Below are 137,716 nucleotides of genomic sequence, written 5' to 3'. Positions count from 1 at the left end.
TGGTAAAGAATCAGTCTGCAGTGTGGGAGACCTGGATTCGATTCCTGGGTTGGGAAGATCCCCTGGAGAAAGGAAACGCTACCCATTCCAGTATTCTGGTCTAGAGAATTCCATGGACTGTATAATCCATGGGGTCACAGAGAGTCGGACATAACTGAGTGACTTTCAAGAGCATTGCCAGGGGCTGAACAACAAGGGTAATTTTCCATCTCCTCTGTGGAGACTGGAGAAGGCAATGGCAACCCACTCCAGTACTCTTGCCTGGAAAATCCCATGGATGGGGGAGCCTGGTGGGCTGCAGTCCATGAGGTCGCTGGGAGTTGGACTCAACTGAGCAATTTCATTTTCACTTTTCATTTTCATGCATTGCAGAAGGAAATGGCAACCCATTCCAGTGTTCTTGCCGGAGAATCCCGGGGATGGCGGAGCCTGGTGGGCTGCCGTCTATGGGGTCGCACAGAGTCGGACACGACTGAAGCGACTCAGCAGCAGCTGTGGAGACTGAGCCCTGTGCTGCTGCAGCTGTTGACCTTCAACACCCCCTGAGGGAGTTCAGGGCGGAGTTAGGCCTCTGTGCTCCAGGGAATCTGTGGGACAGGTCTTTAGATAGTAGGATACTTTCAGGAACAGATTTCATAAGACCAATCCTTGCATCTTTTCATATCTAGGAAAGCACTAAATCCCTTCATGATAACATCAGATCCTTGTGACTAGCAGAAAACCTTTTGTAAAATGAGTGCTTCAGTCAGGCAGTTCCATCACTTAGTCATGTCCTACTCTTTGCGACCCCATGGACTGCAGCACACCAGGCCTCCCTGTTCATCACCATCTCCTGGAGCTTACTGGTGATGCCATCCAACCATCTTGTCCTCTGTCATCCCCCTCTCCTCCCGCCTTCAATCTTTCCCAGCATCAGGGTCTTTTCAAATGAATCAGTTCTTCACATCAGGTGGCCAAAGTATTGGAGTGTCAGCTTCAACATCAGTCCTACCAATGAGCACCCAGGACTGATCTCCTTTAGGATGGACTGGTTGGATCTCCTTGCAGTCCAAGGGACTCTCAAGAGTCTTCTCCAACACCACAGTTCAAAAGCATCTTCTTCAGCGCTCAGGTGCAGAGGAGATGACTATTCAGTTATTTCTGATATGATCAAGCTCTAGGTGATTGATAACAAACCAAATCAACCATCCCCAAGCACATTTTCTGGTCTGTTATGCAGCAGCAGGATCTATTTTGGAGACCGAGAAGGAAACGGTAACCCACTCCAGTATTCTTGCCTGGAGAATCCCATGGATGGAGAAGCCTGGTAGGCTACAGTCCACGGGGTCGCATAGAGTCGGACACGACTGAGCGATGGAACGGAACGGAAAACAAATTTATTTTACTAAAGTACCTGATGTTTAACAGGATTTGAACTTATTTTCAAATGGCTCTTATTTTAAAAGCTTTGTTTTGGGGGAATGTTATATGGCCACTCTGGAAAATAGTTCAGCAGGTTCTAACAAAATTAAACAAATAATCATCAGACAAAACAATAATTTCACTCCTGAGCATTTATCATAGATGGACAGAAACTTGTGTACACACTAAAATATGTACGCTAACGTTCACTGCAGCTTTGTTCATAATAGTGCAAATCTAGAAACAATCCAAATGTCCTCAAGGGATGGATGGTTAAATGTATGGTGTACATACGTGCCATGTGATGCTAAACAACAACAGGAGGAAACTATTGATGCAATAGTTTGGGTGGATCAGAAGGGAATTATGCTGAGTGCAAAAGCCAGTCCCAAAGGTATACGCGGTATGATTCCATTTATGTTACTTTCTTGAGATGACAAAATCATAGAGATAAGAATCAGAGTATGTGTTGCCATGGGTTAGGGACAGGGCTGGGGCTGGAGAAAGTGTGTGTGATGGTAGAAGGGGAAACTTGTGAGATGGGGCTGTTGTGTAGCGTAATTGGTGCTGATTACATGAATCTCTGGGGGTTCCCTGATGGCTCAGTTGGTAAAGAATCCCCCTGCAATGCAGGAGACCCTGGTTCTATTCCTGGGTCAAGAAGATTTGCTGGAAAAGGGATAGGCTACCCACTTCAGTATTCTTGGGCCTCCCTGGTGGCTCAGCTGGTAAAGAATCCGCCTGCAATGTGGGAAACCTGGGTTCAATTCCTGGGTTGGGAAGATCCCCTGGAGAAGGTAAAGTCTACCCACTCCAATATTCTGGCCTGGAGAATTCCATGGACAGAGGAGCCTGGCAGGCCACAGTCCATGGGACCGCAAACAGTCGGACAGGACTGAGTGACTTTCACTTTCACACTAATCTCTGAGTGGTTAAATTGCATAATGTTAAATACACACACCGGAGAAGGCAATGGCAAGCCACTCCAGTACTCTTGCCTAGAAAATCCCATGGATGGAGGAGCCTGGTAGGCTGCAGTCCCTGGGGTCGCTAAGGGTCGGACACGACTGAGCGACTTCACTTTCACTTTTCACTTTCACACATTGGAGAAGGAAATGGCAACCCACTCCAGTGTTCTTGCCTGGAGAATCCCAGGGACGGGGGACCCTGGTGGGCTTCTGTCTATGGGGTCACACAGAGTCGGACACGACTGAAGTGACACAGCAGCAGCAGCAGCAAATACACACACAGGACACCCAAAACTGAGGAAATCTGAATAAAGTGGTGGATAATACCAATGTCAATTTCCTGTTTGCCACATTGTACCAGAGTTTTGTAACATATTGCCTTTGAGCGAAACTGGTGAACGGATCTATATTATTTCTTACAACTACACATGAACCTACCATTATCTGAAAAAAAAAAAAGCTTAATTGAATTAAATGCTTTGCTTATAAAATTGAAAATATTGCAGAGCAAGCACTTTTTTCAATTCAAAAGACTGTTACATAGCACAAAACGTTTCCATCAGTTCCTACTAAGGAATGGCATACATTGCAAAATAGAACTGTGGGCCGAAGGAAAGTTATAAATCACTTGTGTTACTGAGGAAGCAGTTTGGTGTCAGTAACTTCTGTAAGTCAATACGAGGGTAAGAACAGCACATCAAGTGAAAGTAACTGAGATAAATTCTCAATAAATTCTGAAAATGAGCATTCAGTCTCCTTTCATATCCCTTAAGCTCAGAACTGGGCTCAGACTGCTGCAGGTCCAGACGACAGATTTGCACATAAGCAATTTCTATGTTGAGACGTTAACGATTATTCTTGTCACACTTCAAAATCATCCAGCAAATGGCTCTCTGTCGGGAGCCAGCATGAGAGACCCCGCCCATGACAAGGTCTTGGCTTGAGGAACTGGCAAGCAAGGCCGTCCGGACCTCCGGGGATTTCTCAGGGCCGCCCCCTCATCTACTCCCGGCCTTCGTCTTTTCCTCTTCTGAAGCTTGGTAGTTCTCTGTGCTTTCTAAGAATTCTTCTGACTCCTGCTCAAATATCCCCCTTGAAGCCTTTGTGTGGCAGCAATACAGTCCCTGAGGGTGTATGGGCCCTATAAACAGGCCAGGAATGAAGAAAATATTTTTACACAGAACATCTTACCCCTTCTGGCACTGTTGGGGTTATAAATGTCAATTTAGAATTTGGAATGCTCAGGGCTGCACAAAGCGCCCCTGGCATAAAACTAAGTCTGCTAACAATAGGCCTAAACACTCCACAAGCAAAATAGATAGAGTCTTTCACGAGTTTAGAAGGGCCCCTTAGGGTGAGATCTGGAGGGAGCTCTTGAGACCCTTGGCCCTCAAGGTCATATACCAGTGCTTGCTGATATGTCTCCCTGCCCCCTGTCTATGGTGTGCCTGGGAGTACACTAGAAGTAAACAAAGAGATAAAGGTTGATGACAAAATGAATAAGCATATAGTATTAGTGTAGAAATTGTCTCTGCAGACGTATGGGGGTAGAGCCCCAAAACAGATAACCATGCTACCTAGGGAGTCACAAAGTCTGCCCAGAACTGAGGCTCCCAAGATAAGGCTTGCTAATAATTTTTACAGTTGACTAACTGATACACAAATAAAGCCATTTTCTCATGCCTTGTGGCCTTGATGTCTTAAAGAGTCCATTGTTTAAGAGTTATGCATGAAGGTACTGACTGTTCTGGAAGATGGTTTATGACTGCATTCTTGGCACAATTTTATCAAGACAATCCCTCCTCCCTTTTTAGTATTGTTGATTTTAGGGTATATAAGCACTGATGTAGAAAATAAAGCAGTCTTGATTCTGCACTCAACCAAGACTCGACTCACTTTTTTTTCCTCGCCGACGCCGCTCATCCTGAGGGTATCCCTGGACTCTGCCAAGGCTGGACCCCGGCAGCCCTCCAGTTCCTAACTATATGCATGGCACCGTGGGTGCCCAGAAACACGATGGACAGAAAAGGTCTCAAAAAGTGTAGGAGCCTGCAGAGAAAGACAGGGCAGCAGTGTCATGGAGCATAATGGATCCAAGTACAGATGCAGGCCAGGGCCATGCAGGAAGGAGGAGGCAATCTGTGTGTGTGTTTGTGTGTGTGTGTGTGTTTGTGTGTGTGTGTGTGTTTGTGTGTGTGTGTGTGTAAAAGTTATGAATGAATAAGGACTGAGGAAATCAGGAGAGGATTCCAAGAGACTTAAAGTGATCTTGAAGTGACTGCCTACATGGCTCTTGAGAATGAAATACGATATAATAAATTGAATTACAAATTTGGCCCTTCAGTTGCACTTGCCATATTTTAAGGGCTTTCAATGAACCATATGGCTAGAGGCTTACTTATTTGGCAGTATGAATATAGGACATTTCTTCCACTGAGAAGTTTCTACAGGGCTGTGCTTGGTTGGAATTCAACTATTGGTATCTGGGGAAGGGTATTCTATTTTTTATTTTTATTTTGTTCTATTTTTTATTTACTTACAAGTTTATTAAAATGTATATATGCATGTATGCATGTGTGTGACTGCTCTTAGTTGTGGCACCTGGGATCTTTATCGCTGGTGTGGTATGTGGGATCATGTAGTTGCAGCCTGTGAACCATTAGTTGCATGTGGAATTTAGTTCCCTGACCGGGGTTCGAACTTGGGGACCCCTGCATTGAGAGTGTGGAATCTTAGCCACTGGGCCACCAGGGAAGTCCCAAGGGAAGGGTATTCTATGTGGAGCAGGTAAAGAAGAGTCAGGAAGGGATATGTTCAGGGAAGCAGTGGGCGTGAAGTTAAAAGGTAGCTTGCAATCAGGTTTGTGGAGTGTCTGAAGGAATGGAAAGTTCAGGAGTGTGAAGAACAGCGCCTTTCACTTTTTGATCACCCAGTGATCATGAGGTATCAGGAGACAGAGATTTTCCTTATTCTTTTCTGCAGCCACATAGAATGCCATCCTGGCTAGAATGCCATCTCTACATGTAAGTTATTCAACCAACACCTCCTGATGGGTATCTGGACTGTTCCCAGTCTCCCAGTTTAAAGCAGTGCCTAATGTCTGAGGCATTTTATATTTTAGGAAATGTCCTCTTGACTCTCCACTGGTAGCTTCTAGGAGCCCAGCCTAGAACCATTTTTCTAGTTCTTTCTTGTTGGAACATGGCAGTCAAGGTGAAATGGGGCAGAAAGGACACAATCTTAAAAAGAATGGCAGAGCTATAGGACACGACAAAAACCAGTTAGAACTAACCAGATTCAAGATGGCAGAAGATTTGACTTTCAGTGGACCTTGAGCCTCATTATATGTTCACTGTATTGTATTAGCATATGCTAAACAGCACATCCATGGGTAGCATGAGAGTTCTGAGGCTGACCATAAGAGGTCAAAAAGAGGACAGTGGCTCAATTCCTGGACATCCCTGTGCCTTGCCCAAAATAGTTGAAATAACCTTCCCACTCATTAACCTAAGAAAATTTCCAGCCCCTATAAATTTACCACAGTCAGTTCAGTTATTCAGTCATATCCGACTCTTTATGACCCCATGGACTGCAGCATGCCAGGCCTACCTGTCCATCACCAACTCCCGGAGTTTACTCAGCTCATGTCCATTGAGTCAGTGGTGCCATCCAACCATCTCATCCTCTGTCATCCCCTTCTCCTCCTGCCCTCAATCTTTCCCAGCATCAGGGTCTTTTCAAATGAATCAGTTCTTTGCATCAGGTGGCCAGAGTATTGGAGTTTTTAACTTCAGCAACAGTCCTTCCAATGAATATTCAGGACTTATTTCCTTTAGGATGAACCGGTTGGATCTCCTTGCAGTCCAAGGGACTCTCAAGAGTCTTCTCCAACACCACAGTTCAAAAGCATCAATTCTTCAGCACTCAGCTTTCTTTATAGTCCAACTCTCACATCCGTACATGGCCACTGGAAAAACCACAGCCTTGACTCAACGGACCTTTGTTGACATAGTAATGTCTCTGCTTTTCAATATGCTGTCTAGGTTAGTCATAACTTTTCTTCCAAGGAATAAGCGTCTTTTAGTTTCATGGCTGCACTCACAAGGAGAAGAACAGGAAGCATTTTGTGCTTTGCATATATTGGCTCCTCCGTAGTTAAGATGCCTATTTACGGAAAAATTTCGACAACCCCAGATTCTTGCATCTTCCCACCCATAAGTGAAGTTGCTCAGTCGTGTCCGACTCTTTGCGACCCCATGGACTGTAGCCCACCAGGCTCCTCCATCCATGGGATTCTCCAGGCAAGAATATTAGAGTGGGTTGCCATTTCCTTCTCCACCCATAGAAAAGCTCTAAAATCATTGAGATGCCTATTCTCTGTAATCAGCAGTTAATCTTTACATTTTCGACTACATGCTTTTGCAACAAACAAAATTCATATATGTTGTGACTTCTCCTTTACTTCTTGGGAGCAGTTCTTCAGAGCTACCTGAGTGGCTGTCTTCCAGGCCACAGTCCTCAGGAAGTTCCTAGAATAAAACTTAACTCACAACTTTTACCTTGTGTGGATTTCCTCTCAGTCAAATGTTTTGGTAATCATGAAGGAACCCAGAGTAGACGTCTCTCCTTTACCTGAACCCTACGAGGATTTGGAGCCTTAGTGCTGATCTCAGGTCGCCTTGGCCTGAAGCAGCTTGAAGCAGGATTTCAGTTCCCAGCCAGAGACTGAAGTCAGGCTGGAGCAGTGAGAATGCTGAATCCTAGCCCCTAGACCACATGGGCCAGTGGTTAATGACAAGGTCCTGGCCAGTCAGCTTTATAGAAATAAATTTCCATAAAGAGATGGAAAGAGACTTCCCCGGTGGCACAGTGGATAAGACTCCATCTGCCAAATGTGGGGGACACAGGTTTGAGCCCTGGTCTGGGAAGATTCCACACGCTGGGAGCAACGACGGCCAATGTGCCGTAACTACCAGAGCCTGCATGCACGGTTACTGAGCCTATGTGCTGCCACCATGGCCCGTGTGTCTGAGGCCTGTTCTCCGCGACAGGAGAAGCCGCCACAGAGAGAAGGCCACGCACTGCAATGACGAGCAGCCCTGCTCACCCCAACCAGAGAAAGCTTGCTTGTGGCAATGAAGGCCCAGTGTAACCAAAAATAAACAAAACAAAAGGTGGGGAGGCAGGAAGGAGTGAAACGAGGAACGTGTTTATTAGGAGTACGTGTGGTCAGACACACGGGTGGACTCAGAGAGTCACACCCTTGTGGTAGTTTAAATTAGTTTTACGGGGCATTGCTTTTGGGTTCCCTCTTGGCCAATCATCTTGCTCTGCCTGGCTTTGATTCTGCGTTTGGTTTATCTCAGATCCTTCCCTGTGTGAGCACACATCCCTGTGTGAGCACACATCCCTGTGTGTGGGCACATCTCTTAGCCGAGGTGGATTTCCAGTAAAGAGGTCTTTTGGTAGGTTGACATCACATATTATGGGGTAGTGCCTCCTCCCTTTCTGACCCCTGAGGGGCCTTTCTGCACATAGGTAGTTGGGAAGGTTTTCTTGACCTCAAGTGTGAATAAATATGTGGTCTCTTTATCTCTTACCTGCGCAGAGCTCAGCTCCTCTCTGCCCTTGCCATTACTATTGCCTTAAAGTCTCCACCAGAGGCAAAGTTCAGCAATTTGTCCTGTTTCTGTTGTTATTTCTATCTGGATGTGTAAACTATAAATGGCTGGCTATAAATGTCTAGCCTGGAGCCCATCTATCTCCTGCCTCAACACCTGCAAGGGTCACTTACGTCCTCCCACCTCCTTGCTGGGTCCACACAAATTTGGGTGAGTTGCTTCTGGGTCTTGGCTCTCCCAATTACAGGTGGACAGTCTTCAGGTTTATTCAGTGATGGATTAAAAGATACCTGATTCCTCACTTGAGAGAGACCTAGGAGGGTTTATTTTGTTGAAAGATACTGGAGATACCTGAATTAAAGGACACCAGGGAAAAGTGCCCCCAGTGGAAAGACACTGGGATTTGCTTAGCTGAAAGACAGATGGGTCTGGACTGGGTGATTAGGTAGGAAGCCAGCCAAACGTCTTTCTTGAACAAGGGGCATCAGAAAGCCAACCTCCAACTAATACCATAGCCAGGTATATAATTTATACTTGTGAATATTTAATAGGGTACTTCCCTTGTGGCTCAGCTGGTAAAGAATCCACCTGCAATGTGGGAGACCTGGGTTTGATCCCTAGATTGGAAAGATTCTCTGGAGAAGGGAAAGGCTACCCACTCCAGTATTTTGGCCTGGAGACTATATATATATAGTCCATGGGATCCCAAAAAGTTGGACACAACTGGGTGACTTTCACACACACAGTAGGGAACAAGGGAAACTGTACCCTAAAAATGGCCGAGATGGGGCTCTTTTTGACATTTCAAAACTGGTTTTATAGTATCTCATTCAGGAAAGCTGGTTGATAAAACAATTTTGCAAAACTCTGACCTTAAAGGAACAAAACTCCTTCTAGGAGGAATTTGCAGTTCTCCCTCTGGGCCTTTAAAATTATTTTTTAATTAATCGATTACTTACTTTTGGCGGTGCTGGGTTTTCGTTGCTATTGCTGTGCAGTCTTTTCTCTCGCTGTCGAACTTGGGCTTCTCCTGTTGCAGAGCCCAGGCTCGAAGGCTCTCAGGCTTCAGTAGCTGTGGCAGGCGGGCTCAGTAGTTGCGGCTCCCGGGCTCTAGAGCGCAGACTCAATCATTGTAGGGTACAGGCTCAGTTGCTCCAAGGCGTGTGGGATCTTCCCAGACCAGGGATCAAACCCACGTCTCCTGCATTGGCGGGTGGACTCTTTACCACTAAGCCACCAGGGAAACCCTACAATATTTTTTCAATTAAAATTTAAAAAAAATTCTAGCTCATTTACAATGTTGTGGTATTTTCAGGGATACTGGAAAGTGATTCAGTTACAAATGCATATATTCTTTTTCAGCTTCTTCTGCATTTTGGAGTCTTACGAGGTATCAAGTACGTCTTCTGTGCTATTCAGTAGGTGCTTGTTTATTTTGTACATAGAAATGGACATCTGTTAATCCCCAAGTCCTAATTTATCCCTCCCCCTCCTCTGTGCCTCTGATGTAATTGTTCCACCTGATCTTCTTAGGAGTTTTGTGTTTTGAGAGTATAGTCTTTGTTTTGAGAGTATAGTCTTTGCCATCTGGAAGGTACACACACAGAGTACATTTGGCAGCCCATTGAGTAGACCAGGATTCTGAGCAGTTTTTTTGTCTGGCTCTGCACTCCAGTACTCTTGCCTGGAAAATCCCATGGACGGAGGAGCCTGGTGGGCTGCCGTCCATTGGGTCGCTAAGAGTCGGACATGACTGAGCGACTTCACTTTCACTTTTCACTTTCACACATTGGAGAAGGAAATGGCAACCCACTCCAGTGTTCTTGCCTGGAGAATCCCGGGGACGGGGGAGCCTGGTGGGCTGCCATCTATGGGGTCGCAGAGAGTCGGACATGACTGAAGCGACTTAGCAGTAGCAGCTGCTGCAGCTTTCAGAAAAGTCTGTTATAAGGGGCCTTTGTCATCTCAAACTTCGCTATACCCACCTGTACAATGAAAGCCTTTACTATTTTGGGGAGTAAACATTTTGAATCTGTTATAGAACATAGGTTCGTGTGCCTGACACATAGTGAGGCTAAACAAACAAAAATGTCAGAGTTTGGAGCAGAGAAAGGTTTATTGTCGGGTCAAGCAAGGAAAGTGGATGGCTCAGGTTCAAACCCCCTGAACTCCCCAGTGATTTTTTGGGGAAAATTTTTGTAGGCAAAATTTGGGGTGAGAGCTGCAGGGTGTGTCATTTTCTTGATTGGCTGGTGGTGAGGTGAGTGATGACACCAGGAGATCCTTCCCTATTGCGTGCGACTTTGCCTGTGGCTCAACCTTGGTTGGGATTTTTCCCTTTTGGACTAACCCTGGCCATTTATTTAGCCTCCCTGACCTTCCCTGGGTTCCAAAGGGCAGATTGACAATTGCTCATCTGGGAAGGGAGGAGATGCAGAGGGAAAGGAGGAACCATCAAGACAGCAGGGCAGCCGTGGGGCAGGGTCCTGGTTTTCTCTCCAAGTAAAAAGTAGTAAAGTCGCTCAGTCGTGTCCGACTCTTTGCGACCCCTTGGACCACCAGGCTCCTCTGTCCATGGGATTTTCCAGGCAAGAATACTGGAGTGGGTTGCCATTGCCTTCTCCAGGAGATCTTCCCAACCCAGGATCTTCCGCATTATAGGCTGAGCCACCAGGGAAGTCTCTCCAAAGACTATGCAAAACAATACCTTTGAGTTTTTCTGCAGGAACTAAGGCCCCACCCAGATGGAGGGTGGTAACTTCTGGTTGAGAGCAAGATTCCTGGAGGACCGCCCTGGTACCTCATGACTTGATGGGTCCAAGGGCGTTATACTGAATGAAATGGCCAATCCCCAAAGGTGGCATGCTGAATGATTCCGATTATATGACATTGTCAGGATAACAAGCAACAAGCAACATGTTAGTGATTGTGAGGGGATAGGGATGAGGGTGGGCATGGGAGGGTTTGAGTATAAATAGTGTTGCAGGAAGGGGGACCCTTTCCAGGGCTCTTGTCTAACACTCAGAAATGAATTCTCTGAGGAGACGCACAAGCTGGCAGAGCAAGAGCCTTTATTGGGGAGGGGCGGCTGGGCAGAGAGCAGGAGGGCAAGGGAACCCTGGAGGACTGCTCTGCCACATGGCTCACAGTCTCGGTTTTATGGAGATGGAATGAGTTTCCAGGGTGTCTCTGGCCAGTCATTCTGACTCAGGGTCCCTCCTCCTGGTGCACACGTTGCTCAGCCAAGATGGACGCCAGAGAGAAGGGTTCTGGGAGGTGGTAGGACACGTGGTGTCTCCTTTTGACCTTTCCCGAATTCTTCTGGTTGGTGGTGGCTTATTAGTTCTGTGTTCCTTACCAGACCTCCTGTTGTAAACTAACTCACACAAATGGTTACCATGGTGCCTGGCCAGGGAGGGCGGTTTCAGTGAGTGTGTTCCCCCTGACAATAGGAAGCACAGGGGAGTTCCTTTGTGGTCAGGAACAGTTCTGTGTTTGGATAGTGGTGGTGATTACATGAATCCACATGCAATAAAACTGCATAAACTGCAAAAATATACATACTGAAGGAAAAGCTGGTGAAATCTGAACAAAATCTGTTGATTTCACCAACAGGATCTATTTCCTGGTTTGGGTATTGTACTGTTCTTGGTGAGTTTAAGGTTCTTGCCTTGCTTTGGAAAGAATTCGGAGACGAAGCAGGGAGGTTAAGAACGTAAAGTGAGAGTTTATGAAAGCAAGAATAGTCTATCAGAGGGAGCACAGGCAGAGAGGTGAGAAGCTGCTGCCCTGGGTTTCTTTGGAAAACTGGTGAAGAGGAGCATAGGAATGAAGAGGTGGACTATTCACTGGGGAACGAGGTGAATATTCCCTGATTTTCATCCTGGCTCCATCTTCCCAAGGGGAGTGATGTGGAAAGCTCAGCCTCTCTGTACACTGGTGCCAAGTCAAATCTTAGAGGCAGAGTTTTGGGTGAAGTAGGAAAGGATAGCTCTATTACGTTGCCAGGCAAAGGCAGACACCGTAGACTCCTGCCTCAAAAAATGATGTGTCCCAACCCAGGGAAGTTTGGTGTCAGGTTTTATCACAATGGTTCAAGGGTGCAGGATTGCACTCCCTAAATCTCAAGTGGTTGGTCTCCTAATATTTTTTTGAGGTGGTGGTGGGGGTGGGTTGCTGCGCTAAACACCATACACGGAGAAATGAGCCTGGTAGGCTACAATCCTTGAGGTTACAAGAGTCAGACACAACTTAGTGAGTAAACAGCAACAAGCAGCAGCATACAGAACTTCCCAAAGACCAAACCCATGCCCCCTGTACTGGAAGGGCAGAGTCCTACCTAACCACTGGCTCACCAGGGAAGTCCCCATCTCTTAATCTTGATGAACTTGTGTGTGTTAGTCCCTCAGTCATGTCCGACTCTTTGGACAGGTTCCTCTGTCCATGGGACTCTCCAGGCCAGGATACCAGAGTGGGTTGCCATTCCCTTCTCCAGGGGATCTTCCCGACCCAGGGATCAAACCCAGGTCTCCCGCATTGCAGGTAGATTCTTGACCATCTGAACCACCAGGGAAGCCTTGCTGAGCTTCTCCAGGACCTTTAGTTTTGTTTCTGGTGGTTTCTTGGCTGCCCCTCCCATAATCAGCAACTGTTGGAATCTGCCCTTTGGAATTCAGGGTAGGTCATGGGGGCTGGAGTCTTGCCTACCAGAAACAGGGGGAAAAAAAGCCTCCATGCCTGAGAGCCCCACAGGGCCGCGCTTGGTTTCAGGAGGACGGGTTTTTGCCCTTATTTAGCTTAGATCAGAAGTGTCATGGAATCAGTGCAAGATGGATACTTCTTGCAAGGCTAATTTTATTGTAATGAGAGCATAAAGAGCAAGGGGTTACCTTGGGCTGCGGGAGATTCCGCCTTTCCCCACCTTTCTTTGTCTGCTTCTGGGAACCTTATCACCCAAATGTGTGATTTCCTGTCAGTCTGGAGGCTCCTGCTTTTCTTTGTGTGCCCAAGTCCTCCTGCTGTTTACAGAGATTCTTGATTTCCTGCCACCTGGGCCCTGTTTGCATTTCTCTGCTCCATAGATCTTTTTTTTTTTTTTTCTAGCTCCGTATTTTTGTAAGAGATTGCAACTGGGGGGAATTAGGTGAGGGGACACAGGACTGCTCCGGACTATTTTTGCAACTTCCTGTGAGTCTGTAATTATTTCAAAATAAAGCATTTTGAAAGTTTTAAAAAGATTGTGTGCAGTTGAATATGTGTCTTCTCTTTCATAGCTTTTAGGTTTCCACTTCTTGGTTAAGAACATCTTCCCATATAAAGTGATATATGTTAATTATTTCTCCTAATGAAACTGGGGAAAAAATCTCCTTTATAAGAAAAAGAAAAAAAAAGTATCTTCTCCACTTCTGAGTTGTACATGTAGTTTCCTATACTGTCGTTTAAGATTAAAAACATTTTTTTTTTTGGTCTTAAATCCAACTGGGGGTTATTTTCATATACAAGGCATGATGCGATCCAGCTTTATTTTCTTTGTTGTGCCATGCCACCTATTAAAGAAATCAACCTTTTACCGCTGAAACTAAAACACCACCTAAACTGTAAACAAAATTCCCATGAATAATAGGAAAGTTTTTCTGGATTCCCCATCCTGTTCTTCCGACCTATCCTCTTACTGACAACTTAGTAAATTGCATTGGTGTGGTGCTCAATAAATTTTGAACATTCATGTTTTGGAGTTCCTCACATTGCCAAAGTTCATTCTCCAGTATCCCTTGCTGCTTGACACACGCAGATGGGAACTTGCCTCTGCCCAACTCTCTGAGAGGAGGGAGGGAAGAGAAGGCCTCGGCAGAACCCAGTTGTGGACACACATGGTGTAGCCTCCAGCAGGGTAGAGGCAGCCCCTGCAGAGTCAGGAGTCAGTCCTGACCATCCTCAGAGGAGCTGGTGGGTGGGCTGTTTATGTTCACGTAGCCCTTGAAAGAGGCCAGGTGTTATTCCTGGTGGTAAGGGAATCTACATCTCTGGTGCTTCCAGAGTCTTTTTTAGCATAAACTAGCCAGAGGAGACTCTGGGTTTTACAGCTAAGAATCCTAATAGATGCAAGGCATTTTATTCTCCTAACTGGTGGTATTCATGAGCAGGGTCCCCCGGCCCTCTCCTGTAGCCGCCCACTACTTTTTTTCACTTCATGGTTTTCACATTGTTTTTATAGTCTTTGAGGTACTTAAAAATCTGTTGCAGTTGCATTCTAACTGGAGTTGAATTTAACTTAAATATTTGGGAAATATTGATATTTTTGTTTTCCAGATAAAGGAGGACAGCTGTTCATTTATTAGATTGCTATTCTGACCTTTGAAAAGACTACAGTTTTCATTTGGCCTTGTATCTTTTTTGAAACATTTAATTCTTGATATGGCTAATAGTCGGATACGACTGAGCAACTTCACTTTCACTTCTCACTTTGACACATTGGAGAAGGAAATGGCAACCCACTCGTGTTCTTGCCTGGAGAATCCCAGGGACGGGGGAGCCTGGTGGGCTTCCGTCTATGGGGTCACACAGAGTTGGCCACGACTGAAGTGACTTAGCAGCAGCATGGTAGTTATGGAAACTCCCTGGCAGTCCAGTGGTTAGGACTTGGTACTTTCATTGCCAGGGCCTGAGTATGTTCAGAGAACTAATATCCTGCAAGCGCAGGGTGAAACCAAAAAATAAATGAAAGGGCTGTCTAGTGGTTAAGACTCCTGCCTTCAGATGGAGGGGGTGCAGCAGGTTCGACCCCTGGTCAGGAAGCTAAGTTCCCATGTGCCTTACGGCCAAGAACAAAACAGAAGCAACATCTCTAACAAATTCAATAAAAACTTAAAAAAAAAATGTGGACAAAAGATTGTCCATATTTAAATATTTGGTAGCTTTAGTGGTGATGTAATTTTTTTTTCCATTTCCTTTTGTAGGTACTTACTCTAGGATGGGACACGACTGAGCGACTTCATTTCACTTCACTCTAGGATAGAATATTCTGTTTTTGTGTATCAGCCACTTTAATGTATCCTCTCTCTGGTGCTCATAAGCTTTTTATTACAACCTCTTGGGTTTTCTAGGTATGCAATCAGGAAAAAATGATTTCTTTCTTCTTTGATGTTGTACCAATTAAAAATTTTTCTTAACTGCTAACACGTAAGACAATGTTGACTAGCAAGTAAGTAACCCTGCCTTGGTTTGACTTTAATGGATCTGACATAAGTATTTCTCCTACTTTAAGTTTTTAAAGTCTAATTTTGGAATAGCTGTTGGATTTTATACTTCAGCTTAGTGTCATGATCATGTACTTTTTCTGCTTTGTGATTAAATGGTTAGATTTCCTGCTATTGCATCTAATTCCTTTGAAAAATTTCTGGATTTTGACTAATAACACAGATGCCTCCGTTTCTGGCATTGGATGCCTTTCCTAGTCTCAGTGCTAAGGCAGGATTTCTGCCATTGTTCATTATCGTGGTCACTTCAGTTTTGATGAGAAGTGGGAATAGCTCCAGCTAATCCCAGCAATATATTTTAAAATTATGGAAGACAGTTTAGAAATGATTCATAATTCTAGTGTCTTAAGGAGCTCAGAGCTCTGGTTGATCTGCCATAAAGCCCTGTGGTGTCTGTCAGGAAGTCTGTAACCCCCGGCACACTTCACAAGATGCCCTTGCCCTAAGCAGGAGGCACACTGCTCTTCTGATCCTGGGGAGCACCTGCTAGCAAAGAGCCTCGCTATCCTTCCTTGTGGAAAGGCTGCCACGTCAAGTGTTCATCGCACAACTCCGAGGGCACTCTGCGCTTGGTGATTCACTGTGCACCTGTGCATATTCATCCCAACAATTTCCCACCAGATGTCGGTGGGATGGCTTTAGGAAGCAGCACCAGCGAGGTTGTCAAGACAGCCTTCCGAGACCTGGTGACGTGTGTTACCTGGGACCCCAGTCAGTTCTGGCCCCGTAAAGGACCTGCACCAGCCCTGGGTATCCGAGAGCAGCTATGTTCTTCCATGCCTCCGCAGACCCCTCCAACACCCCCCAACCCCCGCGGCTTGATCCTGTTACCAAAGATCGAGCTCACCCCCAACACCCCCTACTGGTAACGTTCTATTTCTTAAGCAGAATGGTGGTTTCAGAGGTGTTCATTTTATTATGCTTTATAATTTATGTACATGTTACATATATTCATTTTGAAGGCTTTGATACAATAAATAAAAAAGGAAAGCACACAGACAAATAAGAATGCCATTATCATGGGGATGACCTTGAATCTGCTTAAATTTTTCTTCAGATTAGCCTGTTCATGAACCTTGATATTGTTTATTATTATTAGGTAGGTAGCGAACATTTTACAAGCACCTCATATACCTGTCTTGATGCTAGGATTAGAAATCTTTTATTAAAGTATTTTGAATAGTAACAATGCCTTTTAATTTTTAAAAGATTATACACCAGGGTAACTTCCCTGCAAATTGTTATAATCTATATTTGCAGTGAACATGTGACAGCAGGCTAGTAAGTTTCTTTAAGCCTCTAGGTCTCTAGAATTTAAAGCATTGAGTGGCAGAAATTTCTTTCAGAATCTATTACATATAAGTTAGCATCCAAGAGATTTTAAATTTCTGCTCAATGGTAAAAGCTAACCTGACCTTGAAAGTGATGCTTGGCTGCATAATATACACGATATATGTCAACCCTGTGCCAGAAGACGGTGAGCTGTTCCTGATAGCCTGCTCTCTGCTTCCTCAGTCATGAAACCCGAATGTTAATTTGGCCCGTGACAGCCCAGGATAGAGACTTAGTATTTCCCATACCCCTTTGAAGCTAGTAGGATCAAGTGATTGCGCGGATAAGCCTGTGTGGTGTGAATAACTTGCTAACAAGAGCTCTTCAAGGAAGGGGGCAGAAATGCTGAGGGGGGTTTCTAACTGGTGCAGCTGTCTGCAGTCGTGACACGGATGCTGCACGCTGAGAACGCAAAAGAGCAACACAGGAGGATGGACCATGGGCGCCTGGTCCCGCCGAGGGTCAGGGCAGCTCTGGACTGCTTTCTCAGACAGACATGAAAGAGAAATAAAGTTCTAAAATAATGATGCCAAATTTGAGTCTACTTTCCTTAAAAGGGTTGACACGAGTGACATACTGCCCCTGGTGAGCTACATGTACTGCTAAGACAATGGAAGCTGTTTCCCACAGACAACACCGTGTCACGAACAGGGAGAGTGCAAGAGAGGCTTCACTCGAAACACTTCTGCCTTTTCCAGCGGCTACAACCTCCAAGTGCACCTACGGTTTCAGAGCATCAAGGACATTTGAAACATACAGAAACTAGTTTAGAAACATTAACAACATCAAGAAGTCACTGCCTTTTAGACTAGCTTAGGATGCGAAGTCCCCTCCCGTAAGAGAACTGTAACGAGCAATTTAAACAAAACAAAAATGGCTTGTTTTATTTACAATACTCAATGCATTTTACAAATAACATATTTGCATTCCCTAAGTCTGTTGGAAGGTAATTCCAGTTTGTGCAATGAGTTTATAGGAAAGTCTTAAGACATCTATTAGACATCTTAAGCCTAAATTCTAAAATTTGAAAGACATTTCACACTATATTAAGAGGATTGTTTTTAAGAAACTAAACTCTGTAGTTAAATATTGCCCTTCAATATCTTTAACCCAAGTACAAACTGGATTAGTCTATGAAACAATACCAATAGATTCAGATGACTTATTCCCACTCCCCATCCAATAAAATGCATGCACAAAGGAAACACGGTCAATTACATTAATGACATTTCAATACTTGTTTTTTGGACTCTCTCAACTGTCGTTTTGCTCAATGCAGGTGGTACAGAGAGGTAGGATTCCAGTCTGGGGAAGTCCTAACCCATTACTCCCTGCTCCAGGACAGGAAGGATTTTCACTAAGTATGGGGAAACAGGTCAGGATGAGGGCGAGTTTTATTTAAATAGTTTCTCTAGGAGGCTTTGTTTATTAATCAGAACAAGGATCCCCTTCAGGCCTGATAAAAGTTTTAAAGGGGTCACTTATCTCCCTACCAGTGGCTGGGGGAGCATCTAATCCAAGCCTCCAAAGGACAATTCTCCTCTATTCCCCTCCTCCTTGGATTTTAATGTCTTTTGAGTTGATGCTGGAAAACAATTCCTCTGGTTCAGATGCCAGAAACTGCTTTCATGTCATAATAAACATTTATGGAACGAGTGGAGAATGATGAACAATGAATGTGCTTTAACTGTGCAACAGTCTGCACTTCATGCATGTGTAAGAGAATGAACTGAGAATAATTTTAACACTCATAGCTGCCATCTCTTGAAATATAAAAGCCATGACCTAGTTCTCGAGCCAGAGAGAAGGGATGGGTATTTCCATCTCGGATCCACCCCAATTTAGAAGGGCACTTCTCTGTCTCTGCACCCATCTCCCTTCAAAAGGTGTTTGTAACACCCGGTGTTGGTGGTTCAATGAGCGATACTAAGCTGGAGAAATAAAAAGTCCGACATTCGACACAGCCAACACAATTCTAAGATAAAGAAATGGTGAGGTAGAGTTGAGAGAGTTCAATTAAATTTTTTGAGCATAGATCTTTTGGCACATTCTAAAATTACAAAGACTTCCTATTGAATTCTCCTTTGCCGATACCTTTACAAAGTGCTGCAATGCAGGAATCCTTGGATCTCTTTAGGAAGCAGCTATATAAAGCTAATACAGTCATTTCAAGAAATTCACTCCTGGCACTTTAGCTTATTTACCCCGATACTGAAGCAAATAAAAACAATGCTATCCATTTGCTGAATTTATTTAAACAAATCAATTTAGAAATATCATAGAATTAAACAAAACTTCTGACATGTAAACATACTGCCGTGTTCCTGAAACAGATGTTAACACCTGATGAAAGTTAATAATCGCTTGTTAGGAAAGCTGTCCATTAATAAGGCCAGTCTTCAGCAAAACTAAAACCATTTTGTTTCTTTAGCTTTCCGGTGTGACAATGCAATGCTATCAAACCACAATCAAATAGAAGAGACAAAACTGGATGGATAGATCAGTACCATTGGTTACAGCTGTTAAACAGTTTCATTCTTGGCGCCACAGAAAAACAATTAAGCCAATCACATCAAATAAGTCATGGCTTTTTTTCTTTATCACAATTCACTAAGTGATGTTAATTATGGTCCTTGTCAAACACGTTTGGTAAAGGCTATTTACAGTGTACATGGCTGAGCATGCACTATTTATAGTTACAAAGATACCTGCCAGTTTATTACAATAGAATTACACAGTGCCTGAAAACGGTGAAACGTCTCACACATCATTTAAATCAATACAGTTTCAAGCAGGAAACGTTCCTTATTTGATCACGATTGCAATAATTACATGAAAATTCTTATAAAAACACGAATCCCCTTCAAGAAATTGATGCATATTCTACGCACTACAGGTTAAGGCAGTAAAAAAATGTATTCCTGATAACTGGAGGTCTTGACAATGTCAATTAAAGCTGTCTGACTCTAGTTTTTTATTCTCCATCATGTACTCAAAGTTCTGTCTGTATAACTACTTTGTGAAAGATTTCACTTGTAAAGTCAAAAAAGTATTAGTAACGAAGAAGAATTGATGTTGGAAAAAAGTAACTCCTAGGGAAAGGAAAAAAATGTAAGTTGGATTTTGCCTGAAAGTTCAAATCATACACAAGAGCATTATTCGTGAGTCTGAATCTTAAAAGTATAAAACAAATACATAGTTTACCTTTCTTAACTTAAAATATACTGTACTTTGAACAATTCAAGTAAAGTAAGACTATCAAAAATAACTTCATAAGCCATACAAGTGTCAACTGCGTTTTGAATGTTTTAAGAACATTTTAAAAATTGTAAACTAAACCATGACAGTTTAGTTAAATAATAAATGACTTTTTATTTGCACTTGTGATTTCTTTAATACAAATTGCTACCAACAAATATGTAAAGATATGGCAGATTATGCATTTGATCAAAGCACTTTGATTTAAGCATAAAACAGATTCAAATGGTTTAAGTTCCGTGCATAAGATCCAAGAAGCTGCCTACTAGTTTGTAGGCAGCCTTCTCTCTAATCAGAATCCTTTATTCCTTAGCTGCAGATGAGATAGGGCACAATCTGTTGTAAACAGGGCACTGCTGTAAAACCAGGATGATAATCTTAAGATCGTTCTTGTCAGATTGACCTTCCCCAAGTGTCTTCCAGCACTGTAGTATGTTCTGCTGACCTCTTAATTTCATAAATTAACTTTCCTTTGATTCCATTTTTACGGTGGTTGTGTTCACAGTTTTGTTTTAAAAACTGGTTTAAATTTATATAAAACTCTGTACATGTTCACAAATTATTGCATAAACAGCATAATCTTCAAGACAGTGTTTGCAAACACATGTCCAATCCAGGAAGAAAAAAAATTCACGTTTCCCGTCTGGCTTTTTTCTTCTTTTTTATTTGTTTGGGAGATTCCCAACTAGTTTCAGACTTGGCTAAAAGGGGGAAAAAAAAAAAAAAGGGAGAAAGAAAGAGACGTCAGGAAGATAGTAAATACTGTTCTGCTTCAAAAATATAAAAGCAGTGTCAATAAAAACATGCTTTGAAATCCACTGATAATGACTCAGGTTATGTTCCCATTTTCAAGCTCTAGTTACAGGTTTTTAGATTATTCTCCGGCTGCCCTCCTCTTTTCCTCAATTCCAATGTATTATGTGGTTTAACCATACGGATGATAGTTCATCATTCTGACCTATAAAACCATCACTTACAAGACTCAGTCTAAGGAATGAGAGTGAAAGTGGGCAAGACGGACAAAAGGCAGCTGAAGGGAGGAAGGGGGAGAGGGGCACGGCTTTAAGAACTGGGGCACAGAGAGAGGGAGGGCCCGGAGGCAGGGGCAGACACCGAGGGCTCCCTGTGTGCGTCCTTAGCCACCTACTCAGGCCTCAAGTGATGTCCGCTCCCTGGTCCTCACAACTGAGCTCTGCAAGGCTCCAAGGAATCTAGGCTTTGCAAAGGAGGAAAGGGCTGCTCCAGTAATCCTTTTATGGGGCTGCAGGACTGAGTGACTGGACTGAACTGAGTAATCCCTTGGACTTCTAAGACAGTGACACCTATAAACAGTACAGAGAACACCAAAAGAACCGAAATGAGGATGACTTACTCTGTGAAGGAGGCACGCTATTTTGCTTAGTATTTGACTTGGATTTATCTGTTTCTTGTGGCATCAGTGGCACTTGGGAAGAACTTTTGTCAGAATCAGTTTTTGATAAAATAGCAGATGGCTCGGTAGAAACAGCAGGTGGAAGAGTCTTGATAGGCTATTTTGAAATAAAATTATCTTAGGTTTTCATAAAAAAAAAACAAATGTCACAGTAATAAACAAGAGGCTGCTCAGCTGAAATACAAAGATGATGAATAAATCATTTACCAGCAGAAGCACGACAACTCATGCCTGCCCTCTAGTGACATATAACCAAATAAATCTTTAACTACAATATCTACAAATACAGGTTGAGATAAAAATGATTAAATGTGTAAAGTTACAAGATGTCCACTGAATCTCAAAGAGGAGTGAATAATTCAGTTTTCATTAACTTTTACATCTGTCTTTTTCATTATAAAAAACAGGATTTTTTCATGTGTTGGTATTCAATGGGTCCATTCATTTCCCACAAACTCTCACCTCCTTAAAACCTCTTCTTGTAAAGTCAAAAATAGCAACTTTCTGAACTACCAGTAGTGACATCTCCTTTTCTCCTTCTCATGAGGTAGGGATATCTCAAGTAGCAGCAGCAGCAACAGCTTCAGTTTTCTCTCCAAGGAAAAAAGATGGCCCCAGATTAAGCAGACTATAGCTACTAGTCCTAATCTATTAAGTGAAAGTCACTCAGTCGTGTCCGACTCTTTGCGACCCCATGGACTATACAGTCCATGGAATTCTCCAGGCCAGAATACTGGAGTGGGTAGCCTTTCCCTTCTCCAGGGGATCTTCCCAACCCAGGGATAGAACCCAGGTCTTCTGCATTGCAGGCAGTCTTTACCAGTTAAGCCACAAGGGAAGCCCAGCAACTAGTAAAACTCAGGTTCAAATCTTCAGAGTTTCATTGAGTCTGGTAGTGAAATTATAAATGCTTAGGGCCAAACTTGAGTCTTGCTTCTCCTCTCCAACCTGGGAGCAGAGCGGTCAACTAACTGATTAGCTGGAATGAGGCCGAACTCTTAAGTTCCGGACAGGTAAAGGACAGGACCTCTGGTATGTGGAGTGAGGCTGGAAAGATGAGTCAGAGATCATCTCGCCCTTAAGCTCTACCTGTGATGATGATTCTGAACACAGAAACAAGGGTGAGTCACACTTCTCTTGCCCCTTGTTCCTCCAGGCTCCATGAATTCAAAACCACAAAGCAGGAAAGGAAACAGAGGAAGACATGCGTGCCTAGGTGACTCCTAGGCCTCCTTTCTATTTCAGGTATCTGAAGCTGCGCTTACACCGCTGGGTATCAGTTTTATTCACGCTCCCTGTATTTATTCCAAAGTTTTGGTACTCATTTCAAATCTCTTCCTACCCTCCATCCTCTCACTTCTCTATATTAAATCACAGAAGGACTCAAATACCCTTTACAAGGTGACTTCTGAAAATGACTTATCAAAATGTCACATGACCCTCTGCGGTCTTAAAATTAAAGCCATTTCATTAAATATGTAAATGCCATAAAGGCAGGGATTTTTTTTTCTGCTTTGTTCTCTGCTGTATCTCCAGAACTTTAAATAGTGTGGGAGATTCTCAATACACATTCTGAATGAGAACCATGCACAATTTCATAGTTATTAATATTTCATATATTTCTAAATGATACAACTTACCAAATTAGAAATCAGACTTAAAAGCACTATGGGCTTTGTGTCACTGGTCTAGGCCTTTTATAAAATGGTCCCTTCTGACATATTGAAATTTTCCACAGATGGCACACATTTTAAGATACTGTCACTACATTTAAAAAACTGCTACATTTTAGAGATTGGACCACCGTCATAATATATTATGTGCATGCTTTTGGGAAAGTGCAACTACTCACATTTTCTGTAAGCCATCTATCTATCCCTTGTATGCCTAGATATTTAACAAGAAAAAGAAACCGTCTAGTGGCTTTCTCTAGTTTTGCTTCTGACAGCTGTGGGACCTGGGACAACTTGTTCAACTTCTCTGCTGCTGCTAAGTCGCTTCAGTCGTGTCCGACTCTGTGCGACCCCATAGACGGCAGCCCACCAGGCTCCGCCATCCCTGGGATTCTCCAGGCAAGAACACTGGAGTGGGTCGCCATTTCCTTCTCCAATGTGTGAAAGTGAAAAGTGAAAGTGAAGTCACTCAGTCTTGTCCAACTAGTAGCGACCCCATGGACTGTAGCCCACCAGGCTCCTCCATCCATGGGATTTTCTAGGCAAGAGTACTGGAGTGGCTTGCCATTGCCTTCTCCGATTCAACTTCTCTAACCTCATTCATATAATGGGTTGTTGTACCTTTTCTTTTGGGGTTGCTATGAGGGCAATTTGGTGTATTAAAAATGTTTAACACAGTGTTTCAATAAAATATTAGTATTAACACAATTTTCCAGTCATCAAAATTTTATTTCTTGGATATCAAAGTTACCTGGCTATTTTTGATTAGTGCATCAGCTGGATCACTAGTGCTTATGGTCTTTAGAGAAAAAGCTTTTTCCTGTTTTGGACGGACTTTAGAGGTATTCACTGGAAGCTCTTCTCTAATCTCTTTTTCTAATTCTTCTGTGTCCTACAGAGAAAAGTAGTGCATCAGATGATATAAATCATTTCTACGAATTAAAATATACTTGGTTTATAGTACCAATGTCCAGAAAATATTTCCCAAGAAGATAATTTTATTTAGAAACTGCCCAAATAGCTTAAAAGAGCATAAAAAAATAATTATTATTCAAAGATTTAAAAAATCTCTGGTATGTTCATCATTCTTGTTTTCTTCATAGATTTAAATCTTCTGTAAAAAACATCACAGTTACAACCTCAAAATGGGAATCGTTTAATTTACTAAACCAAACAAAAAACTAGTACTTTTTCCTTTTAGAAAAATTACATGATGAATTAGTCGATACTTTGAGACTTTAGAAACAGCATTTCACTTAATGACTTCTTCAAGGCATGAAGAAGATATGACAGAGATATGACTACAGATTGACTTACTCTCTTAGTCACTGTATATAAGTGAATTCTGTTCTGTTCAGTCGCTCAGTCGTGTCTGACTCTTTGCGACCCCGTGGACTGTAGCCTACCAGGCTTTTCCATCCATGGGATTCTCCAGGCAAGAATAATGGAGTGGGTTACCATCTCCTTCTCCAAGTTAAATACACTTAAATATATTTAAGTGATTATATACTTATTCACTGTATTAAAAAAAACACGGCTTCCCTGATGTTACAGTGGATAAGAATCCATCCGCCAATAAAGGGGACACAGGTTCAATCCCTGGTCCGGGAAGTTTCCACATGCCAGGGAGCAACTAAGCCCATGTGCCACAACTACTGAGCCTGTGCACCCAGAGCGTGTGCTCTGCAAGAAGCCACCACAGTGAGAGGCTGGGTCCATGACGAAGAGCAGTCCCAACTGCCCCATTAGCCTGTGCCCAGTGCAACCAAGGTCTGGTGCAATAATAACAGAAAAAAAGACCACCACCAAAAGAACTTTCACAATTTAATTAAGTAGGAAAATTATTATGCAGCCTGTTCTCTAAATATTTTGGCTATCTCCTACATTTAAAGGAATGAAAACATATATTGTACTATATTTTATTTATAGTGTTGTGTTTGTTTCAGGTGTATAGAAAAGTGATACAGTCATATATATATATATGAATTAACAAAAGCAGTTCCCGTCTTTTGATGGGGAGTTCGTGGTTTATAATATAAATGGCATTATTTTGAGAGAGGGATAACTTAGGTAAGGCATTGGGTTCTTTTTTCTTTTTGCAGCTTGAGGCAGTTGTAAAATAACTTAATGTAGCTTTTTGCAACTGTATATTCAATAGTATTTTTTTCATTTGGTGATATTTTAACTGTTAACGTTTATGGCATTGTGCTTTGTACCACTTATTAAATTAGAAAAAAAAAAAAAAAGGAATGAAAAAAATTAGCCACAAAGTTACAGGTGAGAAACAAGATCTTCATAAGCTGCAATGTAATAGTGATAATGCTTTCAAAAACAAAGCCATGCATATTTCTAGTAATCTAGTATACCTGAAATTAGCCTTTGTTTTCATCTATATTAAAATCTAGAAATACTTTTCCAGATAGGCAAAGACCAAAGCAAAAGTTTGTTAAAAGCCAAAAGTATCAGGAAAGGATACCAAGTGCAACAGCCAGCAAACTCAGATCAAGTGCAAGATATCCCTTGTTATGCACATGGTTTTCATAATTGTATTAAAATTCTAATCTGCTAAATTCCACTGGTCAAAGACTTTGTTAAGTGTGAAATACCATAACCTCTGTTTCATTTCACCGTAATATAAACCCAAACGCACTGATTTAGAATTTTAGTCAATTGCTTTTGGCTTACATCTTTGATATGATTTTCTTTACAGCAATAATCTACTACAGTATGATATATAAAATCTTTAAAACATTCTATGACTTTTCAAACACTAAGTAAATCTGATGTCTCACATTCTGTCTTTATATCTCTACATTTTCTTAGCATCTGCAAATGATCCTTTCATAAATCAGCAGTAGGTGCTTAAGGAAGGATGTCTGTTGTTTTGATACTTTACCTGTGCAGGAGAGTTATCTTCACCTTGCTTCTTCTTTTTCTTTTTTTTCTTTTTAGATTTTCCGGTTGAAAGAGCTCCCTCTCCCTTTTCTTTATCATCATCTGAAACCTGATGTTAAAAGCAAAAGTACTGAAATGAGTCAATGAAGTTTTCTTTATTCAGAATTTAGGAAAGAATTTATTAGGTTTAGTCTTTTTCTCCCCAATTCTACATATTAGTAATAATAAAACTGATCTTAAATCACACAAAAAACAACAAAACTCTTCTTCACTCTTCTATTTGTTTATGATAAACCCCTTTTTCTTACATCTTTCATTACTCACTACATGATCAATCAGAGCTGTGCAAACCTTGGTTTTTAAAAGTTCATTTCATAGGTCATTCATTTTACTTAAACACAGAGCTATCTGCATTAAAATTGAATTTGATCCTGTTAAGACAACAACAAGAGAAAGTATCTGTAAATCATATATCCAACAAAGGACTTGTATCCAGATTATATAAAGAACACTCAAAATTCAGTGGAAAATCACAGTTGGAAAACGTGCAAAAGATATAAACAGGTATTTCACAAAGAGACTAGAAATGTTCTGCGTCTTTTTAAAATTTTTATTGCTATTTATTTTGGGGGCTATGCTGGGTCTTCATTGCTGTGTGGGCTTTTCTAGTTGTGGCGGGTGGGGCAACTCTCAAGCTGCAGTATGTGGGCTTCAGGAGTTGTAGTTCTCGGGCTCTCTTGTTCCACAGCATGTGGGATCCTCCCAGACCAGGGATGCAACCCCTGTCTCCCGCATTGGCAAGTGGATTCCTCACCACTGAGCAACCAGGGAAGCCCCAGAAATGTTCTGAATCTTGACTGCATCAGTGTCAAGGTCCTGGTTGTGATATTGTCCTAGAGTTCTGCAAGATGATATCATTGGGGGCCCCTGAGTAAAGGGTACAGGTGTTTTTTCTCTGTATTATTTCTTGTAAGTACATGTGACTCTAAAATTACCTCAAAAGGCTTAATTAAAAAAAAAAACAAAAACAATGTAAGAAGGAATGTCAATACTGTGCATGACAAAAATAGCAAATTAGAATCTTGGTTAAGAGATGTTCAGTCCAAGTCGGTTGCTAACTGTGGAGAAACTTCCACAGAAGTTTTTACCACAAGCTCATAATGATGAAAATATCATATGAAAAGATGCATCCTCTGAAGGATATTCAGGTTACAAGGACTCTGGTCAGTCTGCTTTTCAGCCAATTTATACTCCATCCATAAGAGAAAAGTGGTTCCTCATGGTAGAACACTATTTTTGTTCGTGGGAAAAAGTCTGAAATTAACATCTTTTAATTAATGAAAAAATTGACATTCTTGGCTTCCCTGGTGGTTCACTGGTTAAGAATCCACCTTATAATGCAGGGGACATGGGTTTGATCCTTGGTCTGGGAAGATCTCACGTGGCGCTGAACAACTAAGCCCGTGTGCCACAACTTTTCTTAGGCAAATCTACAAAGCACCCCGTGTCTAACACATCCCAAACTGAACCAACCACCTTTCCCCTCAGTTAACTAGCTTCTGTTTTCTCTGTTGGGAACACCACTTTCACCATCCCACTTACCTAAGCGTTCTGGAAGTAATTTTTTTTTTTGGAAGTCATTTTTAATGATTCTTTCTCCAATCAATTCTAACCATATGTTCTGTTGATTTTGCTTCAATTTAGTTTTCAAACCTCTCCCCTACTCTGTATACCGCTCTTACCACTACTGTATAGGTCTACTAAAACAATGTTTAAACTGGTATTCCTGCCTTTATTCTCATAAGCCTCCATTCCTTTATCCACAGGGGTTACCAAAGTAGCCAAAAAACCCCCAAACCCCACAAAACCAAAAAAATCCCACGAAACCAAAACAAACCACTTTAAGATTCCCCCATTATTTACACGACAAAACCCAAGGTTTTTTGCATGATACTCAAGGCTTGTAGAATCTTCCCTCTGCTCTTCTCTCCAGTCTCGTTTCCAACCCCTCTTTTCTATACCTTATGCTCTTACCTCTGGGATGCCTCTGCTAAAACTCCAGAGTGCTTTCGTAATACCTGATACATTACAGCATTACCTTTATCTTCCAGAGTGCTGGTCTCCTTCCTCTCCTCCCTACCTGTAATGTAGGCTCCTTGAAGGCAGTAATTACATTCTGTTTCTCTACTAGCACAATATCTGACCCATGGCAGATGCAATTAATCTTCGTTGAATAATAATGGCCCTATTATCTTCTCTTTGACTTTTTTTTAAATAGAAAAACTAACCAGCAGAAAAGTTCAATCAGGAGCTTAGTGTCTCTTGTAAATACCACTTCCATTCTTTTTCAAAGCTATCAACTTAGTTCATTATCTCCTGCCCTGATTCATGTAATCAAAATAGTACAAAATAGGCTCCAAAATCAGTCTTCTCAATTTTCTGCAATCTCCAGCCTAGTTTTTCTAACCAGAGCAATGAGCAGGTTATCCCTGGTTTAAAGGCTGTCCGAGGTTCTCGTTAGTTACAGAATTCCACAAAACCATGGCCATGTGCATCACTCGTCTACTTACTGACTGCCAAACGGCTTCACAGTCCCCTTCCTTAAGGAGTGAAGCCCAGAAGGGGAAGACTGACGTATGAACCACGATCCCACCACCAGTCGATTCCACACGTGTGTTTTTTCTCCCCAGCAAACATGTTCCTTTCCTTGGTCCCTTTTTCATAATGTTGTCAGTCTTATCTTGCTAGGATGCTGCTGCTAAGTCGCTTCAGTCGTGTCTGACTAGTAGCGACCCCATGGACTGCAGCCCACCAGGCTCCTCTGTCCATGCGATTTTCTAGGCAAGAGTACTGGAGTGGCTTGCCATTGCCTTCTCTGATCTTGCTATGAAGCTTTCCTTAATTTTTTACTGAGAACCAATCTGCTTTTATCTAAACACACCATGAGTTGGTAGGCTGATATAATAATTGTGGTAAGAAGACAGGAATTGTACGTTTGTTTTCTTATCAGCATAAAATAGTGCCTTCCACATAGAATCCTCAATAATCTGGGGAAAGAAGAAACGGTCAGAGAGAAGGCATGCGACCCTAAGATGCTTGAAGCTAGTACGATTAGAATGCCTCTCTGAAGCGACTCTACCCCTGGATACATTTATAATACAGAATGTAACCCTTAATAATTCCAATACAGTTGGATGCACAGAGAAATAAACATACCCACCGATCCTTTTACTCACTTTTTGATCATCAGGAATTGGTTCCTGGGACTTCAAAAGTGAGGCTCTTTCTTCATCTACCCAGTTCCCCCACTCTTCTGCTGGCGCATTCCAATCAGAACTGGGATCAGCAGAAGACAGACCATCTAAAATTTAACAATGTGAATCAGGTATCTGTCATTTCTGCCAAAAACCAAATGCAAAACCCCAAATTCTTTATTTGAACTAAGCTGTAATTTTAAACTATTCTTCTTCCTCCCAATCACATTTTAAGAGCTAGGAAAAAACCCAATAACACAATGGTAAAACCCTTTCCCCAACTTCTGCTGGGCACATTATAGGACTAGATGGACTTATTTTTTTGGTTTTTGGGTTTTTTATGACTATGAGTTTCTTATGACTAAGAAACTCCAGAAAACTTATTAATTGACCATTTATTCCATTCTTCCTACTTCCTTTATTATCAAAGGAATTTCGTCTCCTGAATTTGCTTTCTTTTCATTGTGTATGTCATGGGGTCGCAAAGAGTTGGACACGACTGAGCAACTGAACTGAACTATAAGAAGGACTTAGTCATTTTTTTTTGTTTTCTGATTCTTCCCTCCAGGGTACAAAATGAGTCTTTAATAGAAGTGCCAAAATCACACTCTTCCCCTCCTTATGAACTATTTCAAGATTAGATTCTTCTTCAAGTTCACCAAATCATGCAGAATATTTAACCTCTTCCTTTTCTCCTCGTTTTAAAAATACTTAACCTGTATTATTCAATGCTACTTACATCTTTCCAAGTATGTGAGTCATTTTTAGGGCTTTTATCACCCTATTCCCAAGAACATTTTTTTTTTTTTTAAGAAAAATATTTTAACCTAGACTTTCATCCACATCCATGTATACACCCATTACTACTTACTGTCAAGATAACAGAAGTTAGGTTTTATTTCTAAATGGTTAGCAAGTCATCCTAACATTGTTCTTTACTGGGGGAAAAAAACCCCAAAACCAAAAAAACAAACCCTGACTTTTGCCCAATTAATGCCAAGTGCTACTTTTCCCAAATATTAAATTTTTATATACTTCAGTCTGTTTCTGGCATTTCTATTCCATTCATCTATTCCTGGGATAGTGGCATATAAAATGTAACTCTGTACGCATTTTAACATCTAGAAAAACAAATCTGCCTGCTTTTCTCTTATTTTCTTCACTATTCTTATTTTTCCACATGAATTCTATTATTTTTGTTTAGAGGGGAGGTACTATGATACATCTTCATGAAGACTTTTAAAAGTCTATGTTTCAGAAAAATAAGTAATGATCTCGTAAAATGCTCATAGGAAAAAAAAGGAAGACAAAACTGTCTGTGCATTATGATCCCAAATTTATATGAGGAAGAGATTAAGGAATACATTAATAATAGATATATCTTAACAGTGGAGTTACAGGAATTTCATCTTATTAAGTACTAGAACTTGAGCTAGACAGGTAACAGAGATACAAAAATGAGTATGACAAAAGGCCTTCCCACATGGAGCTCACAGTCAGTCTACTCAGGGATGAAGTACAACAGACAGTTAAGCAGAGTGACAGATTCTGTCATGAGAAGCGCAAAAAGGGAGAAGAGGGACTAAACCAGGAGAGGATGCGGAGAGACTGAAAACGTAAGAATTTATGGTCCAGTACAGGAAAAGCATGGACAAGTGACTACAAGTGTGAAATGTATTACAAAAAAGGAAGTTCCTCTCTATATTTCTATATTTCCTACTACAAGCAGGTATCCAGAGCCAGTATCACATAGTAACAGCATAGAGGTTGAGACTCTAATGTGTCTTAGAGTCAAACAGACCTATATTTGAATACTGCTCTGCTACTTAATAACTATGTAATTTGGGTCAAATTTCTTAATCTTAACAGGCTAGGTACCAACTTCATAGGATTGTTGAAAGGATTATATAAGATACATGTAAAGCAGTTCAGGACAATGCAGTAAGTGCTTAATAAATGGTAATCTACTGCTTTTATACATTATTGATGACATTAACAATAGAAAGCCAGTTTAAAAGTTATCAGGCATATACAATTAATTTATTTCTCACAAGCCTGTAAATTTCCCAATAAGATACACTTGGTTATGTCTTACTGTAGAAATCATTTTTATAAGTAAAAATGGATCTAGTAGATGTCTGGAACCAACTGCTCACCTTACACCAAGCATTCATTAACAATATCTTTAAGAGATTTGAATGCCAAAGTTGTCAATGATTTTGCTTAACCCTCACAAATGAGAAACCTAGATTTGGAAAACTGGTGTTCATAAACCAAGTCTCTTAGGCCTCTTATCAGGAAAAAACCCTTTGTCAAGAAAAAATAAGTTTAAGCAAATGGGAATTCCTGGTTGGCTCAGTGATAAAGAATCCGCCTGCCAACGTAGGAGACAGGTTCAATCTTTTGGGTCGGGAAGATCCCCTGGAGAAGGAAATGGCAATCCACTCCAGTATTCTTGGCTTGGGAAATCCCATGGACAGAGGGACCTGGCGGGTCCATGGGGTTGCAAGAGTCAGACACAACTTAGCGACTAAACAAGAACAACATAAACTCTTAATAAATATGGTAGTGGTGCAGGGGTGATGAGGGATAAAAATCTAATAAAGTACTTGGTAAAATTATTATTTTTAAAAGGTTTCGACAACCATAAAGCTTGAGGAATAACTGTAGCCCAAGCTTCAACTTCTATCAGAACATTAACAGAAACATAAATCTCTACTGGCTTTATTAAAGCTTTATGGTGATTTTTCCATGTTTACTGATTTCAGGTTGGTATACTTATCTATTTTTTGCAGCTAGGTTCATTGTGTGGCATGTGGGATCTTAGTTCCCCAACCAACTACTGAACCTGTGCCCCCTGCAGTGGAAACTACTGTACCACCTTTTAAAATTAACTGGAGATCAAACAGAACTGCTTCCTACCCCTGCCCCATTTGTAGGATTTTAGTTCCCCGACCAGGGATTGAACCCGGGCTCTCGGCAGTAAAAGCACAGAATTCTAACTACGGAATTCCCCAAATAAACTACTTTAAAACAACAGGTCAATCACCTAAGCCTAAAAATTGTCACCAGGCGACTTCTCAATGCATAATTCTTAACAGTTCACGGGCCTAATGTAATAAACTTCTTAGACAGTTTCCTTGAAATTGTGTAGTATAGTTTCATTCATAGCATAGTTCTCTCCAATTATAATTTCTAATTTCTTAAAATTCTTCCATTAGTTTGCTAAAGTGTTTCCAAAGAACTGTATTAGCTGTCTTTTCAAAATGGTAAGGAATATCTCTCCATTTAACCTGCTTATGAAACAATGTTTTAGGTTTCAGCATCTCACAGCTGTTTTCCTTTCTGTTTTGGTAATAAAATGGCTGTCAGTTGTTTCTGGTCAAAACTTAACTCAGCATTAACTTTAATAAAACAAAACAATTATGTCAGAAAGACATTTCTCCAGTGTTTAAACAGACAATACAAATTAACCTCACTGAGTTGACTATGCTCCTAAAAGACAATCAATAGTACCAAAACACTTACTGAATATTTATCATCTATCAGGCAGTGTTCTAAGGGCTTTATATGTATTATGTCATTTAATCCTCTCAACAAGTCTGTGAGGGAAGAGATATTATTTACAGATGATGAAACTGAAGCACAGAAAAACAAAGTAGCTAAGATTCAAACTCAAGTAGTCTGTCCTCAAAGCTCAGGCTCTTAACCTCTTCACCATGGGGCTGTTAATTCTTTCACTCTGACGTGTCAATAAAAACAAAATTCTATTCAAAATCTGATTTTTTATAGGGGTTATGATATTGTTCCTTTATGGTCAAAATAATCGACAGATTAACAGTTGCCTTTAAAAAACGTTACCTTTTGTACTTTAGCATCTTAAATTTATTTTTAAAATTATTTTGGCTGTAAGGCAGGAACTTAGTTCCCTGACCAGGGAACGAACCTGTGCCCCATGCAGTGGGAATGTGGAGTCTTAACCACTGGACCATCATGGAAGTCCCAGCATCTTAACTTTATATTCAAGTGCTTCGGTAAATTCAGTGCCTTTCTGCCAGATAATGATATCTATGCCTCAAACCAGAGGGTCAATATATTACTCAAATCACACTGTTAAATAATATATATACTTTGTGGGATTAGTAATCTCAAATACTTCATGAATTCTATAAATTTAGAAGGAATGACTAAATTCACTGAGTACCAAAATTAGTGACATTAAAGAAGGTTAACACAAAAAATAAAATTCACAGAGAAAATGTGGTTAAAGGGTAACTGAGGACTTAAAAGACTGTCAACATAGCATAACGAACAAAGAAAGTGTTCTTAACACTTCTTCAAGTCTATTTTGCACATAGCTGTTCATTCTTCCCAAAGTACAGGTAAGGCTTTTTTTTCCTCTAAAAATTGCTTTCACATCCTTATAATACTTTGTATCTATCTGATACTTTATAATTTTCCAAGAACTTTCACGTTCATTCAGTATCTCATTAAAACCTCATAACACTCTATGGAAATAGATATGAGAAACTATTTGCTCTATTTTACAGGTCAGTTAATCTAGATTCCAAGTGACAAAATTCAAGACATATGAGTTACTACTTTTTAAAGTCAGGATTAGAACTAGGATCTACCTTCTAAACTAGTATTCTGACCCCTTACCTCCCTAATATTTAGTCAGCAGACGGTAAAGAATCTGCCTACATCCCTGGGTGGGGAAGATTCCCTGGAGGAGGAAATAGGAGCCCACTCCAGTATTCTTGCCTGGAGAATTCTATGGGCAGAAGAGCTGGCAGGCGACAGTCTATGGGGGTCACAGAGAGTCGGGTTAGACATGACTGAGCGACTAACACTCAAGGCTTTTCATAGTGTGGTCCTTTGTAATTTACCTTTCCAACCTCATCTCCCTCAACCTCTAAGAATTATGCTTCAACTAACCTAACAGGGACCAGTCTAAGACTAATTTTCAGACTATGTTTCAAACTTACCTTCACTATCATCACCAAACCTGTACATGTGGTTAAGAGCATGAACTCTGGAGCCAGACTACCAGTTTGATACCCGCTCCTCCAACTTAACTGTGTGGCCGGGGAAAATTAGGTAACTTTCTTTGTCTCAGTTTCTTCATCTGCAAAGTGTGGGGAAAAAGTAATACCTCCAACAGAACGGTACTAAACAAACGAATAATATACATAAGACTTAGCCCACTCAGACCAGCATCTGGCACAGTCAGGCGTCTGCCGTTATCATCAACATTATTACTGAACACCTGTATAAAGCACTGCACTAAGGACTGAGAGAAAGAAAAGTCAGAGAGAGTCCTGTCTTCAGAGGGTTTGAAATTCTAAGATTTGAGGTTGTCGGGGGAAAAATATTTTTTTAAAATGAAGATGGTATGAGCTTTCTGAACATAAAAATCATATTCTTTTCCCCTTCCTCTTTTTTGTGACTCTTGCCTTTAACTTTCTTATGCGTCTACTGGAAATTAGACTAAGAAAATTGTTTTCTACCAACATAAAAACCTGTATACCTCACAAATTCAAAGCTATTCTTATATATTCTATTCACTCTAGAATATTAAAACGAGGGAAATAAAGAGCATTTATTTAAAATAAACAATTTTAAAAACTATAAAAACTATAGTGAAACTATAAGAAAACTTCATGTTTAAATATTGCCTCAATCATGAAAACTGAATTTAGTTTTCTTTTTTTAATTCTACAGGTATTTAATAATTGGTTTATAAGTAGTATACATTTGGTATTAAGTTACATTGCTATGCCCTAAAAGGTGAAAAATTAGAATTAAAATTAAAACATGAATTCAGGGTGCTAAAAGAAAATTCTGAAAACAAAAAAAGCAAACTGATAAAAGGACATACTTAACCCAGACCATTCATCATCGATATAGGGTTGATTACGGCTAACATCCCACTGATAATCAGAAGTGGTAGACTGAGAAACTGGCTCAGCAGTAGACCCTTAAATGAAAACGAATGCAATAAAATTAAAAATGGAAATTTCTAATGATGTTTCATAACAATAGTTCTATACTTTGCACACGAAGATTTAATTATTTTTCATTTCTCCTAAAAGGAAAAATTCAGACATTAGAAAAAGAGTTAAGGTAAAGAAAAGTAGAATTGAGGGTAATTTTAGATTAAGTATGATAATCACTAGATTGAATTCACTGATCAGAAATCTATTTTTTCCCTAGTACCAATCCATTAGATTTTATCTTTTATAATATATACTTCAAATTGGCTATCTCCAAATTTCAAGTCAATAGTTTTATTTTTCTTAATGAAAAGCAATAAAGCATTAAAAAAAAATCCTAGATGTTTCAGAATATCCCTATACCCTTAGAACCCTGAAGGAGAGAACTAGAAAATGTCTGAGTTTGCTAGAACTTTCTAAGAAAAAAGACAAAAGAAATAGATGATATTTAGAGAAGTGAGGCAGAAAGAAGCCAAAGAGAATTTAGAGAGTTGTGCCGGCGGTTTAGAGACCAAGTTAAGTTCAAGTGCAGTTAAAGAGAAGAGAGAATTATCTCCTACATTTTTTGTCTTTATTTCTCTGGGAGGTGGGGAATAGGTGTGGTGAGTGGGGGTCACACAGCCCATAAGCAGCGTTGAAAGCTGTGGTCAGACTACTGTCCAGGACTTACACAAAATTCTGCACACCGTTTTCAGGGCATACACATTCAAAGATGTTTGGCTCTACTGCCATAAGCTCATTTTAGCCTGGAAATGTAAAGCAGTGGTTCTCCATCAGGGATTTATATACCCTGGACCTTCTGCATCAGAATCTGCATGCGTTTTGGAGTCCTTCTTAGGTGACTCTGATACTCACTTTGGATTCAGAGTCACTGATATAAAGAAAGGGTTAAGAAGAATATGTTTGTATAAGAGACTTAGCCATAATCACTTCCTCTCATAAAAGTCCTCACAGATTTTCAGTTGGTTGTAGATTAGCTTAATAGTTTACCAGTAACATGCTTGACATAAACTCAAAATGGTTACATATTTTAAAAATAAACAAGTAGAGCAACCCTATAAAATTCATATACAATTAGCACATTAGTTGCTTAGAAAGACTATAGTAACACTGTTGCTATTTCTTTAGCAGCTTTCTCTGAATATATGGAGAGAATAGCATCTGTGTTGTACAAAGTCACCAAATGAACAAAGAAATTAACTTGTACCTCTGGAACTACAATGTAGCCTCTAAGACCAGGGGTTGGCAAATCACAACTCATAAACCAAATCTAGCCACCCGCCTTTTGGTACGGGCCCAGGAGCCAAGAACAGTCTTTATATTTTTAAATGGTTGAAAGAAAGTCAAGAGAACAAAACTTCACCCAGACACACTCATCTGGTTTATGCACTGCCTCTGGCTGCTGCTTCCCTGCTACAAAGGCAGAACAGCCCACATAGCCTAAAATATTTATTATTGGGCCCTTTATAGAAAAAGTTTGTTGACCTCTCTTCCAGACTAGTGACTCCAGATGCTGTGGAACTACATGATCAGCACACTGGGTCCATGAATTATTATTGATAAATGGCATATCTATGTAAATAATGCTGGATTGATGGTAGTTTGGTTAGTAATAATGGAATAAACTAGTAACAGAAGTGTCACGACTTTGAAGGAAGGCCTTCTAATAGTATTTGCATTCATCTGCATGTGTGCCAATATGCTTTCAGTGATGTTAGGCCACAGAATCTTCCTACCTATACAACAAATGGAACTAAGCCACCAGCAGGTAAGAGTTTAGGTCTTTTGCTCTCCCTTTCAAGGCCTTTGCTACTTATTGTTTATCTGTAATTTATGTGGCTAGCAGTACTTGACTTTGATTATTTTTTCAAAGAACAAGTGTTAAAATTAAACAGAAAAATTTTTGTTAACTAAATGAAAGACTGTTTTCACATACCAGAAACAGCAGAGTTAAGTGTGAGAGATGCAAAAGAAGCAGAATTCTGTTCAGAGGTATTCATTCCCCTATCCACACTAGACCAAGCAGCTGTTAAAATAAAGAACGTCACTTGGAACCTTCAATTTGCAATGAAACTTGAAAGACACGTACAGATTTAAAACTATGATAATAATACTTAAAGATACCCTGAGAAATCAGAACCACCCAGTACAGCAATAGCGACTGTTTATTGAATGTCTGTTATGTACTGGGCTCTTGAACCAAATACCTCTAATCCTTAGGGCAATGCTGCTAGGCAAAGTTTCAGAGCAGTTAAATGACTTGCAGACAGAAAACACCTGAGCCAGCCTGGAACCAGAGCCAACTTTCCAAGTCCATGTTTTCTCTACTATGGTAACACACCTGATCAAGTGCCACAATGAAGCTTGGATTAGGCACTGAAACTTGGTACTTGACATTCATTATAGCCAATCCTTTAAACTACTTAAATATGAGGTTCACAAAGGTTCAATAATTAGCTTAATCTTCATAAAAGCTAGTATGTGGAAAAACAGGGATTCGTACCAAATAGGTCTGTCTGAACTAGGAACATGCTCATTCCACTATACCATATCTTCTCAACATTTTTAAAGCAATTTCTTACTTACACATGAGTATTTTAAGGAACATATACATCTGTGACGGCAGTCAAATCTGCCTCTTCTCAGAAACTAACTGCAATCCTCATTTAATACAGTTCCTTTCAGTTTCAATAAAGGAAGTCTAATCTGATGCTTAATTTTATCCACAGCAACATTAAGCAAGTACTATCATCTAATTTATGTCCTAATTATGATAATACTACATAGCTTTTACAAGTAAATTACAAATATCTCAAAAGATCATAGTTCTTCTTAAGATTACTTGATTAAACATGACCATTTCTTTTATTAAGTGTGAAAGGATGCTTTATACCATAGAAAGTTATTCTTTTATCACTGCTGAAATGAGGCTAGGAATTTAGGGACTTTTACAAAACAAATTTTGATATTTTTACACAATTGCAGGGGAAGAGAGAACAAACTTAAAAACAATATTAGGAAATGATCTGAGGTCTGTTTCTTGGGGATGTTGCTCAACATGAGTTTTTCTATGCTTGGAAGTGATAGGAAAAGCAAATAACATAGGAAGAAATAGTTTTTTCTACTTAAACACTAAAAATTCTGTAATTATCAATCCCCCAAACTAAAATAAACCTGCAACGAGCATAACAGAAAAGATATGTTTAATGCACAAGGAATTACAAATTAAAGCACAAAAAACAAGAGGCCATTACACAAATGGGCAAAGAACATGAATAAACAATTTATGAAAGAAATAGAAATGATCAAGAAAGTTGTGAAAAATATTCAACCCCATTAGTGGTTTAAAAAAGTTAATCAAAATAATTTATGTATCTTTTTCTTATTAAATTAGAAAAGATTAAAAAAAAAAAGAATACTCAACCTTGGTAATATACATATGATAAAATGACACTAAACTGATGCTGACAGTATAAATTAGAACTTTCCTAGAAAATACTTTGACAACATGTTGTAGAGCATTGCAAACATTCATATTTCCTTTAGTCCAATAATATCACTTTCAAGAATCTATCCTAAAGAAGTAACTCCCAACAAATATATTCAGTACAACATCATTTATATTTCTTTTAAAAAAAGAGAAGTTATTTCTCTGATAATGTGGGAACAGTGATAGTCTATGCTATGCTTACACAATGTATTATAGGATCATTAAATGAAATACAGAAAGTAAAGAAAATGTCTGAGGTACAATATTGAGGGAGGAGGAAAACAAAAATGCACATGTGATTTGGATTATGGGGGGAAAAAAAAGAAAATACTGAAACTGTACACAGGAAAAAAAAAAAAAGACCATAAGGAAAGGCTGTCACTGGGTGATATGATTAAGAGTAGGTTTTTCCTTCTCTGTTTTGCAGTTTTCCATATTAAATATGCATCCCTTTTCTATCACACACACAACCTGAAATTAAGTTGCTTTTAACTTGAAGGCTCTCAACAGAATTAAGGCTCTCACTAAGTCTTTATCTTTAGAATCCATGGGTAAAATTAATTACCAACAGTCATTCTGTAGACTGTAAAACAGTATATAAAATTGATGCTAGAAACTGGACCTCCATTTATTACTTTTATTTAAACTCAACAGTAGTACTGTTGAAATTAATCAAGAAGTCTGCTCACACATTACACTTATTATAAAACTAAAAATACACAATTATACTAGCTAGCTACACTGATAATCAAATGTGACAAAAGCACATGAAAGCATTAACAGTAAATAATAAATGCTATTATTCACTTATTTAGTTCCCTGTTTGCTCCATGTGAAGGATCTGAGATGAGTTAATCATTTTCTTTCTGTATAGCTTGACTAATTTTTCTACCAATGGATCTGTTTTTCATTCTTGGAAAATTTTAAATGTACTAGATAAACATTTTAAACTAGCTTTAAATTTTCTAACAGCTCTTACCAATGCCAGAAAATATTGATCGGTCATTCCAACTCCTTCCCCAGTCTTTTCCATTTGCATTAGCATCTCCAGTGTCTTGACCCCAAGCAGATGGCTCGGTTTTCCTCTTGCCTGCAGAAGCAGGTGAAACAGAGTTCCACTTCTCCTCACCTGCACTGATCTGTGAGGAGAGTTTCATAGACTTTTCATTCCAGCCTCCTCCATTTACAGTGAGGTTTTCATTCAATCCTGGAGAAACTTAAAGAAGAGGAAACAAAGATTAAAAATGAATACATGACTCCTTGTTAAAACTGGGATATTTTCAAATTTCCATTACTGCTTGGCTTACATTTGTCACTCAATTTCCCCCTACTGTCCTCTAAACAGATCAAGCTTTAAAGATAAAATGAAGGATCTGAAAAGTGACATGACCACTATTGATGACTTTCAAAAAATACAAGTAGGTTTGAGCTTATATATAAATATTCACACAGTAGTAATGTTTTCAAAAGCAGACTGACCTACTCAAAAGTACAACAAAGCAAACATGAAAACAAATATTCTGGTATGCTCAGAATACTCACCCACTAAAACACAAAGGCTTCTCCTTAGTTACAAGCTCTTTCCTTAAATGTTTATCCATATATATTATGTCTAAGGCAGTGATTCTAAAACCTGGCTACACATTAAAATCAAATGAAAAATGTCTTAGATGTAGACACTGGAGTTTGAATTTCAGTAAGCTCTGGAAGTTGGTGATGGACAGGGAAGCCTGGCATGCTGCAGTCCATGGGGTCACAAAGAGTCAGATACTACTGAGCGACTGAACTGAAGACATTAGAACCTCAGCCCAAATCAACCAAAATCGAAATTACTAGGGGTAGAGCCCCGACATCAGTATGTTTGTGTGTACACATTTACATGCAGGAAATGGCAACCCACTCCAGTTCTCTTGTCTTGAAAATTCTATGGATGGAGGAGCCTGGTGGGCTACAGTTCATGGGGTCACAAAGAGTCAAACATGACTGAGCAACTTCACTAACTTCACTATCCATATGTATGTGTAATGCATGTGTCTGTGTATAAACACACACACATATACATAGGTGTGTTTATATAAGTACATGTTTCTTTTTATATACATGTGTTGTTTTCTAAGGTTCCTAGATGGCTGTAATGTGTAGCCAGGATTGAGAACGAAGGAAGCTGAAAGTGTTAAGAACAAGTCTGAAATAAGAAGTTGCTTCTTCATTTCTGAATTTTTGTTTTACTACAAACACTTCAGTATTTAGGTAGATACCACTCTCTACATAATTCAATCTTTATCATAAATCAGTAAATAAAATATATTTTCTATTTGTGAAGTACTGTACTTCACTGTCCTACAGTGAAGTGTAGTACTATACTACAGTTCATTTATTATGAAAGATTTTATATTGTTCAGGAATATTTAATAAACAGGAATAAAGTCTTTTATCCCTAAAACCCAAGTCCACGGGAAAAAAGAAATCTTTTTCTCTACTGGCTTAAACAATGCAAGCAAGAATCAAAATTGCGTATAAACTATTATTAAAAGAATGTTTTTTCATACAAGGGAGAGGGGGATGAACAATGAGAATATACCAAAGACTGTTAGAAGTGGGAGTGACTTTTCTGTTTATCTATTTTCCAAAATCTCTGAACTATGATTATGTTACTTTAGTAATTAAAATCATTTCTAAGACTATTTTTTTCCTTTTGGTGTCATTCATGTGAGGAAAGATATATATATATATATGTTTCTACTAATACTTTGATGGGCTTTCAATTTAAGTTACATGTAATTTCTCTCACCCTGAAGTGTAGAATCTCCTTTTCCAGACTTAAAGTTGCTAACTTGAACATTTAGATGAGAATCACCTGGTTGAAATAAAAATAAAATTTATTTAATACTAAATAGGCTATTATGCACATTAAAATTAGGAGTAACATACAAATTAATTTTTTACTAATTATTTATAATAAATTGTTCCTTGAAGTACTAAAGTCTTATACTGGAAAAGAGGTTTACTCACAATATATCTCACATGTTCTTAGGAATTGAGTTCTCTAGTTACCATATTCTTAGTCAACTAAAATGCGAATAAAGGACCTGGCAAATTGCCCAAGTAGATATTGAGTCTCCTGTTCTACAATGGTTATCACGATTCTTTAAAGGAGGAATTGGAGAACTGGGCTCTGTAATTGGATTCAACTTTGCCACCTCTCAACAATACCAGCTAGCTGCCTTTCAACAATCCTGGAAGCAAACACGTCAACTTAACAATTTTGCCAATATCTGGACCAGGATTTAGGAAATATGGCAAGAGGTGAGACCACATGTTATAACGAAGACACTACTGATATTTCTCTGACACTAGAAAGCATAATGATCACAATGTATCAAAAAATCAGCATGACACAGGACTGTGCTAGCAAGGAAGGCATGCACGAAACAGTGAAAAAGGGTCACCAACACAAACACTGTAGCAGGGCTCTCAGGTGACAGCGAAAACGGATAAGCAGAAATCAATGCTGCACCACAGCAATAAATTCCACCAAACCATGAAGTAAAAAGTAAAAGCTATCATGGCTAAGACATAGGTGTGAAGACAAGTGGGAAGTGCTGGCAATTAATGAAAAGGTAAAGGCAGAAAAGTCAGTGCTTTGAACAAAGCAAGATGAACAGCATCACTCTGTAGACTGATGTCTCCAGGGTAAAAATGATAACAATGTAAGAATTACTGAGAGGCCATCAGTATTGGATAGTTTGAACATCTGAAAACTTGGGAAGAGCATTAGCTCAATAATGTTTGCAGTTCAGGTCTAGCTTTATCAAACATCTACAGCATTCTCAAAGAGTTGAGGTGATAAGAAATTCAGATAGAACCCACGCTATCCAGAACATGCTTGTTTCATCTTGGAATGAAAGCACCCAACATGCAGAATGTTGACAAGTCATTTCATTTAATGAATGTCCACTGTAAGAAATGGGTCAAAGAGACATGGTCAAAGCAATACACTTGAGAAAAGAGCAGCAATCATTTTCTCATGTGACTCAAGGCAGAAAGGCAACTTTAGGTCATTCATTAGGCAGTATGGAACAAGTAACACTGCTGGTATCAGGTAAACCAATACGTGGTCCACAATGCTCTCACGAAGAAGGGTATATCAGCACAATGAGGTAAGCAGTTCAAAATAGCCAGATTTTGATATAATGATATTTTGTACATCTTATTAAAAGGAATTGGATTTGATGTATCACTCTTATGTTCCACTAATATACCTTTATTCTTCTTGGAACCAACAGGAAATGACGCAGTTGTAACTTGCTCGGTGGTAACTGTGATGGTATTTTCTATCCCAGGGATAGTTGAATCCAATGAACCAGAATCAGACTGCACCTTATCACGTTTACGCTGCTGTCGCTTCTCTCTGTGACTAATTTTAGTTTCCCAGGCTCCTGACATAGCCCCAGAAAAAAAAATGTTATTCAGTAGGGGGAAGACAAAAAGGTAACTTTTTGGGGAAAATAGGGTGGGGCACCTGAAATATCATGATAAATTGAGATATTGAAATAAAAACCAAGAGTGCTGATTACATTCATTTATCCTATGAATTTATTCTAATTGTGCTGTTTCAGGCAGCTAATTGCCATTATTTATTCTGATAATTTTGATCAGATCTGTCATCTATGGTTTAGAAAAAAATTGATATAAGTTATCTTGTATCATTTTTTATCTTGCTGGGTAGAACTAGTAGGGGAGTGTTATATATACTATGGGTTTATTAGGTGAGGACAATAAATGTCTTACTTAAAAATTTTGCACAGTCTTCTAGGGATGGTATATTTAAGAACAATGGGAAAAACCCAAGCCACACTTCTAGGAAACAAAGACAAAATGAATGGTTTTTAAATTGCTCCAGCTCAAGATATTGAGCTAGACCTTAAATTTCAAGGCAGTTCCCTTTAAGGACATAACTATTAGATCCTTAAATAAATTTAGGAGAAAAAGTGTCTCCTAATAATGTCACTGATGTGTACATTAAAATCTAGAGTTACTGAACAAAAGAGCTAGATAAAAGATTAAGCAAAACAAACACGGCTTTTATAAAATGCACCTTGGTTAAAAAAAAAAAATTAAAAACTTTTCTACAGTCCTTTCACTTGCTCAAGTACCTTCATCAACTTCCTTTCCATCATGGCGTGAACTGTTTTGCACTGCTTTAGCATCTGACTTCGATTTCTTCTTATTTTTCTTTGACTGAAAATAAAATAGAATGTTACTTAATATTTCATTATGTTTTTGAAAAGGTAGAAGTCAATAAAATACATAATGAAATGTATGATGCTGACAACCAAAAAAACTTAATGTTTGATTAAAAAACTTAACATATTAAATGGCAATAATAGTATGAGATTATCATTTATTCAGTTGTTACTATATGCTAAGTACTTTACACTTAATTCTTTATTCCTTAAAAAAAACAATCACTGGCGACAATACTATTCCCATTTTAGAGATGAGAAAACAAAGATTTAGAGATGTTCAATATTAAACAGGCTGTTCTGGGTCATATGAAGTTAATGGATTAGGAAATAGGTCTATCTGGCTCCAAAGTCTGTGCTCTTAGACATCATGTTATCCTACCCTAAATCATAAATAAGGTACTGTACCATGGTGTTTTTTCAGCACAATAAAATAAAAGGCTACTGTGAGTGGTCAGAAAGAAAATGATGTACTGATTACTGGTTTTTTGATTTCAAAAAACAGATTGCTGACATATTCTACGTATAACAGATTAATGAGTCAATTGCACAAAGCAGCTCATATTTGGTCAGTTTCAAAGCAGTGTGAAAATATCTAAGATTTGAATATGGTACATGTATAGTAATTCATTCAAGAAAAAACACCTACCTGCATACAAGATACGGACATTTTTAGAATGGCCTTTCAATTCCCTTCTGCTAATATTTTCTCCTTTCAAAAGCTTGCTAAAAATTTCACAAAGCCATGGTAAGTGTTTCCAGAAGAGAACTACCATTCATAAAATACAGATTTTATTTATACTTGTTAATTTATACTTGTTTATTTACTGAGATTGGCTATGTATGTACTATTGTACACTATGAAGTTTACAATGAAAAAGAATAGGGTAAGCAGTAAATGACAGTTTGAGTAGGCAATAAATGACAGCTAATTGCTTCTCTTATTAAGAAACTATTGACAAATAATTTCAAGTGACATCAGAATATATAAAAAACAATTACAATTTTTTCTTATATTCTCCACAGTTGATTTGCATGTTTCTTTACATGCTTCCATTATCATGAACATGTTTTAATGTACTGCTTTATTACATCTACCAAACCAGGCTCATATCCACTTAAAGAAAAAAAATTTGAGATACCATCTTTTCAAGTGCATAACTCAGTGGTTTCTGGTATCTTCGAATTTGCACAACTATCACTGCTATCTAACTCCAGAACATTGTCACTGTCCCCAAAAAGAAACCTGGCATCCATTAACACTCACTCCCCACCATCTTTTCCCCTCTGGTCCACTGACCTACCACTGATCTACTTTCTGTCTCTCTCATTCACTCTTAAGCAAAGATAAAACACAGGAAGTATCTATCAATGACAATCTAGAGCAAAGGTCAGCAACGGTTTTCTTTTTGCTCTGGCTGCATGGCTTGTGGGATCTTAGTTCTCCAGCCAGGAATTGAACCCTTGCCCTCAGCAGTAAAAGTGCAGTCTTATTCACTGGACTGACAGGGAATTTCCAGCAAACATTTTCTATAAAGGATCACACTGTAAATATTTTAGGCCTTGCAGGCCGTATGGTTATATATGTAGCAACCAAATAACCCTGCTGCTGTAGCATGAAAGGCAGTCACATACTACACAGAATAAAATGGGTGTGGCTGTGTTCTAGTAAGTTCTATTTATAAAAATAGGCATATCTGGCTGAATTTGTTGGCGGGGGTGGGGGTGGGGTGGCCCAGAGTTTGCTACCTCTTGGTCTAGCGGAGTACTGTCCAACAGAACCATACAAACCACAAACATGATTTAAAATTTTTAGCATATATTAAAAAGTTAAAATATGTAACACTAATTTTTATATTTCATCCAACACACTATCCAAAACAATATCATTTCAAAATGTAATCAATATTAAAAACTGTTAAGATGGGCTTCCCTGGTGGTTTAGCAGAATAGAATCCACCTGCCAATGTAAGAGATGCAGGTTAGATCCCTGGGTTGGGAAGATCCCCTGGAGAAGGAATGGCAACCCATGCCAGCATTCTTGCCTGGGGAATCTCATGGACAGAGGAGCCTGGCAGGCTAAAGTTCATGTCATCACAAAACAGTCAGACATGACTTAGCAACTGACAACAAATTAGTAAGATAGTATAAATAGCCATATGTGGCAAATGGCTACCATATTGGACAGTGTATACCTACAAAAACTAAGGTAAGTACCCCAACCTGTGGATAAAGAAACTGAGGCCATAGAGAGATTATATAAATTGCATAAGATATAGGGTTATTGAGTTCTGAAACTGAGACTAAAATCCAGTTCTGACTCCAGAGCCTGCCCTCACAAATCTTTCCTTTCTACCTCTCTACATTTAATGCCAAATAAAAATTCAATCAAATATTAGCTATGTGATTTGAGGCTGAATCACTCTAAACCCCTTTCCTCAATGGTCATATGGGACAAAATCTACTAACTTCACATAAGGTTCTTTTAAAGATTAAATAGGATGTGAAAGCAGACTGCTAACTACAAAGCACTATACATAAACTTTAACCTTCCTAACCCAGGGATCGAACCCAGGTCTCCCGCATTGCAGGTGGATTCTTTACCAGCTGAGCCACCAGGGAAGCCCTCAAAAAGGGAAGTTATTCAAAAAGGACAGAAATTGTATTCACATTGAAATATACTATGATTCATCATTAAAACAAGGTCTGCAGAAAAGCAAGGAAAATTATCTTGACTTGGGCTTCCATCTTGTTCGATTTCACTATTACTTTTAAAACTAACCTCACTTTAAAAGTAACCTCTCACTCAGATGAGACTTAATAACATATAAAATGCTTTAGAGTCATAGGTTCACAAATTGACTCAGCCATCCTAGTAAGGTGAATCTTTTACTTCTGATCAGCTCCACTACAGCTAACAGGTGAAGGAAAACTGAGAATATTAAGTTCTGCCTGTTACCCATAGTTCCCCCTCCCCCAACATTGTTGTAAGCTTCACCGTTGAGCTGGGTGAATTATTAAAGTAGCTTCTCTTGAATGGTATTCACACAAATCAAGATTTATTAAATACCTACCATGTGTCAGACATTGTTTCAAGAGCTCAATACATACAGCTAAATAAAACTTTCTACTAGTGGAAACTGTACTATAATAAACTAATATGAAAAACAGACATGTAAATGAGACATTAGGAGAAACTCATTTTTTTTTTTAGGAGAAACCCTTATCTTCAAGGGCTTCCTTGCCACTGCTCACTTCCCAACATTATTTATACCAGTCCAATTAATTTATATTCAGATTACCAAATCTGTACCATTTTCTACCATCTATAAAGTCTACCCTCCTTATATGACATATACAGCCTTCCACAAATTAATCTCGACTTTGTACTCTCTTATTCACATACATGTCATCATTCGGTTCCAACAGATCTGTCATCTCTAATACTCCTCTCTTTGCCCAAACTCTACTGACCATGAATTTTCTCTTTAGGGTGATTTTCTTTGTACTCTTTACCATGGATCCTCCTCCCCCACTGATGGCCAAATCCTAAAATGATGTTCACTATTTTTTCTTAACTCAGCTCAAGTTTTACCTCATCTGCTTTATCCCTGCCACTTTCCTGTCCCCTAATTAATTAATAACTTTTAATATTCTGAATAAAGGTGTGAATGACTAGCCATATATAAAACATGTAGCAAAGCTTAATTAAAAAAAAAAGTATAAATAGAAAGCCTAATATTTTCTTCCTTCATCCCAGTGGATACTTTTGGAGAGCTCAGTCTTTAAAAGCACATGCTAAAGTAGTTCTAAGATGATGCATAATTTGCTCTCAAATTCACAGAACTTAAATATGAGCTAGGAATCACACAGAAACACTTCCATAACTAAGCTCATCTTTCAGTCTTAACACAGACATTGCTAATATTAGACAATACCCAAATAAATGCTATTATTTATCAGAGGGGCAAAAGGTATATACCCTGACAGCAAAAGCAAATTTACTTAAATGGCTAACTGCTCTCTTAACAGATATTGCTGTTTTAAAGAACCGCAAAGTATAAAGAAAGGCAGAACAGTGCCCAGTTAATGCTAAAAAGATTAACTTAGGGAGTATAATCTAATATTTGTATTGCACCAAAACTATCATAAGAATACTAAACAAATTTTAAGTGAAATGATATTTTATTTTGCAATTAGCTATTTACACACAAGGTAAGTACCCAGGTTCTGAATGTAACCCTTATTCAATTTATCCTCTAAATTTGGGGAAATTGACTTAATATTTACAGCTCTATAATGATCTAAAGTCTCAGCTGGCAACGTTAGGAGTGATAAAGTAAATACAGCACAAAAAAGGGGAATTCGGAGTATTTTCTAAAGGCTAGAAATGGATACTAGTTTTGGTCTCCCAATTAACGGCTGGTACATGAGGTTTTTCATTAACTCATGGCAAAAACTGTTTCTTGAGATTTTTGTTCTGCTTCATTGTATCAAAATTTCTTTTTTGCAATAGTGACAGTGGTTTTAAAACTGTACTTGTACAATGTGGAACCTAGAAAAATGGCAGAGATGAACTTATTGGGAGAACAGAAATAGTCACAGACGTAGAGAACAAACATGGTTACCAAGGTGGGGGGAGTGGGACAAACTGGGAAACGGACTGACACACATGCACTACGATTAACTAATGAGAACCTACTGTTCAGCACAGGGAACCCTGCTCAACTATTTGTGGTGACCTAAACGGGAAGGAAATCAAAAAAGAGTGGATGCATGTATACATATAACTGATTCACTCTGCTATACAGCAGAAACTAACACAACATTGCAAAGCAAATATACGCCAATAAAAATTAATTTTTATTGGCGTATAGTTGCCGTCTATGGGGTCGCACAGAGTCGGACACGACTGAAGTGACTTAGCAGCAGCAGCAGCAGGGAACTAAGATCCTGCATGCCACGAGGCGAGGCCAAAAAAAAAAAAAAAAAGACATGTACTTGACAAAGTTAAAAGTTTTAATGCGAAATTTATTTTGAAAGTTTCAGCGACTGCCACTTCAAAAGTCTGAAAACCACTGCTTCAGGATCAATTTCATCTACTTTCTACCTAAACAAATATGGCAAGTCCCTAATTTTATACTGCTCAACGTTTTGTCACTATTTTCCTCACTTGTCTCAAACATACAGGCGAGCTGCACCTGGTTAAACAGCAAAGGATGAAATGAAAGGCCCAAAGGCAGATGAATTCCATTTCTCTACTCTATCTAAACTAGCATTTCTTAATCTAACTTAGTAACTTGATGACACAAAATCAAGATGAGATTATGAAAAATGTCAAATCTTTTTAAAAGTAGAGAGGCTGGCAACTGATTTCCCCCATTTTGGGGAGTAGGTGTTATTTAAACTAGATTCAGGATCACCCCATTCACTACTATCCTGATACTTTTAATGTAAGAGTAGAGCTGCAGGTGTCGGGAAGTGCACACAACTTGCACTTTAACTCTTCTCATCCTGGTTATTTTCTTTCACAGCATTTATACTTGCTTCTAGTTGTTTTCCCCATTAAACTTCATGAGGACAGTGACTCTTTTATCAACCCTTTTATCCCATTATATTGCTAGAGCCTACAATGCTGTATTTTGCACACAGAAGTGTTCCATTAATGTTCGGTTTATTAATGAAAGGGCCTAAAACTAGACTGAATTACATATAGCCCTATTTACCCAACCTTCACTACCCCCTCAAATAAAATCTGCGCTATTTGTATACTTGATTCACCAACCAAGCCATTAAAATTTGGCGTTAGCTCATAAGTTATGGTACACTGAATAAGCAGCATGGTTATCAAATTATAACCTTAAAAATTTATAAGAAACCTTTCTTAAGAACTTCTTTTATGGAGCCCTTAACTCTTTCCCAGATTTGGTTTTCACATTTCCAATTTTTTGTTGTTGTTCAGTCTTTCAGTTGTCCAACTCTTTGTGACGCCATGGACTGCAGTACACCAGGCTTCCCTGTCCTTCACTATATCTCGGAGTTTGCTTAAACTCATGTCCATTGAGTAAGTGATGCCGTCCACCCATCTAGTCCTCTGTCACCCCTTTCTCCTTCTGACACTTCCATGTTCTCCAGCATCAGAGTCTTTTCCAATGACTTGACTCTTTGCATCAGGTGGCCAAAGTTTTAGAGCTTCAGCTTCATCATCAGTCCTTCCATGAATATTCAGGACTGATCTCCTTCAGGATTGACTGGTTTGATCTTCCTGCAGTCCAAGGGACTTTCAGGAGTCTTCTCCAGCACCACAGTCTGAAAGCATCAATTCTTCAGCAACCAGCCTTTTTATTGTGCAGCTCTCACATCTGTACACGAATACTGGAAAAACCAAAGCTTTGATTATACAGACCTTTGTTGGCAAAGTAATGCCTCTGGCTTTTTAATATGTTGTCTCGGTTTGTCACTGCTTTTCTTCCAAGGAGCAAGCGATTCAGTCACTGTCCGCAGTGATCTTGGAGCCCAAGAAAATAAAGTCTGTCACTGTTTCCCCATCTATTTGCCATGAAGTGATGGTACCAGATGCCATGATCTTAGTTTTCTGAATGTCGAGTTTTAAGCCAGCTTTTTCACTCTCCGGTTTCACCTTTATTAAGAGGCTCTTTAGTTCCTCTTCACTTTCTGCCATAATGGTGGTGTCATCTGCATATCTGACGTTACTGATATTTCTCCTGGCAATCTTGATTCCAGCTTGTGATTCATCCTGCACAATAGCCTAAACTAATTCCACTTGGGCGATCCATTCTTGCTTCAATCTAAGCACTTTAAAAAACAAGTTCACTGTTTCACTTTTGAACCCCTTACCACTTCCTGCCAGACAGATCCACAGCATCATGGAAAAACAACGTGCTAATGCAGCAGTCCTGGTTCTAGTCTCAGTTCCACAATCTGTTAGGCATTCAGACTGAAAAGTCTAAAGGCAGAAATGAGGGTTCTCTTGGTTAACCCTAAAGAAGGCCTTGAAAATTAATTCCTTGGGTGGAACCCAAATCACAAAGCTATAGACTGTGGTACAAGGGAGCCTGGAAGGTCAAAGAGTCCAAGACCTAGAGAATCAGATGATATTAAAGCACTCCAGATAAAGAGACATTTTAATTAACCCAAAAGACTATATTAAGAGTTTAAAAAAGGGGTTCGGGGAAAAAAAAAAGAGACCAGACAGGCTTTGCAAACTATAAGACCTCTTTTGCACTCACTCAACTTTGCTGCTGTATTGCAAAAGCAGCTACAGACAATATATAAATGACTAGGTCTGTCTGTGTGCCAATAAAACTTTCAACAATAGGCAGAGAGCCTGATATGACCAGTTGGTCTTAGTTTGACAATCCCTGGTTTGAAACTACAGTTTCTAAGATGCATTATGGAAGATAAAACAAACGTATGTAAGTTCCCTGGGCATGTAGGTTTTTCTCTATTTTGCTAAGAGCTGCTACAGTTTATGCCTGTATAAAATCTATGCTGCCTCAGAATAATTTTGTCTTTGGTCTTCTAAACACTAATTACTCCTCACACGTCTTGGTCATAGGATAATCTTTTATAGTCTTAAAATGTGTTGAGAATATTGAAGAGCCTTTCTTTGTGTGGGTTGTATCCATTGATACCTACCATTATAAATTTAAACTAAGAATTTGTTTAGATATGAATTACCCTATTTCAAAGTATAATAAACTATATATTGTATAATTGTACCTATATAAACAACTTATTTTCCAAAACAAACATTTTAGTGAAAAGAATGTCATGTTTTACATTGTGCAAATATCTTTTGCATCTGGCTCCATTAAAAAAAAACAAACCCTGGATTTGCATATATGTTTTTGTGTTAATTTACTTTCATACGTTGTTTGATTGAAGCATATAAAAAATATGGCTATGTACATGCAGATATGTAACTGGAAGGAGTAGTTTTTCAGTAGTTTTCCAGAGAATAGTGCTATTGTAAAGCAATTAAGTATAACTGCTTTACAATGTTGTGTAATTGTGATATTCTTGATAGTACACCAAAGATTAGTAGTTGCAATGGGAGGACAGGGAAAACAGGGAGCGCACGTTTTCTTCTTGGGAAGAAGAAAATGTTTAAAGATTAGATTGTGGTCACAGCTGTACAACTCTAAATACACTAAAACTGTACACACGAAAGAGGTAAGTCGTATCAGAATAAAGCTGTTTAACAAAAAAGAATGAAAACCAATGTGTCTGGAGCTTAGAGAAGATAAGTAGGAAAAGACTTGAGCTACAGTGCCTTTGATTATGTTCAAGATTGTAGAACAAGAACAATGAGAAGTCATGAAGGAGTTTAAATAGAAGGAAAAAATATTACATCAAAACTTGTCAAATGTAACTTCTTAAAAACCGTTGCAATGTTGAAGTTGAAACTTCGTCAATAAGCTTTCTATACTACATTAAAATCCACTGATCTTGCACTTAAATGAATCTTTTATACTTGTCTAATTTTAGAACATAGTTATACTAAGCAGAGCATATACATCTCTCAAAAGGTTAAAAAGCATTCCATTATACACAATATTTAAAAAAAAATTGTTAACATCACCACTGATCTCATCATAAATTCATTAAGTACTGGGATGTTGTCAAGCTCATGGCGGTAGACATTTTCCAAATTTCTAATTTCACTTGGAAACAAAGCACTGTTCAACAACAGTATCAGTTGTTTTCCTTGAAGTATCCTGACTATTTTTGAGAAAAGTCTACAAATACCCAAGTCTAAATAACCATGGCCTGTCTACTACTTGTTCTCTCAGGTAAAAATGGAGCAACAAGAAGTAAGTGGCTAGTCCAGCCTGCAACTCAGTTGCACTGGTGTTTTTCCTCAAGACAACCACTGTTTTTCAGTACACGGCATACTTTACGCATACTTCCCATTTCATTGTTCAGTTCAGTTCAGTCGCTCAGTCGTGAGCCACGTATTCAGAGGTCAAGATTTAATAAAATTAATTATCAATTTTACAGATTCATCAAGGATACTTTTTAAGTGGAACAAGCTTTTTTTTTTAAACTGTAAGTAGACTACTGTAAAGAATTCAACTACTGTTAGTCTGGTGTCACTGACTTTATTTGTACTACAGAGTCAACAGTTTTGCTCACTGTTGCTTTCGGACCATTAATGTAAGTATTAGAGTAAAAAAGACAATGTCTCAATTATTAGGAAAACAGTTTGTCTTCTGGGACCCAAAAAAGATCCTTGGAACCTCTGTCCAGGGGTCCATGGACCACACTTTGAGAACTGCTATCTCAGAGAAATTGAGAGACCATTCCTTACATTCCTATGTGATCCTAGGAAATTCATTAAACTCTTTTCAGTTAGCTGTATTTTTAAAAAATGTATAATACCCTCCTCCCCAGAGTTGTACATCAGGATTAAGAGACATGGAAATACTTTGTACATTGTGTACATCACAAAATGTAAGAAGCTGTTAATACTTTTAATGAATATTTCAGTAGGACAATCACTGACTTTGTTCTCAACAACCTGATGGTGACTAAATATTATACATTTCTGCGTTTGTTTTTTTTCTTACTAACCATCTTTATACTTCTATCTTAATTCAGGCCTTTACAATCATGGATGCAATGCTGATTCGTTCATTATAAATATTGCTGAACATATCTAAGTTTTCATCACACCCCACCCCACCCTGACCTGTCAAACCTGACTGGCCTTTCCCTTGAGTATGTCTAAACATATTCTTTTGTTTCAAATGAACAATGACTTGTGTCTCTCCTTTGCCAAAACTGGCCCCCCACTTCTACTTACTGAAATACCATCCCCATCCTCAACAGCCCAATTAAGTCAATCTTTTCTGGCTACCCAAATAGGATAATCTTTCTTCTCTGGATACCTGGCACTCAAGGCCTTACCTGATACCTTCCCTTATGTCTGCCTTTCCTTAACAAGGCTGTGATCTCTCTGAAGGTAAGTACATCTTCTATTTTTCTTTACTCCCTTTTAGCATCTAGTAGCACAATACATTCAGCCTGGCTAACGGACCAATGTATATTCTATTAGACACCAGCATCAATGAAGCACTGACCTTCAAGCACTTTTGGGTCAAGCACTGACCCAAATGAAAACCCGGTGGCTTAACTTGGTTTATACACTCAAGATCTATAGTTCGTCTTATCTGCTTTTTAGACAAAGTTTTATCTATAAGGCTTACTCAAGTGATGGACTTCCCTGGTGGCTCAGTGGTAAAGAATACACGTGCCAATGCAGGAAGATGCAGGTTTGAACCCTGGGTCAGGAAGATCCCCTGGAGAAGAAAATGTCAACCTACTCCAGTATTCTTGGCTGGGAAGTCCCATGGACAGAGAGCCTGGCAGGTGACAGTTCACGGGTTCAAGAGTTGGACATGCCTCAGTGACTAAGCAACAACAGCAAACAAGTGACAAGACAAGGTATTCAGTATCACTGCAGAGTCCAACTGCTTTATGGGCAAACTGTATTTCTCAAACTGCCTAAGGTGTGGGTCTGAGACAAAAACAAATATATAATAATATATATTAAGGTACATAACAGATCTAAAATATTTATAAAAAAAGACAATAAGAAGTCTGAAAAAAATACCACATATTTAAAACACATAAAAGCACGCAGCACAAAAAATTAAATGAAAAGAGAGCTGGACTGAACCAAGTTAAAAAGGATAAATTTAAGATGCAAGATGGAAAAAAGAAACACCAGCCATGGGTTTTAGCATTTATTATTAAGCAAAAAGTCAAATCAAATAGGCAACTAACCAAAGGCAGAAGCCTCGCACTGAGAAGGCAACAGTGGACAAAAGGAGGTGGTCTGTCAAGTGATCACAAAGTGCATGGGCTTTGGCATCAGAATGAGCTGGGTTCAATTCCTAGTTCAGAAACTATTAATATACATGAAATTAAGAGAAGTCACAAAACCCCTCTATACTTCAGAGCCCTTATCTGCAAATGGGGCTAATATTATTTGCCTGGAAGAGTTTTTGAAAGGATTAGAAATAACACAAAGCAGTAAAAAGCAGAAACTTTGGAGTCAAGATGGGTCTCGGTTAGAAGTGACTGTACTTGTAATAGCTTAGGTAACTTAAGCCTCAGGTTTCTTATTTTTAAGATAGGTATAATATTACCTCCTTAGTGTTCTTATCACTAAGGACTATAATTATCCTTATAATTAAAGTAACATGTATAAATATTCTAGAAATTCTTAAAAGTACACTCAGTGAGTGTTCAATAAATTGTTCCTACTATATGAGTAAATACATTTACCTCATCTTGCACAGTGCCTGCCACATTATAGATACTTAACGAATGTCAACTATTACAATTATTTTCTAACATAAGAGATTTCAGAATGATTTTAATCATCCTGTGGTTTTACATCCTGATACATACAACCTACATATGATTAATCAGAGACAAATGGTAGCTGATAAATTATTCCAACTACAGGTTTTTTGGGATAATTCATGGAGTAGAAGCAGGAGTTAAGTATAAAATGATCACTAGTAGAGAGAAAGCCCAGGAATAAGGAAACATTAGATGCAAGAAGTATAAACCTATATTAAACATATAAACTATTCACAGTGTAAATTCACAATTCCTAAACTGTATGCTTATTTGTTAATACAAGTAATTTTCTATTTATTTTACTGCCAGAGGACAAGTCAGGCATATATTTGATTCTTTCCCACAACCATCCTTCATTTTAAGCTATCCTGCTGCTGCTGCTGCTGCTGCTGAGTCACTTCAGTCGTGTCCGACTCCGTGTGACCCCTTAGACGGAAGCCCACCAGGCTCCCCCGTCCCTGGGATTCTCCAGGCAAGAACACTGGAGTGGGTTGCCATTTCCTTCTCCAATGTGTGAAAGTGAAAAGTGAAAGTGAAGTCGCTCAGTCGTGTCCGACCCATAGCGATGCCATGGACTGCAGCCTACCAGGCTCCTCCATCCATGGGATTTTCTAGGCAAGAGTACTGGAGTGGCTTGCCATTGCTATCCTACCTGCAGTTATCTTGGCCCTAGACCAATTTCACTGGATTACAGGGACAGAATTGCTCTCACCAGTTCTTCAGTGTTACTTTGAAATTACAAGCACTAAGAAACTGTATCAACCACTTCATACCACGATTCTACGGGGCAGGAGCTGCAGTACCTTGGTTTCTGGAAACTACTTACCTACCTGTGGCTGTTCTTTGATTTGCTTTCCCCTAAAAAGGAGTTATGTACGCACAGGGTTAAAAAAAGAAAGAAAAAAAGAAAAGCGTGTGCATGTGTGTGCAATTTTTTTTTTTTTTAATTTTCAAGAAGTTTGGTAATAATAAGGGAGTGCCTAGAGGAGACAGCTGGAGAATGCAATGGCAACCCACTCCAGTATTCTTGCCTGGAAAATCCCCTGGACAGAGGAGCCTGGTGGGCTGCAGTCCGTGGGGTTGCTAAGAGTCGGACAAGACTGAGCTACTTCACTTTCACTTTTCACTTTCATGCACTGGAGAGGGAGGTGGCAACCCACTCCCGTGTTCTTGCCTGGAGAATCCCAGGGATGGGGGAGCCTGGTGGGCTGCCATCTATGGGGTCGCACAGAGTCAGACACAACTGAAGCGACTTAGCAGCAGCAGAGGAGACAACAGCTTCTATTATGGTAGCCCTCATATTATAAGAAATTTGCAAAAGTTGGCACACAAGTTCATCTCTTTTGTTGCTGTGCCACTGGTCATGTATGCAGTTTTTAATATACCAAAAGGAATTAAATAAGAAGTCTCTTGCCCACAGCAGGAGGTACCACTGTTAAGTTTCTTGCACATTTTGCCTACTTACAAGCTAAATTAAGTCAAATAAAAATGGATCAGTTCTAACACTGGCAACTAGAAAATGAATAAAATCCCAGGAATGTATCATTTATGGGGTATACACCGTCTTATTTGAAAATGTAACAGTGCACACCCAAACCTTTTAATAATGACCTGAGTATACAACATTTTCCTTTCTTAAACAAAGTCAAATTGTCTAGTAAACTGATGATTATGCTGCTATCACAAAAGAAATCTACTTTAACACTACAATAGGACAATTTTGTCAAGCTTTTTAATGTCAGATGTGCACTTTTAGCAAAGGTAACATCATCTTGTTTTCCCGTAAGAAATATGTAACATATCTGGAACCTTATTCATATAAAATATGTTCAAGTCATGAATAAATTGTCTTTGGCAGAATGAATACATAATAATGCCACAGCAATGTTTAGAAACACATAGTGATACATCCTTCCTTAAAAAACACACAACTTACTTAAACCTTCACTATCTATCCATCCACTACGATAAACTCACATTTTTACTTTTCCTTAAATGGGGGGTGTGTGTGTGTATGTGACATTTTGTATGTCACTCTCTTTATTAACAGCCTTGCATATAATTTCATAGGCTCCCAAACTTACCTTTTCATTTTTCTTGTCTGTCTCTATTGGCTGCTTTGCTGTTACACTTCGAGGAGTTCGGACAACTTCTTCCTCAGCCACTTCAATGGTCCGTCCATTTGGCTGCACAGCAACAAAAATGGATTCTGTTATCAAACTGCCTGGCAGATCAAACCAGAGATCTATACTCAGGAAACAGAATCAATGATCAAATTATACCCCCAACCCAAATTAAAAAGACTTTTGTACAGCTGTGTCATCCAAGACTTGTCAGACTACCATTTCTAGGAACTGGTAGTGTAAAAAAGAATGAACTTATAAGCAAAACTTGTACCACAAACTTATATTGTGATTTCACCTAGGCATCAGGACCTCCAACAAAAAATAATGGAATGGAAACAAGAACTAAATTGTACTTGCACTCTGACCACCAACTGGCTGTGTACGTGGAGTATTTAATTATCTTTGAGTATTATTTCTACATCTGTAAAAAGTCCACGAACGTCTTTGGTAAAGGGCCAAACAGAAAACATTTTAGGCTTTATGAGCCGTGTAGTCTCTGTTACAACACAAAACTCTGCTAGCACAAAAACAGCCAGAGATGATACAGAAACGAATGAGTGTGCCTGTGTTCCAAAGAATTTTACAAACATAGGTGGAGGGCCATATTTGGTCCATGGACCATAGTTCATTGGTCCTTGTATTAGATAATCTCTAATGTCCCCTGTAATCCTACAATCTAATGGCTGTACTATTCCAGGATTTAGAAGCTTTACTAACCCAATGCCACCGTTTAAAAAGGCTATCTCAGCTTTCCCAACATCTCTAAAACAAAATGATAGCACTCAGAGATTTTCATGAGTAGAATGAAGTCTGTGAACACCAATTCTAGCTTTTAATCAGAATCACTGTTTTTTTTTAATTAAGCATTTCTGAGCCCCATTGCCAGAAATGTACTTAGATTCAGGACCCTGAAGAAAAGGACCAGGAATCTGTATTCTAATCTCTTCTTTCTGGATCTTATTACTTCTTTTCACTTGCCCATTCTTCTCATATTCAACACAATAAGTTAATAATCAATATACTAGTTTCAATTGCTTTATTCCCAGTTCTTGCGGAACAAACTTTCATCAATTACTTATTATAGCACAGCTATAGTCAAGAAAACAATATGAGCGTGCAAAGGTTTTCTAATGTGACATTACCTACATTTGTGCTAAATTATCAGGGATATGCAGTTGGAAAAAAGAGACAAGATTTATAGCAGAAAAATCAAAACAAAAACTGTCTTTTACTTGATTAAATTCCTAGTTAATCCAAACTTAATCTGCTGAATTTTGAGCAACTTGTTAAAGTCAGACGGCTAATGCTGAAACCAGGTGTCCTTACTCTTGGTCTGTGCTGTTCTGCTACTTTCATGCTATCCCTTCTCGTTTCTCTGCTTATGTATATTGGGGGGCAGGGATGAGGTGGGGTGGAGGAGACAGTGCACAGAGAATGGTCAGAAACCCTAGAAAGGGATTTGGACTTACAGCCATATCCACATCAGGAATACAAAACTTCTACTTAATTCTATCGATACTTTCCAGTGTCACCACCTTACCTGTCAATTCTCACATGCCATTTATTTTGGACCATCCTCATGTTTTCTGGGGTCATCCTCACCTTTCTATGTAAGCTTTACTCCACCTGAACAGTCTCACAGCTTCCAAGTCCACACAGTTCCCCATCTCTCTACTTGGCAGCTCACAAGCCTCATAATCCGTGAAGCTTCATTTAACTAATCCTTTCAGGAAACTATCATAGTCACTTACAAATACTTCCATTTTACTCATGTAAATGACTAAACTGAGTCATTTTATACACTGGGCCTCCTTGGTAACTCAGTGGTCAAGAACCCACCTGCCAGTGCAGGAGACAGGTTCAACCCCTGGGTTGGGAAGATCCCCTGAAGAAGGAAATAGCAACCCACTCCAGTATTCTTGCCTGGGAAATCCCATGGACGGAGGAGCCTGGCAGGAAACAAGTCCATGGGGTCGCAAAAAGAGCTGGACACGACTTAGGGACTAAGCAATAACAAAAATTTATATACTAACTGTAAAAAGGTGAAATTAAATGGTTAAAAACTATGTTAAGAAACCACCAAAAAGTTGAAAGAAATTTCTTTGAGACAACTGTAAACACGTTGACTGCTGCTGCTAATAAGTCGCTTCAGTTGTGTCCGACTCTGTGCGACCCCATAGATGGCAGCCCACCAGGCTCCCCCGTCCCTGGGATTCTCCAGGTAAGAACACTGGAGTGGGCTGCCATTTCCTTCTCCAATGCATGAAAGGAAAAGTGAAAGTGAAGTCGCTCAGTCGTGTCGGACTCTCAGCGACCCCATGGACTGCAGCCTACCAGGCTCCTCCGCCTATGGGATTCTCCAGGCAAAAGTACTGGAGTGGGGTGCCATTGCCTTCTCCGAACATGTTGACAGAGCCTCCCAAATCAGAGACGAAGCCATCTTTCCTTCTGAACAGTCAGAAGTCCTCAATCAGTGATCAGGAACACTCAGTTTCCGTTTCATAGGCTTTCAGTGATCAGCAAGCCAAAGGTGGTCCCATGCTCCAACCCCTGCTGATTTTCCTTCCTTCTCTGCAACATCGACTTGTGTAGTGGCTAGAACTGCAGCTGATCCCTCTGCTCTATGCAGATTTCCCAATTTTCCACTATATCTTGGACTTTATATAGGTCTCATAATTATTGGGTCTCCGTAAGTCATCAACAACTTCCTGCAAATGCCTGATATCATGAAATACTGATAAAAAACCTCCTCTCCTAAAGAAAAAGTCAACAGCAGGAAGAAAGGATACACTATCGTGGTTGTGCCCCTCCTACCCACCACCAATAGCACTAATCTGGTCTCCTATTCTGCTACCACTGGTCAAGAAGGCCTTGTCCTGGAAAAGCATTGTTGTTCAGCTGCCCAGTCGTGTTTGACTCTGCGACCCCATGGACTGCAGCACGCCAGGCCTCTCTGTCCCTCACCATCTCCCAGAGTTTGCCAAGTTCATGTCCAATGTATCAGTGATGCCATCCAGCCATCTCATCCTCTGACGCCCTCTTCTCCTTCTGTCCTCAATCACTGCCAGCATCAGGGACTTTGCCAATGAATTAGCTATTCACATCAGATGACCAAAACACTGGAATTTCAAATTCAGCATGAGTCCTTCCAATGAGTATTCAGGGTTGATTTCCCATAAGATTGACTGGTTTGATGTTCCTGCTGTCCAAGAGACTCTCAGGAGTCTCTGCCAGCACCACAGGACATCAATTCTCTGGTGCTCTGCCTTCTTTATGGTCCAGCTCTCACAACTGTATGTGACTGCTGGGAAGACTATAGCCTTGACTATATTGACCTTTGTCAGCAGAGTAACGTCTCTGCTTTTCAACACACTGTCTAGGTTTGCCATAGCTTTCCTGCCAAGAAGCAAACATCTTCTGATTTCATGGCTGCAGTCACCATCCACAGTGATTATTTAGAGCCCAAGAAGAGGAAATCTGTTACTACTTCCGCCTTTTCCCCTTCTATTTGCCATGAAGTAATGGGGTCAGATGCCACGATCTTAGTTTTTTTTTAATAATTAGTTTTAAGCTGGCTCTTTCACTCACCTCTTTCACCCTCATCACGAGGCTCTTTAGTTCCTCTTTGCTTTCTGCCGTTAGAGTGATATCATCTGCGTATCTGAGGTTGTTGACGTTTCTCCCGCCTGTCTTGAGTCCAGCTTGTAGCTCATCCAGCCCGGCATTTCTCATGACACACTCGGCGTATAGGTTAAACAGACAGGGTGACAGCAGACAGCCCGGTGGCACTCCTTTCTCAATCTTGAACCAATCAGTTGTTCCATACAGGGTTCTAACCGTTGCTTCTTGACCCGCACACAGGTTTCTCAGGAGACGGGTAAGATGGTCTGGTATTTCCATCTCTTTAAGAGCTTTTCACAGTTTATTATGATCCATGCAGTCAAAGGCTTTGGCGTAGTCTATGTTTTTCTGGAATTCCCTTGTTTTTCTCTATAATTTAGTGAATGTTGGCAATTGGATCTCTGGTTTGTCTTCCTTTTCTAAACCGAGCTTGGACATCTGGAAGTTCCTGGATGGCAAAATGCTGAGCCTAGTATGTAAGATTTTAAGCATGACCTTACCAGTATGGGAGATGAGTATAACTGTCTGCTGGCTAGCACATTCTTTAGAGCTGCTCTTCTTTGGAACTGGGATGAGGATTGACCTTTTCTGGTCCTGCGGCTACTGCTGGGTCTTCCAGATTTGTTGACAAATTGAAGGCAACACCTTGATGGCATCATCCTTTAGAGTTCTACTGCAATTCTGTCACATCCACTAGCTTTATTAACAGCAGTGCTTAATGCCCACTTGACTTAGCTGTCCAGAATGTCTGGCTCTGGGTGGCTGACCACACCATCATAGTAATCCAGAAAAGCACTGCTGCTGCTGCTGCTAAGTCGCTTTAGTCGTGTCCGACTCTGTGCGACCCCATAGACGGCAGCCCACCAGGCTCCCCCGTCCCTGGGATTCTCCAGGCAAGAACACTGGAGTGGGTCGCCATTTCCTTCTCCCAGAAAAGCATTAACCACATTTAAATTAGTAAATCCCTAAATGGAAGCATGAAGGCTTCCCTAGTGGCTCAGTGATAAAGAATCCACCTGCCAATGCAGAAGACAGGTTTGATCCTGGGTCAGGAAGATTCCCTGGAGAAGGAAATGGCAATCCACTCCAGTCTTCTTGCCTGGGAAATTCCATGGACAGAGGAGCCTGGTGGGCTACAGTCCATGGGGTCACAAAAGAGACGGACACAACTTAGCAACTAAACAACAACAACAAATAAAAATGTATTATGTAGATCTGCTCACATGAAAAGAACTAATCACAAACTAACACTTCAAATCCAATATTACTTCCACGCTCAGTTTTACATGAAAGTATTTTCTCTGGTCATGGAGCCTTAATGTATGCAGTGTCACTTCTACAGATTAGAATTACACGAGCTTTTCTCTGTGCCCCAGTTTAAAATTCTCTGGAAAATTTTGAGGTGTTTCCCTCTAGGGTCAATCAAAGTTAATTTTATATATAGCAGGCAAACTATACTTTAAATTAGACCACTCCAAAATATCCTTCAAATTTGGTAAAAATCAACGAGTAACAGAAAAATAAAATTTCTTATGTAGATAAACTTGTAGACAATGTCATGTCAACCTTAATACACTTCCTCAGCTCCCAGCCCAGATCTTTCTTAAAAATACAATCGCAAAAGAATGTGTGTGTGTGTCTTGGTAGGGTGATAATGCAGAATGAAAACACCCAGCTGACAATCAGGAAAATAAAAGGGAGGAGGGGGCCACACAGCAGGGGAGAAGGATCTTATTTAATAACTATGATTTCAAGGAGATAAAATTCTTCATGTTCGTTTCCAATTTATTAATTTCATACAATTCTTTACACACTGAGTACTTTTTAGTACGAGGCACTGGGCTAGGGGCCTCAGGGACACGGACAAACGAAAAGAAATCTGCCCTCTGGGAGTCTTAAAGTTCAGAATAAAAAGGTATGCTTAATATTAGACTTCTACTCCATTTGAGTGACCTTTACATATGTTAAACCAATTCTAAATTTCAAAAGAACCTATGGCTGGGACTTCCCTGGTGGTCCAATGGTTAAGAATCAGTCTTGTAACGCAGGGGACTTGGTTTCAACCCCTGGTCAGGAAGCTAAGCTCCAATGTGCAGCTAAACAACTGATTCCTTGTGCTGTAAAACTAGAGAGCCTGCGTGCCACAACTACTAAGCCCCCGGGCCACAACCAGACAGTCCATGTTCAGCAACAAAGGATCCCGCGTGACCCAGAGCTGACGCAGCTAAATAAATACATGAATATTGTTTAAAAAGAATCTAAAGCTACAGTAAGCATATATAAGGTTTAACATTAGACACTCCTATTTTCACTTAATTATGTAAACTTTTACTTTTAGTCACAAAATGTAAAACCCATGACTTCAAATTACTTGGAAACTTCTTAGGTTTCAAAACTAAAAGGGTAGTCGACTAACTACCAAAAAAAGTGAAATATGAAAAGACTATGGGGTTTGGAGTGGACAACCTGGGATTAAGGTCCAACTTCTATATTTAATCACTGTGATTTTAAACATTTTCCTTGACTTAATCCTGAACTTCATCATCTGTAAATATGAAGAAAATATGTAACTTGTCTTTATACGTTTCTTGCTAAAGTAAATGAGAGAACATGTGAAAGCATACTTTACATGTTTAAGAAACAGTTCCTTTCCTTAAATATCCTTTCCTCTCCCAAGCTATGAAGGCCCATATCCTCATCCTATGTTGCAGCATTCAAGTTATTTTTCATATTAGCAAGCTCAAAATGAATGCTAAGTCCTGGTGGTCAAGAGCCTTACAAAACTGTACATGTATCCAATGGGCCCAAAGCTGCAGACACAAACTCTTTTGGGAAGTTAACAGAATACAAATGATGAGTAAACATAGCCTCTCACAGGCTAGAAATAGTCCAGGCTTGCTCGAGAGACATGTCGTACTATCTTTTTTCTTAAAAAGCTGCTTATAGTCTGTATTCTAAAAAAGATTACACAATATTCACTCGTGTTCATTCACTCAATATCCATTAAATGAACCCAGTAGAGTAATAAGCAGGGCTCTTAAAGCCTTGAAACAAGACAAATGAGGCACAATCCCTGTCCTCATAAAGCTTAGACCCCAGCAAAGGAAGACAGTATAGCTCAGAAAAAAACACCAGACAAAAGGTATACTCTGCCCTGGCTCACCTCCCATCCCTGGCCTCTAAAAGGAGAACAGTGTGTGTCATGAAGGCAAGCTGAAATCACGGTTGAATCCCCAATGTCTATCACCCTGGACAAGTTACTACTTCGCTGTAGTCTCAATTTGCTTAGCAAGAAATTATACTTTGCAAACTGGGAAGCACAAGTCTACATAGTATGTCCATGATTAAAAAAAAAAAAAGCAAGACATCATGGAAATTCAACAGATAACATCTTTAGCTGACAGGCCTAGAAACTTCCAAGTATTTGCCATGTCCTGTCACTTCATGGCAAACAGATGGGGAAACAATGGAAACAGCGACAGGCTATTTTTTGGGGCTCCAAAATCACTGCAGATGGTGACTGCAGCCATGAAATTTAAAGACGTTTGCTCCTTGGAAGAAAAGCTATGACAAACCTAGACACCATATTAAAAAGCAGAGACATTACTTTGCCGACAAAGGTCTGTATAGTCAAAGCCATGGTTTTTCCAGCAGTCATGTATGGATGTGAGAGTTGGACCATAAAGAAGGCCGAGGGTAGAAGAATTGATACTTGTGAACTGTGGTGTTGGAGAAGACTCTCGAGGGTCCCCTGGACTGCAAGGAGATCAAACCAATCAATCCTAAAGGAAATAAATCCTGAATATTCATTGGAAGGACTGATGCTGAAGCTTCAATTCTTTGGCCACCTGATGTGAAGAGCTGACACCTTGGAAAAGACCCAGATGCTAGGAAAGACTGAAGGTGGGAGGAGAAGGGGACGACAGAGGATGAGATGGTTGGATGGCATCACCGACTCAATGGACATGAGTTTGAGCAAATTCCGGGAGATGGTGACGGACAGGGAAGCCTGGCCTGCTGCAGTCCACGGGGTCACAAAGAGTTGGACATAACTGAGAGACTGAACATTTGCCATGTGCCAATCACATGCATTACCTCATTTAGTGGACAAGACTTAGTCTTGGTAAGTTTCTTAGTTTTAGTTAGGAAGAGTGTTGATACATATTCAGGTAGTACAACTTCTTGTCATTTATTTAAAAACACAAACTGTGTGCTTCTGTCAAATGCTGTGCACTATCAACTACATAAGCTAAACATTACAGTACACAACCTCACTCAGTAATTTATCAACTTGCTTTTAAATTCAACCTCAATTTTAAACTCTTAAAAGCTAGGAGAATAATCGTATAAATATAGCCTAAAAATCAAATTTGCAAAAATCTTGCTATATATCCTGAGGTATTTCCTTTAGGATAAAGATCCTTGTACAGGCTTCCCAGGTGTTGCGGAAGTAAAGAATGTGCCTACCAATGCAGGAAATGTGGTTCTGTCCCTGGGTCAGGAAGGTCCCCTGGAAGAGAATGGCAACCCATTCCAGTATTCTTGCTTGGAGAAGCCCATGGACAGAGGAGCCTGGTGGGCTACAGTCCATGGGGTCACAAAGAGTTGAATATAGGAGCACACAAAGATCCTTGTACCTTCTGAATAGCTAGCCAAAACTAAACCCTCTTCAGGGATTTTAAAACATCTCTTTGTTGACTCTAAAACATCAAGGATGCTCAGGGCTACTTTTATAGATGATACTCAATACCAATCACATGGCCAAGTTATGCTACAGATAATTTTTGAAACACTAAATACAACATTGGTTTTTAAGGTTTTATATCAGATGGATAACGAGATAAGGATTACAGGTGATACAGTGGACACATATCCATGTAGTTCTTTCTCAGATGGATCTGAGAAAGTAGTTTCTGAGATGATCTGAGGGTAGTTTCTTTACAAACTACTAGCATAGTTGGAGAGAAAATAGAGCAAAAAACTAGTCATGAAATCTCTGGCAAGCCAGGGGTTAGGGCTCCGTGCTTTCACTGCTAAGGGCCTAGGTTCAATCCCTGGTTGGGGAACTAAGATCCCCCAAGTTGCATGGTGTGGCCAAAAAAAAAAACACAAACCAAACAAATACAAATTAACTACCAACCCCCCTCCACCCAAACAACAAAAAAACTGGTCAAGCAACACCAATTCCTCACATAGATCTCTTGATTTTGGTCGAGTAATACTAATTTTAAAATGCTTTCAAGACTTGCACAACCTTGAAAAGTAGCACATTACCCAATAATGCTGAAGTGCAACAAAAACAAGCGCTCAGAGAGGTTACTGCTGCTCTTGGTATCTGAGATGAACACAACTGTTAAAGGTCTTTTCTGTCAGAACTATTAAAGGTCTTCTCTGCAGCGCCTCTGGCAGAGAAAATGACAGGATGAAAAAGTCCTGTCATATGACCAAACAAATGAAGCCAAAACTCTGGAGCTGCTGTAAAGGTCATTACAATTTTCAGCAGAAACTTCTGATTTTTAAAAGTAAAATTTAAAAGCAATAAAGTTGTAACTCACTGAGAAAATTAGATTTGTTCCCTGAATGCAGTGTAATATCCTGGAACATCCTATCAAAACCAGAGAGGTATAATGGAAATAACAGTGAGTTCTTCAGCTAGAAATCAGGATATTGTTTTGCCTTTGAAATGCCTTTGCTCTGTGACCTTGAATAAGTCAATCTCTCTCAATCTCAAGATTCTTTTTTTGTAAAATCAGGGATATTTGTTTTACTATGACTCAAGATTTTTAAATTAAATGAGTATTCAAGGCTTAAAACATTAGCAACTTACAGGGAAAAAGAAAATCCTATAGATGACATGTAACTTTAGTAATACCTGAGATAATATGGCAAAACCACTATCTATGAATAAAAGACATAATCCTATTGAGTATCTTAAAAGACAAACTTATTTAGCTCAATAACAGATTAGACTATCCAGTTAAACAGTAAGATACCATTTTAGATCATTCAGCATTTAATTTAACAAATAGTCACCAAAGGCTCTAATATGCCAGTCACTGTTTGCCATCTGATAGCACGGCTTATAATCTAGAGGAGAGAAAATAACCCTGAGCAAAAGTAAATGGATAAGTTAATAAACAATTTACAAACTATAATAAAGGAAACACATACAAAAGACTGAGACAGAAAATAGAAGGGGATGCCTATTTCAAATAGGGTGATTAGGAAAGTATTTTCTAGGAGGGTGAGTTTCAAAGTTAGATCTAAAGGCTGATTAGAACAGTGGGTCAAGTTTGCAGCATTGGGTTGTGAAAGAGTGTGAAGTGCAAAGGATTACTGTAAGTGAAGGTAGCAAATGAGAGTAAGCTAATTCAAGTTTGCTTAGAAAGAAAAGCAGCTGCTGAGCCGTACAGGAAAAAAGTTTAGATTTTAAATGCAAAAACCACTAAAATGTTGGTTTTAGACAAGATGGCGATTTGCTTTTAAAGGGACTCGTTACTGGGGTGTTGAGAAATGACTGGAGGCAGTCGACAGAAGCCACTGCTGTACATGTGAGTTAAGGTGGAACAGAATGAGAGTAGCTGGACTAGATACACATTTCGGAGATAAAAATGATAGTACTTGCTGAAGGATCAGATGGGAGGTGAAGAGATGAAGATATAAGGAAAAGGGAAGAATCAAGAATCATTCTTAGATTTTTGGCCTGAAAAACTGAAGGAAAGGCAGAGTTTACAGAAATGGGGACAGCTGGGAGAAGGCAGGGAATTATGAGTGCTGTTCTGGAGATGTTAAAGTTTTTGAGATAAACATCAGGTTTCCTATTGAAGAAATCAAATATACATCTAGACATGAGATTCTGGAGGTAGGAGAAACAGTCCAGTCATTATTGTTGTTTTAGTCAGTCAGTCATGTCCAACTCTTTTGTGTCCCCATGGTTTGCAGCCCACCAGGCTCCTCTGTCCATGGGGTTTTCCAGGCAAGAACACTGGAGCAGGTTGCCATTTCCTTCTCCAGGGCAGCTTCCCGACCCAGTAACTGAACCTTCATCTCCTGCATGGGTAGCTGGATTCTTTACCAGTGAGTCACACCAGGGAAACCCATTAGTTCAGTTATAGATACAAACAGTTGATTGCCATTATTTGGAGATTCCATATCCACAAATTCGCCTACTAGCTAAAAGTTATTTCTAACCCCCAGATCAATACTTGTCATTCTTGGACATGCATGGAGTTATGAAAAAAATCTGAGTCATTCTACAAGCACATTCCCAAGCAATGCTATGTTTTAGCTCTCATAAAAAATATAAACATATAAAAGAGAGACTAACTCTAACTGGGGAGCTAGAGAAAAGCTTTACAGTAGAGGTAGCAACATAGCTGGGCCATTTAAGGATAGGTAGAAATTGGCAGAGGCACAGAAAACGGGCCTTTTAGAAGAAATCATATGAATAGAAGAAGGCAATATGAATAGAGAGACACTGACATCTAGCTAGTGGTAATGTCTTATGGGTAAGGTGCTGATGTGCTCAGCTGCGGTTGACTCTTTACGACCCCATGGACTGTAGCCTACCAGGTTCCTCTGTCCATGGAATTTTCCAGGCAAGAATACTGGAGTGGGTTGCCATTTCCTTCTCCACATATGGGTAGTAGTAAGAGATAATATCTAAGATGGAATTAGATCATGAAAAGGCTTGAGAGCCATGCCACTGAATTTTATTCAACAGGTGTTGAATTACTGAAAGGATGTGAACTCGAAAGTCACAAGATTAGAGTTGGGCTTCTTAGGTGGTGCTAGAGGTGAAGAATTCACCTGCCAGTGCAAGAGACATAAGTGATGCAGGTTCGATCCCTGGGTCAGAAAGAATCCCTGGAGAATTCCATGGACTGAGGAGTCTGGTGGGCTACAGTCCACAGGATCGCCAAGAGTCAGACATGACTGAGTGACTAACACTTTAAAAGATTTAACTGGCATGAGTGGGTTGAAAAGATCGGCAACAAAGGGACTGGAGGCAGGAAAACCAATTAGGATGCTGTTAGGATAGCCTAAGCAAAAGGTAATAAAGTCTGAAAGTAGGGCAGTGGCAGTGAAACTGGAAAAGAAGTAACTACTACAAAAAAGACACAGCTTACTATTAGAATGATTTACTGGCTGTAGAAAGATGGACCTTACAAAATCTAAAACAAACACATGATGAGGCAAACACAGCCATTTTTCACTGTAAAAATAAAAAGATGGCTCACATGGATGTTTTCTAGGCATAAAAAATAGAAGCAAGCTGCATAAATACTTCAGCAGGACATTTTACTATATTATACATTCAATAACTACTTACAAGTGCTAACCACTATGCAAGGTTATACAGTAGCAAACAAGACAAAACAGCTTATAGATATTAACAACTATACTATGGAAAATCTTTATGAAAATTGAATTTTCTTTGATGATGATCTTGGTTACCTGCTTCCAGTTGAAACACAAAGCAATAACTGCTAAAGACAGTTGAGATGTTTAGTTGCTAAGTCATGTCTGATTCTTTGGGACCCCATGGACTGTAGCCCACCATGCTTCTCTGTCTATGGTATTTCCCAGGCAAGAATACTGGAGTGGGTTGCCATTTACATCCATCTAAATCACTGTACAGGTTAAGTCAAGAAAAAAATATTTACTGAGTGTCTACTTAATACTCACAATGAACGAGGTGTCAAGAAAAACACATGTAAGAAAACAGTGATAAGCCCAGTGAAAAGTGTCACCCCCTTCACTTTTAACAGGGGAATGAACACAAAAACCTAGGGCAAGGTTCAGTTCAGTCGCTCAGTCGTGTCCGACTCTCCGCGACCCCATGAGGGGATAAAAAGCAAACCAATACAAGAATTTTAAAAAAAAGGTTATGAAGAGATTTTAAAAAGCTAAATGACATCTACTCTATACATAAAAACAGGCAACTGGAAACAAACTGAAAATTTGAGTTGCGAAATCTGGAATGATTTAAGAGAAAAAAAGGACAAAAATAAAAAATTCAGAATGTCCCTTTCAAAATAACTGTAGTTGACATCCCTGAATCCACTTGAATCAAAATTAAGTATACCCAAAATGTTTATCAGACTGATGTAGTAATAAAAGATGGATGATAAGATTAACATGACTGCACCTAGAAATCTCTCTTACACTTTGAATCTTAAGGCACTACTGCAGTCAATGATTTTCAAATAGGCAAGTTCAGTTCAGTTGCTCAAATAGGCAAGGGAGCTTGTTAAAAAAGCAGAGTCCCTGGAACCAGCTCCACAGACTCTGAATTTACATCTGTAGCTGGACTCACAAATCTACACGATTTAACAAGTATTCAAAGTAACTACTGCAAGTAGTCAGGGTGAACAGTCTGAGGAATGCAGTGTTTCACCTCAAGTAAGATCTTCAATTTATAAACAAGATAAGCTAATGGAAGCAAGGTTAAATGCCTCACTCAAGTTTAGAGTTCCAATTCCTGCCAGGACAACAGAGTTAAGTCTTCCACCCTCAAGCTTTGCTATTTCTTCAGCCTTTCCCAATATCCAGTTCCTCCCCACTTTCAAAGTCAAATTCCATGAAAGGTTTTTCCTGGCTACCTGGGCCCTCACTAAGGTTGCACTGTTAAGTTTCTAATATCTTCTTCCCACAACTGAAATAAGAAGTTCCTTAGGGAAAACTGAGCTTTTGCATCCCTTTCACTGTAAGACACAAGAGTATGGTGTTCCTTTTTTACTGCCTTCAGTTTGCAAGCAGTATCCTGCTTTTCCCCAAATAGAAACTCAGCAAAGTGCTGAAGCATAATACTAACCAACTAACTAAATGGAAGCTTGGATTTCTTAACCCTATAAAGCAGCGTTTTTCCGTGGGTCACCCTTCAAATCAAATGTGAAACTAATTTAGTCAGTCACAAATATCATTCAAGAAAAACAGAATAGTGTGTGTGGGGGTACTGTAAAATGTTTTCTCTAAGTTGTGGTCAAAACTTTTGAAAGCCACAGTCTTGTAAATGTTGATAAACTTCTTCAACAACACATCTTTACTGCTAGGTAGGCAAACACATTTGCTTACGCAATTAACACTCAACTACCCTGTCAGCCTTCCCATTCTCTATTCTCCAAAGCGAATACTGGATTTATTTATTCATTCCCCCCAGCACAAATACTAAGTTTGACGAGTATTCTTCACAGCACAAGTTCCATAGGAGCCTGTCTGTGTTCCTTCTTCAGATGGGACATCTAAGTACTGTGATGCACTTCGAATAGGCTCTTATTAGCACCTGTCTGTTGACCCAAGTCTGAAATTCGAGAAGTGCAAACAGGGCTTTGAAATTTTCACAACCTGTTTCATCCACACTGGTCCTAGGCTTAAGAATGAATGTGATTTTTTTCAAGATCACCTTCTTTCCTATCTTGGAGCCAGGTTTCCACCATAGCATTACTTCCTGGTAAACCTTGATACTCTCTACAAATTTAATTACTTGGCTTCCAAATCACTTCTATTTTCTCTTCTCCTAAACTAAGGCAGTAATCATACCAACAAAGTTGTATCTGTTTCTAGTTCTTGTAACATATCTTGCATCCTCTTAACCAGCAGGTCTAATCTAGACCTAATAATGCAGTAATTGTGACTTGTCACAGCTCTAATACACTGTCATCCTTTGTACTGTTACCAACCATACTCTCATGACTTTAGCTTGAATTCAAATGACTTCCTCCATAACTTTGCTAAATTCCTCCAAATCCCTCCCACTTTCTAAACCTCATTTACACTGTTCACACCTCTACAGCACCTGTCAGTCCACAAGATATTAGAATTATTTTTGAATCTGTCTCCTATATTAGTTTCCACGACTTTCACCTACATACCGCTCACTGTCCAGCAAAAATCAGAGGGCATTTCACATAGACCCTCATTGTGCTGAAAAGGTGAGGCGCTAAAACCAGTGGCTACAAAAATAGGTTAGGAGTTGTTTCCAATTTTGTACACACTCCGTACTCTGGTCATCTATACGCTATTTTTAAAGAAGTAAAATAAAACCATGAAAGTTCTAATGGGAGACCCATGGGGGACATGGCAATCAAGGCTGCAGAAATAAAAGGCGAAGGCACGACAAGACGGTCATGATGCTCTCTGCCTTTCCAGACGTGGTCCGGTAAATGGGCGCCTGATCCCTCTTCTCAGCCCGGCACCATTCTGCTCTGTCATCCTTTTTAACCTATTTCAAAACCTCCCACACCGCTCCGCTGAACTTGCCTTGGCGCCCTCTCAAGAGGGCCGTGTACCCCAAAGTACGTTAGATGAGACTCCCTCTTGCCGGGCTCCTGTTCCGGCCTCCAGGGGCCACATGCCCCAGAAGCAGAGTGGGCAACCATTTCCCTTCTAGAGCCCTAACTAAAATGGAAGCGCGTCCAAACCTGGGTACCTTTAATCCTCGAGTAAGCCTCGGAGTTTTTAGGTCACCGTTATCTCCTCCACTGCCTCCCACCTCGGCGGGACCTGAAGCACGCAGGCTCTTGGCTTCCAGGCGCAGTCTTGCCACAACTTCCCAACGCCACGCTAAGGTCCCGTCGGCCTCCGCACACACAGGCAGCCTAACCCAAGTAGGCCTCGGCGCGGGGGGTGCGGCGGCTTGGCATGTCACTCGGGCGGTCAAGGGTCCCCAAACTTGTCTCGACCTCCGGGCGGCTTTTATTTAAACGCACCTCCAAAACAGTCTAACTTCCTTCCTCCAAACCGATCTGCCCCACCGGGTCCTATACTTTCTGAGTTTCCACCATTCCCCAAGAAACGTGTCCACCGACCGCCGCCTCCGCCTGGGAGGCTGCATCCCGGCTCTCGACTCTGCTCCCTCGGTCCCCTTCGCCGGATTCCCGGCGGGGGCGGCTGGGGTTTGGCCTCCCGATCGCTCGACGGGGGTCGGGGGCTCCCCACCCCCCGCCCACCCCGCCGCTCCTCCCCTACTCACTTTGGGCTTCTCCGGCAGTTTCTTCCGGTTCTTCTTCTTCTGCTCCTCGCTCCTGAGATTCTTCAGCACGCCTTGGTCGTCAGCGGCCGGGGCCGGCGCGGCCGCCGCCGCCTCCTCCCGCTTGCGGGGCGGGCTCCGCCGCTTCTTGCGGGCGCCGGCGCAAGCCGCGGCCCAGCCGTAGCCGAGCAGGAAGAGCAGCAGCAGCCCGAGCGCGCCCGTGCCCACCAGGATCACCCAGCCCGGGTACCGCTTCGGCTCCAGCCCCAGGTCGAGGCCCAGCTCGGTGCGCAGGAAGCCCAGGCCGACCGAGAGCATTTCCTGCAGCCGGGCCGAGCCGTCCTCGGCCTGCTGGGCCAGCTCGTCCAGCCAGCTCCGTGGAGCCATCTTCCCCTCCCCGTCAGGGGGAGCGGGGGGACTCACAGGATGACGCCGGGCCGCTGAGACGCCGTGGAACAGTCGAGGGAAGCGAGGACGCGCCGGGGCCGGAGCGCCTCAGGCCGAGCGCATTGCGGCCGCCCCTCGCGCCCGAGCCGGGGATCGGCCGCTGCCGCTGCCAGGAGGACGGGGCGGGGGGTGCGCCCCCGGTTCCCCCCTCGTCAGAGCCTCGCTCCGCCGCCGCCAGAAGGAGGGGGACAGCGGGAGGGAGTGTCTCCAGTGGCGGCCGCTAAGCGGCGTCTCCGCGCCAGTGCCGGGCCCCCGCTGTCCTCCCGCGGCGGAACAATGGCGGCTGCGGCCGCGATCCACGCAGCGGGAGGCGACCGGGGCGGGGCGGGGCCGCGGGTCACGTGGGCCCCCGGTGGGCGGGGCGTTGTGTCACGTGGGCGCGGGTGGGGCGGGAGCCGTAGGAGCGAGCGCGCGGCTGAGGCGGTCTGCTGGGCCGTTTCTCGGCGTCTGCCGGAGGCGCGCCGAGCACTGGGGACCGGTGACTCTGGGCGGGAGCTTGGGAGGGGTTCACTGGGGGAAGCCTCTGCGGGGTGGCTGGTGGCCAGGAGCTAGGAGACGTGGCGCTTTGGATGGGTTCAGGGGAGGGGCTCTTGAGGAAGCCTGGGGGCTACGGCGGGCCGGGGCGGGGCGTGCAGGAGGCTGAAGACCTAGGATGTGAGGGTTGGACTGTGAAGAAAGCTGAGCGCCGAAGAACTGATGCTTTTGAACTGTGGTGCTGGAGAAGACTCTTGAGAGCCCTTGGACTGCAGGGAGATCCAACCAGTCCATTCTAGAGGAGATCAATCCTGGGTGTTCATGGAAGGACTGATGCTAAAGCTGAGACTCTAATACTTTGGCCACCTCTTGCGAAGAGTTGACTCACTGGAAAAGACTCTGATGCTGGGAGGGATTGGGGGCTGGAGGAGAAGGGGACGACAGAGGATGAGATGGCTGGATGGCATCACCGACTCTGTGGACATGAGTTTGAGTGAACTCCGGGAGTTGGTGACGGACAGGGAGGCCTGGCGTGCTGTGGTTCATGGGGTCGCGGAGAGTCGGACACGACTGAGCGACTGAACTGAACTGAGGAACCGGGTCACGGGGTTTAGGTCCGAGTCGCCCTAGTAGTCCGCTTTTCTGCGTTCTTTTTCTGGGAGCAGTGTTGGGGTGGAAGCGGCTTCTACTCATTGGATCTCGGGTCCAGCCAGACGGTTCCAGAGTTGGGCTCAGTTGCGTCCGAGGCTGGGCACTCTTCTTTCGGGGCCTAGGTTTCGTTTACAAATTAGGTTTGTCTCAGCTTACCCACGTTGCGTGTCTACAGTTTGCCTACCTGACCAAGGGCGCTTTCGCGTGGTTTTCGCTCCTTAGCTCTTGGCTTTCGTTCCTGTCATTCGCCAGAACTCACAAAAGTTGGAAGGCACGTGGACAGTATTATTTTCCTGTACTGTTTAATAAGTAATGTGAGGCATATAGGATTATGTTTTACATGTAGATGAAGCAGTTCCCTCGTTGCGTTCTATTTTAAGCTTTTGTGCAAGATCATAGAGAATTTCCAAAAATTCTTTTTTGTATTCTGCGTTGACCATATCTGGGTAATATTAGGAAGAAGTGAATTTTCAGATCTTAAAAATGCAAAGATGATATTCACGGCTGCCTTAGGGTTTTGAAGTTATATTTCCTTCTGAGAAAACTTGATGTGTTATCGTTAAATGATAATTACCATTTTTAGCAAGTGTCTTAAGTGAACTAAATACAGGCTTTCTCAAAGAATAGAAAGGGGAGTAATATTAATAAGTACCAAATGCCAAAAATGTATTTAGGAGTATTTTGACCTACTTTGCAACTGTGTTGTAATGCATATTGTGATTAATGAGTGAAAGGGAGTTTGGTAAATAATAAACTGTTACTCTAGCCAAGCTTTATATCGACTTATAATTAAAGACTGTAATTAAAGACTGTAAATTACAAGGCCAAAAACTTGGAAGATGTCATTGGAACTACTTTATCTCTAAAAGGTTCCAAATTCCATTTATATTTACGAAAGTAGGTTTACAATTTTACATTTATGTTTTGGTTCCAGAGACATGAGGGATATCTTTCCTAAGAAGCCCATTCTAGGTGAACACATGAGGGCTTATGAATTAAGCTATTACACAATAATAGTAGCTGGATATCCCTGTTCTTTGGCAGTCTGGCAAATACTGTTTATGTAAAATCCTATCACCTTTTTGTTTCATGTGACTCTCCTTTGACCTTAAAAAGAAAATGTTTACTATATTTGGTAATACAGATCATTTTTCACGTATAGCTTTGTATCATCTTTTAAAGTATTTTAATTTAAGAACAAAAGTGGATTCATACACTAATTACAGTTTTGCATTTAATGACAAATGCAAAGTGACATTTTAGTGATATATTTAATGACATCAGTATTCGTGTCACTTGATAGAACCCAGCTGATAAAACTCACCAGGAACATACCAGTAGCCCCACAGTGTTAGGTTTATTAACTTGCTGCAGAATGAAATTCAGGTAAAATTTAAATGAAGCAGTGGTTTGAAAGAGTCAAAGCAAAGCAAGTGGTGTCTAAAAGATAATATCAAGCCTGGCCTGGAATATCCTAATTCCTTGAAAATGGTAAGGTTGAAATGTTAGATGTTGTTGCTGAAACCTCTTTTCTTGAAGCACCTGGGTTGGAAGTGAAGACTGCTAATTGGAAGTGAAAATGACGCATACAATGGAATACCACTCAGAAATAAATACATGAAGCTCCTAGGTGAATCTCAACATAAATATGCCGAGTGAAAGAAGCCAGTCAAAAAAGAGTACGTAATGTATGATTTCATTTATATAAAACTAGAAAATGATCTATAGTGACAGCAAATCAGTGTGATTTGGGGAGGCGAGTGAGAGCAAGGAGTGGTGGGAGGGAGTGATTACAAAGTGGCACCAGGAAACTTTTGGGAGTGATGGATATGTTATCTTTATTATTCTAATTTTATGGGCCTGTGGGTTTTATGGGTTTTTATATGTCAGAACTCAGCAAATGTGTACTTTAGATATTGTATTTTATGTCAAATATACCTCAATAAAACAGTTTACAGTTTTTTGAAAAGTGACCCACGTGGAAGGAACAGCTGCATACAGGAGTGGCATGCTCCATGTTCACTGATAGTATTTTTAACAAAGTTTTTACCAATCTATAATTTTAAGGTTTCTCAGCGGTATATACTTGATGTTAATTTTTTAAAACAGGTTTGCACAATAAATACTCACTTATTCTATGATCTGGCTCTACTATATAGTTTATTTAACATAGTTTATTGTTGGATAAGTTATTTACAAGTTTTTTTGTTGCTGTTCTTGTTTTTTGCCATTAAATGCAATTCTGTCATGGATATGCTTGTAACTCAATAGCTTTGTGAATACCCATAAAAACTTCGTGAGGCTAGAATCCTGGCACTGTCATTGCCTGAGCCATAGCCCACAGCATGTAACACTTTTAGTTTGAAAGTTTTTTTATTTTTGTTTTTACATCAAGGCAATTTATTAACAAAACAACAATTTCAGGAGTCCTGTTCACAGATGGTGACCATGGAGACCCCTTTTCCTGCGGGTGCTGTTGGAGGGGATGGGGGTAACATTCTCAATCCACCCAATCTTTATCCCTGAGTGGGCAAGGGCTCTGAGCGCTGACTGGGCTCCTGGTCCAGGAATCTTGGTCCTATTTCCTCCTGTGGCCCAGAGTTTGATGTGGAGGGCAGTGATGCCAAGCTCCTTGCATCTGTGGGCTACATCCTAGGCAGCCAACATGGCAGCATATGGAGAGGACTCATCTCTGTCAGCCTTCACTTTCATCCAGCCAGTTACATGGCAGATGGTTTCCTTGCCTGAAAGATTGGTGACATGGACAAAAATGTTGATGAAGGATGCAAAGGTGTGACACACACCAAATACATTTTCTTCTTTAGCCATCCGAGGGCCAAGGCTGATGACCTGTTCTTCCTTCTTTTCTTTCCCCCTGCAAGTTGCCATTTCTGCACATCTTCTCCAGACTCTTATCACTGGAAAGAGCTTAGTGTGGAAGTTTTAAGAGACCTGAAGAAGTTCTACCTAAAGCCTCTCATGTCATAGAAAAGAGAAGGATGCTTCAGAGGGCGAAGGGTTGTACCACAGAGTCAGCGTGGCTGAGTTCGTAGTAGAACCCTGTCTTAACTGTTCTTGATCCCTTGGTTTCTCCTCTTTTTTCCAAATACTCTGTGATTAATTCTTGGGATTAGTTTGTGTTTGTTTGCTCAGACTGTCAAAACTAAATTCCATAAACTAGGTAGCTTAGACAACTAAGATTTCTCACAGTTCTGGAGACTGGAAGTCCAAGATCAGGGGACTGGTTTTCTTTCTGGCTTCCAGATGGCCACTTCCTTGCTGTGTCCTCACATGGTGGAGAGAGAGCCAGTGAACTCTGATGTCTTTTCTTATAAAGATACTAATACTGTCAGATTAGGGGCCCCACCCTTATGACTTCATTTAACCTTAATTGCTTCCCTAAAGACCTTATTTCCAAGTAACTATGTTGGGGTTAGGGCTCCAACATGTGAATTTGGAGTGGGGACAAGCTTTCACATTTCAGTAAAACTTCCCAGGTCCCACATTTGGTAAAGAATCCACTTGCCAATGCAGGAGATGCCAGAGACTCAGGTTTGATCCCTGGGTCCAGAAGATCCCCTGGAGGAGCAAATGGCAACCCACTCCAGTATTCTAGGCTGGAAAATTCCATAGACAGAGAAACCTGGCGGGCTACAGCCCATGAGGTCACAAGGAGTTGGACACATACATTATGTGTAGGTTACAAATGAATATATAGTATTTTTATCTCAAATTAGGTTATGGGTACAAGAGTGCTCCTTATCTCTACTTTTTGTATACCTGAGATACTTTGTAATCAAATTTAACTGACAAAAATGACAAAAGCTATAGTTTGCATAGACGCTAGGCAAAATAATGGAGGCTCCTGTGGCTATACCGTTGTGGGGTTACTGTAATCTTACGGTAGGGAATGGTATACTGGACCATGTCTATGGGTATCCCTTTAGGCCTTTTAACCCCTTTTGCTCTGATTTCATGCTCAGCATGCCACAACCATTTTGTAATGAGGCATCTTTACTGTAAGATGAGCTGACTTAAGTGATCCTCTTTGAAGTTATGTTTACTAGTGTAAATTATACATTCTCAGTGGAGCAATATTGTTTCCACAGGGGATTTCTCAGTGTTGGCTCTGGGGGCTAAAAATATGCTTTTTAGTGTACAAAGTACAGATCTAATACAACGCATGCACAGATACACAATATATATGTGACATTAAAACTTCATAAGAAAGTATCTATAAAGGCCCTTAGAGGAGTGATAATGAAAAAATGATTGAAAAATACTGGTACAAAGGAAGACATTGGCACTTTGTTTCATCAGATGTCTGTGGTTTTAGTTAGTCAGTTTCCCTGGATCATTAATTCAATCTTTTTTTTTTTTAAATACTTATTTGGCTGTGCCGGGTCTTCATTGCTGCTCAGGCTTTTCCCTAGTTTTGGGGAGGAAGGGCTACTCTCCAGTTGCAGTGTGCAGGCTTCTCTTTGGGGTGGCTTCTCTTGTTGCAGGGCACAGCCTCTAGGCTTGCAGGCTTCAGTAGTTGCCGCTCCCAGGCTCTAGAGCACAGCCTCAATAGTTGTGGCCCGCGGGCTCAGTCACTCCGTGGCGTGAGGGATCTTCCCATACTAGGGATTGAACCCCATGTCCCTCCCTTGGCAGGGGGACTCTTCACCAGTGAGCCCCCAGGGAAGCCCCTATTCAATCGTTTCTTCACTGGATGTTTACTGAATCCCAGCTCTTTGGTTTAAATGCATACTGCTGCTGCTGCTGCTAAGTCACTTCAGTCGTGTCCAACTCTGTGTGACCCCATAGACGGAAGCCCACCAGGCTCCCCCCTCCCTGGGATTCTCCAGGCAAGAACACTGGAGTGGGTCGCCATTTCCTTCTCCAATGTGTGAAAGTGAAAAGTGAAAGTGAAGTCGCTCAGTCATGTCCGACCCTTATCGACCCCACGGACTGCAGCCTACCAGGCTCCATCCATGGGATTTTCTAGGCAAGAGTACTGGAGTGGCTTGCCATTGCCTTCTCCGTAAATGCATGCTATCTGTCCTCAAAAATCTCAGAGCCTAGTGAGGAAGATGGACCCTTTCTTAAATGGCTTTAATGCAGGAGAGTATCACTACTGTAAACTGATTTGAGCATGAAGATTGTACTGGATGCTGTGATATACTTCCCAGATCCTGCTTTGGTAATGAAAGAATTTTCCCCCAACTCTGGGAATGTCGCCAGTGAATTTGATGTTCTTCATTGAGAATTCGAAGATGAAGAAAGATTAAGAAAGTAAAGTGAAAGTTTATTTAAGCAAGGTTTCTTGCCAGCTGGCCCCTGCCCTCATTTCTCTGCTCATACCTAGCCACCTGCCTACTCTAACAGGAGTATTACCAGGGGCCATCTCTTAGGTGTCAGATTTTGGGGAAATGACTGAGGAAAACTTCCTCAGCAAAGGTCATGTCCCCATTCGGGGACAACTTACATCCAGTGACTCATCAACCTGGGGCTGCACAGTCCTGGCCTTGTCCCACCCTGGGTCGGTTTTGAAAGACCATCCCAGCCCCACGGCACTCCTTGAGCCTGGCTGAGGATCGTTGGTACTGTATCTGCCCAGTTCTCAGTGTACGCAGTCCCGTTTCCTTCTCCTTCCCCTGGTATCGGTTCCAAGAGCGCTTCCTTATATGCTCATCTAAGAGTCTACTTCACAGAGAACTCAGTCTGTAACAGTCTGATGAGAGGATTTACAAAGTGATATCACCAACAAGGGAAAGGTTATTTCTGTATTTGAAGCAGTGGAACACTTTCAAATGCTATATATTTAGGTTCAGTCTAGGAGGATGAGTGGGATGTTGCTACGAAGAGAAGGAAGAGAGTGGAGAGGAGTTTCCAAGCATGAGGACCAAGCAAAAGGGAAGGCTTTGGGACATGAAGAGCATGGGATGCTTGGATTATGGTGAGCATTATTCTGTAACTAGTGATAGAGTCCTTAAGATTTTGTGGAGGGATTTGAAGAAGAAGGAATTCTTAACAATGACTCTTAGGTTTCTCACTTCCAATTGGGTAGATTGGAATTCACTGGAATGGGAAATATTGGGAAAGAGCTAAGTTTGGCAACTCGAGATTAGTAGCTTTGTCTTATACACATTGATTTTGAGAGTACAAATTGTCCAGATAAGTTATCAAATAGGTAGGTACACATGGATGTGGACTCTAGGGGAGAGATGAGAGCTGGGGATACCCCTTAGTTTCCTTGCTCTGTTCACACTCATTTCTTAACCACTGATGCTTTCTACTCTTACAAACCCTTTGCACTGTGCGTGAAATTCATTGGTTGCTTTTTCTAGTTAATTTCCACTTACTTATTCTTCCTGTCTCAAGTGAACATCATTTTCTCCTAGACGCTGTGCCCAGCACTTGACCAGGTCACTCCTCATGCTGTGTATATTTATGGCACCATGAAATTTCACAGTACTTGTTGAAATTGTTTCACACTTATTCATGTGACATTTGCAGAAGACTCAAAAAGTTTTTGAGAACATAATATACTACAAACACTGCCATTTTGGACTGAAAGTGATAGAGTAGTGAAGAACATATGGAACTTCCAGAACTTTACTGGGAAGAGGCAGGCTGAGAAAATTACTCAGTTGCAAACTGCACTACTTGAGACTCAGAGCATAAAATCAAGAGTCCAGAGGGTAGAGTTAAGACTCACGGATAATTATTCTAGACTTTGAAAACTAATCCAGGAACTTCTAACTTTTCTGAGCTGTATGTCAGTATTGCTATGGACAACTGATGCCTTTCTACCTCTAATTTCCCCCGTTTGAATGGGAATGTCTGTAGCTATTTTCCTTTGCTGTAGCACCATTGTATGGTAGATGTCTAAAGAGAAGAAAACTTGTGTTTAGTTTCACAGTTCCCTCAAATCGAAAGAGATTGTGCTGCAGGAGATATCATGAACAAAACTACACCTAAGGAGCTTCATCTGTACCTGGACCTGATTTAGATGATGAAATCCTGGATCTGAGCAGATGCTCTAATGGGATGAATATATTAAGGCCTTAAAAGAGGATGAATGTGTTTTGCATGTAGAAGTGATGTGAGTCACTGGGTACCAGAGGGTGGACTGTGGTTGGCATATTCCAAGATGTCCCCAATGATCTCTGCCTTCTGGTATTTATGACTTTGTGTAATCTCATCCCCTTAAGTAATTTCCTTCTGAAAACCAATAAGCTACCTTAACATTGAGAGAATGTCATTTCTGTGATTCAGTTACAAAAGATTCTGACTCTGGCAAGCTGACCTCCTCCCTTCATGCCTCTGATGAAGCAGGTTGCCGTGTTGAAGAGGCACAAGTGGCAAGAAACTGAGGGCAGTTGCAAACTGGCCCGCAGTCCAGCAACAAAAAGGAACTGAGTCCTGCCAGCAACTGTGTAAGTGAGCTTGTAAGCGAGTCTTTCCTCAAGTGATCCTTCAGATGAGACTCCCGCCCTGGCTTATGTCTTGGTTGCAGCCTTGAAGAGATGTTAGAGTATCTGGAAACTGTGAGCTAGTGCATGCGTTTTACGTTGCTAAATTTGTGGTAATTTGTTACACAGCAGGAGAACTAATATATCTACGATAGTGTCAAAGTTGGAAAAGATGGGCAAAAGCCAGTGTTTGCAGGGCTGTGGGGGAACAGACATTCTTGTCCAGTGTTGATGAGAGTAAATAGGCACACAGCTTTCTGAAGGCAGTTTGGCAACATAGACATTTTAACAATCCAAAGCTCGAAAGGCAGATGATTTTTTGATTCAGCAGAATCCATTGCTAAGAAATTGTCCACAAGAAATAATCAGACAAATACACAAAAGTGGAATCACATAATCATTACACTGTAGTTTACAATCTCAAAAAATTGGAAGCAACCAAAGGAAGCGATTGTTTGAATGAGTTGTGACATATATAAGGATAGGAATATTATACAGCCATTAAAGAATATGACATATATCTATGTATATCAATTATTCAAGTGAAAGCATCAGGTTACAGAATAACATGGGTATCAGATCATTACAATTCGATTGAGAGGCATCTGGAAAGACAATCCCTCAAATCTGTACAGCAGTGTACAGCAGTAGTTTTTGGAGGTTTTTAAAAAATTTTTTTCTTTATACTCTTCTAAATTGTTTGAATATTTTCTGTGAATATATGTGCTTGGTCTCTCAGTTGTGTCTGACTCTTTGTGACTTCATGGACTGTCACCTGCCAGGCCCCTCTGTCCATGGGGATTCTCCAGGCAAGAATACTGGAGTGGGTTGCCATGCCCTCCTCTAGGGGATATTCCCAACCCAGGGATCAAACCCAGATTTCCCGCACTGTAGGCGGATTCTTTATCATCTAAACCACCAGGGAAGCCCATGTGAATATATCCTATCCTTTTCATCAGAATAAGTTAAAGGTTTGATTTTGTTTGCTTTTTTGAAACTTTACCTTCAGGGTTAGTGTGTAGCACGTCATATAAACAGCCTCAAGAATCAAAACAGAATGGTACATTTGTGCCTCTGTACCCAGAGAAGTCACTGAGTTTGGGGCACATTTTAATCTGAACAGTGACTAATGATGCACGTGAGATGTAAACTGTGACGCATACAAGATTATTAATTGTCTCTGTACCAGGTAAACCCGAAGCATGTGTGTGTGCTCAGTCGTGTCCGACTCTTTGTGACCCCATAGACTATAGCCTGTCAGGCTCCTCTGTCCATGGAATTTTCCAGACAGGAATACTGGGGTGGGTTGCCATGTCTTCCTCCAAGGGATCTTCCTGACCCAGGGATCAAACCTGCGTCTCCTGCTTTGGCAGGTGGATTCTTTACCTGTGCGCCGCCTGGGAAGCCCAAATCTGAAGCAGTGTGGGAACTATTTTGTATGATACACATTTGGGCTTCACCCATGGCAAGGTTACAGCAGGAATCTGCCCAGAGAGTCCAACTTCTGTCTTCTGAAATATTCTTTCCTTCCTTCTTCCTAAAAGGTTTTATTCATTTTTCGAAAATTGGAAAAAACTTATTATTGACCAATAGAAGAATTTCTCACAAGAGGATAATCATTTTCATGTATATATATATAAAATTTAGTATAAATTTAAAATGCCTCCCTGGGAAATACTTCCTAAGAGTTATAATGTTTACTTAAGTGTTCTGTTTCATTTAGGCCTATTTTGCTGAATAATGCCACCACTAAACTTTAAGATATGCTGATTCATGTCATAACCAGTGGCTTCTAAGTTTTCTGTTAAGTTTTCAGATATATTTTTGAACTTGTGAAAACTTTATTACGAAAAGGAAAAACTTCTTAAGAATGTGGTAAGTCCCTTCTGCTGGATGAGAGAAAAAAAAATACCTCAAACCTCATTTGAGACCTAATGTTTGTAAAAATGAGTAGCTATTTTGGTGGCTGAGCAGAAAGGAAAGACACAGGTGTCCGTTTTGGCAAAGACCAAAATTTTTGTGTAAATTAGTAACCTAAGATACTCAAAAACTGACCAAAGAATTGATACTGTAATCGGAAAGGTAAACTTGGCAATTAGTAAGCTATATCTAATATAAATACTAAGTTTGACGAATCACTTGGACTCAATGAGTTTCTGTCTGTTGTTTTGTTTTTGATCAGGGTATGGTGCAAGTTTTGTCTGTGCTGTGACTCTTATTCCTGATGAGGTATTTTGTGAGTGCATGTGGAGAATTTTACTTCCCTGAAGCTGAAGCCTGGCAGTTAGGGAATAGGACCTGCTAGGTGAGAACGAGAGTAGCGACTTAGTCAGCGGGGGCTGTCTTGTAACAGAGGACCAGAAACTGGACGGCCTAAACAACAGAAATGTATGTTCTCATAGATCTGGTGACTGAAAGCCTGAGATTAATGTGCCCTCAAGGCTGTTTCTGTTGAGGCCTCTCTCCTTGGCTGCAGACAGCTGCCTTCTTGCTGCGCCTTCACATGGCTTTTGTCTGCGTGTGTGTGGGGAGAGAGAAATCTCTGGTGTCTCTTCCTCTTCTTTATTTTGTTTGTTTGTTTTTTGGCTGTACTGCACAGCTTGCAGGATCTTAGTTCCCCAACCAGAGATCAAACCCGGGGCTCCCAGCAGTGAGAACATTGAGGCTAAACACTGTTCCCCCAGGGAATTCCTTCTTCTTCCTCTAAGGACCTTAGTCCTGTCTGATCAGGACTCCACCCTCATAACCTCACTTAACCCAGTTACCTTCTTAAAGGCAGTGCCTCCAAATGCAGTCACACTGGGGGTTAGGGTTCCACTGTAGGAATTTTAGAGGGGCACAATTCAGTCCATAACACAGGATAAGATCTGGGATTGTTCTGTGGAGTCTTTAAAGGCAAAAGTACCATAAAATTGATTTGCTGGTATCTCTTACTAGAACATAAGCACCATGGGGGCTGACTTGTGTACTGTGGCACCCCTAGCACTTACTGCACTAGGCGCTATTAATATAAACGTTTGTTTAACTAATGAATTAACAACTGTGGTGACTGAAGAGTAAGATGGGGTGGAGGCTGTTGGCAGTGATCTGGGATGTGAGGTGCCGGGTGCCTAAATCCAGTGGTGGTGGGAATGAGACGAAGTGTGACGTGATGGAACGTGAGAAAAAGGGGAGAGAAGAATCATGGGTGACTGGCTTTCTGTTTCTGAGTGACATGGTGATCATATTCCTTTAGTGGCAAAAGAGAAGTTCAGTCGCTCAGTCGTGTCCGACTCTCCGTGACCCCATGAATCACAGCACGCCAGGCCTCCCTGTCCATCACCAACTCCCGGAGTTCACTCAAACTCATGTCCATTGAGTTGGTGATGCCATAGCCTTGACTAGACGGACCTTTGTTGGCAAAGTAATGTCTCTGCTTTTTAATATACTATCTAGGTTGGTCATAACTTTCCTTCCAAGGAGTAAGCGTCTTTTAATTTCATGGCTGCAATCAGCATCCGCAGTGATTTTGGAGCCCAAAAAAATAAAGTCTGACACTGTTTCCACTGTTTTCCCATCTATATCCCATGAAGGGATGGGACCAGATGCCATGATCTTTGTTTTCTGAATGTTGAGCTTCAAGCCAACCTTTTCACTCTCCTCTTTCACTTTCATCAAGAGGCTTTTGAGTTCCTCTTCACTTTCTGCCATAAGGGTGGTGTCATCTGCATATCTGAGGTTATTGATATTTCTCCCGGCAATCTTGATTCCAGCTTGTGCTTCTTCCAGCCCAGCGTTCCTCATGATGTACTCTGCATATAAGTTAAATAAGCAGGGTGACAATATACAACCTTGACGTAGTCCTTTTCCTATTTGGAACCAGTCTGTTGTTCTATGTACAGTTCTGACTGTTGCTTCCTGACCTGCATACAGGTTTCTCAAGAGGCAGGTCAGGTGGTCTGGTATTCCCATCTCTTTCAGAATTTTCCACAGTTTATTGAAATCCACACAGTCAAAGGCTTTGGCATAGTCAATGAAGCAGAAATAGATGTTTTTCTGGAACTCTCTTGCTTTCTCCATGATCCAGCAGATGTTGGCAATTTGATCTCTGGTGCCTCTGCCTTTTCTAAAACCTGCTTGAACATCTGGGAGTTCACGGTTCACATATTGCTGAAGCCTGGCTTGGAGAATTTTGAGCATGACTTTACTAGCGTGTGAGATGAGTGCAATTGTACGGTAGTTTGAGCATTCTTTGGCATTGCCTTTCTTTGGGATTGGAATGAAGACTGACCTTTTCCACTTCTGTGGCCACTGCTGAGTTTTCCAAATTTGCTGGCATATTGAGTGCAGCACTTTCACAGCATCATCTTTCAAGATTTGAAATAGCTCAACTGGAATTCCATCACCTCCACTAGCTTTGTTCATAGTGATGCTTTCTAAGGCCCATTGACTTCACATTCTAAGATGTCTGGCTCTAGGTCAGTGATCACGTTATCGTGATTATCTTGGTCGTGAAGATCTTTTTGTTTCTTGAGAACCCTGTGAACAGTATCAAAAGAGAAGTTAAGAGAGGTTAATTTATTGCCATGAATCCTCATTTTTGGATGAGATCCTGCTTAAGACTTATTTATATTTTGTGAAACTGCAAATCCTTGTAGCTTCTTCCAGATGCTCTGTATGACTTCTCTGAAGGCTATGTGATTTCCTTTCCATCAACATTTAACTTACCTGACTTACCTCTTCCACTCAATTTTGGTAGCCCAAAGAGAATTAGAAAGACTAGAGACACACATTTCTTCTCCTCTTCTAATGATACTACTTCTACCTTTACTGTGTTTTATTTGTGGTAGCATAATAAAAACAAATTGTGGTCTAATTGGCATCACAGTGAAACAAAACTTTTAGCACTAATGCTCTTTATTTTAAAATTATTTCTCTCTTTTTTTTCTGATTGCTTCCTTGTCTTTATAACTCTTAAAATTTTCTTTCTTACTTAGTTCTCTAGTTAAGTTATCTATGACATAAATTTGCATCTCATAGCAATATACTTTCTGAAATTGATATAAAAATCTGTTTATATCAGAAACTTTTTGAACATGTCCATTATCTCTTCTGAACAAACTTACCTTAGCTAACTTTAAAACAAACTTAAAATATTGTTAAATATAGATTTAGAGTAATTTGTTTATATCTGCTAAGAGGATTTAGCAACAGGAAATCATTTATCTTGAATGACTGGAACATTTTCTTCTAGTTTGTGCCCTAATTGCTCCAAAAAGAACCAAGTTCAATATTCAGGTGCACTTTCTCTTAACAGACAATGTTAATAGTAGACAGCGCTGTGTGAAACCTTGAGAATAGGGTTTGTTTTACCCAAACTTGAATTTTTGTAATTAGCTGATAAAATGATCATTCTGAGCTATCGCATGATTTTAACACCCACTCATTTTAGTAAAGTTGCCATCTCTCTTTGTACAGAAATGTGTGTATTTCTTTGAGTATTTTATTGTTCCTTGATAGAAATGCTCTGCAACAGCTAGAGAAAATGAACTAGCAATTAGTAAGTAAAAGCATAAATTCTAAATGTTAAACAAGTGAAATTGTAAAGTGTTTCAGTTAGGGTACAGAATAAGCTGCTGTAACAAAGACAGGTGTTTAAATAATATAGGATCATATAGAATTTAATAGTCTAATTAATTTCTCATATAATATTGTTATGTAGGCTCCTTCTATCCTGCAGTTCAACCTGTGGCCCTAAAATTTTAGCCTCATCTGCTTGGTCCTAGATGGCATGTCGCCATGTCTAACTTCTAGGCACTAAGAAGGGAGAGGAGGAGTAGGATAAAGACACACATCTTCTGAGTCTTCCCTGGTGGTCCATTGGCTAAGACTCCATAGTTCCAGTGCAGCTGGGGTTCAACCTCTGGCCAGGGAACTGGATCCCACATGCCGCAAGTGACCTGTATTGGCTGTCTCCTGAAGCGCCAGAGTCACGATGGCTTGAGATGTTTGATACCAGACTAGGACTCAGTAGGTGTATGCTTGGGCTTCTGTGAGGAGTCCTGCAAGTCTTACAGGACACAGTTCTTTTAGTAGTCTAGGACAGCTCTTAGGGACCTCTGACAGCTGTGAGATGCCATAACTTCCTTCTGGCTTTTGTGGCATGATTTTTTTTTTCCCCCACTGAAGGCATTCCTTTAGGTTAAGCCATAGCAGTGAAGATATTGTCTGTGAATATGTTTTCTGGGAGGGGAAGGGAGTAGGATATTGTACCACTGGTCTAATCCTTTAGCTCATAACCAAAATGTGTATTTTGGCAACAATACAGTCTGAATGACCATTGGCTGTTTTGAGGGTGATAAGCTAAATTATGCAGAGTATATCATGCAAATACTGGGTTGGATGAATCACAAGCTGAAATAAAGATTGCTGGGAGGAATACCAACAACCTCAGATGTGCGGATGATACCACTCTAATGGTAGAGAGCGAAGAGGAACTAAAGAGCCTCTTGATGAGGGTGAAAAAGGAAAGTGAAAAAAACAGGCTTAAAACTCAGCATTCTAAAAACTAAGGTCATGGCATCTGATGGTCCTATCACTTCATGGCAAATGGAAGGGGAAAAAGTGGAAGCAGTGACAGATTTTATTTTCTTGGGCTTCAAAATCACTGCAGGTGGTGACTTGTTCAGTTGCTCAGTTGTGTCCTACTCTCTGACACCCCATGAACTGCAGGAGGCCAGGCCTCCCTGTCCATCACCAACTCCTGGAATTAGCTCAAACTCATGTCCATTGAGTCGGTGATGCCATCCTACCATCTCACCCTCTGTCATCCCCTTCTCCTCCCACCTTCAATCTTTCCCAGCATTACGGTCTTTTCAAATGAGTCAGTTCTTCGAATCAGGTGGCCAAAGTATTGGAGCTTCAGCATCAGTCCTTCCAGTGAATATTCAGCTCTGGTTTCCTTTAGGATTGACTGGTTTCATCTTGCAGTCCAAGGGACTCTCAAGAGTCTTTTGTAGCACCACAGTTTGAAAACATCACTTCTTTGGCACTCAGCTTTTTTTATTGTTCAGTTCTCACATCCATACATGACTACTGGAAAAACCATAGCTGTGACTCTATGGACCTTTGAAGGCAAAGTAATGTCTCTACTTTTTAATACCCTGTCTAGGTTTGTCATCGCTTTTCTTCCAAGGAGCAAGCATCTTTTAATTTCATGGCTACAGTCACCATTCATGCTGATTTTGAAGTCCAAAAAAATAAAGTCTGTCACTGTTTCCATTGTTTCTTCATCTATTTGCCATGGGACTGGATGCCATGATATTCGTTTTTTTTGAATGTTGAGTTTTAAGCCAGCCTTTTCACTCTCCTCTTTCACCTTCATCAAGAGACCCTTTAGTTACTCTTTGCTTTCTGCCATAAGGGTGGTGTCATATGCATATCTGAAGTTATTGATATTCCTCCCTATCTTGATTCCAGCTTGTGCTTCATCTAGCCCAGCATTTCGCATAGAAGTTAAACAAGCAGGGTGACAATATACAGCCTTGACCGACTCCTTTCCCAGTTTTGAACCAGTCCATTGTTCCACGTCCAGTTCAGACCTGCACACAGGTTTCACAGGAGGCAGGTAAGGTGGTCTGGTATTCCCATCTATTTAAGAATTTTCCATAGTTTGTTGTGATCTACAGAGTCAAAGGCTTTAGCATATTCAATGAAGCAGAAGTAGATGTTTTTCTGGAGTTCTTTTGCTTTTTCTGTGATCCAACAAATGTGGCAATTTGATCTCTGGTTCCTCTGCCTTTTCTAAACCAGCTTGTACATCTGTAAGTTCTTGGTTCACATACTGTTGAAGCCTAGCTTGAAGGATTTTGAGCATTACTTTACTAGCATGTGAAATGAGTGCAGTTCATTGACTGCAGCCATCAAATTAAAAGACGCTGTCCTTGGAAGGAAAACAATGACAAACCTAGACGGCATATTAAAAAGCAGAGACATCACTTCATTGACAAAGGTTCATATAGTCCAAGCTGTGATTTTTTTCCAATAGTCATGTATGAATGTGAGAATTGGACCATAAAGAAGGTTGAGCACCAGAGTTGATGCTTTTAAATTGTGGTGCTGGAGAAGACTTGAGAGTCTTTTGGGCTTCGAGGAGATCAAACCAGTCAGTCCTACAGGAAATAAACCCTGAATATTTATTGAAAGGACTGATGCTGAAGCTGAAGCTCCAGTATTTTGACTGCCTGATGTGAAGAGCCGACTCCTTGGAAAAGACCCTGATGCTGGGAAAGACAGAAGGCAAAAGGAGAAGGGGGTGGCAGAGGATGAGATGGTTGGATAGTATCACTGACTCAGTGGACATAAATTTGAGCAAACTCCAGGAGATAGTGGAAGACAGAGGAGCCTGGCGTGCTGCAGTCCATGGGGTCGCATAGAGTTGGACACGACTTAGTAACCGAACAATAACAACAAAGCTAAGGAGGGCGGGTCTGGGATCTGCGTTGTATAAAGGCGACTACTGGTGACTGTGCATCAGAAAAGTAGGAATGGCACACAAGTCTCATCCAGTGAAACACTCTCCCGGGCTTATCTCGCTCTGACCTCTCCTAGGCTTAGAATGTCTGGGCTGGAAACACCATGCATTATGATGCTAAGTGGTTTACTATATTAAATATTTTTCCTCCAAGGATTCATTTAGGTAGTTTCTTTTAGCTAGTTATGTCACTGCATTTTTGACACCATAAACTTTAAAAAGGTATATTTCAATAATTATGAATTTGGGTAAAACTTTTATAGTGGGTATGGCCAAGATCAACCTTTGGATGAGCTTAGTGTGTCTATGACAGACCTATATCTTGTGAATTGTATAGAACTTTAATGATATGTCTCTTTACCCAAACTAAATAGTGAAAAATGACATTTATTTATGTGCAAATATTTTTATAAGCCTTCATGGATTAAAGGTAGTTCCTTTAATAGTGTAAGATAAGGTGTCAATCAATAGAAAGTTCACTGGACCTAAATCCAGAATTCCTTGGTTGTTGTCACGGGTCTTGCCAAAATGATTTTGTTGTGTTTTTAGTGGGCAAGGTACCTAGTTAATAGTTTACAATGAGAAATGCACCTTCAGAACATTCATATCTCTTGACCAAGAAATGAATCAGGGTATTTGGGAATAGGTATAATATTATTTCTGATGTAATTTCTCATGATCTTAATTCATTTTTTTATAACAGAGGTTTAGATAAGATAAGCTTTAAGGGTCCTTTCAATTTTAAAAATTTCTGTTGTATAGGCTGCATCATATATCTACATCTCCTTTCTTCTCCGGAAAGGAGAAGCTTCACAGAGAACTTACAAAGTAGATGGTTCAGTGCCAGGTACTGTGATAAGCACTTAATGTGAATTATTTAATTCCTGCAGTTGATGAAGTAGGTATTCTTATTATCTTCCTCTTTTTATCACCAGATTAAGATGATAAACAGGCTTTACATAACTTTCTCACTATCCCACAGCCAGTGAGTGGCTGAGTCGAGATTTTGAACACAGGCCGGTGGGGCTCCAGGGCTTGGAAACTGATGTCTGCGCCTCTTTGTTATCATACAGTTGTAGCCTTAGAATGTTTAGATCACATAAATAGTCTGACCAAGAGCAATAAGTAGAGTGACCGAAAGTTTTTATTTTTTAACAATTAAGTATCAGCAATATTTCTCTAGATATTTTCTGTTCATACATTATCATAAGCTTATAAGATCTGAAAATAGGGTAAACTGACATCTGAATAAAATGGCAAGATAAATCCATATTAAACAATCTTCCTTCAAATCTAATGAACAGAAATAGTGGGGGGAAAAAGGCAATAATTTATGAGTGAATGGCATCCAAATGAAGGAGAACAATTTTACACAATAAGCTTCAAAAAAAGATGGCTAAGGAGAATGTGAGAGGTTTTGGGGTAGGTCTTTTTTTCACACCCACAGGAACAGTATTGAGAAGCCTGATAATTTTTATTAATGCCTTCTGACTGGACAAAAGCAGTCTTAGAGAGTTTGTAGGAGCCCCAAGAAAAGGAAAGGAAAATGCCTCAAGTGTAGCCAATCCTAATTACTCCTTAGAAAGGCCTCCAGGTCATCTGAATTTTCAGGTTTCTGTGGGGAGCTGGATGAATGAGAGAAATATACCCACAGCTGCGTGGGGTGGACACTGGTGCAAGATATTTAACTTCACTTCACAGGAGAAGTCTTCTCCTGACCTGGATGCTCACTCATCTCCCACTGTGCCCTCAGGCTAAAGACACTTGGATTGAAAGCAACCCCACACATTCAGTTAGCTCCAAACGGGGCAGACTGATTGGTCCTAAATAAGGTGGAAGCATTAGAACAGACTAGATAGGACTTTAGGATATAGTTGTCCAGTGAAAAATGAAAAGGAATGCAATGACCAGTAAGCAAACTCATTAGGCAAAAAGAAGAAAGAAAAGATGAAGAGAAGAAAAAGAACAGAACCTGGTATAAAAAGACAGACGTTTTAAGGGGGAGAATGGGTTTTTTAAATAAAAATATACCCTCTCTAAACAAACAAAAAGATTTACTAGGAGTGCTTTAAGGTATAGAGGAACTTTATAACACTATTATTTTAATGGCATGCTGTGATTCATGGGGTTGCAGAGTCGGACACGACTGACCGACTGAACTGAACTGAACTGAACTGAAGGCCCTCAAATGAGGTAATAAAAGAACTGAATAAGATGAACACAAATTTCTGCACTAAGGAAACAGACCCCACAGAGTACCAAATCCAGTTCACAAATGATTTAGGAAGAGCAAGGAACAGGATGGACGGTGAGTGAAAGTAAAATTAGTGACGTGGAGGAAATGTTTGCAATAATCTGTGAACGCAGAGAAAAAAGGATAAAGATGAAAATATGTAAAAGACAAGCAATATGGAGGTCAGAGACCATCCAACACAGACACCAGATGGAATAGTAAAAGGAGCTACATGCTTAAGAAATAAACTTTCTCTGAAATTAACAAACTGAATTCTTAGATATGAGGGCACATTGTATGTTAGAAAAAATTGATACAGCATCATGAACATCGAGACATATGTTAAGCTATTTATTGACTTTCAAGGATGAAAGTGAAAGTCACTTAGTCATGTCCAACTCTTTGGGACCTCATGGAATGTCCATGGAATTCTCCAGGCCAGAACACTGTAGTGGGTAGCCTATCCCTTCTCCAGGGGATCTTCCTAACCCAGGGATCGAACCCAGGTCTCCCGCATTGCAGGCGGATTCTTTACCAGCTGAGCCACAAGGGAAGCCCAAGAACACTGGAATGGGTAGCCTATCCCTTCTCCAGGGGATCTTCCCGACCCAGGAATTGAACCCAGGTCGGCTGCATTGCAGGTGGATTCTTTACAAACTGAGTTATCAGGGAAGCCCGACATTCAGGGATAAGAAGAGCAATTTTTAGCTGTTTAGGAAGAAAAAAGTTACCTATAATGAAAATTAGGCTTGCATTAGACTTCTCAGCAATATCCAAGGACATGTTGCAATGCCACAATATTTATAAACTTCTGAGGAAAAGAGAGTGTGACCTAGCTGAACAACTGGGTATAAAGTTAGCAAGTAGGTTTTCTCAAGCATGAAAATTACGGGGAAAATAGTGTTTAGAATCTAGTGTGTAAGAAATAGAAAACCTGGGAGTCCTCAAACGAAGAGACAAAGGAAAAGCTACTTGATGTTGAAATTCAGCCCAAGAAGTGAATGAAGCTCAAGAATTAAAATTGGTTAAAAAATAAATAAATAAAACCCAGAAATGGGCACTGGATCTATTTTTAAAAAGAACAAAGATGGAATGGCTAGAAGGACCACTATTATAGAACACAATGTGATGGTTAATAGCCCGGCAAAATAAAATGGATTATAAGCACTGAAAATTGGAATGAGGGGAAGTGCAGGCAATAGAAATAGCAGGAGTGTATCACCTCATCTCTCACATCAGGGAGTCATGCTATCTAAAATTTAACCTCTTATTTGAAAGGGTGTTTCCAAACCTTTGATGACTTTTTATAATCTCTTTACTTAACTTGAGAGCCAGGGAGACAGACTTGCATAGGTGTGCCAGAATTGCTTACAGCTGTATTTTGGTTTTGTCAAGGACGGTTCAGTGTTTTTAAATATTTTAAAGTCTGAATATCTTTCGGTGGGGCCAAACTTGCCAGTCAACTCTTATTTTCCACATTTAGGAGCTGCCTAGCCCTGCTGTTGAAGGACTCTTTAGGAGCTATTAATAAAGTTTCCTGTGGTGAAGAATCACTTATCTGAAGTTCAACAATTCCTAGAGTAAGATGAAATCATAATTGACCAATAGATACATACCTATTTGGTGAAACGTCTTTTTCTCTGCATATGAAATGGTACTTTCCCCAGTTTATAATGACAGAGATCTGTCTCCGGTCAAATGGAAGTGCCACTAGCCCACCTTTTTCTTAACTGGACTGCCACCCAGCCTTTGGCTCCAGTGCAGTCGTGAGTGATATACAGGGAGCGACTTTCATGAAAGGTCCCTTTTTCTGTGAAGGAACGCTCCAGGGAGACTTCTCCTTATGCTGTGTCTCACTCTATTTAAAGCCTTGTGGGCTTAGCTGTTGTCACCTCCTAGCTATTTCTTTGGCTCGGTTTTAACTTTCAGCCCTTTAAATAGAGCACAGTTTGAGACCGAAACAGAGCCAGAAGGAACAGCTGATTGGCTGTGAAGGCCCCCTTGGGAGTTTCTGGTGCTGGCCTTAGAGGCTGAGCTGGTCATTCTAAGAAAAACTGTGTGGGCAGTCCCAGGGTCTACTCTGACGGCCTCAGGAGGGGCATCTGATGGACCTTGGAAGGACTGGTACTCAAGCAGGAGACCAGAGATTAGGCACTGAAAAACAATTGCAGAATTCTTAAGTTAGAATTTCCACATGCATATTCTGCAGTAGTTTTGTTAGGGGAAACATTGACTGAAACCGCCCTCCCTGGCCAGGCACCATGGTAACCATTTGTGTGAGTTATTTTACAACAGGAGATCTGGTAAGGAACACAGAACTAATAAGTCACCACCAACCAGAAGAGTTTGGGAAAGGTCAAAAGGAGACACCACGTGTCCTACCACCTCCCAGAATCCTTCTTGCTGGCGTCCATCTTGGCTGAGCAACGTGTGTGCCCCCAGGAGGGACCCTGAGTCAGAATGACTGGCCAGAGACACCCTGGAAACTCATTCCATCTCCATAAAACCGAGACTGCGAGCCACGTGGCAGAGCAGTCCTCCGGGGTTCCCTTACCCTCCTGCTCTCTGCCCAGCCGCCCCTCCCCAATAAAGGCTCTTGCTCTGCCAGCTTGTGCGTCTCCTCAGAGAATTCATTTCTGAGTGTTAGACAAGAGCCCTGGAAAGGGTCCCCCTTCCTGCAACAGTTCTTCAAGCAATCTGTTGAAGACGAAAGATACTACCTTCAAAAAAGCAAAACTAGCTAGTTTAAAAAAAATTAATTTTTATTTGTGGCTTCTCTGGATCTTTGTTGTTGCGTGCAGGCTTTCTCTAGTTGCAGCAAGTGTGGGCTACTCTCTAGTTGTGGTGTATGGGCTTCTCATTGTGGTGGCTTCTCTTGTTGCACAGTGTGGACTCTAGGTTCATAGGCTTCAGTAATTGTGACTTATGGGCTCTAGAGCTTGGACTCAGTAGTTGCGGCACACAGGCTTAGTTGCCCCTTGGCGTGTGGAATCTTCCCGGACCAGAGATCAAACCTGTGTCCTCTGCATTGGCAGGTGGATTCTCAACCACTGGACCCCAAGGAAGTCCTAAACTAGCTTTTTGTTTAAATTAATTCCTGCAGTAATCAAGAGAGAGAGTCCTGCCTTTCATATTTAGGTTTTGAAGTTCTAAATGTTTCCATATTTAGAACATATTTCATGGGAAAGAACTGCTGGACTGAACAATTGTGGCAGTGAGAATTGGCTTGGGAGGGGTTAGGTATGAGCCCCACCCCATTCTCGATGCCATCATCATACAGTGGTAAGGTGAAAAGATGATCCAAAGTTTCATACCATGTGAAAGACTCCATTCTACATCGAAGGAAGAACCAAAGTTTGGGTCTGGATTAGATGCGGGAACAGAGAAGGAGTCAAGCTTGATCACTTGAATGGTGGTAACATTCACTCTGGGCAAGTTGAGGGGTTTAAACACAGTGTTCTCTCACTTGCACACTTATTGCTTTTTCAGGTAATACTGTTAGAGTCAGAGTGTGTCCTCTAATAAGATGAACTCCCTCTCGCTCAGCAGTGCTTGAAATGGCAAGGCTTTTAGGATGAAAATACTATCTCTGAAAGCATCGTGATGGATTGTCCAGTGCAGATGGGCTTCTTGTGCTAAACAGTTTTCTTATGGAAAAAAGTTCATGAATTTATGTAAAGCTGATCACAAGTAGCCTATAGGTTAACTTCAAAGTTCAGCACTGAGAAAGGTGTTGTTGATAGATTGCTTACAGTGGTTTAGGCATATATATGGAATAATATATTTTAAACTGGATACTGAGAAGAAATCTCAACGGAAAATCTCCCCACAATCTGTGTGCTACTCTGTGACATCCTTTCAGTTTATACCTGAGGCTGCTATCATGCAGGAAAGTACTATCCACATTTGCTTGTATTTAAATAATGTAAATTGGGAAAATGTGATTTTCTTAAGCCATTTGTTGTTAATAAGTCTTGTGAATTTTTGTAAAAGAAAAATTGCTTTCTCTTGCTTTTTAAGTCAATGTTCCATTAATTTATAAATTCAACAGATTAATTCTCCTAAATAAAACTAGTTTATTGCGTTTCCTGAGACATTTCAAAGTACTATTACAAGTTTAATTCCGTAGCATCAAATCTAAGATGCCATCAATTGTGAGATGTGCCATTATTTCACGTGGTTTCATGAAAGGAAATATACTGCCAATACTATCTTATCACATTGCTTATAAGTCATACTCAGGTTGCAGATTTGTTAAAATGAGAAAGAAAGAAGTGTGGTCTTGGTACCGATTATTGCATATCTGAATATCTCAAACAGTACAAATGCAGGGCAATTTACCTGTTAGGTTTCAAACAAAAATCTTTCTAAGCATTTAAGCAACTCTTGTAAATCTATATACATTAAAATAATATGCATGCTATGGCTTGAATGTTTGTTATCTCTCTCCCCCCCAACCAAATAATTCATATGTTGAAATCCTAACCCCCAAGGTGAAGGTATTAGGAGGTGGGCTTTTAGGGGGTGATTAGGTTATGAAGGCAGAACCCTCATGTATGAGATTAGTGCCCTTGTAAACAGGGCCCAAGAGACCCCTTACCCCTTCCATCTATAGGGACTCAGCAAAAGGTTGGCTATTTACAAACCAGGAAGTGGTCTCTCACCGGACCACCTAATTTGCTGGCACCTTGATCTTGAACTTCCTGACCTACAGATCTTTGAGAAATAAGTGTCTGTTGTTTATAAGCTACCCAGTCCATGCTATTTTTGTTATAGTAGCTTGAACAGATTAAGTACAGACTTCTAAATGTAGTGTATCTCAAGTGTTTAAATATTGTTTATAAATGTAAACAAATCGTTACACTTTCTAAAATAAGTAATAAAAGACAGATGGAAAATTTCAGTAGCTCATACCACTAATATGTCAGTTTCTGTAATATGTCAGATTCTCTTAAACATTTCAAAGACCTTAAATGCAAATACACCAAGATTTTCTTGATGGCTATAAAACTTATTCCTAAACTTAACACAAAAGAATTAACAATGGGTTTGTTTACTTCACATTTTTTTTTCAATTCATTCATTTCAAGGCATTCAAATTCAATGCCTTCTTAGTATTTTCAAATCACCCACTGAGCATATTTTGTTTACATTTATAAATGTAAAGTTGTTTACATTTATAAACTGTGGGCTGCAGTTACTGGCTCTCAAACACCCCCACTGTATTATAAATTATATCAGTGGTTCTCAAATTTTTTTGGTTTTTTGTTTGGTTCTCAAATTTTTGGTGTCAGGACCTTTTAATACTCTTAAAATTTACTGAGAACCCCAGAGGGATTTTGCTTATGTGGTTATTGTTATCAATATTCACTATAACATAAATTAAATGTGAGAAATTTTAAAAAGTTATAGATTCACTTAAAAACAACAATAAACCCATTACATATTAACAGAAATAACACAATTTTTATGGGAAAAACTATTTTTTCCAAAGCATAAAACAAATTTTAAAAAACATGAATTTTTGGCTGTGCTGGGTCTTTGTTGGTGCACACAGGCTTTCTCTAGCTGTGGCGAGCAGGGACTACACTCTAGTTGTGGTGCATGGGCTTCTCATTGTGGTGGCTTCTCTTGTTGCAGATCATGGGCTCTAGGGTGTACGGGCTTCATTACCTGTGGCATGGGCTTCGTGGCCCTGCAGCCTGTGGCATCTTCTCAGACCAGGGATCCAACCTGTGTTCCCTTCATTGGCAGGCGAATTTTTAACTGCGGGACCACCAGAGAAGTCCAAAAAATTCTTTAACAAATTTGAGGGACTTCTTTGGCGGTCCAGTGGTTAAGACTCCGCACTTGGAATTCAAGGGACATGTGTTCAGTCCCTGTTTGGGGAACTAAGATCGCACATGCTACATGGGAGTATGCCAAAGAAATACAGTGAGAAGAGTGAGAAGAAGAAATATAGTGAGAAGGCATTGTTTTACGTTTTTGTAAATCTTTTAAGTGTCTGCCTTGATTAAGGAAAATTGGATTCTCATATCTGTTCTGCAGTGATGTCACAGGTTATGCAGCTTCTGGAATACTTCACTGTATACTAATAAGGACTTCCCTGTAGCTCAAACAGTAAAGAATCTGCCTGTGATGCAGGAGACCAGGGTTCGATCCCTGGGTTGGGAAGATCCTCTGGAGAAGGGAATGGCAACTCATTCCAGTTCTTGCCTGGAGAATCCCATGGACAGAGAAGCCTGACGGGCTACAGACTGTGGGGTCGCAAAGAGTCAGACAAGACTGAGGGACTAACACAAGAGCCTACAAACCAATAAATACTAATAAGAGAATGAGAGGAAAGGCAAGAACTTATTAGTTTTGTTATGAAGATAGTTTTGACATTAAATCCTCCTGAAAGTGCCTCACACAGCCCTGGACCACACTTTGAGAACCACTGAGTTAGGTATAATAATGACTTAAATAATCAGGCCCCGACCTGGGTGCTCCATAACCAGGGTAATTCTACCCAAGCCACAGGTTCACATGCTGAGATTCCTCTCGCAGCAGATTTGTCTGCTGTGTCAGTGGGGGCCGGTCTATGCCTTTCATCGTGTGTCCCTTGGGCATCTTTTAGCTTCTAGCCTTTTTGAATTTGTTTCAGCTTTTCATCAGCTGGTTTAGGAAAATGGAAATCTTTTTACTGCTTGATTGGAACTCACTGACCCCTGCACTTTCTCATCTTGACTCTAATACTCCCCTTTTCTGTCTAGTTGGACTGTTGACCATAATTCTGTAATCAGTTTATTGCTAGGGCCTAAAATCCTATTCTCTCTCATATAATAGCCAAGAATCCAGACACCACTATGCTGTGTCTACTACATTGTGAAGCTGGATGACCATATACTAGAGAAGCTATAGACGTAACTCCTTCATTAGGCAAGAAGTTGGACTAGACTAATGATCTCAAAGATTCTATATGCTGCTGTTCTTTCTCCTTTCAACCCTGAAAAACTGAAGATTGCTCTGGGGATCACTGGAGATCAAGCTGTCTGTTCTCTTTACTGATATCCATTCTCTTCCTTTCCCTTTGTAACAGAAACCCAGCTGTGTTAGATCCTTACTGTGTCCAGTTCCATTCCGTTCCGTTCCGTCGCTCAGTCGTGGTCCGACTCTTTGCGACCCGTGGACTCGGCTTCTCCGTCCATGGGATTCTCCAGGCAAAGACAAAATTCCCTGGATCCTTTGCAACCAGGGGTGGCCTCGTGATCTAATTCTGGCCAATGAAATGTAAACAGAAGGTCACAGGTGAGGGTTCTGGGAAAGTATTTTCCTTATGAAAAAAAGAACACACTTGGAAAATTTGTGTCTTCTTACTTCTTCCTTTCTGGGAGGTAGATGTACTACCTGGAGATGGGGTAGCCCTCATATGACCATGAAGAAGAAAGCCACATGCTGAAAACTGAGCTGAAAGCTAAAGCAGGCTGAGGTCTTGATGATCTCCTTGAATAAATGCACGAGGCCCTGCCTACATCCGTTTGGACTTCTCATTTCATGAGAGAAAGAGCCTTTCTTTAAGACACTGTAATTGAGTTTCAGTTACATGCAGCCTAAATGTACTCTTATATGTCTAATCCATTTGCTACTTGTTAGCTGTGGCAGCTGATGCATTCTCATAGGACTTTAGCCTGTCATCTCACCACTTGAGTGTCCTGGAAGAGGTTAATACCGTGGTGCAGGACAAAGAGTGACTTCAGCATCTGCCAGAAGAATCCTGGCTCTGTACCACTGGCTGTGTGACCTCGGGCAAGTTACTTAATCCCTTTGAGCCCAAGTCTTCTCATCCATTGAAATGAGACTAAGATTTAATATTGCCTGGGTTTTGTGAGGATTAAATGAGGGAACAAACAAAATCCCTAGCACAGTGCCTTGTGAGCCAAAGTAGGTACTTGAAAAACGCAGGCTCCATCTATTTCTTCCTGTTACGGAAGTAAATCAGTTCCATTCTTGATATTTCAGACCTATCTCCTACCAGTTTGAAAAGAAAAATCTTGGTATACTAAAATAGAGCTGGATTTAGTATACTAATGCTTAGGCAAATATGTGTACAGTAGGTCAGATAGGGTGGGGTTGCCTGTGACAACTGGCAGGCTGTGCAGATGACAAAGGTGTTGTCCTGATGATCCGTGGAAACACTGAATGGTGACCCTTCAAGGGTCGGAGATTAATAAAAATAACGATAGTAGCTGATATCTCTTAAGCACCTACAAAGTGCTAGTCACTGTGGTAAGTGTTTTACCACATGTTTTATCTCATTTTTAACACTCGGGAACTATAAAGCAGCTGTTTTTACCTCTAGTTTATGGATAAAGAAATGGAAGCTTAGAGAGGTTAAATAAGGCATCCAAAGTTACCCAGTGGTAGCATTGGGTCTAGACTCCAGCTCTGTCCAACTCCAAGGTCATACTGGTAAGTACAACTGATTGAGGAGATATAAATCAGTGGGGAGCTGAAGTTGGTTGTGAGATCATATTACTGTATGTACAGTTCAGTTCAGTCACTCACTCGTGTCTGACTCTTTGCGACCCCACGGACTGCAGTGCGCCAGGCCCTCTGTCCATCACCAACTCCCGATGCTTGTTCAAACTCATGTCCATTGAGTCGGTAATGCCATCCAACCATCTCATCCTCTGTCGTCCCCTTCTCCTCCTGCCTTCAATCTTTCCCAGCATCAGGGTCTTTTCAAATGAGTCAGTTCTTCACATCAGGTGGCCAAAGTATTGGAGTTTCAGCTTCAGCATCAGTCCTTCCAATGAATATTCAGGACCGATTTCCTTTAGGATGAACTGACTGGCTCTTCTTGCAGTCCAAGGGACTCTCAAGAGTCTTCTCCAACACCACAGTTCAAAAGTATCAATTCTTTGGCACTCAGCTTACTTTATAGTTCAACACACATCCATATGTAACTATATGTACATCTCTTCTAAAATCTGTGTTCAGTGAAGTCACACTTCACTGAAGTAGCTAGAAATCAGTCATTGTGATTTATACATTTATCACATGTATTTATACCAGTTTACACCAGAAATTGGTAAATGCTACAAATCAGGTTTCTCTTTGACTTCCCAGCCCTGAGAGCTGATTGTTATACACTTTCCAGCACATGGCTGAATAGGATACAGCTGCTGTTGTTTTTTTTTAAAAACTATGATTGGGAAACAGCGAGTCAAGTGAAGGGCAGGTGTTAAAGCATGGAGGAAGTGAGGGCAGAGAGGCCTCTTGAACATTTGTCCTGAGTTGTTTACCAGTGAGATAGTTTCCTGGGAACAGAAGAATAGGAGAATGAATGATCCTTGGGAATACAGAGAGAAGGGAGTGAAGCTGGAGTGAGGGTCTGAAGATCTCAAACAAAAAGCATGCGATGTACTTTTCCCCACTTATTCCTTGATTCTCTTTTTAGTCCCTTTTCTGTGCTGATCCTTTTTTTCCTTTCAGTAGTCACCTATTTATTAATTTAGGCTCTCCTGGGTTTTTGTTGCTGTGTGCGGGCTTTCTCTAGTTGGGGTGAGCAAGGGCTGCTCTTCGTTGTGATGTGTGGGCTTCTCACTGCAGTGGCCTCTCTTGTTGTAGAGCACAGGCTCTAGGCAAGTGGACTCAGCAGTTGTGGCTCACTGGCTTAGCTTCTGCACAGCATGTGGAATCTTCCTGGACCAGAGATCGAACCTGTATCCCCGAACAGGTGGATTCTTAATCACTAGACCACCAGGGGAGCCCTGTGCTGATACTTATGTGCCACATATGAAAACATAAATAAAATAGAACCCATTTTCCTGTGAAGCAAAAATATACACAGATAATTGCAATGTAATGTGAGAAAAAATAATAAGCTCTTCACCTCAATTCTCAGTGGGATGGGAATTTGTAAAAATTTCTGCAAGTTTTTTTTTACTGTTTCATGGATCTTCTGAAATTCCTTTATTATGATGGATTATGTTAAAAACAATAAAGGCCCAAGTCATACAGATATTGTGTTCTCAAGTCATGGTGTAAAGGTGCACAGCTCTAGAGACCAAGGTACCCCATTAACATCTGCTTGTCCAGGTAAGTTGGTGAAGATTTCCAACTTCAGCGCTTTGTCCATGACTTTCTTCTCCATTTCAGAAGACTTCATGTTCTCTTCAGGTTGTGAATCAGGAAAGGATCTCGTATATTATTCTTACTGTTTGTTGACAGACTGCTTGCCTATCCCTACTATGTACCATTTCCATCACTGTGTTTTTTAAAGACACTTTAGTCATTTAACTTCAACTTTTGAATAAAAGGATTTTTCTGCTGCTAAAGGGACTTCAGCACACTGTAATAACCCATAATGGAAAAGAATATGAAAAATAATGTATATTTCAAGAATTTTGTGAGAAGTTGTTAAACACAGTTAATTATTAAAAACTTATGTATAACTAAATTGTATTAAAACAAAGATAATAAATATTCAAAGTTCCTTACTTCCTACTTATACTGCTGCTACTGCTGCTGCTAAGTCACTTCAGTCGTGTCCAACTCTGTGTGACCCCATAGATGGAAGCCCACCAGGCTCCCCTGTCCCTGGGATTCTCCAGGCAAGAACACTGGAGTGGGTTGCCATGTCCTTCTCCAATGCAGGAAAGTGAAAAGTGAAAGTGAAGTCGCTCAGTCATGTCTGACTCTTAGCCACCTCATGGACTGCAGCCTACCAGGCTCCTCCATCCATGGGATTTTACAGGCAAGAATACTGGAGTGGGGTGCCATCGCCTTCTCCGACTTATTATACTACAGTATACCATTATTTATACTCTAGAGCGTATTTATGTCTGTTATGTCCCTATGGTGAAGAATTAGATAACAGTGCGCTACTAGTGTGTCTCTTTTCAACTCAACTCTGTTCTCCATGTACCTGGATGTCACATTGGTAGCTTGAAATTGGGGATGGCTCTTTCTTGGAAATTTAGACCACAAAATCTGCAAATGCTACAAATCAGAGCTTGATTTATTGTTTTGTTGATTTTTTTAAAGCATAATTTCTATCAGGATATGGCCAAGGAAGGATAGTTTATCGTAGTAATGAATGAACCTCAAAATCTCACTGGCTTTGCACAATGAATTTATCAAAGGAAGTTTGATGAAATTTGTGACTTTCCAGGGTCCCTTGTCCTCTGTCTTGATCTGCAACTTCAGGCTGCTCATGTCTTGTGAAACTTCATCTCAACATATGACCTCCATGACCTTCATGGCTGGGGAGGAAAGAGCTGGAAGGTGACACTGTCTTGTATACTTCCTCCTGTCTCATATACTTCCTTCCTTCCTCATATATTTCTCCTCCCAGGCCACTGTTCAGAACCAATCTCATGACTCTGTCTAATTACAGGCTTGCAAGGTAGCTTGGAAAATTTGGGAGGCAAAAAGGATATCTTGGTGAGTTTTCTGGTAAAATGAATGTTCACATTTAGGTTCCACTTTTACACTCTCTTAAAGTACCCTTTACTTTCCTTTCTGGAAATCATCAGAATTGTAATTACATTAGCTCCTAATGTCTATTAATGTCTAATTGTCTATTGAGTAGTTTCTCTCTCCTAGAGCTTCAGGTAGACAGGGACCACCTTATTCATAGTTTATATTCCCTGGATCTAGCACAGTGCTTGGCATATAATATGGTGGCTTGTCAAGTTTATTGCTTGAGTTTATTATCAAGTTTATTGTCAAGTTTATTTTTTAAGTGAATGAATAACCTCATTGTTATATGAAATGTACATAATCTACATTTCCTATGGTATGAAAGAGAGTTATGTGAGTGATAAATAAGTGCTTTTAAAAATTGAAAATAAGACAGCACCTATATTGTCAGTAATCCCATAGAGTGATGGTGAATCCAAGCCAGGCTTCAGCAATACGTGAACTGTGAACTTCCAGATGTTTGATCTGGTTTTAGAAAAGGCAGAGGCACCAGAGATCAAATTGCCAACATCCTCTGGATCATGGAGAAAGCAAGAGAGTTCCAGAAAAACATCTATTTCTGCTTCATTGACTATGCCAAAGCCTTTGACTGTGTGGATCACAATAAACTGTGGAACATTCTTAAAGAGATGGGAATCCCAGACCACCTGACCTGCCTCTTGAGAAACCTGTATGCAGGTCAGGAAGCAACAGTTAGAACTGGACATGGAACAACAGACTGGTTCCAAATAGGAAAAGGAGTATGTCAAGGTGACAATATACATTGTTACCCTGCTTATTTAACTTATATGCAGAGTACATCATGAGGAACGCTGGGCTGGAAGAAGCACAAGCTGGAATCAAGATTGCTGGGAGAAATATCAATAACCTCAGATATGCAGATGACACCAGCCTTATGGCAGAAAGTGAAGGAGAACTAAAGAGCCTCTTGATGAAAATGAAAGAGGAGAGTGAAAAAGTTGGCTTGAAGCTCAACATTCAGAAGATAAAGATCATGGCATTCGGTCCCATCACTTCATGGCAGATAGATGGGGAAACAGTGGAAACAGTGTCAGATTATTTTTCTGGGCTCCAAAATCGCTGCAGATGGTGATTGCAGCCATGAGATTAAAAGATGCTTACTCCTTGGAAGGAAAGTTATGACCAACCTAGACAGCATATTAAAAAACAGACATTACTTTGCCAACAAAGGTCCGTCTAGTCAAGGCGATGGTTTTTCCAGTGGTCATGTATGGATGTGAGAGTTGGACTATAAAAAAAGCTGAGCACCGAAGAACTTATGTTTTTAAACGGTAGTGCTGGAGAAGACTCTTGAGAGTCCCTTGTACTGCAAGGAGATCCAACCAGTCCATCCTAAAGGAGATCAGTCCTGGGTGTTTATTGGAAGGACTGATGTTGAAGCTGAAACTCCAATACTTTGGCCACCTGATGCGAAGAACTGACTCATTTGAAAAGACTCTGATGCAGGGAAAGATTGAGGGTGAGAGGAGAAGGAGATGACACAGGATGAGACGGTTAGATGGCACTCCCGACTCGATGGACATGGGTTTGGGTGGACTCTGGGAGTTGGTGACGGACAGGGAGGCCTGGCATGCTGCGGTTCATGGAGTCGCAAAGATTTGGACGTGACTGAGTGAACTGAACTGAACTGATGGTGAGCTTGATTTGCTGCTATAGTTCGTTTCTTTTAACAATAACAATTCAATGTCTATTATTCCTCCAGTTGCATATAAAATAATGACATTCGCTCTTTGGTGGAAAACATCGATAAAGCAGAAAATATATTATGATAATTTTAGTTGTCCTAATTTACCTACATTTATGCTACTGTATATTTTCTTGTTTTTATTGTTCTTTCTTTTTTAACCCTTTTGGGCACTATTAGATAATCTATGTAGGCTTTTTATTTTATTATTTAAAAAATTATTATTATTATTATTTCTGGCCATGCTACATGGCTTGTGGGATCTTAGTTCCCTAACCAGGGATTGAATGCACACCCTAGGCAGTGAAGGTGTGGAGTCCTAACCACTGGACCACCAGGGATTTCATTAAGGTTTTTACAAAGACTATTTGAATTAGACACTGATTGATTCTGAATTTACTCTTAATTTTTTACCTTTTATTACTCTGTGACAGACTTGAAATTCAGTAAAACTGTGATAAAGCAACGCTGGTTGTATATCTTTTGCAATGGGGAAAGGACAATTGGAAATCTATACCGCACACGCTCTCTCCATGAATCTAATAGGATTTACAAATCACCTTTTTATGATCAAGTATTTTATCTCTGGTGTCTGAGAAATCCTTGTGAAAATCGTATCTTTGTTTCTTAGAATAAAGAATTAGGCTGATTTCTTGCAGTGTAAAAAGTTATTTCCTCCCAGAACAGAATGTTGAGGACAGATAACAGTTTTCAACCTCAAAGCTATATAGGGGCATAATGTCTGGGTGGTTAGATATGAACAGAATCATAAAGATAGCTTTCTTGAGTTACATTCAGGGAAGAAGGTAATATTGGCCCTAAATTAGACCAGGGATAAACTCCAGACTAATTTTTTAAAACTTAATAAATCATTCTAAGTTTGATTCCTTCTGTTTCTGAAAAGCCTCCCTTAATATCGCAACAAGACTAATTATTTTGAAGTGGTGGATGATTTAAAGTTGATGTCACTCCTCTTTAACCTTACTAGTAGCTCCACAGGTAATGTAAAAGTGGACAAACAATCCAGGGCTCTTGTCAGCCTGACCAGTGTGTGGCCGACACTTTTCTTTCTTCCAGATGGTCTCGCAAGCGGGCCAGCTGGGCCTCTGCCAGCATCTTCTGATTGCTTTTGGAAGTGAACCAAACTTCATACATCAGGGGATCTAAGAAGCAGACTGTTCTCCATTGTTTAAATTTTTCTATTCAAATTCATATTCCCTTAAGGACCATATGTCCTTTTGCCTGTCTACGAGTATTATGCCTGCTTTTTCATTCCCTGAAAGGCTCAGTAATACTTTTGGGAGGGATAATGTCTTGGCTTAAATAGGCTTTTTATTGTGATAGCAGTAGTGATACATTCTCTTTGGCATGGGTTGGACACGCTATTGTTTACCCGATTATTTTTGTTATGTATTTTGTAGATTTAAAATTTTTTTAAAATACCTGAAACCCAGATGCCTACTTTCCCCAAGGACTACTTCTGTTCTCATTTCATGCAGAACTAGACACACGACTTAGCAGCATTATACAGTCTTTAGAAAATCCACTATAGGAGGGTGGTTAATAGGGTGAACTGAATCTTTGTTCTGGCTGAGGGACCTTCAAAATGTTAATGACCCTCTCTAAGCCTCAGTTTCCTTATCGCTATAATAAAGATGATGGTAATAGTACCTAACTCACAAAGTTGATGTCAACATCAAGTGAAAAAATTCATGTTGTATTAAATTGATTGTAGCTGTTTATTAGTGGGTAGTATAAAGTTTACAAATGTCTCATTAAATAAAATTTGAAATGTATAAAAGTAGAGAGAAAAGTATGATGTACTCCCATGTACTCATTTCCGAGTTTCAATGATGATTATTTTGTGGCCAATATGATTTCTTCTTATTTCCCATTCCTTTCCTCAGCATTCATTTGAAGCAGATTTTAGATTCCATGTATTTTTTACTCCTAAATATTTTAATATATGTTTCTCAAGGATAAAGAGAAGCCTCATGTTTTTAAATGTTATCAGTAATCTCATAAAGTGATGATGGGCTTGATTTGCAGCTACAGTTTTTTCTTTCAGAATTTAACATTTATTATTCTGATAGCATATAAAATGTTGACACATTCTGTTCAGTGGAAAAGTTGATAAAGTAGAAAATCTATTTTCTGTGTAAAATAAAGTAATAATAATATTATTAATATTGATTAAATTAATATAGCTATAAAGTTTTAATCAGTTCAGTCACTCAGTCATGTCTGACTCCTTCTGACCCCATGGACTGCATTACACCAGGCCTCCCTGTCCATCACCAACTCCCGGGGCTCACTCAAACTCACGTCCATCGAGTCAGTGATGCCACCCAACCGACTCATCCTCTGTCGCCCCCTTCTCCTCCCACCTTCAATCTTTCCCAGCATCAGGGTTTTTTCCAATGCATCAGTTATTCACATCAGGTAGCCAAAGTATTGGAGCTTCAGTTTCAGCATCAATCCTTTCAGTAAATATTCAGGACTGATTTCCTTTAGGTTTGACTCCATTAAATTAATAAGATTAATAAGAATTTTAATGTCGTCAACTATCAGTCCGCTGTTCAAATTTCTAATCTGAAGTCATAATTAAAAAAAAATCAGTTGACTTGTTTGGATCTAAATAAGGTCTACACATTGTTATTGTTGATATGTCGTAAGTCTTTTTAACCCACAGATTTCCTTATCCTCTCTTTGCTTTTCTCCTTGCAGTTTAATTGTTGAAGAAACTGGTCATCTGAACTTTGCTAATTGCTCACCCATAGTGTGTAGCCTGTTCCTTTTTCTCCTATGGTTCTTGTTAACTGGTTGTTAGACCTTTTTTTTTTCTTTTTTTTTGAATTGAAATATAGTTGATATACCTTATTATGTTACTTTCAGGTGTAGTGATTTGACACTGGCATGCATTATGAAATGATCACCACAATATGTCTGGTAGCAATCTGTCCCCATACAAACAATGCTACTAAAATATTGTTGGCCATATTCCTTATGCTATATATTATATCCCCACAGCTTATTTATTTTATAACTGAGAACTTGTGCCTTGTAATCCCCTTTACCTATTGCTCCCCACTCGCACCTCCTCCCCTGTGGAAACCACCTGTTTGTTTTCTGTATTTATTTTCTCTGTTTTTAATTAAAATTTATTGTATTTTTTGTATAATAATAGCTTTTTAATTAAAAAAAATTTAACTGAAGGGCTTCCCAGGTAGCTTAGTGGTAAAGAATCCACCAGCCAATGCAGGAGATGCAGGTTCAATTACTGGGTTGGGAATATCCCCTGGAGAAGGCAATGGCAACCCACTCTAGTATTCTTGCCTGGGACATCCCATGGCCAGAGGAGACTGGTGGGCTACAGTCCATGGGGTGGCAAGAGTTAGACACAACTTAGAAACTAAACAATAAAAACACAAAGTCGATTTACAGTTTGTGTTAGTTTCTACATGGCAATTATATCTTGAATATATATTCATATTCTTTTTCATTATGGTTTTTGCAGGTTATTGGATATAGTTCCCTGTGCTATACATTGGGATCTTGTTTATCTAGTTTTTATATAGTAATCTGTATCTGCTAATCTGAAACTCCTAATTTATCTCTCCTCCTCTTTCCATTTTGGTAACCATAAATCTGTTTAAGTCTGTGAGTCTGTTTCCGCTTTGTAAACAAGGTCATTTGTTTTATATTTTAGATTTCATATGTAAGTGATATATATTTGTCTTCCTCTTCTTGACTTACTTTGCTCATATGATAATCTCTAGGTTCATCCATGCTGCTGCAAATCTTTGCTTTTTAGATTTCACATATAAGTGAGATCATATGGTATCTGTCATTCTCTGTCTGATTTATTTCCCTTTTAGCATAATACCCTCTAATCTTTTCATGTTGTCACAAATGGCAAGATTTCATTTTTAAATGACTGAATAATAATATTGCATATTATTATTATATACAAATATAGAAAGTAATAATCTTTATTTAAAATAACTTTATGTAAAGTAATAATAATATTCTTTATCTGGTTATCTATTAACAAATACTTAGGTTGCTTCCATATCGAGGCTATTATAAACAATGTTACAATAAACGTTGGCGTGCACAAATATTTTTGAATATGTTTTGGTTTGCTTTGAGTAAATATCCAGAATTTAATTTGCTGGATCATGTGGCAGTTTTATTTTTAATTTTTGAGGAAACTCCATACTGGTTTACATAGTGACTGCGCTAATTTACTGTCCCATTAACAGAGTTGGACACAACTGAAGCGACTTAGCAGCAGCAGCAGTAACAGTGTGTAAAGACACCCTTTTCTCCTATCTTTGACAGCACTTGTTATTAGTTGTCTTTTTGATAATAGCCATTCTGATAGGTGGCACTAGTGGTAAAGAACCCATCTGCCAACGCAGGAGATGTAAGAGACATGGGTTTAATCCCTGGGTGGGGAAGATCCCCTTGAAGAGGGCATGGCAACCCACTCCTGTAATTTGCCTGGAGAATCCTTTGGACAGAGGAACCTGGTGGGTTACAGTTCATAGTGTTGCACAGAGTCGGACACAGCTGAAGTGGCTTAGCACATACACATTCTGACAGGTGTGAGGTGATATTTCACTGTGGTTTTTCATTTTTGGATTTCTCTCATGATGAGTGATGTTAAACATCTTTTTGTGTGCCTGTTGGCAATCTGCATGTCCTCTTTGGAAAAATGTCTAGTCAAGTATTCTACCCATTTTTAAATCAGGCTGTTTGTTTATTTGATGTTGAGTTGTATGAGTTCGTTGTATATTTTGGATAATAACCCCTTATTGGATATGTAATATGCAATATCTTCTCCAGCTGTGTTTTTGTTTTGTTGATAGTTTTCTTCACAGTGAGAAAGTTTGATGTAGTGTGGTTTGATTATTTTTTGTTGTTTCCTCTGCCCGAGAAGATATATTGAAAAAAGCATTGCTAAGACATTAAAAGGTGAACTACCTATGTTTCCTTCTAGGAGTTTTATAGTTTTTGCATCTGTTCAGATGATCATATGAATTTTATTCTTCATTTTGTTAATGTGGTGTATACTGTTGATTGGTTTATGTGTATTCAATCAACCTTGCATTTCTGGGAAAAATCCCACTTGATCGTGGTGTATGATCCTTTTAAAGTATTGCTGAATTTGATTTGCTAATATTTCAGTTCAGTTCAGTTCAGTCGCTCAGTCGTGTCCGACTCTCCGTGACCCCATGAATCACAGCACGCCAGGCCTCCCTGTCCATCACCAACTCCCAGAGTTCACTCAAACTCATGTCCACAGAGTCAGTGATGCCATCCAGCCATCTCATTCTCGGTCGTCCCCTTCTCCTCCCGCTCCCAACCTTTCCCAGCATCAGAGTCTTTTCCAGTGAGTCAACTCGTCGCATGAGGTGGACAAAGTATTGCAGTTTCAGCTTTAGCATCAGTCCCTCCAATGAACACCCAGGATCGATCTCCTTTAGAATGGACTGGTTGGATCTCCTTGCAGTATAAGGGACTCTCAAGAGTCTTCTCCAGCACCACAGTTCAAAAGCATCAATTCTTCGGTGATCAGCTTTCTTCACAGTCCAACTCTCATATCCATACATGACCATGGGAAAAACCATTGCCTTGACTAGACGGACCTTGGTTGGCAAAGTAATGTCTCTGCTTTTTAATATACTATCAAGGTTGGTAATAACTTTCCTTCCAAGGAGCAAGCGTCTTTTAATTTCATGGCTGCAATCAGTATCCGCAGTGATTTTGGAGCCCAAAAAAAATAAAGTCTGACACTGTTTCCACTGTTTTTCCATCTATTTCCCATGAAGTGATGGGACCAGATGCCATGATCTTTGTTTTCTGAATGTTGAGCTTCAAGCCAACCTTTTCACTCTCCTCTTTCTTAGGATTTTTGCATCTATGTTTATCTACAGTATTGACCTATAATTTCTATGGTATCTTGTGTATGGTATCTTTGTCTGGTTTTGGTACCAGAGTAATGCTGGCCTTGGCTAATGAGTTCAGAAGGGTTCCTTCTTTAATTGTTTTGGAGTATTTTCAGAAGGGTAAATGTTAACTCTTCTTAAATGTTTTGTATAATTCAGCTGTGAAACTATCTGGTCCTGGACTTTTTGTTAGATTTTTAAAAAGTTACTGATTCAGTTTAATTATTGGTAATTGGCCTATTCATATTTTCTATTTATTCCTGATTCATTCTTGGAAGATTGTATATTTCTAGGAACTCACCCATTTCTTTTGGGCTGTCCATTTTTATTGGTATATAATTGTTCATAGTAATCTCTTATGATTCTTTGTGTTTCTGTGGTGTCAGCTGTAACTTGTTTCATTTCTTTTTTTTAAAGTATTTATTTCAATTAAAATAAATAAATTTTTAAAAAAGTATTTATTTTTGGCTGTTCTGGGTCTTTGCTGCTGTGCAGGCTTGTCTCTCACTGCATTGAGTGGGGCTAGTCTCCAGTTGAGGTGTGTGGGCTTCTCACTGCGGTGGCTTCTCTTTTTGTGGAGCACAGTCTCTAGGGCACACAGGCTTCAGTGGTTGTGGCACATGGGCTCAACAGTTGCAGCTCCTGGGCTCTAGAGCACAGGCTCTATAGTGGTGCAACTAAGCACATTGCTTAGCTGCTTCATGGCATGTGGGATCTTAGCTGCTTCATGGTATGTGGGATCTTAGCTGCTTCATGGCATGTGGGATCTTAGCTGTTTCATGGCATGTGGAGTCTTCCCAGATCAGGAATTGAACTCACGTCTCCTGAATTGGCAGGCAGATTCTTTAACACTAAGCCACCATGAAAGCCCTCTCTTTTATTTCTGATCTTATTTATATGGGCCCTCTATCTTTTCTTCTTGATGAGAATGGCTAAAGATTTATCAATTTTATCTTTTCAAACAACCAGCTCTTAGTTTTATTCATCTTTTCTGTGTTTATTTGAGTACTTATTTAATCAATTTCTACTCTTATTTTTATGATTTAACTGGGTTTTCTTTGTTCTTTTTCTAGCTCCTTTAGGTGTAAGGGTAAACTATTTATTTGAGATTTTTCTGGTTTCCTGAGGTAGACTTGTATTGCTGTAAACTTCCTTGTTAGAAGAGCTTTTGCTGCATCTCATAGATTATTGATCATTGTGTTTCCATGTTCTTTTGTCTCCAGGTACTTTTTGATTTCCTCAGTGACCCATGGGTTGTTTATAACATATTATTTAGACTCATGTATTTGTTTTTATGCAGTTTTTTTTTCTTATAGTTGACCTCTAGTTTCATACCAGAAGTTGGAAAAGATGCTTGATATGATTTTAGTCTTATTAAATTTATTGAGACTTTTTTGTGGCCTAGCATGTAATCTATCCTGGAGAATGTTTCACGTATACTTGAAGAGTGCAGTCTGCTGTTTTGGCATGGGATGTTCTTTTTATATCTATTAAGTCCATCTGATCTAATGTGTTGTACTTTTCTGTCTGGATGTGTTTATAAGTTTTTGGTCGGTGATTACCATGAGGTAAACACATCACTATTTTAAGTTGATAATTAAGTTTGACTACATTCTAACAACTATACCTTTTCACTCCCACCAACACGTTTACTCTTTGTGACATATTTTATATCCTTTTATGTGTCCCTTAACTACTTACTGTGGATGAGTTTACTACTTTGTCTTTAAGCTTCCTTCTAGCTTTTAGGTGGTTGATCCTCTACCTTTACTGTATGTTTGTCTTTACCAGTAACTTTTAGAAAATTATTTATTTATGTATTTATTTAATTGGCTGTGCTGGGTCTCAGTTGCAGCATGCAGACTCTTAGTTAAGACATGTGGGGTCTAGTTCCCTGACCAGGAATTGAACCTGAGCCCCCTGCATTGGGAGTGTGGAGTTTTAACCACTGGACCACCAGGGAAGTCCCACCAGATATGTCCCACTAGTGACTTTTTATGATTTTCATATTTCTAGTTCTGGGCTTTTCTGTGTAGAGAAGTCTCTTTAACATTTCTTATAAACCTGACTTAGTGGTGATGAACTCTTAGCTTTTGTTCTTCTGTAAAACTCTGTATCTCTTCTTCAAATCTGAATGGTAAGTTTTCCAGATAGAGTATTCTTGGTTGTAGGTTTTATTCCTTCCATCCTTTTGTCCTGCAAATTTCCTACTGAAAAGTCAGCTAAGAATATTATGGGCATTCCCTCGTACAGAACTATTTGCTTTTCTGTTGCTACTTTTAAAATTCTCTTTTTATCTTTAAGTTTTGACATTTTAATTACAGTGTGTCTTGATGTGGATCTTGTTGGGTGCATCTTGTTTGTGACCATCTGTGCTTCCTGAATTTAAATGTCTATTTTCTTTCCCAGGTCAGGGAATTTTCAGCTATTATTTCTTCAAATATGTTCTCTTGTCTTTTTCTGTTTCCTTCTGTGCCTACTATAATATGAAAGTTAGTATGTTTGATATTGTCTCAAGCTATCTTTGTTTTTAAAAAAATTTTTTTTCTTTCTTTCTTTTTGTTCAGCTTGGGTGATTTCCACTCCTCTATCTTCCAGATTGCTGCTCTTTTCCTCTATATTATATAATCTACTATTGATTCCTTGTAAGGTATTTTTAATTTCAGTTATTCTATTCTTCAGCTCTGTTTGTTTCTTCTTTTAATTTTCTCTTTGTTGAAAGTCTTATTGTGTTCATCCATTCTTCTCCTAAGTTCAACGAGCGTCTTTACGATCATTACCTTGAAATCTTCATTGGGTAAGTTACTTATCTCCATTACACTTAGTTCTTCTGAGGTTTTGTCTTGTTTCTATGTTTGGAGCTTCCATGGTAGTTCAGCTGAAATGTGGGAGATCTTGGTTTGATCCCTGGGTTGGGAAGATCCCCTGGAGAAGGGAAGGGCTACCCACTCCAGTATTCTGGCCTGGAGAATTCCATGGGCTATAGTCCATGGGGTCACAAAGAGTCGGACACGACTGAGAGACTCTCACTTTCACTTTTTCTTTGTTTGGAACATATTCCTCTGCCTCATTTCCCCCAACTTCCCCGTGTTTATTTCTACATGTTACATTTGGTTACATTTCCCAATCTTGGAGAAGTGGCCTTATGTAGAAGTCTTGTGGGCCCAGAAGCACGTTTCTCTCTAATCATCAGAGCTATATGCTCTGCGGGTGCCCTCTATGTGAGTTGTATGCATCTTTCTACTGTGGTGGGACCAACTACCATGGGTGCACTGGTAAGGCTGGCCCCCAATTAGCTGCAACATTGTACCTTGTCTAGTAGCTGTGGGCCCACTGGAGGGTAGGGTGGTATTTCTGCATGGTTGGTAGTATAGTGCTAGTTCCAGTTGAGGGGTACACAGGACAGCTCCTAGCTTGTTGGGCCAGTCTCGTGTCCCTGCATGGCTTTCTGCAGGGTTCGGAGGGCTTTGGCTGGTGCCAGTCTGCTAGAGGGAGGGGCTGGTTCATTGCATTGCTGCCTGTGAAGCCTGGGAGGCTCAGTGGTAATCAGATTTTTGAAGCTTTGTTAGATTCTGATTGGAGTTTTCTGCAGGACCCCTTCATAGATCACATGGTCCCTCTATCTGGAGGTACCTGACATCTAGTTTAAATATATTCTATCCACCAATGTTATCTCTTTGGGATGACATTGATGGTTAATGCCTAGATCCGTTAATTCACTTGGAGTTTCAGACTGGTGGTATTCTAATTCTGTCATTCATTCTTCCTTTCTTAGTTGGAATACTATTTGGCTACAAAGTAGTACAGTTTACATAGGAAAGTCAAGATAAACATTTGATTCTCTTTATCAGTGTTCAGAATAATAAGGCAGTTCACTAGTACACTTCAGCAGTGACCAGTACATTTTATTTTGCATTACTATCTTTACAAACTCATGAAATCAACATACTTGATATATTTAAATTCTTTGCCATTATTATTCATATTGATGCTCAGTGGTTCCATCTTTGGTCAAACTGATGCCTGAGCCCCATTGACATGACTCTGTAGTCATTGACAACTTCTCCATTGTCTGACGAGATGTTCCAAGCTCACCTTTTATTTCTCTGTCCCTAGAATTAGTCCTTTTTGCATGCTTGCATGCGTGCTAAGTGGCTTCAGTCGTATCCGACTCTTTGAGACCTCATGGACTGTAGCCTGCCAGGCTCCTCTGTTTGTGGGATTCTCCAGGCAAGAATACTGGAGTGGGTTGCCATTCCTTCTCCAGGGGATGTTCCTGGCACAAGGATTGAACCTGCGTCTCCTGTGACTTCTGCATTGCAGGTGGATTCTTTGCCAGTAAGCCACCTGGGAAGCCCCAGTCCTTTCTAGCGAGCCCTCATTTCTTTTAGTGGAAATAGTATTTCAAGTTCACAATTGGGGCACTAGGGTGCTTATTTCTACTTTATCTGGTCCTTGTTTCTAGAACTTTCATCAGACAGCTAGGAAGTATAGTTTTTGTTTTAAAGAAAAAAGGAATTGTTTGTTCATATTGATATTTTATATTCAAATTCATGACTATAGAATTTTTACTTAATCTCTTCTAATTCATGTATCTTCTTTTTTCTGTCTATGCCAAGAATCCCAGTTCTCAATAATGCTGGATATGAGCATCACATATTGATCGAGAATTTGAGCATCACATAATTACTCATTTGCTCATTCAAAATTTATAGACACAACAGCTCAGACACTGACATTTCACACTTTGAAACTTTAGCAATTTTATTAGTTTTTGTTTTTAACAGTCCCTTCTATCCATAGGGTGTATCCCACAGTCAAGTTACATGTTTTTAAGTCATTTAGAATAGTTCTGCTCTGGTGGTTATGCCATCATCTGGATACACAATTATGTTCATTTGTTTCCTTTCATTTTTTGTTAAGTACTGCTTTTTCTTAATTTAAGTATAAATTATTTAGATATCTACATGATCTCAAAGTTAAATCTACTAAACAAGGCACATCTAAAGAAGTCTAGTTTTTTTTTTTAATTTATTTTTTTATTTTATTGGAGGCAAATTACCTTACATTAATATATTGGTTGGTTTTGCCATATATTGACACGAATCCGCCCCGGGTGTACATGTGTTCCCTTTCTTGAACCCCCCTCCCACCTCCCAGAAGTCTAGTTTGTACTTTTTTCTTTTCTACCTCATTTCCTACTTCTCTCACAGTAGGTATTATTATTTTTATTTTATGATTATCTTTTAAATGATCATTTATATTTAAAAATATGAGCACATTTATTTTTTATACTGTGTTTTCCTATAGGTCTAGCACATTGTTCTTCACTTAACAATATATCCCAGAGCTTATGATAGCCGTCTATAAATAGGGCTGCTGCTGCTGCTGCTAAGTCACTTCAGTCGTGTCCGACTCTGTGTGACCCCATAGACGGCAGCCCACCAGGCTTCCCCGTCCCTGGGATTCTCCAGGCAAGAACACTGGAGCAGGTTGCCATTTCCTTCTCCAATACGTGAAAGTGAAAAGTGAAAGTGAAGTCGCTCAGTCATGTCCGACTAGTAGCGACTCCACGGACTGTAGCCCACCAGGCTCCTCTGTCCATGGGATTTTCTAGGCAAGAGTACTGGAGTGGCTTGCCATTGCCTTCTCCGAATAGGGCTGCTAGATAAAGAACATGCAAATTTGAAGGCAGAAGAAGAAGAGGGTTTGTTTCATTATGCCCCTCAGTATCCTCTTCTCCTTGGTACTCTCTCTACCCCAGTAGGAGCACTCTGCAGGATCCAGGCTCCCCGTTCTTCTTACTATGCAAAGCTCACCTCCTCCTCCCTCTAACGCTCCTGACCCCTCCCCCCAGCCAGCAAAGACTCAGCTATCAGGACCCTGTCATTAGAACCACTGGGAAAATTAATCAACAAGTAAGAAAACAAACAAATATATGTTTCAACTGGACATATTGTATATTTCAAACACATTTTTGATCTTTAAGATGTGTAACTGCAAACCTCAAATTGCAGTGCCCACATAAATAACCAATGGTGATAAACAGCTATACAATTTAAATCTTCCGTGTTTGTTGAAGCCATTGAAATCTGTGGCTTTGGCTTATAGATAAAAAATTATTTTTTAAGAGTCTAATTGATTGGAAAGTAGGAATATTGTCCTTTAAACCAACTCCATAGAAAGAAATCAAGTTAAGAGTGATCACTTGCATCAGCTAAAAAATCTAAGATCATGGTATCCAGTCCCATCACTTCATGGAAAATAGACGGGGAAACAGTGACGGACTTTATTTTTAGGGCTCCAAAATCACTGCAGATGGTGACTGCAGCCATGAAATTAAAAGATGCTTGCTCCTTGGAAGAAAAGCAATGACAAACCTAGACAGCATATTAAAAAGCAGAGACATTACTTTGCCAACAAGGTCCGTCTAGTCAAAGGTAGTCACGTATGAAGGTAAGAGTTGGACCTTAAAGAAGGCTGAGCACCGAAGAACTGATGCTTTTGAACTGTGGTGTTGGAGAAGATTCTTGAGAGTCCCTTGGACTGCAAAGAGATCCAACCAGTCCATCCTAAAGAAAATCAGTCCTGAACATTCATTTGAAGGACTGATGCTGAAGCTGAAACTGCAATACTTTGGCCACCTGATGCGAAAAACTGACTCACTGGAAAAGACACTGATGCTGGGAAAGATCGAAGGTGGGAGGAGAAGGGGATGACAGAGGATAACATGGTTGGGTGGCATCACCAACTCGATGGACATGAATCTGAGTGAGCTCCAGGAGTTGGTGATGGACAGGGAAGCTGCCTGGCATGCTGCAGTCCATGGGGTTGCAAAGAGTCGAACATGACTGAGCGACTGAACTGAACTTACATCAGCAGTTTTCAGCTCTCTTGTCCTGAAAATCTTCATCCTGCTAAGCTGGTCTGGTTGCCATCCTAACCAGGAATTACTTGCCCATCTCGATTTCAGTGCCATGGACACTTGCTTTCCACACTTGGAATGTCTTCTGTTTCCATCCACTGCTTTCCTCAGCAGTTGGCTTAAAACTCACATTCTCCAGGAAGCTTATCTGACCTCCTCCACTCTGTTAGGTTCCTTTCTGCTCCCCACATAACCTCCAGTGTAGAGTCGTTGGATTTAGGAAATAATAAAACAGGATGTCCAGTTAACTTGAATTTCAGATAAATAATGAATACTTTTTCCCTTTCCTTTTAACATAGGACATGTTTACACTAAGAATTCTTTGTTTTTTATAAAATTAAAATTTTAACTGGGGGTCTTGCACTTTATATGGCACCTCAAATTTAAGTCTTAAAAAACAAGTAAGCTCCAAATACTGTTACACTTGATTGTTCTGTTGCTCTCAGAATTTCCCATGAGTTACCGTGTGTGTGTGTTTTGCCAAGTAGATGGCAAACTCCTTGCAAGTGGAAACCGTCTCTGCTGTTTGTAGTCTACCCCTCCCTGACTTTGCTCCACACGCTATGCTAGTCATAAGTTCCAAGTTAATGCTTGATAAATGAATAAATCCTCAAAGTGATCTTTGTTTTGATTAAAAGAAAATTTTGAGTTAAACACAAAATACCATAAAAAAATTATTTTAAAATCTAAATTGCTAAGGTTGATTTAGAATAAAATTATTGTTAACGATTTACATTCTAGGATTTTTATCAATGAAATTATATGAACAACTCTTATAAAACATAAAAGTTGTGTCAAGTTGTGAGTTCTTTGTGTGAGTAGAAGTTATTTTCATTTACTTTATTTTATCCTTACAAAATTGTACCATTATCTTACCTGCAATATACACTTATATGAATTAAATTTGGTGGCTTCACTTAAAAAAATTGTACTAACAGTTACTTCCATGATTTTAATCACTAAGGCAATGCAAAAGATTGCCTTATGCCAGAACCAGTATCTATGTCATATTCTCAACATCAGCAGAGGGAGCCAACTTCAGTTTGCTGAGAATTCACTGACTTCTACTTCCAAAGATACAAATGTAGAGGCTACTATTTGAAGGCCATTCATTTGTTCTTGGGAGATGGCAATGGCAACCCACTCCAGTACTCTTGCCTGGGAAATCCCATGGACGGAGGAGCCTGGTGGGCTGCTGTCTATGGGGTCGCAAAGAGTCAGACACGACTGACTCGATTTAGCAGCAGCAGCAGCAGCAGCATTTGTTCTTAGTATTGATAATGAAGGCAGAGGTAGAAAAGCTAATTGAGAAAACTCCATAATCAGTGGCAAGTTTATGCTGGCAATTGAGCAGGGTGCAGTTAAAGCTAAAGCCATGAATTACAGTAATGAAAACCAGTTTAATTTGCTGTTAATTCTCTAAACAAAACATTCCCTGTGCATGTCAGGATTTTGACACGTTACTCTTCGTTTCTGGAGGAACTGGCAAGGTTGTAAAGAGAAAACCCAAGGGGAGGGAGCTGAAGAGTGTTTCTTCACTGGGACAAAGAATACAGAGGAGCAGACAAAGAAAAAGGAAGAAGGTTTTAAGGGAAGGGTGGCCGGTGGAAGAGCAGAGGACCTCTTCTTTTTATCTTGTTCAGTCTCTCAGTTGTGTCTGACTCTTTGCAACCCCATAAACTGCAGCATGCCAGGCTTCCCCGTCCTTTACTATCTCCCTGAATTTGCACAAACTCATGCCTGTTGAGTCAGTGATGCCATCCAACCATCTCATCCTCTGTCGCCCCTTTCTGTCATTCAAAGGAACTAAATGGGAAATGGTATTTAAACAAACAAACAAACAAACAAACAAACAAAAAAAGCCCCAGAGAAAGTGTGACTGGAGGGAACCTAAGAGCAGAATGCAGTTTTCTCTAACAAGAAATGGTCTGGGGCCAGTGGGAGGAAGAGGAAGTAGGAACAGAACGGAAGGAACTGGCGGGCTGTGGCGGGGGTGGGGAAACCAGCGGAGCCAGGCCGAGCGGAAAGCAGAGCTGACCCCAGCTCTGCACTAACCTGGGCTGGGGAAGATCCGGATGGCAAGTTGGAATTAAGGGTGGATACAAAGAAACGTTCAAAACAAGCTCTGGTGTTCAGAGAGGTGGAATCAAATTTAAAAAGAAAGTAAAAGGGAAAATTATTAGATATGTTGTAGAATTTGTTTTAAAACTGATTTGTTATTAAATAAGAAATTGAAAAAATTTTTTTTTCCTGGAAACCAGAGTAGAAGACATAGTTCCAGATCTCCACATATTTTGTTGTTATTAAATAAGAAATTGAAAAAATTTTTTTCCTGGAAACCAGAGTGGAAGATATAGTTCCAGATCTCCATGTATTTTAGCATATAGAGCCACCATCGGGATTTTGCCTCCAAATTACTAGGAGATTTAATTAAAATATCACCTATAATCTCACCACCCCGATATTGTCAATATAATCAATGTAACATTTTGATATGTATCCTCCTGGAAAAGGCATGTGTCCATATATAGATATTTTGGATATTTAAAAAAACAACTGTGGGAGTTTCCTGGTGGTCCAGTGGTTAAGCATCCACCTGCTGATGCAGGGGAAGTAGGTTAGATGCCTGGTCAGGGAATTAAGATCACACATACCGTGGAGCAACCAAGCCCGAGTGCCCCAACAAGAAAAGCCTGTGTGTTGCAACGAAGATCCAGCACAGCCAGAAACAAAGTAATAATTAAAAAAAAAAAAAAGAACAATAGTATCACACTGATAGTTGCTATCACAGTGGTAGTTAAGACCTGCTGAGAGCTTGCTGCTGCTGCTAAGTTGCTTCAGTCGTGTCTGACTCTCTGCGACCCCATAGACGGCGGCCCACCAGGCTCCCCCGTCCCTGGGATTCTCCAGGCAAGAATACTGGAGTGGGCTGCCATTTCCTTCTTCAATGCATGAAAGTGAAAAGTGAAAGTGAAGTCGCTCAGTCGTGTCGGACTCTTTGCGACCCCATGGACTGCAGCGTACCAGGCTCCTCCGTCCATGGGATTCTCCAGGCAAGAGTACTGGAGTGGGTTGCCATTGCCTTCTCCGCTTAGTACATGCTAAATGCTCTTGTTGGGTTTTCCTTGTAATACTGCATTTAATCCCCACAACAACCTGGTGAGGTAGTAAAATCATTCCTATTTTGTAAATGATGCTCAGGAAGGTTAAGAAACGTGCTCAGATCCACACAGCTAATAGTTGGTATTTGATCGCTGACCATCTGAGGCTAGAGGCTTTTGATCCTTATAGCAAATTATCTTCCTTATCAGCATTGGATAGTCTGCTTTCTTTTCAATTAAAAACTACATTTAATGGACCTCCTTCTCTGTCAATACAGCACTTCATCATTAATAAAGTGTCACAATGTATCAATCCTCCACGAGTGGACAATTTAGGCGGCTTCACTTTTGCTATTGTATACATACATTTTCATTCATTTATTCCATGATTTTAATAATGTATTCCTACAAGTGGGATTTCTAGGTTAATTGCTTTTGGGGAGTAACTCTGTAATTTCATTTTGAGAAAGAATTTCAATGAGCGTTCCACCAGCATTGGGTTCTGAAGGCTTTGCAAGCTAGCCTTGAAGCTGGACTCACACGTCGGAGACTCACTGCTGCCACCTAGTGGCACCATCTCTAAATTGTAGTAGCAACATTCGGAGGTCGTTCAAGAACTCTCCAGGGAAGATGTTAAGCAAAACGTCAATTTTTCATTATGATAAATACTATCGTGATGATTATGTTTATTCATATTTAAAATCACTTCATTTGGGAATAGAGTCATAGAAATTCTATACACTGTCAAAGGTAAAGACATCAGTTTTTGTTTCTTTAAAATGAAATATGTATTATAATAAAGCTTGAAAACTACATTGAATTATGAGAAAAATAAAATAAGTAACTTCATCAGCCACCAAAACCACTTCTAAGGGACCATTTAAGTAAATTTTAATATTTTAAAGAACCGGATTAGTGTAATAGATGTACACAGCTTAATAACCTGCTTTTTTTCAAGTTCATTTTTTGAGGAGGGGTTATAGCTTACTGATCTGACTGCCTCCTGGGGCTCTTGAGATCAGGAACTTTGCCTTCTTTACTGTTGTGTTATTAACACCTGCAATAATGCTTGGCAAATACTGGTTGACCAAGCAAGTTTTGTAAGAGCTGAGATCAGAATGTCTTTTTTTTTTTCTCTTTTTCTTTTTCCTCCCCATTTTTACGAGGTTATGTCTCCTAGGCTACGCAATGTGTGATCCCACCTTAAGGGGAAATAGTTTCAGTATTTTGATTTGCTGATTATTTGGGGCTGTTCTGAGCTTTGTTCTCCCTCTTCTTTTCCCTGTACTGCTTTCAGTAGTCAGGGGCACGAGAGACAAAAGGAACCCCCAGGAGAGTGGGTGGTGAGAGAGGTGGGCAGCCAGGTGAGCGAGTGGGGAGAGCCAGGGGCCGTGGTCCACCCGGCGTGTCCTTGTGGTTGCCCCTTAGCCGCCCCTTGGTCTCCGGGGCTGTAAGTGAAGGGGCTGGCCTCTGCGGTCTTCTGCAGCCTGAGGGGTGTGGGAGTCTATGATCCTAACAGCTGCGTGGGGTGGGGCCGGGGGGGGTCACCGTGGAGAGGAATGAGGCCCCAGCAGAGAAGTGGGGACAGGGCTGGCTGTGTGGGTGTGTGACCCCCTTGTGGCACAGGCCCCCAGCGCACACGGAAGGTTCACTTTAAGTTTTGCTTTGGCCATCCTAAACTTTTTTTAACGATTTTTGAACACGGGACCTCACGTTTTCGTTTTGTACTGGGCCCTGCAACTTGTGTAGGTGATCCTGCAGAATGGAGGAGGGGGGACAGAAGACGAGGGAGAGGTGGCGTCGAGGGGGAAAGCGCAGAGTGTGAAAGGGGCATGGGACCCCCCTGCCTAGTGGCTGCCACAAAGAGGTCGAGTCCCCGAGTTCCCACAAAAGGCTCCACCCATTGACTGAATCCTGGGGTCTCTTTCAGCCTCCGCGTGTTTCCCATAGCCCCCACCCAGCCATGCTTTCCAGGATCTACTGTTTTTTCCCCTTCACAGAAAATCATCGTCAGAGAGCCTTCATTTAGAGTAGTTGTGTGTGTGTATATTTTCCCCCTGTGAATTCAGCAGAATTTTCAGCTTAATACACTAAATATTTACACCAAATATTTTGAAGGACAGGCTTATGTTTACTTTGCCCAACACTTACCCTCAGACTTGAAGAATCAGGAAGTTAGAAAACGTCTATCAAGTGTGTGCTCCTTGGCTGGGGGCAGAGAGGCCACACCTCCTTCTCAGGTCGCCTACCTGCACAGGTGTTGTCTCACCAGACTCAGGAAAGCCTGGAGAGACTCCAAAGGCGGGCTTCCAAGAGTTTGCAGCAGCTTGCTCTGCAGAGGAGTGAGGCTGTGGAGGCTGGTGACAGCAGTCTGGGTGTTAAAGTAGGTCTGGAAAGACAGAAACCATCATCTCTAAATTTAACCAGTCATTTTTTACAGAATCCCAAGACATTTTAACTCTCAAACTGCATTGACAGATTACCTGTGGACATTAAAAAAGAACTGAAGGTTAAGGAACCATGAGATATTTTAATAAGCATTATTTATTTATCTTAAACAACATGCCAAATGCTGTGACCGAGGTTTAAATGTATTATTTCACATAATCCTAACAACCCAGTGTGTTAAGTAGTTACTGGTCTCATTTTAAAGATTTTAATCTCAAATGCAGAGATTAAAAACGTGGATGTGTGTGTGAGAGTCGCTGAGTCATGTCTGACTCTTTTGTGACCCTTGGCAGACTGTAGTCCGCCAGGCTCCTCTGTCCACGGGATTCTCCAGGCAAGAACACTGGAGTGGGTAGTCATTCTCTTCTCCAGGGGATCTTCTTGATTTAGGGATAGAACCCTGGTCTCCCGAATTGCAAGCAGATTCTTTCCTATCTGAGTCAGCAGGGAAACTCCTAAAAATATGTACCAGGTCTCAATAGTAGAATCAATATGCAGAGCGTTTGTGGAGGGAAGATGGTCCTTAGAGAAGATGGAGTTAGCTGGATTCCCATTTACTTGACTCATTCCTAGACAAGTAAAATGACATATTTGAGTCCTTGAGATCCTTATCTGGCACTGAGCTTCCTCTGACCTTGTGTGCTCTGTGTGGGAGTCAGGGGCCTGGGGGTGAGACTTTCTTAGACTTCTCATCTTAAACTTCTCAGATATCCGCCTGAGACCTCCCATCTCCAAAAGAAACAGGCAGAGCGAGATGTTCTGTAACGGGAGATCATGATTACCTCTCTTTTTTCACTGGCTACTAATTGAAATTCAGTATTTCCTTAAATTGCAAATATAGGCCACAGACCAGTTTTCTTAGCAGTATTTGCGACTTTCTTATCAATAGAAATCACAGACTTTTTTTCTAAAATTTCTTATTGAAATATAGTTGATTTACAATATTGTACAAGTTTCAGGTGTACCGCACGGTGATTCAGTTATATAAAACTCTTTTTCAGATGCTTTTCCCTTATAGGTTCCTGTGCAACATTGATACAGAGATCAGATATTTTCATTTCATTCTGGTGGTAGTTGTGTGGGCAAAGTCGCTTCAGTGTCTGACTCTTTGTGACCCTATGGACTGTAACCCACGAGGCTCCTCTGTCCACGGGGGTTCTCCAGGCGTGAATACTGGAGCGGGTTGCCATATCCTTCTCCAGGGATCAAACCCGCGTCTCTTATGTCTCTTGCAATGGCAGGTGGGTTCTTTATCACTAGCGCCACCGGGGAGATGTCTCCAAATATCTACTCTCTTCTGTTTTAGACTGACAGTAGTTTTGAGACTTGTGACTAGGTCTTGGTTTTTGATATATATTATTCTATTACAAACTGTAAATATTTTGTTATTATTGTAAAAATATATAATCTGCCACTTTAACCATTTTTAAAATGTATAATTCAGTGGCATTAATTACATCCACACAGTTGTACCACTATCACCAGGTTTTAAAAATATTTTGGTAGCTATATTTTAATGTAATGGGTTTCCTTGTAATTCTATTTTCTTTTAAATATACACTTGAAAGCATTTGCCTCAGAAGGGGTTAATATGGTTCACCAGACATAGAGCTCCAGAACCCCCAAATGGTAAAACCCCCAATCTATCAGCTCTTCCCACTTTTTAACATCCTATGACTCTATGATTCTAAACCAGTCAGGCTTTCTCTCCATAAATGAGGATTATAACATTTCTCTGCTCCATCTATGTTAGGGAAATTAAAATGGAGGAAATCTTGCTCAGGCTTCAGAAGCAGAAGAGTAGGACTCTGACCTGCCTGTACACCGCCTGGATTCCGTGCCTGCCCACATGCACAGCAACTCAGGCAACACATTAGATGAGAAAGGCAGTGGGTCTTGGAATTTTTGAGCCCTAAGGGTCTGGTCAGCCCCCTGGAGGTCTAATGAAATCCTATGACTCACAAGGCGAAACGAGCAGCATTGTAAAAGGTGTAAGTAAAACCAGAGCTGCATTTTTGCACCCAGACTGATGATGCTATCAGTTTGCACCCTGGGGTTTTAAGAGGGGCGAGGGAGGGGGAGGGGAACCCCCCAAACTGCGATCTGAAGTCTCACCGGTGGGGTGGGTGCCCCACCTGGGACCCTTTCCCAACTGGGACTCGATTGCTGTTCCTGAGGGACCTCCCAGCACTGTTCAAGTCTGGATGTAGGTTGACCCAGTTTGGTGATGCATGTGCTGTTACTTTTCTCTGTTGTCTCTTTTCTCTTAATGACCGCATGTTAAAATTAAGTCAAATAATCTTCTGTAAAAATATTGAAATGTTTATATGTGTAACGAGTGGTTTCTTTTGTTAACAAATCCCTCGAATGTAAAATGAAAGTTAAAATTTTTGGTGAAACAATCTACTCTGGGGGATTGCCACTCAACGAGCTTTTTGTCCATAGTCTGATACTCAGCAGGCGGGCTGGCAGGCCCTGGGCCTTGCCCTCAGCAAACCATTGGTGTTCCACTACAGTCTTCCACATGTGAAGACTCTTGGAGGCTCAGTACTCGGGGTCACTTGTGAACAGGCTGGAGCCCTCCCTCTGAAAGCCTCCAGTGAGTGTGTCTCTCAGGAAGGGTCCCCCACTTCACTTCTGTGCCAGAATCAGACCAGTAGGCATCTGCTTCCCCTGGGCCATTCTCAGGATGGACCCTGTTCGTTGGTGAGTGTGAATCCCCCTCAAGTGCAATAGTTGGGAAGATATCCACTTATTCAATTCATTCCTTGTTCAACCTTTTATTCAGTCATTTAACAGAAATTTACTGAGTGCTTATGTGTGTGCCAGCAGACTTCAGTGAAAAAAGAGAAGATCAAAGGTTTTGCTACTTTTTTAAAGTTAATTTTTATTTGAGTACAGTTACTTTATAATGGTGTGTTAGTTCCTGCTGTACAGCAGAGTGAAGCAGCTATACGTACACATATATCCCTTCTTTTTTGGATTTCCTTCCCATTAGCTCACCGCAGAGCATTTACTAGAGTCCCCTGAGCTATGCAGGAGGTCCTCATTAGTGATCTGTTTTATAGATAGTATCAATAGTGTGTATATGCCAGTTCTAATCTCCCAGTTCACCCACTCCCTCCCCTTGTGGTGTCCGTACATTGGCTCTTTATGTCTATGTCTCTATCTCTATTTTTCAAAGAGGATCATCAATACCATTTTTCTAGATTCCTTACATGTGTGTTAATGTGAAGAAAGCTGAGCGCCCAAGAATTGATACTTTTGAACTGTGGTGCTGGAGAAGACTCTTGAGAGTCCCTTGGACTGCAAGGAGATCCAACCAGTCCATCCTAAAGGAGATCAGTCCTGGATGTTCATTGGAAGGACTGATGCTGAAGCTGAAACTCCAGTACTTTGGCCACCTCATGCGACGAGTTGACCCACTGGAAAAGACTCTGATGCTGGGAGGGGTTGGGGGTGAGAGGAGAAGGGGACGACAGAGAATGAGATGGCTGGATGGCATCACCGACTCAATGTATATGAGTTTGAGTGAACTCCGGGAGTTGATGGACAGGGAGGCCTGGCGTGCTGTGATTCATGGGGTTGCAAAGAGTCGGACACGACTGAGCCACTGAACTGAACTGAACTGAACTGATACAATATTCATTTTTCTCTTTCTGACTTTACTTCATTTTCTATAACAGTCTTTAGGTTCATCCACATCTCTGCAAATGACCCAATTTTGGTTTTAGAAAAGGCAGAGGCACCAGAGATCAAATTGCCAACATCCGCTGGATTATGGAGAAAGCAAGAGAGTTCCAGAAAAACATCTATTTCTGCTTCATTGACTATGCCAAGGCCTTTGACTGTGTGGATCACAATAAACTGTGGAAAATTCTGAAAGAGATGGGAATACCAGACCACCTGACCTGCCTCTTGAGAAACCTGTATGCAGGTCAGGAAGCAACAGTTAGAACTGGACATGGAACAACAGACTGGTTCCAAATAGGAAAAGGAGTACGTCAAGGTTGTATATCGTCACCCTGCTTATTTAACTTATATGCAGAGTACATCATGAGGAACGCTGGGCTGGAAGAAGCACAAGCTGGAATCAAGATTGCCGGGAGAAATATCAATAACCTCAGATATGCAGATGACACCACCCTTATGGCAGAAAGTGAAGAGGAACTCAAAGGCCTATTGATGAAAGTGAAAGAGGAGAGTGAAAAGGTTGGCTTGAAGCTTAACATTCAGAAAATGAAGGTCATGGCATCTGGTCCCATCACTTCTTGGGAAATAGATGGGGAAACAGTGGAAACAGTGTCAGACTTTATTTTTTTGGGCTCCAAAATCACTGTGGATGCTGATTGCAGCCATGAAATTAAAAGACGCTTACTCCTTGGAAGGAAAGTTATGACCAGCCTAGATAGCATATTAAAAAGCAGAGACATTACTTAGCCAACCAAGGTCCGTCTAGTCAAGGCAATGGTTTTTCCCGTGGTCATGTATGGATGTGAGAGTTGGACTGTGAAGAAAGCTGATCGCCAAAGAATTGATGCTTTTGAACTGTGGTGCTGGAGAAGACTCTTGAGAGTCCCTTGGACTGCAAGGAGATCCAACCAGTCCATCCTAAAGGAGATCAGTCCTGGGTGTTCATTGGAAGGACTGATGCTAAAGCTGAAACTGCAATACTTTGGCCACCTCATGCGACGAGTTGACTCACTGGAAAAGACTGATGCTGGGAGGGATTGGAGGTAGGAGGAGATGGGGATGACAGAGAATGAGATGGCTGGATGACATCACCAACTCGATGGACATGAGTTTGAGTGAACTCCGGGAGTTGGTGATGGACAGGGAGGCCTGGCGTGCTGTGGTTCATGGGGTCGCTAAGAGTCGGACACGACTAAGCGACTGAACTGAACTGAACTAATATTCCATTGTATATGTGTACCACAGCTTATGGAACTTACGTCCTACTAGGGAATAAGGAAGGGATAGACAATAACCAACATTTAAAAAGTGCATTGGTGATGGTGATGATGAATGCTGGTAAAAACAGAAGTAGGGAAGGGAGGCAGGAAGTGCTGCTGGGGTGAGTTGTAACAACCCCTAGCAGTGGAAGTGGGTTGACTGAGGAGTGAGCTTGAGGAGGACGTGCCCGTGAGCAGCAGAGACGGCCCTTCTGCCACCTTCCCCTTCGGGACCTGCCTGCCTGCAGGGACATGTGCTCCCCAGCTGCCTGTGGGGGTCTCGCATCTTCTGTGACTTGAGTGGATGACTCTCCAGGGGCACCGAGGTGCCTTCATCTAAAGCCGGGTTCTTGGTTTAGCCTTGTCAGTTTTAAGTGTGATGTTTTTCTCTCCACATGTAGACCCTTTAACTTCTTGGTTGGTTCAGAACGTGGGCAGGAAAAGGGGATGCTCTTTGTTGGTGTTCCATTCCACTCCCCCGATAGTTTTGTATTTGAGCTTTTGATGCTTAACCTCCCTTCTGAATGTGAGTCCTTCAGGGCAGGAAGGCTAATGGCCCTTTCCTCTGCCTGAGATAGTCTTACTGCCTGGGAGAGTGCTTGGCACAAGAATATACTCCCTAATCTCTATTTACTAGATAAGGTTCATGTTAAAGTACATAGTCACTGACTTTTGGTTGTGGGTCATCAGAGACTTACTGTGCTATAGGTCAAATGAACTGTAAGGGCAAAAGTGATGTTTTTGTCTGAAACTGCCCCTATTAACCTATAACTTGTTTAAAGGGATAATAATCCTTTTCATGGAACAGATATTTAAAATATGCTTTTAGACATTATGAAATCTTCTGAAAATCAGGGTATTAAGTGATTTTTTTCCCCACACAACTCATGTCAACTTGACAGCTCTCATAATCAGCATTGTAATTTATTTGTGAAGCCCAAGATGAGTCAGTATTTAAGATTTCTATCATTGTAACATTGAGCATAGACTGGAATGTGACATAGTACGTGTGGTATTTCAAGATCTTTAGATATTTGAAAACCAATTATTTAGCAGACTTGCCACTGTTGTATGCACACACAACACATTGTGCTGGACCTTGACTTAGTACATAGAGATGAGTAACGTACACCCTCAGCCAGTGCGCTACTGGGAAATAGGGTTATGAAATGACGTGTGTATGTGTGCTTGGTTGCTTGATTGTGTTCGACTCTTCGTGACCCCGTGGATTGCAGCCTGCTCAGCTCTTCTGTTCATGGGATCTACCAGGCAAGAATAATGAAGTGGGTAACCATTCCCTTCTCCAGAGGATCTTCCCAACCCAGGGATTGAAGCCAGGTCTCCCACATTGCAGGCAAATTCTTTATCATCTGAGCTACCAGGAAAGCCCCTAGGTTACATAAAAAACCTATGGGGTTTTATATGTACTTAGCTCTATTTTAAAGGCATTTTTAAAAAACACATTTATTACAACAACCTGGCAGTGTAGCTACTGTTATATTGTAACAGGACTGTTACAGTGTAGTTACTGTACACATTTTACTGAACATGTAACAAGCAGCCTTGGGAGACATACCGTCTTCTTTTGGAGCAAAGAGCAATTTCCCTAAATTCAAGGTTCCTCTCCTGTAAGCACATGGCACGTGCAGATTTTTGCATCTCCCTGCCAGAACTATCCCATGGATGGAGGAGCCTGGTAGGCTGCCGTCCATGGGGTCGCTAAGGGTCGGACACGACTGAGCAACTTCACTTTCACTTTTCACTTTCACACATTGGAGAAGGAAATGGCAACCCACTCCAATGTTCTTGCCTGGAGGATCCCAGGGATGGGGGAGCCTGGTGGGCTTCCGTCTATGAGGTCACACAGAGTCAGACATGACTGAAGTGACTTAGCAGCAGCTGCCAGAACTGGGACTCAAGGAACCAGTATAAAACATGCTGATACTCTGGCTACTGCAGTTATTGTCAGTAATAAACTGTCATTTATTTCTGAGCCAGACGTTTCATATACTCTACCAGCATCGATGAAAGTATGGCAGGCTAACTTGCTAGTTTGCAAGTAGGATACCATCTCAGATTCTTCATAGTTCTCGATGCTCACGCTGGAGGAAATTGAAAGACAAATAGTTGAATAACTTACCCAAAGTCCCTCTGCCAGTAAATGGTGGAGGTGGATCTAAACTCTTGCAGTCCAGGCTAGTCGATGAGATTGTTTTCAGGCTTATGCAGTTTGAGGTGCCTTGGGCCATCTAAATGGTGGTCTATCCAGCAGGTCCTTGATCGCATATGGGGGAACGCAGGACATAGATTCACATTTGGGAACCACATTTGGGAGCTCATGTTGTCACTGAGATGATGAAGTAGGGATTGAATGTGTAGATTCCTCTAAAAACTTGGCTGTAGAGAGACAGAGATAGGTTGAATGCTAGAGAAGGATGTAGAGGCAAAATCCGCTTTTTTTGGGTGAATTTTTGAGATAGACCTGAAGACGTAAAAATATTGTTGGAAAAGAACCACTAGCAGGGTGAAATTGAAAGTAGAAAAGAGAGAGAAAAGCTGGTGGAGTCAGACCACTAAGGAAATGGAAACTAAAGGAAGCCAGATCATATCTTTTCCACTGAGGTGGGAAGCAAGGAGGGAAAGACATGTAAGGTGCTGACATGTATGTAGGTGCCAAGGTGGGACAGGAAGTTAAGGGGGCCCTTCTCTAGAATCAGCTAGGTCACTTCCAAGAGGAATGAGGAAGGTGTTGGGGCTGGGATTCCAGGAGAACAGTACAGGTTAGAAATAGCTGAGGGAGGAGCAGACGATGGAACTGTCCTATGCTTGGCTCAATGCCTTGCACACAGTAGGTGACATTAAATGACTTGAGTTAATGAGTAGACACATGTAGAGGAATTCTTGGGCAATATATTGAGATGTTGGTTGAGGTTGGAGAACACATTTTTGCAGGGGCTAGTTTCTGAGATGCTGAGTTAGATGGAATTACAGGCAGGGAACTGCTTCCTATTTAGTTACTGCTAGTATTAAAAAGTAGAGACATCACGTTGCCAACAAAGTTCCGTCTAGTCAAAGATATGGTTTTTCCAGTAGTCATGTATGGACGTGAGAGTTGGACCATACAGAAGGCTGAGTGCTGAAGAATGGATGCTTTTGAGCTGTGGGGCTGGAGAAGACTCTTGAGAGTCCCTTGGACTGCAAGGAGATCCAACCTGTCCATCCAAAAGGAAATCAACCCTGAATATTCATTGGAAGGACTGATGATGAAGCTGAAGCTCCAATATTTTGGCCACCTGATGTGGAGAGAGGACTCATTGGAAAAGACCCTAATATTGGGAAAGAGTGAGGGCAGGAGGAGAAAGGGGTGACAGAGGATGAGATGGTTGACTGGCATCATTGACTCAATGGACACGAGTTTGAGCAAACTCCGGGTGATAAAAAAGGACCCAGAAGCCTGGTGTGCTGCAGTCCATGGGGTCACAAAGAGTTGGACACAGCTTAGCAGCTGAACAACAACTGCTTTTTGCTGCTAAGTGGGTGGCACCCAGCCCACCAGCTGAGAGATGGCAAGACAGTCAGTCCTGGAGCAAGGCAGGGCCAGCGTGGGGGGTGCAGTCAGCTGGGTTGGGGAGGGAATAGGACAACGTGAGGGCTCCCCTTTGACCGATTCAGGTGTCAAGAAGTTGAAGCCTGGTCACACTTGCATGCTAAGCGTATAATAGAGCAAACCAGAATTGTTTGTCATGATGTGATCTGAGAATAAATTCAATGATATGACCTCGTTCCAAATGGGATCAGTTTTTATTTTTAATGTATTTATAGAACTGAGGTTCAGGCTTCCAAGGGAATGAGATAAAGGAATAGAGGTCAATATAAAGGGGGTGAGAAAGAAAGCTCAAAATGAGCCAAGCGGCATTCCATTTTAAAAGAAATGTGTCTGTGGCCAGCTGGAAAGTGATCATAACAGTTGTAAAGAGAAAACAGTCAGAAGAGAAAGATTTCAGTAACTTTCCCTTACTTGGCACTGTTTTTAATTTGGCTGCATCTGACACCAGGAGGCGAGGGAGAAAGCTGGTCGGAAATTCTAAAACTAAATTAAAACTGCTCCTGAGGCCACTGAAGATTTTGATCTTGAAGAGTAATTGGTTTTTGTTTCGGTTCACGCAAGTCAGCAGGCAGGGTGAAAAAAGCACTGACCTGCAGCAAAACATTAACCTTCAAGCAGTGGCTCTTGTTTCCATAAGTGCAGTGTAGGAAAAAGCTCTACAAACCTTCTGCATCTAAGCTAAATGGGCACTGGACAATTTAAACAGTCAGGAACCTTCACCCACCTGCATTTGGCAGGCAGCCAAGGATACCAGCGGCTCATGGGCTTGACTTGCAGTGAAGGACAGCATGATAGTACATCCCAAGAGAACCATTCATAGGGCCTGAGTGCATGTCGTTTTCTTTAACTATCATCTACTCTTGATGTTTGGGGACTCTGCCATTTACTTCCACATTAAATTATAGCTTTTAAAAACTAGACCATTGTGCCTGACCATCCAGTGGTTTCTTATTACTCACCTGCCACTGCTTGGAAAAGTCATCTGGGGAAATGTAATGAGATCACTGGGGCAACCCCTTTTCCAAGCTAATTATTCCAGCACACTCTGTATTGCACTGTTATTTTTAACTTACTAACATAAGGGTTTTTTTTCTTCCTAAGGAGACTTGAGTCCACTCAATTTCCCTGTCAAAGACACAAATTGCAATTTTATTTATTTATTTCTCATTTCCTTGGAAATGAAGCCCTCATGTTCAGCCCCGTTTTTTTTTTTTTTTTTTTTCTTTTCTTTTCTTACTGAATGTGTGCTACCAGATGACATTATGAGAGCAGCCTGGACACATTTGCAGGGGAAGGCTGTTGGGAAGAGTGGCTTCCATCCTGTGGGGCAACGGCTCTCGACTCCTCTTCCTGCTCCGGCCCTGACCCCTCTCCAGTCTGCTCTCAATCCAGCTGCCAGGGTGATCCTGGTAAGACATCAGTTGCTCATAAGAGTCCTCCCCCAACCCCACCTGTCCTCCCACCCCATCCTTTTTCTGCTCTGTTCCCTCCCTCACGCCACTTCCCCTGTGGAATTTTTTTTTCCCCCAAGTCAAAAGAGTTCTTATTTATTGTCTCCTGTGAAATTTCTGACTCTCAAACAAAAGAGGCACGCTTCTGCCCCAGACCTTGCCCTTGCTGTTCCCTCTAGCTGGAATGCCCTTTTCTCAAATACCTATATTGTTTTATCTCTCACAAGGAATGTGAAGTTTTCTTTTTGAAAATGTATTTTTTTAATGTATATTGGGGCACTGAATTTGGAAAAGAATAGACGCATGTATATGTGTAACTGAATCGTTTGCGTCCTCACATCTCTTTAAAAGTCATTACTCACTGAGGCTATCCTTGACCATTCTATTTTTTTCTTTAATTAGTTAATTTATTTTAATTCAAGGATAGTTACTTTGCAGTAGTGTCATGGTTTTTGCCATACACTGACATGAATCAGCCACAGGTACACATGTGTCCCGCCCATCCTGAACCCCCACTCCCATGTTCTTCCCCACCCCATCCCTCTGGGTTGTCCCAGGGCACCGGCTTTGGGAGCCCTGGTTCATGCATATGACCTGCACTGGTCATCTATTTTACATGTGGTGATACACACTCCCACAGAGTCCAAAAGTCTGTTCCTTACATCTGTGTCTCTTGCTGCCTTGCATGTAGGATTGTCGTTATTGTCTTTCTAAATTCTGTATATATGCCTTAATATACAGTATTTGTGTTTCTCTTTCTGACTTGCTTCACTCCGCCTAATGGGTTCCAGTTTAGTCCACCTGGTTAGAACTGACTCAAATGCGTTCCATTTTACAGCTGAGTAGTACTCCTTTGTGTATATGTACCACAACTTCCTCATCCATTCATCTGCCGATGGACATCTAGGTTTCTTCCATATTCTAGCTATTGTAGACAGTGCTGCGATGAACATGGGATGCACTCGTCTCTTTCAATTCTGGTTTCCTCGGTGTATATACCCAGCAGTGGGATTGCTGGGTGGTATGGCAGTTCTATTCCCAGTTTTTTAAGGACTCTCTACACTGTTCCAGTTTGCATTCTGTAAACTGGTACAGTTTCCAAACTGTACCAATTTGCATTTCTACCAACAGTGTAAGAGGGTACCCTTTTCTCCACATCCTCTCCAGCATTTATTGTCTGTAGACTTTTTGATGACGGCCATTCTGACTGGCGTGAGATGATACTTCATTGTGGTTTTGATGTGCATGTCTCTAATAATGAGTGATGTTGAGCATCTTTTCATGTGTTTATTAGCCATCTGTGTAACTTCTTTGGAGAAATGTCTGCCCACTTTTTGATTGGGTTGTTTGTTTTTCTGGTATTGAGCTGCATGAGCTGCCAGTATATTTTGGAGATTAATTCTTTGCCAGTTGTTTCGTTTGCTATTATCTCCTCCATTCTGAAGGCTGTCTTTTCACCTTGCTTATAGTTTCCATTCTATTCTTAAGTAGCAAGCCCCCCCGCCCCCCACAACCCTCACTTGGAAATCCCTCTGTGCTGTCCCTCTGTTCCTTTTCTCCACAGCACTTGTCACCATCTATCATCATGGGCATTTCTTTTTTTATCTTTTTCATGTCTGTTTCCCCCCACCAGCATATAAACTCCAAGATGACAAGGCAGTTTGTGTATGTATTTTGTTTATTGTTATGTTCCTTTGGCTTAAGAGCGCCTTGAATGAATCAGTAAGTATGTTGCCTAACTAGGGACATGTTTCAGGAAGCCTGCTAACATTTTACGAGGTCATCCCTTAATTCTGCCTGGAGTTTCCCTTTTGCTTGCTGTGCCGCTGGTATCCTTCTATTTATAAATAGAAACCACAAATGTCTGCAACCATCCCAGAAATGAGATGCAGAAGAAACAGAAACACAATGGATTTTTAACATAAGCCTGTGTTTCTGAACACTTGGTAAATAGGTCATTCATAGTCTTTCCCATATCATTAAGAACTCCATTAGCACCATTAGCAAGTTATTAGCAGTGAGTTGGAACTAAGTAGGTGTATCATAATCTTTCCCCAAATAAAGGAAACAACTTCAATAGCTCTGAATGATATCTTTGACTGAATTGGTTCAACTTGGCTTTATTTTCTGCAGAAGTGATTTTTCTGCATTGGGGTCAATTTTTGAACTCATTTAATACTTATTAAGCAGCTTCTATATTCCAAGCAACAATATCATGCTTAAAATATCATTGTTATTTCATGTGTTAACTTCTATTAGCCATCTTGAATTAGGGTGTTTGGTTTCTGCTGAACCAGGTCGTTGGTAAAGGTGTTAATTATTTTCCCTTTTAAGAATCCCCAGGAGGTTATACCTGTTAAAAACAAGCCAAAGGGCCCCACATGGAGTTGCTTATGCTAAGCCCCACATTATCAAACTGAAATTTGACTTAATTACAGTTTCGGCTTTCCCAGAAATGGAATCTTAAACTAGTCAATCAGGAATGGTCTGATCAGCATTAGTCAGGTAATCCTCCTGATGCTCTCTACTGTTCCCTAAAGGAAAGTGACCTTCCAATAATCCACCTATTTTTTTGCCTAGCATAACTTTCTTATTCCTGCTCCCTTCTGGTTATAAAAGTCCTTCATTTTGTACAACTCCTTGGAGCTCCTCTCTATCTGCTAGATGTGATGCTGTCTGATTCATTATTTGTTGAATAAAGCCAATAAGATCTTTAAAACTTACTCAGTTGAATTTTGTTTTCTAATACACCCTGAGAGACACACAGTTCATTCTCCAGGGGGAAGGTCTGTCTTGCTTCGACCAAATTCCCAAATAAACCAACAAGATTTCCCCAAAGCAGTTTCTGTTGTTCTGTGTTTATACTCAGTCCTTTGTGGGGATATGGGTGGAGGAGCCTGGTAGCTGCAGTCCACGGGGTCGTTAAGAATCGGACATGACTGAGTAACTTCACTTTCACTTTTCACTTTCATGCATTGGAGAAAGAAATGGCAACCCACTCCAGTGTTCTTGCCTGGAGAATCCCAGGGACGGGGGAGCCTGGTGGGCTGCCGTCTGTGGGGTCACACAGAGTCGGACATGACCGAAGCGACTTAGCAGCAGCAGCAGCATTAGATATTTTGTGGGATATATATTTAAAATATATAATGCATTCTAATAGATTATATGTAATTCTCTTTTCCACCACTTTACTCATTGCCCCTTCAGGGACTGATGGGTTCCAATTGTGGTTTGCACTCCCTTCTTTTAAAATTTACTTTATTGAAATATAGTTGATTTGTAGTGTTGTGTTAATTTCTACTATACAGCATAGTGATGTAGTTACACATAAATATGCACTTTCTTTTTCATAGTCTTTTCTGTTATGGTTTGTCACAGGATGTTGAATAT

The 137,716-nt window shown here is 40.6% G+C and overlaps 1 protein-coding gene and 1 pseudogene across 8 annotated transcripts; both read right to left on the bottom strand.

Annotated features, from left to right (window-relative positions):
* Positions 1-18,813: 18,813 nt before the first annotated feature.
* On the bottom strand, positions 18,814-73,702 carry MTDH (metadherin). Of its 8 annotated transcripts, XM_055431672.2 has the most exons (13): positions 72,941-73,702; positions 57,304-57,405; positions 43,733-43,817; positions 42,839-43,015; positions 41,368-41,433; positions 39,556-39,792; positions 37,023-37,112; positions 34,972-35,070; positions 29,073-29,197; positions 25,838-25,945; positions 23,693-23,833; positions 21,209-21,365; positions 18,814-20,537 (listed from the first exon to the last, which is right to left on the bottom strand). In XM_055431672.2, the coding sequence occupies exons 1-13, from the start codon at positions 73,322-73,324 to the stop codon at positions 20,467-20,469; spliced, it is 1,842 nt and encodes a 613-aa protein (XP_055287647.1). In that variant the 5' UTR covers positions 73,325-73,702; the 3' UTR covers positions 18,814-20,466. The 8 variants fall into 8 exon arrangements, with proteins under 8 accessions (XP_055287647.1, XP_055287648.1, XP_055287649.1 ...); XM_055431673.2 differs by lacking the exon at positions 41,368-41,433; XM_055431674.2 differs by lacking the exon at positions 37,023-37,112 and having other exon boundaries at positions 72,941-73,701.
* Positions 73,703-76,942: 3,240 nt separating this feature from the next.
* On the bottom strand, positions 76,943-77,480 carry LOC148775214 (small ribosomal subunit protein uS11 pseudogene; annotated as a pseudogene).
* Between the last annotated feature and the right edge of the window lie 60,236 nt (positions 77,481-137,716).

This window comes from Moschus berezovskii, chromosome 16 (genome assembly GCF_049115385.1).
Source record: "Moschus berezovskii isolate FMDL1 chromosome 16, NW_MosBer_1.0, whole genome shotgun sequence".
Classification (NCBI taxonomy): Eukaryota; Metazoa; Chordata; class Mammalia; order Artiodactyla; family Moschidae; genus Moschus; species Moschus berezovskii.
Note: the sequence above shows the minus strand (reverse complement) of the source record. Positions and strands in the feature narration are given on the sequence as shown.

Bases quoted from the DNA above. Each gene is read 5' to 3' on its own strand.
- MTDH (XM_055431672.2), bottom strand. From the start codon at position 73,324: ATGGCTCCACGGAGCTGGCTGGACGAGCTGGCCCAGCAGGCCGAGGAC. The intron at 43,818-57,303 runs GTAAGTTTGGGA...TTTTATTTTCAG, and splicing joins CAGACAAGAAAAATGAAAAG to TCAAAGAAAAATAAGAAGAA. The intron at 41,434-42,838 runs GTATATTAGTGG...TATTTCAACCAG, and splicing joins TGGTTCCAAGAAGAATAAAG to GTGATTCTCATCTAAATGTT.